The sequence below is a fragment of the Phascolarctos cinereus genome, unplaced genomic scaffold (assembly GCF_003287225.1).
Source record: "Phascolarctos cinereus isolate Bilbo 61053 unplaced genomic scaffold, phaCin_HiC Scaffold_7;HRSCAF=346, whole genome shotgun sequence".
In the NCBI taxonomy this organism is placed as follows: Eukaryota; Metazoa; Chordata; class Mammalia; order Diprotodontia; family Phascolarctidae; genus Phascolarctos; species Phascolarctos cinereus.
In genome coordinates, this window is record NW_027556180.1 from 10,282,386 (window position 1) to 10,423,949 (window position 141,564).

The 141,564-nt window shown below is 46.8% G+C and overlaps 3 protein-coding genes and 1 long non-coding RNA gene across 5 annotated transcripts; 2 read left to right on the forward strand and 2 right to left on the reverse strand.

Annotated features, from left to right (window-relative positions):
* Window positions 1-8,003: 8,003 nt before the first annotated feature.
* LOC110210183 (uncharacterized) lies at window positions 8,004-25,930 on the reverse strand. The gene is made up of 2 exons (XR_013483410.1): window positions 25,855-25,930; window positions 8,004-9,624 (listed from the first exon to the last, which is right to left on the reverse strand). It is a non-coding gene; the product is annotated as an uncharacterized LOC110210183 (long non-coding RNA).
* On the forward strand, window positions 25,268-100,752 carry MASP1 (MBL associated serine protease 1). The gene is given in 12 exon segments (XM_020989031.2): window positions 25,268-25,469; window positions 35,076-35,307; window positions 63,098-63,275; window positions 63,436-63,567; window positions 67,463-67,659; window positions 69,912-70,059; window positions 73,873-73,908; window positions 73,911-73,990; window positions 74,943-75,021; window positions 85,411-85,548; window positions 86,767-86,841; window positions 98,358-100,752. Coding segments are annotated over 12 exon segments (2,190 nt in total). The 5' UTR covers window positions 25,268-25,464; the 3' UTR covers window positions 99,248-100,752.
* A 6,241-nt stretch (window positions 100,753-106,993) lies between these two features.
* On the forward strand, window positions 106,994-123,592 carry LOC110210182 (mannan-binding lectin serine protease 1-like). 2 transcript variants are annotated; one of them, XM_078147596.1, is made up of 5 exons: window positions 106,994-110,962; window positions 114,543-114,728; window positions 117,564-117,631; window positions 119,621-119,720; window positions 121,224-123,592. In XM_078147596.1, exons 2-5 carry the CDS (start codon window positions 114,560-114,562, stop codon window positions 121,412-121,414), a joined length of 528 nt encoding a protein of 175 aa, XP_078003722.1. In that variant the 5' UTR covers window positions 106,994-110,962; window positions 114,543-114,559; the 3' UTR covers window positions 121,415-123,592. The 2 variants fall into 2 exon arrangements, with proteins under 2 accessions (XP_078003722.1, XP_078003721.1); XM_078147595.1 differs by lacking the exon at window positions 106,994-110,962 and having other exon boundaries at window positions 113,844-114,728.
* Window positions 123,593-134,094: 10,502 nt separating this feature from the next.
* Window positions 134,095-139,432, reverse strand: LOC110210232 (receptor-transporting protein 1-like). Its single transcript, XM_020989068.2, has 2 exons — window positions 139,158-139,432; window positions 134,095-136,156 (listed from the first exon to the last, which is right to left on the reverse strand). Exons 1-2 carry the CDS (start codon window positions 139,430-139,432, stop codon window positions 135,643-135,645), a joined length of 789 nt encoding a protein of 262 aa, XP_020844727.1. The 3' UTR covers window positions 134,095-135,642.
* Window positions 139,433-141,564: the final 2,132 nt, after the last annotated feature.

The window sequence follows — 141,564 nt, forward strand, 5'->3', positions numbered from 1 at the left end:
GGAATTTCATTTAAGTCTCAAACATGCCCAGGAGCAAATATCTGTTTCATAAATAATTGTTGCTCCAAACCCAAAGTTGTTGCAGGAACGTTGTGGTCCTTTCCCCCACAGACTCCACTTAATGGAGCCATTGTCCCACTGTCATGAAACCTTGGGAGGACTTCTGATTTATTGCACAAGAACACGATGGGTTGGGTTTTTATTTTTAAACCACCGACTAAGGCACCAAAGTTAGCTTCATATGAGCGATTTTTGTTCCATATGGGTTAGTAATAGCCAAGAGCTGCAGAAAGACTATGAGGAAGCCATGGATATAGATTGTTAGGTGCAGATGCCTCCCCAGAAGACACCTGTGTCACCCAAAGGCCTTCTTCCTAAACGGCATACTGCCTAGGAGGCTTGTGGGGTTCTTGGAGTACATACATTGTCTGGGATATTCGGGGGATGATTGCATCTGAAGCGATAGCCTTTTTTTACAGTTATACAGGAGGAACTGGACTTTAAACGCAGGTCACAAGATAGCCATTAGAGGACACTGATTTGTTTCAAGAACGAGAGTATGGTGACTCAGTTGCTCATTAGACCCTCCTCCCCGTCGGTCACTTCTAAACCCAGAGACATGAGAACAGTTAAAGCGCAAGGACCTTTCCAGAAGACAGAGAGGAGAAAGTGGCTAAAAACCCACTGATCTTAGCATTGCTTGAATATTAGAGAGACCTACTTACTTCTGAAAGCATCAATACCAACAAATATTGATAGAGGGCCCATTGCTTGCCATGGTGGAGCAAGCATGCTACAGAGTTGGAGTATTCCATTATGTAATAGAATGAGTTTCACTAATAGGTTGCTTCTATCTTAAATCACTGAATTTACTATCCAATTAGTGTTTGGGGCTAATGGAAAGAGGCCACAATGCAAATGGAGCTCTAACCCAGATCTAGAAATTGGTTGGTATTTATGAAGTAAAACCACCATCTTCCTTCTTTCCCCGCCCTCACCCCAGAGCCACCTTGGTATCATTCCCCTGTGTTCCAACCTCCACTTCCAACAGATACCCCAGCTCTCTGGGCTCCTGGTTAGTACAAGTCCTCCACATCTAGAACACTGTTACGGTGCCACCCACCCCTGCCTGGCTTCTTGCTCAGGGGACAATCAATGTCCCCAGACAACAGATTGATGCTACCATTTCCAGAAAGGACATGTCAGTCAATTGCCTTATGGCTCCATTTCTCATTCCTGTGTGGCAGCTAGGGCCAAAGTTGGATTCAGCAAGACCTGAGTTTAAATCCTGCCACAGATACTTAATAGACCCTAATCTCTCAGCCTAAAACATCAATGAAGATAAAATGAATTAACATGCAAAATTCTTTGCAAAGCTTAAAATTTTATATGAATTATTTTCCTTTCATTTTGCAATGACTTCTCTAACCAAGACAACTCTCCCTGGCTACTGCCACTACCCTACCTGTTCTGTCTTCAAATATTAGAATGTAAGCTTCTTAAGGGTAGGGACAATCTTGCTTCTTATACTTACATCCTCAAAGTGCTTCTAGTAAGTAAATGCATAGTACGTGCATTTTTTCCTCTGTCATTCATTCACTATCCCATTTCTCCCATATTCCCGTGAATTTCCCTGAGCCAATGGAAACATTCTTCCTGCTTCCTGCCTCCCTAAAAACCTTCCCTCCTAGATGACCCACTTATCACCCAGCACGATAGGAAAACTGTCAGATGTGACTAAAATATTACTTGGGGCAGAAATCTTCATTTTTTCCCCTTTGTAGTCCCAAGACTTCATACAGCAACTTGTACCTAATACGCAATTTATATGTGTTGGTTTGGATGAAGGATTTGTTTTTTACATATTATTGATTTGGGTGTTTACCATTTTGTTGAGTGTTTCAAATAAATTTTTAGTTGAACTATGTTGCTTAGATCTTGTGCCCAGGTATCATCTTATCAGCCAATTATTCAAGTTTATGTATCTCTGGTTTTCCCACTTATACTGTAAGTATATGTGTTCTGTTGATACTCAGCTGTCTAGGCCCTGGGAAGTGGAAATAGTTTGTGCCACAAGCAAGAGGCTACTCCCCTGTAGGGTAAGCTGGCAAGCCTTTTGATCTGGTTCATAAAAAGCATACTTAACACAAGGGCTCTGAAAAGTCCCTGGGAAATCCCATAATTACATATCCATTGTCATGTTTGCCTAGGCACTGAACAGGCAGCCTCCTCCGGGCACATGGCTTCATTAGCACCTCAGGGAAAAAGGGTCATGAGCCAACTGCTTCCCAAGCCTACAAAGACCCAGCAGTAAAGCTGTGCCTTGCTCCCTGGAAATATAGACCAACTTTCTTTGGCTCTCAGGGCCTCCAGTGTGTGTGTGTGTGTGTGCATGTGTGTATGTGTGTGTGTGTGTGTGTGTGTGTGTGCGTGTGTGTGTGTGTGCGTGTGCATGCATGCGCATGTGGTAATTCATAGAAACCACATAAATCCAGAAGGGAGAAAGAGCCCTGTAGCATTCTGTCTTCCTGGCAAGAGCCAGGGGGGCTAAAAGTGGATTCTTGATTCACTCTAAGATACTGAATTGTAGTCATAATAAATGTGAGTGGGGCCAGGCTCCTTCCTGCATAGCAGACATACTTATGTAACTGTGGGTCAAAGCTTCCCATGGTTGGGTCAGGGGGCTGCCTGGGCTCCACCATGGGGGCAGCACAAAGGCTTGGCTGATACTGTCATCCAGAGACATGGAAAGATCTCCATTCCCCAGCCTCACGTCTGCCCAGAAGGGTGGCACTGACTCTGTACTTAAGGATCACAACATCTGAGAAGAACATGCTAAGGTGCAAAGAAAATCCAAAACCGATGACCAAGGAAAGTGTGGCTCCAAGACACCCACAACAAATTCTCTGTTGTCATTTGGACCCAGGAGAGATTCTGCAGATGGGGCCTTCTCAGTGTCTCTGAGGCCACCAGGGCTGGGGCCCCTGGCTGCTCTGCCTGGGTCCTGACTTCCTTTCATGTAGAAGTGACCTTTCTGTCTTCTGTGGTGTCAAACCTACTGCCCATAAAATTCCAAAGTGCTACCTGAACCTAATTAAAACATAGTTGGGGAATGTTTAACAAAAATAAATAAAAAGAAAAGAAAATATGGATGATGTTAATTTGTGGTTTTCTGAGTCAATATTCAGCCTACAGAAATCTGTTCTTGCTCAGGGTTTGACACCACTGGCCTGCTTCAATCAATTACACTAGTTTACCTGTTCCATGAAGGCTCCCCTTGGCTGCCACCAGCTCCTGATTTCAGAGGTGCACAGGAGCATAGACGTAAGCAGGCAGGGAACCACTGATCCCAAATGTCCAGAATGCCTCCAGCTGGGCTTCAAGTTTCTTCAGTGCCCTCTTCTCTAGTTGCCTTTCCTTCCAACACAGAGACCAGGCTTTGGAGGACTTAACCCTTTCACTTCTGAACCTTCAGCCCTAAGATTCCACTGTCCTAATTGGTGAAGACCTAACATCTAGGATGTGACTTCTGCCTCTAGGATGGCCCCACACATGCTCCGAGTCATTCCCTGACCATCATTTTAACCAGCTGCCTTCTCATCTCTATTCCATCATTCTCCAGTCCTGGAACCACCTGGCAATTAGAAGTTTACTGTCCATTTCAATGGAGTTCATTGCAATAAGCATTTACTAAACTTTTATTTCAAACCATCTATAATATGGTGGTGGCAACAGTGGAAGCTTTCATAGCTCTCAGTCCAGGGACAATGAGGGGGTTGGAAAACATCTCAGAAAGAGGTTAAAGGAGACCCTTTGCTGACTGGCAATTCTTGCCCACATGCTGTTCTGGGTTGAAGAGCTCAAGAGATCAGTCACAAGGGAGCAGGGACCCTGGTCAAGGTAACAAAGCAGAGAACATACTAGTGCATGTAGCTGCAAGAGACTGGGGGCCATTCCTTGATAAAGACCAGAGTGCAGACCAGGAGAGCAGTGACCATACCGCTCCCAGGATCACATCACCTGAAAGCACCAAAAACTTTCAGACCCCTAGAACTGGCTCTGAAAACAGCACCATGAAAAAGCCTGAAGTATGGGACAGTGACTCTCCACCTCCAGGTGAGTAGAGCCCAAATTTAACATAAAGTTCAAAGGCAAGAAATAGACTGCAAAATGATCAAACAACAACAAAAAATCAATTTTACCATAAAAAGCTACTATGGAGGCAGGGAAGACCAAGACTTCCAGAAGAAGACAGTAATATGAAAACAGCTACCAAAAAAAAAAAAAGCCTCAAAAAAAATACTAATTGGACCCAAGCCCAACAAGAATTCCCGGAAGAGTTAAAGAAAGAGATAAGAGTGGTAGAGGAAAAATCAAGAAAAGAAATGAGAGGTTGGCAAAAACAAATTATAAAAAGAGAATTAACAGCTTGGTAAAAGAGACACAAAAATACTGAAGAAAAATAATACCTTAAAATGGAATCAGTCTCATGTAGAATAGGCATAAAGATTCACTGAAGAAAAGAACTTCTTTAAAAGCAAAATTGACTAAGTGGAAAAAGAGGTACAAAATCTCACTGAAGAAAATAATTCCTTAAAAGCTGATGACTCCATGAAATATCAAGAAACAATAAAAGCCAAAAGAATGAAAAAATAGAAGAAATGTGAAATATCTCATTGGAAAAACAACTGACCTAGAAAATAGATCAAGGAGAGATAATTTTAAAATTATTGCACTACCTGAAAGTCATCATCAAAAAAAGAGTCTAGGAATCATATTCCAAGAAATTATCAGGGAAAACTGCCCCACTATTCTAGAACCACAAGGTAAAATAGAAATTGAAAGAATCCACCAATCACCTCCTAAAAGAAATCCCAAAATGAAAACTTCCAGGAATAATTATAGACAAATTCCAGAGCTCTCAGGACAAGGAGAAAATACTTCAAACAATGAAAAAGAAAAAATTTAAATATCGTGGAGTTACAATCAGGATCACACAAGATTTAGTAGCTTCCACATTAAAGGACTGGAAGGCTTAGGATGTGATGCTATGGAGGGAAAAGAAGCTAGGATAACAACCAAGAATCACCTACATAGCAAAACTGAGTGTAATCTTTCAAGGAAAATAGATATTTAATGAAATAGAGGACTTTCAAAAATTCCTGATGAAAAGACCAGAGCTGAATAGAAAATTTGGCATTTAAACAGAAAACCCAAGAAAAGCATTAAAAGGTAAACATGAAAGAGTAATCATAAAGGACTCAATAAAGTTAAACTGTTTACATTCCTATTTAGGAAGGTGATACCTGTAACTCCTAAGAACTTTATCATTATTAGGGCTACTGAAAGAGTTATCAACACAGGGGCTGGGTACGTGTTGATTATGTTGGAATGATCTCTAAAAATAAAAAGGGGGTAGAAAGAGGGATACCCTGGGAAAAAGAGGAAGGGAGAAATACAATGGGGGAAATTTTCACATATAAAAGAGGCGCCCAAAGAAGAGCTTTTACAATGGAGGGAAAATGGGGGTGGCAGGCAATGCTTGAACCTCACTCTCATCAGAATTTGTTCAATTGAAAGACTGCATATACACAGTTGTGAATAGAAATATAACTTACCCATTAGGGAAAGAAGAGGGGAAGAAGACAGAAGGAAGGAGGGAATGATAAAAGGGAAGTCAAATTAAAGGTGGCAGTGGTTAGAAACAAAACAGGCTTTTGAGAAGGGAAGAGAAAGAGAGAGAGAATAATGAGACGGAGGGGAAAACACAGTCATCATAACTGTGAGTGTGAATGGGATGAGCTCACCCATAAAATGGAAGCAGATATGTTGTTTACAAGAGACACATTTGAAACAGGAAGATACATAGAGCTAAAATAAAGGATTTAATATGTTTCGAATGAAGTAAAAAAAAAAAGGCAGGGGTAGCACCCATGATCTCAGACAAAACAAAAGCAAAAATAGACCTAATTAAAACAGATAATAAGGAAACTACATTTTGCTAAAAAGGTACCATAGACAATGAAGTAATATTTTTAAAAATACACTATTTCTCTGATAAAGATGTCATTTCTTAAATATATACCAAGTATAGAACTGAGTCAAATTTATAAAAATAAGAATCATTCCCCAATTCATAAATGGTCAAAGAATATGTACAGGCAATTTTCAGAAGAAGAAACCAAAGCTATTTATAGTCATATAAACATGCTCTAAATCACTATTGATTAGAGAAATTCAAATTAAACAGCTCTGAGGTACCACCTCACACCTATCAGGAATGACAATTGCTGGAGGGGATGAGAGAAAAATAGGTAAAGTAATGAATTGCTGGCAGAGTTGGGAACTGCTTCAACCATTCTGGACAACAATTTGGAACTATATCCAAAGAACTATAAAACTGTGCATACCCTTTGACCCAGCAATACCATTACTAAATCTGTATTCCTAAGAGATCAAAGAAAAGGACTTATATGGATAAAACTATTTATAGCAGCTCTTTTTGTGGTGGCAAAGAATGGGAAATTGAGGGGACGTCATCATAGCTGAACAAGCTGCGGCATGTGATTGTGATGGCATACTATTGTGCTAAAAGAAATGACAAGAGGGGCAGTTTCTGAAAAACATGGCAGGACCTCTATGAACTGATTCTCTAGAGGGGACTTTAGAGAGCACCGAGTCGAGCTCCCTCACTTTACAGATGAGGAATCTGAGGCGAATGGAGGTTAAATGACACACCCAGGGTCACATGTCTCATAAGTGTCTGAGGTAGGATTTGAAGTCAGACCTCAGGTCTTACTGACCTCACATGCATCCAGCAATGGAATCTGAGAGCCTTGAAAAGTGTGTATTCTCCAGCACAGTGGGTTTTTTTATGATTTTGGTCAAGTCCAGCCACTGTTCATTGTTTATCTTCTCATGTGCCATTTCTATTTCCTATTACAGTATAGGATGCTAATAATAGCAACAAAAATAGATAACATTTTTAAAGTGATTTAAAGTTTGCAAAACATTTTATATACTCATCTGATCCTCACTACAACCTGGGGAGTTGGATGGTATTATTATCTCCATTTTACAGATGATGAAACTGTGGTCTAGAAAAATTAAGCAAACTTGTCTAAAGTCATACATATGTTGTGTCAGATGGGATTTGAATGTAGGTCTTTCTGATTCAAAGTCAAAGTGCTATCCATTATACCATACTAACTATCCTTTTCTCCACACTACGTAGCATAAAGGAGGCATTTAATAAATTTCTTTTGCTATGTAGAATCACACGGCTAAAAATATCTAAGGTGATATTTGAACTCAGGTCTTCTTGACCCCAAGTCCAGTTTCCTATCCATGCCTAGAAGCAACTATGGGATATAGGGAGTAGTGTTGGACCTGAAGTCAAGAAGACCTGAGTTCAAATCCAGCCTCACACACTTATTAGCTGTGTGACCCCAGGCAAGTCACTTAACCTCTGTCTCAGTTAGCACCTACCTCCCCAGTTTCTTGTGAAGATGAAATGAGATAATACTTGTAAAGTCCTTGCCCACTTTAAAGTGCTACATAAATGCTAGTTATTATTATCACAACTGAATACCTCAGAATATCAAAGAATATACTGATTTGGCTCAGAGGATCTTGTCAAATTCTTTGTAGGATCTGTCTATCCCTTCCTGCTCTGCAACAGCTCTTGGTGCATAAATTCCCATGATCTTCATGATAATCTTACATTCACCATGACTCCTACAAGGTGATACAGCCCAATGCCTAATGAAATGATATTCCCAGTTGCCTTCAGGGATGTGATGATAACAAATTCTCAAACTCATTTAGCAGCTCCTACAAGGGGCCCCTGAGAATTATCCTTCCAATTACCTGCATCTTCTTGATTTCTTCTTTATTTCTAGGGTTTTATGAATAGAAAGAATGTTAATAAAGTTCCTAGGTCTCATAGGTTGTTCCAACCCGTTAGTCATTGGACAAAGCTCTCATTTACAGAGGACCGAGAATTGGTTCTACTCCATGTAGGTTCATTCTTTAATGCTCACAGAAAAACTGGAAAAAAGTAATTGTCCCAGTAGCCATTACTGAAATTCATTCAATCAAGTCTTTGCATATCAATAACATTATCAATAATTGACACTATTATTGATACTATCAATATTGATACTATTATTGACACTAGTATTTAATACAGTGCTTGAAAGACACAAAACTAAAATGAATAGAGCCAGCCTTGGAGGAAGGAAGGTGGGCTCAAGACTGCTCAGCATATTTTGCTGGTGTGACTGTGAGCAAGTGACTTCACATCGCACTGCCCTCAGACAACTCTCTGAAGATCTAAGACCCAGGTCTCCCAACTGCAAACCTCACCACTGTAACACATTGTCTCTAATAACTGCTCTGTAAATATTTGTTGATTGCCCCCTTGCTGGTCTCCTGGAATAGCAGGTACAGTTCTGGATTAGGAGGAAGATAGACCTGAATTCATATCTCACCTCTGACATTTATTAGTCATGTGACCATGGGCAACTCCCCTAGCCTCTCTTAGCTGCCCTTCTCTCTTCTGTAAAATGAGAATAGTAATGCCAGAGATCTCACCACAATGTGAGTCTCTAATAAGACAAAGCAAGTCAACAATTATCAGCCCTTAAGGTGCTACAGACAACTCAGCTCTGGTTCTTCCTCCTGGATATTCTGGGATGGTCATGGTTGCCTTCCATGCCAGCAGCAGCTGTGTGGGCCCTGGGGGTCCAAGGAGCCCATCATTCTGTCCACACTTTCTTTGGAGGGAAAGCATCACCATGCAAAGTCTCCCTGAAATGCTGTCACCAAGTCTGAGGAATGTGGTTTGTTTGAAGAAGTATGCCGTTCACCACATCATAATAAACAAACCAAGTCTGACTCCTTGGATGGGGCTGGAGCCAGAAAACAGGGAGGAAACTTGCAGGATCATGGACCCAAAGCTGGGAGGGACCTTAGAGGTCATGAAGTCCCACCCCTCATTTTACAGATGAGGAAACTGAGGCCCAGAGACAGAAGGGATGAACTCAAGGTCACCCAAGTAAGAATAGGCAGAACCCAGGTCTTCTGATGCCCAGTCTTCTACTCTTTCTTTTGTTCCATGCTTCATCTCACTGCTGAGGGCTTTTTTTGAACTATGTGCTTCTATCAGGACAAGAGTCAGAGGGGTTCTGAGTGGGAGAGGAGTTGAGTTCTCTGCTGGAGTTAGGTTTCAGTCTTCTGAAGACTAGATCCTCCATCTCTCAGCTCCAGGAATTTTCTCCAGCTGTCCCCCATGCCTGGAAAGTTCTCCTTCCTGCACAAAGCCTTGTCCAAGTTTCAGTGCCTTCCTTCTGTTCATTCCAATTTATCCTGGACAGCACTTACCTGTATGTATTTGTTGGCTTGTGTTCTCTGCCATCAGATTGTGAGTTCCTTGACAGGAGGGTCTGTCTTTTGCCTCTTTTTGTGTTCCTGGCACTTAGTAGACACTTCACAAATGTTTATTGATTGATTAATTGACAGAAATGCCTTCTGGCATCTCCCCTGCCCTTGCTCCTCCCCCTGGGCTTTCCTGCTCTTCAGTCTTCTCTTGGCTCAAACAGGGTAGTCTGGCCTGATTTCTACCTGTTGAGAAGAATGGACCGATTAATTAGCATTTGCCAAGGAAGTGCTTATCATAAACCCTGGGCACCAGGGGCACACAGACAAAAATGACATGGGCATGCCGTCCAGGAGTTTATGTTCTAGGAGAAGAGATAACAAGTACATAAAATCATAAGTACTAGTACCTGAGGGATCAGGAAAGACCTCAGGTACGATGCAGTGTTTGGTCTAAGCTTTGAGGCCAACTAGGAGTGACAATGACCATCTCTTGGAGCATTATGGAGATAGGCCTGGGCTTGGATCATTTCTGGGGACACATGGGCTCTGGCTGGGATACTGCCCATGGAATGCCAAGCCTGGGCCCCAGCTACTTCTGAGAACATATATGCTCAATGCTGCAAGATGTGGTGCTTTGGGATGACACAGGAATCCTTGAGGGGTCCTTTAGTCCCTCCTGTCCCCTCACTTCCCAGTGGCTATGGAAGTGAGGAGGATATGGGAAGGAAGCTGTTTGAAAGCTGAGTCAGAAATTCACACACTCTGCACCATCTTGCGGAGGGTGGTGGCGAGGAAGGGGGAGAAATTTTTTTAACTCAACAGCATATGGAAGTGATTGCTGATAAATCAAAATAAATTAATCATAAAAACAAAAAAAAATTATCAAATTGAAAAAAAATTTGAACTCAAAAGCTTATGGAAGTGAATGTTGAAAACTAAAAATAAATCAATTTTTAAAAAATTCACACACTCAGTAGACTTTAAAAAGAGTAACTCTAACCCATGACTCTGTCCTCCAACATTCAAGAAAGTGGGACGAGTAATCTCCTTCCCTCCTCCTTCTCTCTCCTTCCCTTCCTCTCACTTCCCTTCCTCATTCCCTCACTCTCCTTCCCTCTCCAATATCCCCAGGTTGGCAGAGTAGTCCTCTCCCCAATCCCAGCAGAAATAGCCATTGTTTATGCATTGGAGCTAGGGAACAGTTTTGCCTAGATGGCCTCTGACGGCCTCTTCTGCTTTGTGTTTCTTTGGGATTCTTTGGTCACTTGAGCACAAGTGACCAAACGACAATCCTGAGATGGATATTTCCAGCACTGGAGACAACCTGGTGGGTTCGGCAGGCCAGATGATCCTGGGTTTGCTTTCAGGAGCCTCCTCCCTGCCCCTTGCACCTAACACAATACTTCTTGGAGAAGATGACCACTGGAAGAAGCCTGAGCCCAAGCCATAGCTTGACCCGCCCGAACATGTGGACCTGGAGGGAACTGTTAAAAGCAGTGCACAGCTGAAGCACAGGCAAAAAGCTCATTCAGTAATTTCACAAAATGTTTCCTGCTTTGATGGTTTAAATATCAACTTGACGAAGGTTATGATGTTAATTATAAGTTACTCCTTCATGCTTGTTTTTGTCACTGCACATTCTTGGTTTTAGCATTCCTTTTGTGTGGAGGATGTCCTATATCTGATCTATAGTGTGCATTGAATACCTTTAAGTCCTCCTTGAGGAGATTCTGGACTTGAGCCAAACTTTTTGCTTTAAATGATTCTCCCCAGGACCTAGGGAGGGGTAGTAAAGAGCCAGAGAATGGGAGAAAAAGAACCTGCCCTCCGCCTTCAGAGAGTAGACTGTTCCAGGACTGATTCCAGTACAGAGCTAGGGCCCCTCCCCTTAAAGGGAGAGGGCAAGCACCCTAGCCTCCCTAGGTACAGCAGCATTCTGCATTTTCACATAGGGGTTCTAAGAAGTTTCCAATTCTTCTGTATCATCTCAATCACCACTTGTATTCTTCCTTTTCTTATTTATACACCATTCCCTGTATTGATGTCTTTATTAGGCATATGGTTGAAATCTCCAAAATCTGTTTTTAAAATGATCATTCTTCATCTTTTAGGAAGATCCTTTGTATTCAAGAGACTTTGAAGGGGACTAGAAAAAGTCATCTAAAGACCCAGAAGACCTGGCTTCAAAGACTCTGCTGACATATACTAGCTGTGTGACTCCATGCAAGCCACTGAACCCCTTTGAGCCTCAGTTTTCTCCCCTGTAAACTCAGGGTACAGCTTGAACTCCCTGCCCTAAAGGACAATCTTGAGAAAAGAGCTTGACGTGCCTTAATAACGTGGACTATGTGTTGTCTCCATAATGACTTTCTGGTCTGCATGATGGATAGATGGAAAGGCTTCACTCCTTTTCCACATATGGTGCAAACTCAGTTGTCACCATCTAAGCACTGAAGAGCATCAGCATTCTATTTTCAATAAAGAACGCAATGGACATTATTAGAGGGTGCAGCTTGAGGTTTTGGTCAAGCTTGTTGCTGGAAAAGCTCATGCAGAATACCAATCTCAGAATGAAATAATGAAAACCAGGCATATTCAGTCCTATGGAACATGCACTGGATAGAAGTCAGCTTAGGTCAGGAATCCAGGCAAGAAGAGGAATGAGAGGATACTCAAGGAGAAGAATTAGCCCAAGAATTTAGGATGGATGTAGGGTATAGGGCCCTGGAAAGAAGGGTTAACAGCAGATGAACCTAATACTGAGGCAAAGTTCAAGAAACCTGCTTAGATCAGTCAAACTCTTGAGTCATAAAAGGTTGCTTGGACTCTATGGTAGTGTGTTTGCCCAGTTATTGGCCATAGTAAGTGGAAATACTATAGCCATGTTGGGTTATAGTATTAGGTCTCAGGCAGGAGAGGCTGGGAGGAACTGATCCCAGAGTGTGAGCAACCCCAAATTTTTAGGTGGGTAAGTAAAACTAGCCAGATGTAGACTTTCCAATTATTTTGGGTGGTGGGGGTGAATGACAGGTAGAAATTGCATGTAAATTATAACAACCATCCCTCCACACACCTGATCAGAAAGTGTCTTCAGCATTATATCCTAATTGGAAGGAATCTCAGAGATAACCTGATCCAATCTGTGTGGACCTGACCTAGAATATCCTCGGTCTTCAATAGCACCAAGAAGTCATCACCCAACCTTTCCTTAAAAACCCAACCATGTTAGAAAGTCTGGGGCCAAGAGTGCTATTTACTAGCCTTCCTTGTCATCTCTTGTCTGTTCTCTCTTCTCTACTCTCATCTCTTCTCTCTTCTTTATCTTCCTCCTCCTCTTCCTTCTTTTTCTTCTTCCTCCTCTCTCTTTCTCTCTCTCTCTGTCTCTCTCTCTCCTCTCCTCTTCTCTTTTCTTCCTCTCACTTATTTCTCTGTGTACATCATGTTTTTTCCCCAATGAATGTAAACTCCTAGAGAGGAGATATTTTCACTTTTCTCTTTATTCCCAGGACTGAACTCAGTGTCAGGCACACAGTGGTTATTTAATAAATGCTTGTTGAGTGAATGAACACAGTGCTTCTTGGGTTCACCAATCTTCCTCATCTTTTTGTCGGTGTTCTCTTCACTGGGGCTCCCACCTGCACACCCTGTTTCCACAGGATGACAGTTCTCAGTGGCTCCCTTTAGAGATTCCAGATTATTGCCAGGTGTAACAGGGCCAAAGGAGCAGGAATGTCAATGACAGACACTGCAGCTTTGTTCTTTACTTCTCTCCAATCATCAAGAAAAGGCATTTATTAAGTGCCAGGCACTGGACTAAACACTGGAGACACAAATTAAGGCAGAAACCATTCCTATTCTCAAGGAACTCACAGACAACATGCAAACAACTATGTACAGAGAGGCTATATAAAGGATAAATTGGAGATCATCTCAGACAGGAGGCAATAGCATTAAGAGGGTCAGGTAAAGCTCTTTGTAGAAGATAGGATTTTAGTGGGGGACCCAAAGCAAGCCAGGGAAGCTAGAGATGATGATGGAGAGTCTTCTGGCATGGGAGATGGCCAGTAAAAATGTATGGAGTCAGGAGACGGAGCATCCTATGGCAAGAACAGCAAGGAGGCAAGAGTCATGGGACCAGCAGGACTGTGGAAAAGAACAAAGTTTAAGGAAAAGTTATAAAGGAAAGAATTAAGGCAAGGAGACTCTTCAGAAGGCTATGACAATAGACCAGGCATGAAGTGAAGAGCACCTGTGGAGGGAAGAAGTGGGTGGAGGGGGATTGGAGGCATTAGGAAGGCAAAATCAACAGGCAACAGATTGGATATGGAGGGTGGGGACACCTTCCAGGGTTTCTAGTGACATCTCTGAGCTTCAAGGCAATTTGTATGACCTGGTATATTTTATGGGAGGACGTGGAAGAAGGAGAGGAAGAAGGGAAAGTGACAGAAGAAAGGTAAATAGGCAGAGGTGTGTTTTTTTCCCCAAACACTCCGCAAGACATGTTGACCTAGTCTGGGGTCACAGTGAGTGAGCTCTGAGTCAGGGAAGAAGTCACCCTCCTCAGCCAGGAGAGAGCACCATGGTAAGACCTCTGCTTGAGAAGGATTCTCAAGGTCTTGACAGATGAGTGAGTGGCCACTTCACCTACCAGCAGGTGGAGCTGTAAGCTTGACTATCATTAGAATGATGCGTGTTAACTAATCCTGAGGCATGTTCATCCTAGGACATCTCATTCCAAAAGAGCTATGAGGTCTCCCTGAGGAATCGGCCACAATAAGAAGCAGTTGGCAACAAGACAGATACAATGTAGCCACAGTAACATCATTTCCGAGTCTTTGCCGGTCAAAGTGGCAGAGGGGCTGGTTTCTGGACCACTGTAGAAGGCAAAGCAGAAGAACAATGAGACACAGAGCCACGATTTGGAGGAAGAAACCAGAACCTTGCCTTTCCCTGGTACTGTGAGTCATGTGGACTGCATAGGACCTCAAGGAAGGTGGGGCCCACCAGAAGGAAAGTTTGCTAGACCATCAAGCCCAAAATAACAGAATGTGTCTGAAGTGGCTGCATACGCCACTGGTGGAAGGCTAGACTCAGCAAAGGAGAAAGTTTTCTTGACAGTCTCTTGGCTTGGGGATGAGTCATGTGGATATTCTTTGTTTTCTGTGATGAACTTGTTTGGTGCTTCATATCTCGTTCACTTGATGCTGGCAGGGGAATTGAAGACACCCAATGGAAAGTGAAAAATGCACTGAAATCAGTCAGTCAGTAAACATACAAGCTCCTACTATGGGCCAAAGTGCTGGGGATACAAAAAGAAACAAAAGACAGTCCCTGCCCTCAGGGAGCTCACAGTCTAATAGACAAGCACAAGAATCTGTACAAACAAGCTGTGTCTACAATAAGTAGGAAATAATTAAAAGACGGAAGGAATCGGCCACAATAAGAAGCTGTTATAGAGGAATGCCTCCCTGATTAAACTGGGTTACCTTCTGTCCTCAATTAACAAGCAGATTATACAAGTTTCCCTGCTCTTCACTCACCACCTGCTTCCATAATATTTGTGTTTGTATTCCCAGTGCCCAGCACTCCCTTGTGTTCATCTGTGTTCTCTCACAGCAGAGGAAAGTTTTCCCAAAAAAAATATCATTATAACAGAGGGAAGTAAGACAGGCTTTTATACACTCATTGAGCTAAGAACCTCCCATTTCTAGAACTACTAGAAGCCCAAGATGTTCTTCTTGTAAACTTCCTGGGCTACCAGCCCCATCACGTGGCCAGCTTCTTTGCAGCATTTGGGGCAGGATTTGACATGGGTTCCTTCCCAAACTGTTCCCTACCACCTCTGAGGCTCATGGTCCTCCAACCAGGCCATCTCCAGTCATCATGATCTATATCTTGCCACTGCTCCAGAATGGCTCCAGAGGAGAGAGTGAGGCTGGTGACTTTGCATAGCCCTGCCTCACTTAAATCCAATTCTCTTGCAAATCATGAGATCGCCTTCCTGATGTCATGGTCTTCTTGGAGAAAAAAGGACAAAGGACAGCAATCCTCCAACCATCCATAGTCCTCCATGTGACCCACCACCACCACCCACCACCACCCCATTTAAACATTGGAGACTTTCCCTGCTGCTGTGGATTAGCCCTGCTTTATCTTGTCTGTGGCTTCTTGGTGTGTGGTTGCTTGCAGTCTGGCCCTCTCATTACTGGTTTGTACCTTTCTTTGTATCCTTGCACTCCGTACAGCGCCCAGCATGTAGGAGGCACTTCATGAATGCTTGTTGACTGACTGCTGTTGGTCCTGCTAGAGCCCTCACCTCTGTGCTCAGAGCCCCCACTATATAGGCTCAGTTTGGGGTAGAGAAGCTAGAAGAGGGGAGAGGCTATGCCCCCAGTGCCACCAGGGATCAGAGCTGGGAAGGGAGAGCCTGGCCCCCCTGCTTCCTCCTCCAGTGTGGAAGTCTAGTCTCTCTCTACTCCCTTCCATGGCACATTGGGTCCTGAAGCCACTACCCAGATTTCTCCCACCACCCCATCTCCATCCCAAAGGAAGTTTTTTCTAAACCACAGGAGGACATTGTTTGCCTTTTGCTCTGATTCCCTGGCCCCTGAATTGTTAGCAATGCTGCTACTACAGCCGTGGTAGCTCGTCTATTCATCACTACCACCTGGTCTTCAGTGTCCCCCCAACACACACAAACACACACACACACACACATGCCAAAGGGAAAAAAAGGGAGCAGGAGCTAGAAAGAAAGCAATTCCCATTTGCTGATTCCCAGTGGGAGAGAGAACAAATAAACAGAAGTGGGAGGATTATAAGATCATAGATGTTGAGTTAAAAGAGCATTTAGAGACCGAGTCCAACACCCTCATTGTACAGATGAAGAACCCATACCCAGGGTCACATAGTTAATAACTACCCTAGGCAAGGATTTGAAGTCACTTCATCCAGGCCTGTGTGACCACTACATCCCTCTGTCCCTCAGAGTCTCCAGAAACAGCTGGCCCAGGCTCCAAGCATCTATCAGTAACTACAGCAGATTCCTACCCTCTCCCCACTCCATCCCCTACTAAGATAGAGGAGAATAGGGGACAGGCAAGGCTCTTACCATCTCCATCGCTAGACTCTCCCACTGAGTACAAAAGCTGTTATTTGCCTCTTAAGAGATTGGGGAAGGGGGATTTTTTCCCAGAGAAACAGCAAAAGAGGGGTTCATCTACGAGTTAAGGAGTGAGTAAAAGAAAAATTGCCTTCTGATTTGAATTGATTGACAAAGTCTTCAATTTAAAAGAAACAAGGGTCAGCACTTACACAGAATTGGAAGGTGAAACTACAATAGTAGCCACTAAAGACATACCAAAAGATACAACAATTTGGGTAATAAACACATTGAGGGGATTCTGCCACAGCACAGAATGCAAGGCAATATACAAAAATGTCAGTGAAAGATAATGCAGTAAATGTAAGTAGAAACCTAAAGGACTTAAACCGGAAATATGCAGCCCTTCAGCTTTATCTGGGTCAGATCACTTTAATTGAGGAGCAAGTGGCAGCTCTCGAGCAGGCAGCTTACAAGTTGGATGCATATTCAAAGAAACTAGAAGCAAAGTACCAGAAGTCAGAGAGGCGATGAACAAATTCATTAGCACAAAGACTTTACAAGAATGTCTCCTAAGAGCTGAAATAAGTGGGATGGAACTTGTCACTGTACTTCAATTTCTAAAAGGAAGCGGTGCTGCTGATCCAAGGAGAATCCCAGCCCTCACCTCTGGTTGGATGTGTAACTTTGGCCACCCGTTAATGCTTCCTACACCTGTAGCCCCTGGAATCCTATCCTGTGCTTCACTGTGTGCCCTGGACCAAGGCTCAGAAATCAGGATCAACCCCGTCTGGAGCAGACACAAAGGAGAGGTTCTCATCTCCCTGTCTCCTCCCTTCTTCCCTCTCCCCTAGGCCTCCCCCCCAACCCTGTTCATAACCTGTTCTTCAACTTAAATAATAAACACCAACTTATGACCCCCCCAAAAAAAAGGTAGCAAAGAGGATTGTTTTTTTAAAAAAAAAAACAGACAGAAGAAGTAAAACAGAATAAATGTAGTACAAGAAAGACCAATTAAGCAACTAGAATTTCTAAAGTGCCTACTAAGTGCTAGGCTCTGTAGGAGGCACCAGGAATCCAAAGACAACAGTGAAACACTTAAGGAGAATAAAAGCAAAGGACAAAGCCTGAGTGTCTCAGAACTCTGAAGATAAAGACAATTCAGGATAAAGTAATTGACATGGAAGACAGATCTGGAAGTTCAGAGATTAGATTAATTGGAATCCCAGAGAATAAACAGGAGACACAAATGCCCCTACATGAAAATAAATCACTATGGAAAAACAATTCCCAGAATAGAAAAATAGGAATTATTGGGGGGGGGCCCCTCAGGGAAGAGATCCATAGGTCCCCTACAAGGAAAAACCCCAAACTCCAGTCTCTGAGGCATGTAATTACCATATCAAAAGATAAAGACCGAGACATTCTTTCAGATTCTTCAAGAGCCAAGAACATTTTTTTTTTTTAGAAAAGAATGAATGTACCCTAAAGTATGGATTAGAAGCTCCCTCTGCTGCTTCATTGAAGTCCAACTTCTACGTCTCATCGGGGTGGAGCGCTGACCCTAGGTTCTCAGACTCCAAACCTTAAGCCATAGCAGGAACCGATGAGCTGGAAAGATGTTGACCGAGTCCCAGGGATTGACAGTCTATCACCAAGAGAACCAGCCTCTAGGGTCATGATGGTTTCGGACCTAGCAGCTCTCAAAGACTGCCAACAACAGATAAATGGGATCAAGGTTGGAGAGCAGCTGAGGCAAAGGGGCAATCGTCAGGTCCCCAGAGTCCTTCGGCTCAAGTCCTTGAGGTGTTTGGCTCAGGTATGGTCTAGGCTTTTGTTTGTAATTTGTTTTCCTGCTGAGGTTTTTGTAGGCTTACGCGGCGTCCAGGCTCCCCTGCGCTCCTGCTGCAGACACTGCCAGCAGCTGTTCCATAGAGGCAGGGCTGCTTCTAGGGTTTTTATAGGAAGTTACAACCGCTCTGGACTTTGAACCTCAGGAAGTCCTCCTCCGGTCTATGTAGGGTAGGGAAGAAGAAACTGAGGCACCCTCCTCCTCTCCTCTTCCCCCAATCCTGACCTCCCAATGGCTCCTTGTAGGACACTGGCTGGAATGTTCTCTCCTAACTCCTCAGCTCCTTCCAATTACCAATTCCAACTAGCTGGTGGTTCAGAACCAAGTCCTTCAGCCAATCCAAACAGATTTCCTGTTGCAACTAGGGAAATATGGCCTCGTTCACATCTAGTCTATAGTCTCCTTGATCAATTCCAGAATCATGTATTCTCACTTGGTTACTTGGCACTTACTTTAAAGGTGGATAGAGTGGGAGTGACATGAATGCTTTACTCAGTCACTCCCCCACCTGAACACTTCTTGCCTCTTTTAACAATCAGTCTACACTGTTTGATTATCCCTATAGAAATGAAAGCAGAAGACTGGACAAAGAAATCATCATCTAGCCTACAGATGCTGTCTCTCTACGGCGAACTATAGCAAGTGCTCAGACAGGAGGCACAGACTTCTTGCTGGAACTATACTCAGTCTTTTCCGTAATTGCAGAACCTAATGAGCTGGTAGTGTAGCTATAGGCAGCTAGGTAACTCAGGGTCTGGAGTTCAAATACAGCCCCAGATGCGTATTACCTGTGTCACTTTGGGCAAGGTACTTAACCTTTGTCTGCCTCGGTTTTCTTAACTATTAAAATGAGGTTAATATTACCTACCTCCCAGGATTATTGTGAGGATTAAATGAAATAATGTTTGTAAAGTGCACTTGGTACAGTGCCTGGTACATGGTAAGCACTATATAAAAAATAAGTGCTACAATTTGGAGCTGTGCCCAAATGGTTATAAAACTGTGCATATGCTTTGATCCAGCAATAGCACTTCTAGGGCTGTATCCCAGAGAGATCATAAAAAATGGGAAAGGACCCACATGGGCAAAAATATTTATAGCAGTTCTTCTTGTGGTGGCCAAGAATTGGAAGTTGAGGGGATGCCCATCAACTGAGGAATGGCCGAACAAATTGTGGTATATGAATGTAATAGAATACGATTGTTCAATAAGAAATGCTGAGCAGGTGGATTTCAGAAAAGCCTAGTAAGACTTACATCAACTGATGCAAAGTGAAGTGAGCAAGACCAGGAGAATAGTATGCACAATAGTAGCAATATTGTAAGTGATCATCTAGATATTCTGATCAAAACAATGGACTTATGATGAAAAATTCTATCCACCTCCAGAGAAAGAACTGATAAAGTCTGAACGAATGTTGAAGCATACTTTTTTTGCTTTATTTTTCTTCGGGTTTTTTTGGTCTGTGTTTTCTTTTGCAACATGACTAACATGGAAATATGTTCTGCATGACTTCACATGTATAATCTATATCAAATTGCTTGCCTTCTCGAGGGTGGGGAGGGGAGGAAGGGAGAGAGGGATTTGGGAACTCAAAATTTTTTTTAAAAATGAATGTTCAACATTTTTACATTTGATTAAAATATTCAATGAAATAACAGTATATTGGGGGAAAATAAATGAGGGTACTGGAGATAAATTTGTAATGAAATGAGATCTAAAGAAGAAAGAATTGGAAAGAAAATTAAAAGCTTGAAATATAAAACTTTGCCCATGCAACAAACTCCCTGAAAATTAAATAGACCAAATAGAAGCCAATAATTCATAGAGATAACAAGAAATACTAAAACAAAGTCATCTCTAGGGCAGGGGATGAGGGGAGAAAGAAATTTACGTGATAATTTTGTTGTATTTTTGAAAGCAATAGCAAGTTGTACATAGCAGACTTACAGTTTCATGTACAATCATCTTTTTTATTGTACTCTGTTATGAAAATGCTTGTTTTGTTCTGAAAGTTAAAAATAAAACAACAAACAAAACAAAGTCAAAAATTGAAAAAATATAAGAAAATATAAGCTACCTCACAACAAAAACAACTGACAGGGGAAACAGATTAAGGAGAAAAAACTTTAAGATGGTTATCACTGGATTATTTGCAAGTCATGGCCAAAAAAAAAAGAAAGAAAGAAAGAAAAGGATCTAGACATCGTATTTCAAGAAATCTTAAAAGAAAACTGCCAAGATCTCTTAAAAGCATAGGGCAAAGTACAAATTCTGCAAGCAGCCAGAAAGAAAGAAGTCAAGACTGAAGAAAAATAGACAACGAGGGGCAGCTAGGTGGCTCAGTGCATAGAGCACCAGCCTTGGATTCAGGAGGACCTGAGTTCAAATCTGACCTCAGACACATAACACTTACTAGCCGTGTGACCCTGGGAAAGTCACTTATCCCCATTGCCTAGCCAAAAAAAAAATGGACAAGGAAATAGAGAATTTCCAAGAATTCCTGATGAAAATACCAGAGCTGCATAGAAGCTTTGAAGTTCAAGCACAGGAATTAAGATAAATGTTTAAAAAATGGTAAAGAAAAGAAATAAAAAAAATTAAAATTGAGAGAAATAATAAATACAATTGAACAATAATTAGGGGCTAAACCAGGATAAACTGCTTATATTCAAATGTGGGAAGATGATACATGTATCCTCTTTGAACAGTATTATCATTAAGTATCATAAAGAGAGTCTAATTATGTCTTGATAAACTTAAAAGAAAAATGAAAGAAGAGAGGGAAGAGAAATACGCTAGGGGGAAAGGCAAAGGAAAATAGAGGAAAACTATCCCACAAAATCAGGCTATCCAAGTAGAAGTCTGTACAAAGAAGCACTAGAGGAGCAGCTAACTCTTGAACCTCACTCTGATCTGAACTAGTGAAAGGACGGAAGAACACACATACACACACTTGCAGAGCTGAATTCAGAAAGACATTTCACTCAAAAACAGGGGGAAAGGAGAGAAGGGAGAACTAGCAGGAGGGTAAATTAAGGGAGAGATTAGTCCTAAGCAAAACAAACTCCAACCAAGGATCTGCAATTTTAGAGAACTCATGCAACATGCTGCTACCCACCTCCTGACATAGAGGTGAAGAGCTCAGAATGCAGAATGAGATACACACATAAACATGTATATATAAAACACACACACACACACACACACACACACACGTACACACTAGCACAGCTTTTGGACATGGCTAATGTAGAAATTTGTTTTGCTTGACTCTACGTATTTAAAACAGCTGTTTTGTTTTCCTTTTGGGGGGGAATGAGATTTTTACTGAGTCAAAAAAATGTAATTAAAAAATAAATAGTTGTTGAACAGTTCACATGTGGTTTGTGCTAAGTGGCTTCTTGGGTCACTCCCTGCTATGTGACTCAGTGATTCTTTTCTTGTAGTTTCCTCTTGGATTGTTTTCTCTGAAGACTTTGTAAGGCTACCACTGGATGCTAGTTGATTTTTTTTCTCATAGTTTCCCATTTTCCCATAGGATACAGTGTGATGAAGTAAATTAATGTCAATATGGTAAAATCTGTCCACCCCTTCCCCCTGTCTTACTCACATCACATGATCTCATGAATTATCAAGAAGATGTTTCTGGTATAAATCAACTTGCTGGCTGACACTAGATCCATGAAGAGCTAAATCAGAAGTAAGAAGTGACCCTGTGGGATTGGGGAATTTCTTGTGTTTTCCCAACACAGACAAGAGAAGGAAAAAACCCCAGAGGGTACTCTAATTCAAGTGCAGCTCTCATTAGGTAGCCCCTGAAGCCCCCAAATTCTGTGATTCCAATCATATGTAGAATTATTAAATTCCCAGGAATTCAAAGCATGAATTTATCCTTTATCTGAAACACACATGCAGCCTCCCATGCAACCAGATACAACTTTTTGTCCTTAAACTTTTTAAAATTTGAGTTTTTTTAATGAATTTTTTCTAACAAGATTTTTTTCTGATTGACTCTGAGACATGATCGACAATAATGAGTACTGATAATGACAGAGGCAATGCCAGAAGCATAGCACAGCCAGTAATTCCCAGCTTGTCAATGGATCCTGAGATTTAGAGATGGACTAAAAGACATGAAGGCACCGCAGTGGACACAGTGCTCGCTTTGGTCCCAAGGGACTTAGGTTCAAAATGTGTCTCTGCCATTCATTGTCTGGGTGGCCTTGGGAAAACCACTTCATCTATAAGGATCTCAGTTTCCTTAACAACTATAAAATGGAAGATTAGGATTAGATGACCTTATATTATGTTAGCAGAATGTAAGGTCCCTGTGGGCAAGGATTGTTTTGGGGTTCTTTGTCTTTGTATCCCAAGTGCCTAGCACAGTGCCTGGTAAGTAGTAGGTATTTAATAAATGCTGGTTGATTGACTGATTGATTGGTTGACTGGAGTTCTGTTCCAACTTCCTCATTTTGCATGTAAGGAAACCAAAGCCTGGAAAGGGCAAACCATTCACTCAGTCACACATGGAGAAAAGTTGCCCCTCTGTGTTGTGCTCTCCAGCAAGCCTTGCTACCATTCATGTACACAATGCACCCTGCCCTGCCTTCAGCAGTTTCTCTGGGTTATGACATCATTGTGACAAAAGACCCAGAATGATGTCACAAAGGGAGACCCATCCCCTGGGAAGCCATCTCATCCCCAGCCTTGACAACTTACTGAACCACGGAGACCCTGCTGTCATGCAGACATCATCTGAGCCAGGGTAAGTCCCAAAGAAGCACATACCACAGCTGCAATCCATTGGCAAGGCTTCTGCGGACCATAGTTCAAAAGCTTTCTATAGTGTCTTGGCAGCCCTGTGAAGACACTGACGGAAAATTACACTCAGAGGCCTCATTTATATTTGACATTTTACAAGGAGAGGCCAGTGGCTGCTGGAGCTATGCTATCTGTTCTCTGCAGCTGACTAGGGGCCAGCTATGTGCATCTCTCTCCTGCACCCGAGAAAACACACTCTGTTGGGAGCATGGAGTCAGCCAACATCTTCGATGGGCAGGATGCTGGATCTGCCAGCCCCGGCTGGGCCAAGTCCTTCTCTCCTTCGTTTTTTAAAACCCTCATGTATTCCAAGAGAAATATAATCCATGTGTTCCTGATTCATTTGCACTTAAATCATTAAAATGTTGTTCTGTGAGAATCATTTGATGTCTGAGAAGCCGAGTCTTTTAATGAGACTTTAAAAGCCCTTTGCTTTTTTGCTTGAAACAGAAAGTCTCAGCTTGCCAAAAGAGTCCCGACTCAGGCTCTTCTCTCATTCCTTCCATTTGTACCCACAAAGTGGGCGGGAACCATTCCATCACACCCTAGCTGGCAAGACAAGCTACTGAAAGTGTTGAGAGAGAGAGAGAGAGAGAAAGAGAGAGAGAGAGAGAGGAGCTAGAGAGGTGGAGTAGCCTCCAGAAGGTTAGGGTCCTGTTGGCCCAAAAGGACTTTAAACTTGGGAGAAACACAGAGAACAATGCTGGATTTGATGAAGTCAGGACTTGGGTTCAAAGCCTGTCTCTGTCACAATCTTCCCAAGTCTCTTAACCACTCTGGTCCTCAATTTGCTCAATTTTAAAATAAAAGGGTAGAACCAGATGACCTTGAAGGTGTCTTCTGGCTCTAAATTCATGATACCATGTGTATCACTGGCACAGGGAAAGAGCTATGGACTTGGAATCAGGAAGACCTTGCTTCACACACCACCTCTGCCACTAGCTATGTGATATTGGGTAAATGAAACTCTCCAAGCCTCAGTTTGCTCAATTGTCACATTGATTAATCAATCAACGAACATTAATTCAGTGACCACTATTACAAGACACCGGGTAGTCAAAAACAAAACGGAGCACTTCCCACTTGGGGAGCTTCTGTTTCTACTGGGGGAGACAATGGGAATGTAGATTAGTGCGCATAAAATAAAGAGTTGGGGGAGGGTGCTGGCAGAAAGGGGGCAGTCAGAGCATACATCTCATAGGCTGTGAGATGAGCTTTGTGAGGGGCTTTGCAGCCCCCAAAGTGCCAGATGCATGTGATGCACTCTGTCACTCTGCTGTCCCAAGGTCCTCACTCACTGTGCAGAGCTCTTCAAGGCAAAGCTGACAGAGAGGGGGAAAACAAGATGAATCAGAAGTTCTGCCTGGATTCTGGGTCATATTTTCCCAGCATCCCTATGTCCATATGGGCATGTACATTTTTGCAGACATGCCCTGGTAGAGGTCTCTGGGACTCACTGTGTTCTCTCTGGGATGGATTAGCTCTCTGGACATTAGCACAATTCTCAAGGAAGTGGGTGAACAACTGAAAAGTTTCACTTTTAAGTGAGAAAGACTAACTGTGCAACAGAAGGGGCCCATCCTGCCTGGAGTTCCTTGCCAAGGCTGTCATTCATAGGAAACCTGTAGCTGTTGGCATCCTCACTGGAAGGGAATCGAGCTAGGGACTCAGTGTCTGGCCAGTGATGCCTTCCCATGTGAGCAGGGAAGAAGTTTCTTCCCAATTTGTTCTGTCCTAATAAATTGTGTTTTTCCTTTGGTATATTTTATTATTGTTTTGCCTTCTCTTTGAGTGTACCCTGAGGGGAAGCAATTGTGGCCATCTGGAACAGGAGACAGAAAGAAATCACAGAGAGCTAGAGAAGAGACAGATAGACACAGAGACAAAGAGAGAAGGGGCAGAAAAAAAGACAGAGTGACAGAGAATAGAGAAGGGAGGCAGACAGGAAGAATAGAGGAGAGACAGAGAAGTGGGGTGAGACAGGGGGAAAAGTCAGGCAAGAGAGGAGAGAAGGGGAGAAGGAGGGGGAGGAGGAGAAGAAGAGGAGGAGAGAAACAGAGAGAGAGAGAGAGAGAGAGAGAGAGAGAGAGAGAGAGAGAGAGAGAGAGGTCTGTTGCAGGCAGGAGAAGGCGTGACCTGAATGGAGAATGCCAGCCAACTCCCCAGACACACACAGGGCTCTCAGAAAACAAAGATAAGACATAGAGTGGAGCCCAGGAAAGCCAGCCCCAGAACTGACACTAGGGAAGAGATCCTGCCAAAATAAGGTGCCGGGTAGAATCTAAATAGCAGCTAAGGCAGAAACATGAGGTGAGTACCAGGGGTCCCCAGAACTACTAGGTATGGGGGAAGGCAATCTCCTCTCCTCTCAGGGACAAGATCTCGGAGTGGCCAGGGCTGCCTGGAGGGGCCCCTCCGACCAGTCTCGTTCCGGGTCTCCGGCAAGTCTCTCTCACCGTGCCGAGCAGGCTGGCTGGTCTCTCCCCATGCATTGGGCTGTCTGGTCTTTCCCTCTTGTCTTGCTGGAATGACCAGTGTGTCTGGAGCTCGCCCTGCTATATGGAAAGATGCAACTTTCCACTGGACACTTTTTCTGGACTTCCACCTGGAAGCCCCAAACTCTTACTGTACACCCCCACACACACACACACACCCGAAACCACACACACCCCCTCCAGCTAACTCTGGGTACTACCTTAAGAAGAAGGTGCCTTCTTTTTTATCAGTTGGGAGCTTTGCTGCGCTTCCTCTGAAGTAAGCAGACATTTCACTCTCTTGATACGGTTGGGGGGGGGGTGGAGAGCGTGTGTGTGTTGTGTGTGTGTGTGTGTGTGTGTGTGTTGGGTGTTTATTTGTTTGGAGCAGAAAAGAAGTCCATTTCCCCACTGCCAGGCTCTTGCGGTTTCCCAAGTCTTCAGAAGTTTGCCAGTTAAACCTCAATCTGGACAAATAAAACCTGTCGCCATGGTACATACAGTGCCCTGTAAGTCACTGACTGGGCAACTGGAATCAGCCAAATGCAGCGAGCGCCTTTTAAATGGAGGGTGCCCAGAGCAGGGAGATAGAGTCCTGGGACCCCCAAGAAAGAGCAGAAATTCCCAGGCTGGTTCCGGACCTTGGACTAAACCTAACGGCTCTGGAGCACTCTCCCCCCATGGCAGACCAGAGCGTTCCCACTTAGGGGCACTCCTTATAAGTCACACATCTCAGAACGTAAGCACCCTCAGTATTTTTCTAACAGTTTTGGATGCTGTTTTAACAACCACCCCTAAAAAAATTCCACAGAAATGCGGCAAATCCCCAGACATTCTCGTCCCCTCCTCCTTCCCCAACTGATTTTCCTTTCGATTCAGAGAGGCTTTAGAGGACGGTGGACTTGGAGACAGAATGACCTTGGACTTGCTTGGTTCCAATCCCATCCTGGGCACTAACTGGGATTCCGGGCAAAATCACTGCTCTCTGCTTCAGTTTTCTTATTAGTAAAATGATGGTCAAAGGTTCAATGCCAAAAGGAAGTTCAGAAGTTGCCTAGTTCACTCCTCTCATTTTATAGATGAAGAAACTGAGACCCAGCAAAGCAACTTGTCTAATGACACAGTTAGGACAACAGATTTATATCTGGAAGAGACCTGGCACAACTCCTTCACTTTACAGAGAAGGAAACTGAGGCACAGAAGGCATAAATGACTGACCCAAAGTCACAATGGCAAAGTCTGGATTTGAACTCTGGTTCTAGTTAAATGTTCTTTGCAGACCTCCTAATTCCCTGATAATGGCTGTGGCAACTCTCTCACAGGGTTATGGGGGTTCCAGTGATATAATCTGTGCAGAGGACTTTGCAATCTTAAATCGGTGGGACCTATTACTCACAAAGAGAGTCTATGGAATAGAGAGCCAAGCTCAGAGCCACGAAGACCAGGGTTCAAACCCCACCTTGGACACATGCAGGCTAGGTGTCCCTGGGTAACTTCTGTATGTAACTTCTCACCTAGACGACTCTCTTAATACTGCAAATTGTAGAGAAGTCACCAACCTGCAGCGATAGAAAGAATTTCTTCACCAGAAGTTCCCCATCCCAATGAACTAACAAGTCTGTTTCAAATACATGGTATATAATATTATTAATATCTACTGTGCTTGGGTCAGTTGGCCCCTCATTCACTGTGGATAAGTTAGGTATGGACAGAGATTCATCAGCATTTCGCATTTCTAGAGTACTTTTTTAAAATTTCATTGGCATTTGCACCTCCCAGTGATAACTCCCTCTACCAATACAGGTCCGCAGCGCTTGTTTTCAGCTTAAAGTCACAGAGGTTTGTTCAGTTGAAGCCCATTTAGGTTTACAAAGTTTACAGTTTACAGATGGGGAAACCAAGGCTCAGAGCCTCAGAGCCAAGAGCTCAAGCTAGAAGGAGGCTCAGGGTCTGTTGGGTCCAGCCCCTCCAAGTTATGTTTGAGGAAACTGAAGCCCACAGAGTAAGCTCAGAGGTGAAGCCTGGTTCCCCTGATGCTCTCACTTTTCACGTTTTGATGCTGCTGGGCATTCTCTCTCACAGTCCTACAAGCCTGGATGCTCTGTCTCCTCATCTCTGACTAATGACTTCCCTGGCTTCTTTTAGGTCCCAAGGAAAACTCCACCTTCTACAGGAAATCTTCCCTAACACTATTAATTCCAGTGCCTTCTTTCTGTTAATTTTTTCCTATTCATCTTGCCTATAGCTTGTCTTTTATATATTTGTTTGCATGTTGTCTCCCCCAATTAGATTGTAAGCTCTTTGAGGGTAGGGAGTGTCTTTTGCTTCTTTTTGCATCTTTTGCTTAGTACAGTGACTAGTACGTAGTAGGTGCTTGATAAATGTTTATTAATTGGTTGGTTTCCTCTGAGTTACCCTGCTTGTGCAATAGCTGTGACAGAGGCAGGATCTGAACCCAGATCTCTCCTGATTCTAGGTACAGAAGTCCTTCCCCAAGCTCCAGAATGCCTCACTGGGAAGAAGTAGCCCTTCAGCTCAGCCTACCAAGGACAGGAGAGAATAATGTCTATTAGGCTAATTCAGCTTTTCTAGGTTTGACCTCATTGGAATCACAAAAGTCTGTCCCTCTGGCCTTTTCTACAGGATGAATCTTTTCGTATGTAGAAGTAAACAAATCTGAGAACCTCAAAGACTGGGACAGTTTTTGGTTTTGTTTTTTGTCTTTGTATCCTGGAAGACTAACAATGTGCCTGGTATATAGTGGGTGCTTAATAAGTGCTTGTTGAGTTGATCTTGACTTGATTGTAATGAATCCTGGTCTATTCAAAGTCAAAACAAAATCAAGGGAAAAGTGAAATGCTCCTAACCAAAGTTCCATCCGCAAGCCAATGGATTAGATGGCAGAGCCCGGCCATTCCTATTTTCTCCATCTTCCTTTTTTGCAAAGCCCCATAGCTGATCCTGCCCACCGGGAGACAAGAATGGCCCTGGGGACTTTCATTTGTATGGCGCCTTCTGTAATCACATGGCATCCCATCTGAATCCTCTGAACAGCTCTGAGAAGCCCACAGAAAGGGTGGGGCAGCTCTGGCTTCCTGGTTTCTACACCGAGCAGGTTACCTGCATGATAATCCAGCAGCTAGGTGGCACAGTGAATAGAGTACTGACCTGAGGCTCAGAAGAGTGTGAGTTCAAATCCTGTCTCAGATATTTGCTAACTGTGTGACCCTGGGAAAACTCAACCACTGCATGCGTCACTTTCTCTATCTGTAAAATAGGAGTAATAACAACACATACCCTGAAGACCTGTTGTAAGGATAAAATGAGATAATATTTGTAAAGTGCTTTGCAAACCTTCAAGTGCTATGAAAATGCTAGTTACTATTATTAATTACCTTGGGCAAGTCACTTAAGTGTTCTGAGTCTCATTCCTCGTCAGCAAAACAGGTCTAGGGAGAAGTGTGACCTAAGAACCAAAGGAGTCATTAAGACCTGGGTTTGAGCCCCATCTCTGACACTCACTGGCTAGGTGACCTTGGGCAAGTCACATTCTCTCTGGGCTGTGGGTCAACCTCTGAGACTCTAAGTTGTAGAGTTGCAGTGGTAGAGGACCTTTCCACACCAGGAGTTTCCCATCCAGAGGAACTCACTGGTCTGGACAGTTTTTCTTTTTTAAATGGGAATTATAGAAGCAACAGCTTCTACCTGAGGCTTTTCCAGGTCTCTGCCATTGCCATCCTTTCTCCTCCAAGATTATCTTGTATCTGCTTTGTATGGGTAGTGTCAATGCCTATATAGAAGCACATCTTATCTCCTCCTGTTAGAATGGAAGCTCCTTGAAGAACTATGGAAGTCAAATCTCTACCACTTATTTTTACCTTCTGTTGGGTTTTGTTTCATCTTTCTGATGGCAGGTATTGTTTCATTTTTGTCTTTGTGGCCCCACCACCCAGGACAGTGCCTGGCACACAGTAGGCATTTAATAAATGTTGACTAATAGATTACTCACAATATTATCATATGAAAAAATCAAAGGGCTATTATTAGCCGCATTTTGTAGGTAAGGAAATTGAGATTAAATCACTGAGTGAAAGTGCTATAAATTTAAAAATAGTGACTATAAGAATGAAGCCCAGGGTTTTTTAGCCCCCCTTTCTTTTGTTAATGGCTGATCTCCCCCTCCTTGGGGATAAGGGGAAGGGATATTTTCTACCTCACCTCACCTTCCCAATTCATCACAATCACAGAGCCTTGCCTTTTTTTCTTTTTTTTTAAATTTTATTAATTTATTTTGATTTATCAACAATCACTTCCATATGCTTTTGAGTTGAAAATTTTTCTCCCTCTTCCTCCCCCCTACCCTCCCCAAGACAGTGCACAATCTGATATAGGCTTTACATTTACATTCCTATTAAACATATTTTCACATTAGTGAAGTTGTAAGTAAAAATTAAAACCAATAGGAGGAACCATCAGAAAGATGAAACAAAACTCAACAGAAGGTAAAAATAAGTGGGTAGCGATTTGACTTCCATAGTTCTTTCTTTGGATGTGGACAGCATTTTCCATCCCGAGGCCTCTGGAGATGTCTTAGATCCTTGTAATGCTCAGAAAGGTTCAGTTTAACAATCTTAGTCATTGCATAACATGGCTGTTATTGTGTACAAAGTCCTCTTGGTTCTGCTCACTTCACTCAGCATTAGACCATATAAGTCTTTCCAGGTTTTTCTGAAGTCAGCCTGTTCATTTCTCATAGCACAATAGTATTCCATTACATTCATATACCACAACTTGCTCAGCCATTCCCCAATTGATGGGCATCCTCTCTTAATTTCCAATTCTTTGCCACCACAAAAAGAGCTGCTATGAATATTTTTGTACATGTGGGTCCTTTTCCCATTTGTTTGATCTCTTTGGGATATAGCCCTAGAAGTGCTATTGCTGGATCAAAGGGTATGCACATTTTTGTAGCCCTTTGGGCATAGTTCCAAATTGTTCTCTAAAATGGTTGGATCATTTCACAACTCCACCAACAATGTATTAATGTTCCAATTTTCCCACATCTTCTCCAACATTTATCATTTTCCTGTTTTGTCATGTTGGCCAATCTGGTAGGTGTGATGTGGTACCTCAGAGTTGTTTTGATTTGCATTTCTCTAATCAATAATGATTTAGAGCATTTTTTCACACGACTATAGGCTTTAATTTCTTCATCTGAGAACTGCCTGTTCATATCCTTTGACCATTTATCAATTGGGGAATGGCTTGTGTTCTTATAAATTTGTCTTAATTCTCTATATATTTTAGAAATGAGGCCTTTATCAGAAAGACTGTTGTAAAAATTCTTTCCCAATTTTCTACCTTCCTTCTAATCTTAGTTGCACTGGCATTGTTTGTGCAAAAACTTTTCAATTTAATGTAATCAAAATTATCCATTTTTCTTTTCATAATGTTCTCTATCTCCTGTTTGGTCATGAATTCTTCTGTTCTCCGTAGATCTGATAGGTAAACTATTGCTTGTTCTCCCAGTTTACTTATCGTTATCAGCCTTTACATCTAAGTCATGAACCCATCTTGCCTTTTTTTCTGATGGAAGAAGATCGTGTCCTGGGTATCAGGACTGTGACCCTTATGTTCCTCTCCAAAGACTCTGGCTGGGTTTTCTCTTTTGCTAATAGAGAACAGCTGCTGGAGACTGAAAAGGCAATGTCTTGACCAATGAGCGAAGACATTTGGGCACAGGGAGAAGGCTGGTGGTGAATTATTGTTGGCATTTACAATCCTCAGTCTGCAGCTTAAAGCAATTTACCAAGTGTACACCATGGCTTGTCCTACATATGAGGGGACATTGACTTAGAACTTTTAAAATCATTATGAGGTTGTAGAGCTGAGTGGGTGGGGGCCACGGATACAGAGTGTCATGTAAATCAGTGTTTTCCCAATCACTCCACCAAATGGTCTGGGGAAATCAAAGTCCTGTGACATGACTTGGAAAAAGAGCAATGGAGAAAGTGGACCTTTCTCACCCTTGTGCGATCTGGGGCATGCTACTGAAGGCAAGACTGGTCCTTGAGCCAAACAAGTATGTAGGACAGATAATGAGGAAGAAGATGATGTTGAAGACTCATCCCTAAAGGTGTTCCCCATTATGGGTCATCAGAGGCAATGTGGTATAATGGGTAGTATTCTGGCCTTGGAGTCATGAAGACCTAGGTTCAGATTCCACCTCTGACACTTACTGATTGTGTGATCCTGGGCCAGTTACTTAAAATCTCCGTCTCATTATTTGTAAAATGTAGTACCTCAGGTTGTTGGGAGTCTCAAATGAGATGCTGTATACAAAGTACTCTACAAACTTGAAAAGGCTATATATTGTCATCAGAGGGTCCAAACACTGAGTTTTTCCAAGTGTTGTAGGGGTTGAAGGAGCAGCACCAGAATGTTGCTTATGATATGAGCAAGAGGCTGGAGCACTATCCTTAAACATTCTGGACACAGTGAGATGTGCTTGGCGACCTTGGACATGTAACTTCCTTCCTCTGTTCCTCCGGGATCCTCTCTCAAAGATGTTGTTGATATTCTATGATCCTATTAGGGACTGTGGTTCTAGAGCTGGAAAGGACCTCCCAGACCAACTAATCTAGCGCCCCCCCCATTTTACAGAGCAGGGTCACACAGGTAAGAACAGGAAGGATTTGGATCAAAGTCATTGCTCTTTCTAACATATCATGTTACCTCTCTTGGAGACCAATTTGTTGGTTAAATGACTCCTTTTTCATTTTCTCCCCAAAAACTCAATTCCAAAAGTATTTGTTAAGCACTTACTGTATACAATGCACCGTGCTAGCACTGGGGATACAAATGCAAAAAGCAAAATTCCCCATGTTCAAGGAGCTTCCATTCTCCTAAGAGACACAATATGAATGCAGATAAATATAATGCAAAGTAATAAAAAGCAATTTAATTTTTAAAATTTTTAAATCTTTGGAACTTCTCATTTTTGGGGGCAAAAACAGACACTAAGGCAAGTCAACTATAGGGGTTTTTTTAACACTTTTTAAAAATTGAGTTCCAAATTCTTTCTGTTCCTCCCACTCCTCCTCCACAGATGGAGAAGGCAAGCAATATGATATCCATTATACATGTGAAGTCATGCAAAACATATTTCCATATTAACCATGTTGCAAGAAAAAAAGAAAGTTAAAAAATATGCTTCAAGTTGCACTCAGAGTTCATCAGTTCTCTCTCTCTCTCTAGAGGTGGATAGCATTTTTCATCATGAGTCCTTTGCAGTGATCAGAGTAGCCAAGTCTTTCACAGTTAATCATGATTGCAATGTTGCTGTTACTGTGTACAATGCTTTCCTGGTTCTGCTCACTTTACTTTGCAACAGCTCATAACAAGTCTTCCTTGGTTCTTCTAAAAGCATCCTGCTCATCATTTCTTATAGAACAACAGAATTCCATCACAATCATATACCACAACTTGTTCAGCGATTCCTCAGTTGATGGGCATCCCTTCAATTTCTAATTCTTTGCCATCACAAAAAAAAAGAGCTGCTATAAATATCTTTGTAGATATAGCTCCTTTTCCCTTTTCTTTGATCTCTTTGGGATACAGACCTAGTAGCAGTAATGTTGGGTCAAAGGGTATGCACAGTTTTATCACCCTTCAGGTCTAGTTCCAAATTATCCTCCAGAATGGTAGGACTAGTTCACAACTCCACCAACACTGCATTAGTGTACCTATTTTTCCACAACCCCTTCAGCATTTGTCATTTTCCTTTTCTTTCATGTTAGCCAATATGATAGGTGGGAGGTGGTACTTCAGGGTTGTTTTCATCTGAATTTCTCTAATCAATAGTGATCTAGAGCATTTTTTCATACGACGATAGATAATTTTGATTTCCTCTGAGAGCTGCCTGTACAAATCCTTTGACCATTTATCAATTGTTGTTGTCTAGTCATTTTTCAGTCATGTCTGACTCTTTGACCCCATTTGGGGTTTTCTTGGCAAAGATACTGGAGTGGTTTGCCATTTCCTTCTCCAACTCATTTTACAGATGAGGAAACTGAGGCAGAGTTAAGTGACTTGCCCAGGGTCACACAGCTAGTAAGTGTCTGAGGCCACATTTGAACTTAGGAAGAAAAATCCTTCTGACTCTAAGCCCAATACTCTATCCACTATGCAACCTCAATGCCATTGGGGTAAAAAAGCAATTTAAGATGGATAAAGCTATTGGAGGGAAGGAAACATCAAGAAAGGTCCAATAGAAGAAATAGCATCTGAATTGTGTTTTGATGAAAGTCAGAGACTCTGAGGAAAGAAATGAGAAGAATTGCCTTCCAGACATATAGAACAGCCTTTTCAGAGGCACAGAAGAGGAAAGGTCAAAATGGTGGCCATTTGATGGACATCCAGAAGGAGGTACCCTGTATTGACATTGTCAGTCAAGAGCTAAGCTAGAAATGGAAACCGGGGGCCCTTTTTCTCAGTCCTTGGACTGGTGGGCATGCCAGAGCACAGCTCTCAAATTGATATCCCACAGGCTGACAAAATTACACCTTCAGAAATGGGTGGGTCAACCCAATCCCAAACAATCCCTTCTACAGTGCCCCCTGCAGCGGGTCATCCAGCCTCTGTGGGAAAACCTCCAGGTCTTGCCATCAGCCAGGACCCACCCAACACAGCCCATCCCACTTGTGGGCTGCCCCAGTTAGGACATCCAGCTGAAATCTGACCTTTGGCAGGTTCTCCTCAGTGCTCCTAATGCTGCCTTCTGGGACCGAGCAGTTCTTAGCTGATCCCTCTTCCTTATAATAGCCTTGCAGACACTTGAAGGTATCTGGCACATCCCCTCTAAGAAGTAGCCCACTACCACACACACACACACACACACACACACACACACACATACACACACACCCTTCCCCCCTGCCAGGATTAGCTCAGGACAATCCACTGTTTCAGGCTTATGACCAGCCAACATTTAGCAAAAGGAAACTTGTTTCACAGCATCATGGAAATGCTCTTCAGCAAGGATCTTGCCTTGGTTCAGGTAAAAGTGGCTCTCCACACCTCTGAGTTTTCCATGGTGGCTCTCCTGGTCAGAAAGATGTGCCAAGTCTTCATATGCTGGGTCACCAGCATATTTTATTCTGAGTCACCAGGAAATTTCATCAGTGGTTCAAGTCTTAATTCCCTGGACCAGTTAAGAAGGCACTTTAAGGAAAAACTAGCCTAGCTCTTGTGAAGTAGATATTGCTCCTACAACACCCTTACATACTCACATACATGGACTGCAGGAAGTATCACAACTCAAAGAAGTCTAGCCACCCCCTGACCGTCAAGCCGAAGGCTCCGTCTGTTTTTATCAGTTCTTCCAGGCACAGGGGTCCTTGGAAAGCTGTCTGACCTCTGTCATCCCCTCCCTGTCTTTCAGGGCGTTCCTGCTGTCCTTTTCCCTGTATGTGTGTCTGCTGAGAGTGTCCACCAACATCGTGGAACTGAACGACATGTTTGGGGAGATCCAGTCCCCCAACTTCCCTGATTCCTATCCCAGTGACTCCGAAGTCACCTGGAACATCACAGTGCCAGAGGGCTTTAGGATCAAGCTGTACTTCATGCACTTTGACCTGGAATCCTCCTACCTCTGTGAATATGACTATGTGAAGGTGAGATGCCACCCTACCTGCCTAACCAAAGTTGGGGGTGGGGTTGAGAAGGGTTCTTTCTTCTGTGGCCTCCTCTGGCATTTCAGCTTCTCAAAACTCCTCCATTCCCCTCCTCTCAAGACCTTCATTTTATTCCTCGTTTTTCTAAGGACCCCTTACCTAGGTGTGTTGCCCATAAGCAATGGCTAAGCTAGGCATCTTTTTCCTCTTCCTCTAGAACATCCTCTTAGTCATGAACAGGTGATACATTTATTCATATTCCCATGCTAATGACCAATATGACCTTCATCATAAAGTAAGGTCATAGATTTAGAGTATTTGGGCGCCCTGGGGAGAAACTTCTATTCCCTTAACAGGAGTAGTCTTTTTATGCAGGCCACCTCTGCATCTGTGACAGGAAATTACTACAGAGAAGGGAGTTCCACGGCCTAAAAATTAAGTCTAGTCAGGTAGTTATTACCTGTATGAATAAGTGTTGATCATTTGATCATTGTAAACAGAGAGAAAGACAGAGAGAGAGATACAGAGTGTGAGAGACAGCGAGAGAAGAGAGAGAAACAGAGAGCAACAGAGCTAGAGATAGACATTCAGAAACAGAGGAGAGAGTGTGTGTGAGAGAGACAGAGAGAGAAGAGAAGAGAGAGAAACAGAAAACAACAGAGATAGAGAAAGATGGACATTCAGAAAGAGAGCAGAGTGAGAGAGACAGAGACAGAGAGAAAGAGATACGAGACAAAAAAAGGAAAGAAAAAAGAGAGAGAGGAGAGAGTCCCTCTATCCATATAAAGCCCTCGACACATTTCATGTTCTTCAAGATTCCCAGTCATTCAATCATCCATTTCTTCATTTATTGAGCCCCTGTCATGACCAAAGCACTGTGCTAAGACACAGAGGTAGATAAGACATGGTTGGAGCCTTCAAGGACTCAAGGAATGTCAACAAAGCAAACAAACCACTACCTATAGTATCTGGCAGACACGTACTGAGTCTAGTGGGGGTTTTGAAAAGGGAGAAATCAGGGGAGGCTTTATGAAGAAGGTGGCATTCAATCTGGACCTCAAATGCCAGTGGGTTACTAGGTGTTGTGGCACATTGAATAGCAAGGTAGCCTTCACCTTGGTTGGAACCCAACAAATTATTTAGCCATAAATATTGTGTTTGGAACTTGGGCAGTATTTTCTCATATAAATAATGGCAGTTACCATCACAGTTTAGCTCACAAGAGCATTTAAGCCCATAATGTATAGCAGGACTTTCCACGAATGTCCTTTTTTGATGTGGTAGCGTGGGAATGGGGGTGGGTGAAGACTGTACCCATTGAGACCAAGGCCTGGCAGGTCCTACTAAGGTGGAAAGGGGAAAGGGAATAAGCATTTATTAAGCACCTACTATGTGCCAGGCACTGTGCTAAGTGCTTCACAAATATTATCTCAGATCCTCATAACAACCCTGTGAGGAAGGCACTGGCATGAGCCTCATTTTACAGAGTAGGAAACTGGTGCAAACAGACATTAAATGACTTGTCCAAGTCACACAGCCAGAAAGTATCTGAGGCTGGATTTGAACTCACCTCTTCTGAACCCCAGGCCCAGTGCTCTATCTACTGAACCACCTCAATATCCAGCTAGAAAGACTTAAAAGAATGGCCCAAAGGTTTCTGTTGCCTAAGGACAAGCCAACTGAGGCATCTTGGCACCCCCATCTCCTCTTCTGTCCCCCTCTCCCACCTACCCTGCTTAGCAACGTAATCCACGCTCCCTTGAAACCTCCCTTGCAAAACTCCCATTTGCTCAGCTGGCGGGTCTCTTGTCAAGAGTCAGAGGGAAAGCAAACAGACCAAAACGTTTACAGAATGTATGGATAACTAACTGTGTATTGACCCTTCCAGGGGGACCAGGGGTATTTGCCTTTTAGAAAGATAATACTGCTTAAACCAAATGAATTCGAGAAGAGAGATAAAGAGAGACACAGACAGACAGAGACAGACAGAGAGACTTTGGATTTTTTAGGTAGAAAATCCACTACCTTCCTGCCACAGAGTCAACCCTCAAACCCACTCCCAAGACATCCTAGGTTGTTTTAGCTTGTTTAGTCTCTTTCTGTCTGAAACTTTGGATTCTTTCTTTTTTAAGGCAATTGGGGTTAAGTGACTTGTCCACAGTCACAGAGCTAGTAAGTGTCAAGTGTTTGGTCTGAGGCCGGATTTGAACTCAGGTCCTCCTGACTTCAGGGCCAGTGCTCTATCCACTGCACCACATAGCTGCCCCTGAATCTTTGGATTCTTTAAGGGGGAGGGACTGACTAGAGGATCTCTCCCAACTCTATTTCATTCAACCAATGGAGAAGGATAGAGCCAGAGCATGTGGATCTTTGTATGTTCTGGACCACCTGGCTAAAACACAAACCCTCCTTGCAGCGAGCTTACGATGGAATCCTAGCACTTTGTTGGCAGAAAAGTGCCAGTGTATTTCCCAGTTCCTATTTCAGGGTGAGAATGAAGACCAACCCAACCATGAGGGCTTGTAGGAAAATACTGATGATTAACCAGCAAGTTTTCCAGTGAGGGCCAGGCAAACAAAATTCTCGGAAGCAAGTTATGCTCACTGCAATGGACTTTGAACCAGATTATTGAATCCCAAAGTGAGGGGAAAGCTACAAACATGATGAATTTCATTCCTTTGAATTCTGACACAATTAGGTTGTAATAACCCCAGCCACACAGATTGCTATTGTTTTATTTAAGTTTTCTTCAAAGGAATCTTCTTTTGATTTGGTATCATCTGCTTTTAGGCTCCCCAACATTGTGAAGGAAAACATCAAGAGACAAACAGAAAGGATGAATGGGAGAGAGACAGACAGACACAGAGAGAGACAGAGAGAGAGAGAGAGAGAGAGAGAGAGAGAATTTATTAAGCATTTACTGTGCTGCTACCACCACTGTGCTAACTGGGAATACAAACAGAAGTGCCCAAGTATAAGCCTTTACTTTTAGCCCTATGAAATTGCATCTTATTAGATTAAACTTATTAGATCAAAGATCTAAGAGGCAAATTTGAGCTTGAGGTCAGGAACATCTTCCTAACAATTAGACCAATCCAAAAGGGCCACATCAGGAGGACAGGCAGAGATCAGTGACCACTTGACAGGTTTTTAATTCTAGAAGATTATGCACCACTGTGATGTGTTCCCCCCTCCCAATCCCCACCCAATAGCATTTGGGATTGATGTACTATTTCCTTCCTCCTCCTGACATTATCATGTATTTAACCTGTTTTATATATTGAATCTCCCCAGTGCAATCAGAGGCAGGGAATGTTTTCCTTTTGATTTTGTGTTCCTAGCCTTAGCACAAGACCTGAGGTTTATCACCCAGTTTTAAGACAAATTTCCGGGATTCAGGCTATGCTTATTCTGATGGACTTTGAACTGGAAGATTAAATCCCTTGTCTCATCCCCATCCCCTCGAATTCAGTCAACGATATGTGAAAAGGACCTCATTTAAGAAAAGAGATCTTTAGTCTATTTCTAGAGCTTTCTTAAAAGGATGCCTTCTCATCACCACATTGTGTAACTCCAACATGACGAGTGAGCCTTAAGTCCAGAAGACTATGAAGTACTCTGTCGTGGCTGACATCTTCTTCCTCGTTAACTCTACCAGGCTTGTGAGCACATGTAAACCTTCATATGTAGTGGGGCTCCCCCGGTAAGAGGTACTCAGACAAAGACTGGGTGGCCATTTGAAGACACTACGCGGGGATCTGAGTGGGGGGGGCGTTCAGGTACAGGCCACACGCCCTTTGAGATTCCTTCCTACTTAGAGAGCCTGATAGGGTACTGTGCAGTGCAGGGCATTAGGAGAAACTTGTCTCCCTGGTGCCGACAACCATTCATTCTCCATAATGTACCAAGCACCTACTGATGGACTGGACCGGTACTTGCAGGACTGGTGCAGATTGGAGCAAAATGGATTTCTTTTTGAATTTGCTTTTGGCACACAGCAGGGAAATGATGAGCACTTGTTTGTTGATTGATTGATGCTGAATGGATTGGGTTGGATGGCATGGAAAACGGCTCCATCTTTCCATAATGAATCCCTTTCTGTAGGGATTAAACACTGGACTTGGCTTAAGAAGACCTGGGTTTCAGTCCTGGCTAATAAGAAGCCCAGTTTTTTCACTTATCAACTAGGTGGCCATTGGCAAGTTTTGGAACCCCTCTGACCCCAGTGTCCTCATCCGAAAAGCAAGGAAAGCAGTGCTTAGACTGAGGGGAAGCTTTGTATAGTGGCCAGCAAGCCAGCCTTAGAATCGGTTTCCAACCTGACAGACAAATACTAGCTGTGCAATCCTGGACAAATAGAGACAACTCTCTAATACTGTAAGGAGCTGAACAAGTTCTGGTCTATGTGGGTGAAGGCAGTTTCCCCACTGAGAGCTGCCTACGCCAATGAAATCACAGGTCTGAATCAAACATCTAGAGATTTGCAGCATACAAATTCAGGTTATTGTGAGAAAAGCATCCTAGATTTAGAAGTGGAAGGGAGCTCAGAAAACACTGGAGCCACCCCTTCATTTTACAAATATAGAAACTGAGGCACAAAGAGGTGGAATAATTTGCCCCGGGGTTGCACAATCAGCAAAGTCTGACATGGGATTTGAACCCAGGTTTTCCAGCTAACTCCAGCCATCCATTATTCTGTGCCGCTTCCTTGAAGCAGTTTTGTTGTCATGCTAATGGTGGAAAATTCCTACAGACAAACCGCTTCTTTTTTCTCCCTTCCTCAAGCCAAACGTATAAAGATTGTTTCGTGGACTTTGTAAGTGGTAAAGCCCATAGTGAATATTCCTAGTGTCACTGTCAGAGACAGTGGCCATTCCGATGCTCTCAGATTGAGCAGAACATCCACCCAGCTCCCTCCCCTCCCCCAGGTCTCCCACCAGGCTGGGAGCAGTAGCTGAATCTGCCTGTGTCCTTTTTCTGATGTCCTCAAGGGCAGGCTGGGTATCTTCAGCCTGTCTTGTTCTCCACCATAGTGAGGAACACAGAGCTCAGCGCAGCGGGAAATGCTAAGTGGAGAATGTGAACGAGCAGAGTTTCTCTGAACTTTTCCCATCTGTTCCTTTCATGTAAAATAGCCTTCTCTGGTAAGAACTGCTGTCTCATCAACTGAAAGTCAGCCTTCTCCACAGGACACTCCAACCACCCCAGGTCCTGGCCCAGGCTGAGTGCAAATGTGACCCCAGTCAGGGGTTCTGGTAACCCCTCTCCCTCACCAAAAGCTGCTGGAAGCAGAGAGCAGGTGTGGAAATTCTAAACAGTGTAGGAAAAAAAACAGATTGGTCTTTGAACAGAACACCATCCCACTCTTATTCAGCTAATGTGGAGGTAAACACTTGGAGTAAAAAAGGACAATGGAAGGAAGGATAGCAGAGGCTCTCCTTTCTGCCCTGATGCATTGGCTGGATGAAGCTCTTTCTGCATTTGGTTTGAATAAAGGAGAAGAGGGAAGATGTTTGTCTGTCTGTAGGAACTCTCAGCTGTCAGCACAACAACAAAATTTTTCCAAAAAGCAGAAACTGTTTCCTAGGGCTGGACTCCTGCACAAGTTCAATGTAGTATCTAGGTCAAGGTCCCAGTCTGTAAGTGACGCGTAACCTGTAGGACCTGCAGAAGGGAGCACTGATGAGGGATAAGTAATATTAACGACTGACAGACAAAACCACAGTCCTGGACCTGCTGTAAGATTTGCCAAAGGCTTTACCCACACTCTTTCCCTTGAGTCTCACAACTACCCGGAGAGATGAGTAAACTAAGACAAAGAGAAGTTAAGTGACTTCTCCACATTTACACAGCCAGTAAGTGTCTGGGTCTTCATGCCTCCAAGGTCAGTACTCTATCCACTTCTTATCCATCAAATTCAAACACTAGATTTCTACAGATCTTGGTTCCCAAGGAGAGTTGGCCACATCTATAGACTTGAGTCAACCCAATAGCTAACACAGAAGCTAGGAGCTAGACCAGAGGGAAAGAGGAGGTGGGGCATATAGAGCTGGGGTCTAACAGCCAGTGGAGTTCTTGCATTTCCATCTGTGTCAGTGACCCTTACGTCACTCACCCAACCAGATGGTGTGTGGTGCTAACAGGCTAGTGATGGGCATTCTTTGGAGGGTACGAGCTCAATTAAATAACCACAGAGATGCCTTCCAGCTCCAAAATTCTGTCATGTGGCTTAAGCTTCAAGTCTTCCCTTTGCTAGCTATGTGACTTGGAAATCACTTAACTTCATTGGACCTCAGTTTCCTCTTCTGTAAAATGGGGGTTATGGCATCTATATTTACAGAGATATTCAGCAATCCTCCTATTACAATGTGAGGTCCTTGACAACAGGGACTGTCTTGTGTTTCTACTCATACCCCCAGTACTTAGCTCATAAAGTAAGCAGTGTTTAATGAATGCTTTTTCATTCATTCATTCACTCAAATAAGGTGAGATATGTGTGTGTGTGTGTATACATGTACATGTATATGTCTGTTCTCCATAAAGTGCTATACAATTATGATGTGACATTATGATATGAGACTGCTAAATATTAGCCTGCTTCCTTCTACCAGCCTTCAAGGCTCAGCTCATCTGGCACTTCTGCCCGGTCTTCCCCAGTGGTTTCCCCGTCCTCAGATTTTCCCAGAACATATTTTCTCTGCCTCTCTCTCCCTCCCTTCCCTACCTTGCATCACACTTTTCAGTGAACACACAGACCTTGAGCTCCTCCAGGCAAGGGACTATTGTTATTACCATGAGAGGTAGTGTGGTTGGAGTCAGGCAGACTTGGGTTCAAATCCCAGCTCAGCCGCGTAGCATTGTGTGACCCTGGGCATGTCATAACCTCTCTGGGCTTTGGTTTTCTCCTCTGTAAAATGGGCAGTTGGGCTCTTGTGAGGTGCCTTCCAGTTTGAGGTGGATGAGCCGTTGATTTTTGGATCGCCGTGCCCAGCAAAGTGTCCTGCACATAGCAGTCACTTAACAAAAGTCCGTTGGCTGAACTTGTTGTGAGCAGAGACTGCTGGGTGGTGGTTGTTGGGCTGGGCTGGGTTGGGTTTTCAGTTGTTCCTTTCACTGGATCACCCCCCCACACCCCCACCTTAACCCAGTGCTGGCACATGGACGTTGAGGGTTAGAGTCAGCTTAAAAACTGTTTGTTGACTTGACTTGACTTGGATTGGATTAGCCTGGGAGAGCAGGGACTTAGCATAATTTATGCCTCAGCTGCAAGTTTCTTTCTGGTGGTGTTTTTATTTGTCTGTTTCTTCCTGGAATTAATTCAAGTTGTGCTGTCACATGAAAGAGGGATTAGCTTGGTCCCAGAAGTAGGACTAGGAGGAGTGTATGGAAGTGGCAGAGGAGCAAACCTGGGATGGAAGAAGGCAGGAAAACCTCCCTGACAATGAGGTCTGCCCCAGAGTGGAACAGGGGCCTGGGAGCCAGTGGACAAGCCACCCTTGGGAGTCTCCAAGGGAAGGCTGGACTCATCACTAGTGATGCAGAGTGGATTTGTGTCTAGGTGAGGGTCAGAGCCATGGCTTCCTTCCAGCACCAAGATTCAGGGAAGCTGGGATTCTCAAGCTATTTTCAAACCAGGAAACTCTCACCAATTATCACCCTGCTCAAACCTCAAAATGTGTGGGAGTGACAAAAACGCTGAGGATGAGAGTGCTTTAAGCCCACCAGCCTCTTAGCAAAGCCAATAAAAGCATTGCTGTCATCAGCTGCGTCTTGTAGCAGGAAAAGACTTGGTGACAGGGCCTTGGGCAGAGGGAGACATTGGGGGATGGCCCTCCTGCCCTCACACTGGGGGCCAGATATGTCAGGGATACGATGGACCAATGATGGACCCATGTCCTCTTCTCCCCGAATACTTTTTAAAAAATTTTTTAAATTTATTTTTAGTTTTGAACAATCACTTCCTTAAGCTTTTGAGTTTTAAATTTTTCTGCCAACATGGACACTGGAAAAAGAGACCATTTTTTTATTCCCCAGTGCTCACAGTTTCCTTCCACCACATTCTTTTGGCATCGGGCTAATTCCTATTGCAGTGGTTTCAACAGCTGGGGATATTAGTCAAGCCCTGGTGCTGCTCTGACCCAGGCTGGCAGGGGCAGTAGGGAACCCCCTCCTATCCCCCATGGACACATGTGCTCCACAGAATGCCCCACTTGGCCAAAGCAATGGTACAGTTGAGGGTGGTGTTGCTCCTTCGCTCGCCCAGTCAAGTCCAGCCACATAGATGGCCCACGTGCTGGGACATTTGGCCACTGAGCAGCACAGTCCATGGACATTCCTCCATGTCATCACCTGCTAAGATTAGTGATTTGGGAGGGTGTGGTGTGGCTGCCATCACTGTCACTGCCAAATATCCTAACCATGGGCGGACTCTCAGAGTCACAGAATCTCCAAGTTGGTGACGAGCTTGGGGACCATCTAGATCAAGCCCTACCTGAGGAACAAGTAGGGGCTGGTCATCCAGCCTCTCCTTGAAGACTGCCAGCGATGGGGAACCCATTCCACTCCACGTCTCTAACAATCTCTACTTGTTGGGAAACGCTTCCTCACACCCAGCCTAAATCTTTCTCTTTGGAATTGAGAATGATAGATTTAGAGCTAGGATGAGGGAACGGAGGCCCAGAGACGTGCATGGCTTTGTCTGGAGTCACAAAGCTCATGAGAGCTTATGATGGGATTCAAACCCAAGTCTTCCTGGTTCTCAATCCAGTGCTCCCTCCACAAGGCCATGCTCCTCCTCATTCTGATCCCAGGACCAGGCAAAATCAGTCTGATCCTCCTGTTAATGGTATCCCTTCCATTACTAACTTCCTCCCAATGATTCCATGAGGCAGCTACAATCCACAACATGGTCTGTGGATTTTTTTCTTCTTAAGTCTCCTTTGAACATAGGATTATACACTTACACCCCATTTCCCTAGGCTGGATCTGAGCTCCCAAGTCAGTCACTGTTTAGAATGATGCGGTCTTCAGTAAGCCTTGCATAGAGGATAGATGGACAGCCATGTAGCTGCAAAGACCACAGTTCAAATCCAAGTCTTGACACGTACTAACTGGATGTTCCTAGGCAAGTCGCTTCACCATCAGGGCTCCAGGCAGTTGCCTCTCTAAGAGATGATACCGATCTGCACTAGGAGAAGGAATTTCCTCACCTGGGATTTGCCTCTGCCAATAAAGCCACCCTCTCCCTACCCCTTCGTTATCCCCTATTGGCAATTCCCACTTTAGCGAAGAAGAGAATGGACTCCTAGGAGCCAAACTCAGGCAGCATTTTGTCAAATAAAGTTGGGAAGATGCCCTAACTCCCGCTCCCACCCAGCTCCCTTCTAGGCAGCTTTGAATGTTACCGAGTTTCTTCCCACAGAGTCATGCCTTTTCTGGGCTCCAGGGGGACTTCAGATCCGACTCCTCCCCCTCCCCCTCCTGGGCAGGCTCCTCTGGGGACTCTAAGGCCCATGGACCCCAGAAGGGAAGCTCCCAGCCCACTTTCCATTTATCAGAGCCAGGGCAATGACAGCTCTGATGACAGTGAGCACCAAGAGTTTGAAAAAGCACAGGACCAAGAGGGATGTTCCTGCTTTGTTCAAATGCCTTCTGTGGTCTGTGACCTGATTTCCTTCAGGCCTCAGCTCCCTGAACCCAGGCACATCTGCAGGCCAAGGGTGGCCTCCTTCGAGACTCAGCAGGACCTCTTTACTGGAGGATTCTCCAGGAAGGGGGCATGTGCTGATGCAACCAGATGAGAAGCACTGCCCCCACCACACCTCTCACCTAGGTGAAAGAGGAAAGGGGCAAAGGGGACTGCCAGCCTTCCCTTGCCCCTCCCAGTCCGATGCTTAATACTCCACTTTCCTCCTGGCCTTTCAGGAAGCCCCCTGGGACATTCTCAGACACTCCCCCTCCCCTTTTCCAAGCTTCTGTCTGCCATCGTGAGTCTGTTTGTACCCTGGTCCCCAAGCCACCCTCATTGGCTTTTTCTCTCACTGTTCTCCCTCACACATCTTACACTCGGCTGGGAGAATCAAAAGCTCTCTACCACTCCTTTGCTTTCCTATCTCAGAACACATTCCTACTGCTCCTTTAGCCTTTGAATGCCAGCTGAGGCACTCAACAGATCCGCTTTAGTTTAGACTCATTTAATTAGGTAGTAGGGAGCCGTCAAAAGTTTTAAGGCAAAAGTGAAAACATGGTTAAAGTTATCTTCAGCTTCCGGCTCTTTCTAGCTCATTTGTTTGTCAAAAGGCAGCATGACATAGATGAGAGAGAAAGAGAGAGAGAGAGAGACAGAGACAGAGAGATATGCATAGATGGATAGATGGATGGATAAATAGATGGATGGATGGATAGATAAACTGAGAGAGAAATAATAGAGATAGAAATTTTATATATACATATACACATACACATACATATACACGTTTCCATCTATACACACAGGTATACACATAGAGTAGACAGAGCAGAGAGCTTACAAGGTGCTCCAAGTTCTGCGCTAAGACTGAGAATTCCAGTACCGGGAGGCAGACTCAGAAGTCCTTGCCTTCCACGTTCACACGTTCCAATGGAGGATGTCACCGTGTGAGGGGAGCTGGAAGGGAAGGCACATCTGGAAGGCGGAGTGGGCTGGGAGGCAGCACGGGCCCAGGTATACCACTGCCAAGGTCCCGCCGTGGGAGCCTCGGAGCCAGAGCCCCCCACGGGCAGTGAGGAGCAGGGGAGAGAGGGATCGGCTCCGGAGGAGAGGAGCAGGCCAGCCTGGGGTCCGCCCCAGCACTTGCTAACTTTGTGACTCTAGGCAAGTCGTTTCACCAGCTTCTGCTTCATTTTCTCCACCTCTGAGACAGGAGCAATGGCGCCACGGGTCCGAGCCCCAGGGTACTGAGATCCGAATACGATTCTCGCACTGGGTTATTTCCTGGTGATCCTGAAGGCTCTGTGGGCAGGGGAGATTCAAGGTTTTTTTCTTTGTTGGTGTTGCTTTGTCTGGCCCTACCCGTCAATTCATAAAGCGCTTTCCTATCTGTGACTTCACGCACAATAACAGAGTAGCACCGGTCAGCTTGTGCTCTCACTCCCATTTTACAGATGAGGAAACTGAGATCCAAAGAGGCTAAGGGACTTGAGAGGTAGCCAATGCAGAGAGGACTGAAGTCCCTGACCCTCACTTGCTACTCACTAGCTGTGTGACCCTGGTTAAGTCACTTAATGCCTCTGAGCCTCAGTTTCCTCATCTGTAAAATAACACCTGCACTGCCCAGCTCACAAGGTCCTCATGAGGGCTGTGCTATTTGAACATGAGCTGCTCTACTCTGTCCAAGGTCATCCTACAGTTAGTGCAAAACCGAGACTGTATCAGGGACTTCAGACTTTCCACAAAGCCAACCCAAACCAGCTTGTACCCCACAAACAGCTTTGCCCTCTCACATCTCCCTCCCCAAGAAGAGGCTCTTCAGAGACACCCACTTAGGCTGTGATCAACATAAGCTGAGTGTTTACTAAAGATTAGGCAGGACCTCTGGGCTGCCTCTGAGCTCTCGGAGCCCCTGGAAGCAGCAGTGGGGGCAGCAGCAGTGATGATAGGACCTTTATGGGGCTACAGGTACCAGGGCAGCAGTGATGATAGGACCTCTATGGGCCAGAGGCACAGAGGCAGTAGTGATGAGCTGCTAAAGGAAAAGGGGGAAGAAAATGGTTTTGAAAAGCCTAAGATTAAGTAACAGATTTTCCTCATAAATTAGGTTCATGTCTTCAGGGGTTGAAGGAATGAAAACCATGGCAGGAGAAGGTGAAACTGACAAAGCAGGAAACTCAGCCCTAACTGCACCCCAAGACACACACACATGTTATAGGAGCTCTGTGCGTACAGCAGGAAGAGGGGTGATTGGGTGAGGCTTTGTGTGTGAGTGTTCACAGGCACATCAATGTTTGATTCTGAAGTCTTTTAATTTTTGTTTTCAAGGGTGACCATAGGATCTCAAAGGGCTGGAAGGAAATGAGGGAGGGAAGATGGACCCTGTGGTAGGGATGGGATAGGGACTTTCCTGGGCTCAGCCTGGACACTGGGATCACAGGCGCTGACCACGCCGGCACCCTGAGGGCAGGTACAATGTCTATGGGGTCTGTGTTTCCTCCACACTCAGCTCAAAACAGAGCAGGCATTCAAGGAGGATAACTGACCTATGACAAACTTCATCATTTTTATTAATAATTATCATGGATGAAATTTCTGTAACCCTTTAAGACTTTTTATCTCATTTGGTTCTCACAACTCTGTGAGGTAGGTATTTTACAGATGAACAGATACTCAAGGTAAATGACCTGCCCAGGGTCACACAGCAAATAGAATCTAGAAACAGGAATGACAACAAGGTCTCCCTCACCGGAAGACCAGCAGACTTTCTAGTTCACCGTACCGGTCTCTTGATTTAATAAAAGGGTTGGGAGATCCCTGCATGCTTTGGTTCTGTAAATTTCACTGAGGGAGCTGAACATGAGACAAGATAGCCCAGGAAATAAGGACAGTTATCAGAGGAGTAGCTGGTATTTGTTTAGCATTGATTTAGTTTCTACAGTTTACAAAGTACTTTCCTCCCAACAAGGCTGTGGAATGACTAGTGTAGACATCAGCATAGCCTTCCTTTCGACAGTGGAGGAAACAGAGTTAGGATGACCTAAGTCCTCAGCCTGGCCTCAACCGCAGAAATGTTCCTAATTTGCTGGGGGGAAAGAGAAACCTGGTGCAAACTCTTCACCTCCTCAGCCTTCGTTTTCTGTATTTATGAAACAAAAAGTTTAGACTAGATGCTAAGGTTCCTTGCAATGCTAAGAACCCATGAATCTATGACTGAAATCAAAATTCAACATTTATTAAGCACCAATGGTGTGCCTACTGTGCTAAATAAACAGATCACAAAGATTTTTTAAAAACCCACAGGAATTTACGTTCTACTGAGGTGATACAACAGAGAGACACACAATCATACCATACAGTGATACACCAGTGTAAAAGGACAAATTCAAATAATTACTTTTTTTTTTACTTAGGCAATAAGCATGATAGCTTTTACGCTTTAAAAATCTTCCAATATTTCAATGTCCTCTTTTTTTGCAATCATTTCTTTTACATGACTTGACAATGTGACACAGAAATACTTAATCACTTATCATGAAACCTCACTTTTATAACATTGAATATTAAGTCTGCTTTTCTAAGTCTGGTATGAATGATTCAATGGGGTTGAAATGAAGTAAGTTCCCAAACAATTGAATCACGTTTCCCTCCATCTCTTAGATAAATTTCTTAACCTTCTATGACATATGGCATGGTCATACTACAGTATTTTCTCACTCTTTTGGAATATTTATAATTCCAGAAAAATACTGCTTCTCAAAACAGCAATCCATTTATGGGACACAATTTCTAAGCCCAAAGGAAGTAGAACATCTCCAAAACATTTTTGAGGAACCGGATGTTTTACAGTCTAATAAAGATGCCCTTTCAGCCTCATCTGGACTTCTTCTGACAGTGGTTTATGTTTAGACTTGAATGAAAAAGTTAATTGCATCAGGAAGAACTATCTTTTTCCAATCTTCAGTATTCCAGTCTTTCTATTGTCTTCTAATCCATGGCAAATATTTTTTTCTTCATATCAATGATATTTTTCTATGGGTCTTACTGTTGTTCCAACCTCAGGAAGCCTTTGTCACACTTTAGAGAAATGACAGCCCCTCGTGGTCCCTTTGAAGGTCTTTGTCTATTTTCTGAGGATTTCTTGAGCTATTTTGGAGCCAAAGTTTATGAGTTCTTGGTAGTGCTTTTCATTCCTGAGCATCTTTCCTTTGCACTTCAGTGCAATTGATTCTGTTTCTATGTAGATTTAAGTGATCGTTAAAATACTTGACCCAACAGCCACTGCAGTCTCTTTACTAGTCACTGAAGTATGCTCTTTTAAGAAGTACGACTTCTGTGCATTTCCTTAAATTAATATTTATTCCTCAAAATCAGAGAATTAGAAACACAACAAAAGAGCAATGAAAGATGTGAGTATGGTGCAGAATCTGGGACTCAAATGACAGAAAACTAAGTGCTCAATTCCTTTTCATTTGATCAAGCTCAGACATTCTGAATCAGCCTTCTATGAATAGAAATACACATGCATGACCATTGCTGTCACAATATGAAACCACATTAAAATTATTGTTTATCCCAAGTAATTCATGAATGATTACAAGAAGACAGCTAGGTGATGCAGTAGATGGAGATCCGGATGTAGAATCAGGATGACCTGAGCTCAGCTCCTGCTTTAAACGCTAGCTATATGACCTTGGGCAAGTCATTTAACCTCATCTGCATCTGTCAAATGAGCATTATAATAGCACCTGTTTCCCAGCATTGTTATAAGGTTCAAATGAGACAATGCTTGTAAAGCCCTTTGCAAATCTTAAAGCAAACTGATTGCTAAATTTGGAGTGTGAGCATTTGCATCTCAGAAATCCAACAAGGCTATAGATGAGGGCTTGATAGATTGTTTTGATGGTGACCTGGACTTAAGGAAGTGATGCTAAAATGTTAATAATGCAGATTAAGCTTTTGTGGGGATATTCACCAGCCATCTCTTCAACGATCCATTTTAGGGTTTTCTCAGGGATCACAGTCAATCATAATCATTGCAAAGGATCTGCCTTCTCTGGGGCCAAGTTTGGTCTTTGTAATTTCACAACATTCACTTTTCATCTTTTTGAGTTGTTTTTGTTCTTTACACTTACATCATTGCAGTCATTGCATCTATTGTTTTCTTGGGTTGCTAACATGCCCTGCATTAGAGCATCTAGATCTTTCTGGGCTTCTCCGCATTCATCACATGTATCATTTCTTACAGCCTGGTCATTTTCCATGAGATTCATGGACCATAATTTGGTTAGCCATTCCCCAGTCAAGGAGTATCTACTCTGTTCCCAATTCTTTTCTGTCACAAAAAGTGCTGCTATAAATATTTTGGTGTGTTTGGGACCTTTCTTGTTGTCAATGACCTCAGAAATAGGATTGGGTCAAAGAATAGAGACGTTTGGCCGTTTTGCTTATATAACTCCCAATTGTTTCCCAAAATGAGTGTAGTAATTGACAGGTACACCAACAATGCTTTAGTGTACCTGTCTTTGCACAACCCTTCCAACAGTGACCATTTCCTCCTTTTATCAAAAAACAAACCATTATTAAAGCAAGTCAAAGATAGAATCTTTTTTATGTAAAAAGAAAGAGCTGTTGAATAGTTTCCATGGCTGGTATCACATGGGAGAATGCACATTCTACTTAAGTGTATCATGCTTTTTTGGACAGCTGGTTATTAAATATTTGCCAGCACATGGCTGGTTTTGAGGCAAAATCTGAGGAAGGAAAGATTATAGGATCACAGATTAAGAGTTTGGAAGGGACGTCAGAGATGATCAAGTTCATCTCCATCATTTTACAAATTAGGAAACTGAGTCGATAGAGGTTGAGGGACTTGCTCAAGGTCATACAAGTGGAAGGTAACAGAGCTGAGATTCAAACCCAGAATCCCATGGTTCCAATTCAGCATTCTAGATCCTTTCTGGCAGTAACATTCACTGGGTCTAAATTGCTACAGAAGCCTCAGCTGTGGAGTCGGGCAACTCCATGCTCCCTCCCATCCTCCTACCCCACCCCTGGAAGTTCAGTATCCCCATCTTGATCTAATTTTCCTTGCCTACCAATTCCTGGGCTATTCCCCTCCCTACTTTGGCCAGGCGCCGGAGCCCTGTGCTGCCCACATCTCTCTACTGCCAGGGAGGGGATTTGCATGTGAATGCGACTTCCCTCTTTCCCTGAAAGAGGGGTGGGGAGGGGATCGAACAGCTTCCTCCCCTGTGTCCCACAATTCCAGCCCAGGCTATTCACCGTGGCAAAGAAGCTGGAAGGAGAAATCTCCCAGAACTCCTCCCCACTCCTCTTTCCCAGACACCCCCCTCCCTTTCTCTCCAAGCCCCTGCCTGGAACAAAGGGCCAAGCCTCTGCCCCCCACCTTCAGGATGTCCCTGTCTGCAGATTCCCAGGACTCAGGCCCTTTCTTCTCCCCTCTTTTCGTTTGTGCTCCAAGTCTATCCTTTTCTTGTCCCCCTCCCTCCCCACCCGGGGTGCCTCCTGGCAGCCACCACTTTCCCAGCCTCCCAGGGACCTGCCAGCAGCTGCTCTGTCCCACCCATTATTTTTGGCCTTTAGCCAAGATATGGGAACAATACCCTCCTTGTATCTAGCCCCTTCTTCACTTTGGTCCTGGTACTTATTACCAGACACAATCAATCTCACATAGGCTAGGAGTATGGAGACATTAGTGCTGGTCCCAGCTTGGCCACTGACCCACTGAGAGGCTTTAACCTGCCTCCTTCTGGGCCCCTTCCACTTTCCTCATTAGTAAAATGATGATCTCTGAGGTTCCATCCAGCTAAAGGTGGATGATGCTATGACTATGTTGTGACCTTGAACAAATCACTTAACTTCTGTGTGCCTCAGTTTCCTCATCTGTAAAATGGAGATAATAATAACCTACTTCACAAGGCTCTTGTAAGACTCAAATGAAATAAAGCCCACTGAAGGGTTTTGTAAATTTTAAAACTAATGTGATTTAGAAAACTGCTGGTACCAGGGACAGCACGGTCAGCAAACTGGGGCCATGTCCTGGCCTGTGGAGCTGGTCATGGCTGCCCCTGCCAGGTCTAAAACATGGTCAGAGACATTGAGAAAGAAAGTAAGGGAGTAAGAGAAGGGCAAGAGAGAGAAAAAGCAAGAGAGATCAAGCCACTAGCCTGGGAGACAGGAAGCCTGGGGCAGTAAGGTCTCAGCCCTGCCTCTGACTCTCTTCACTTGTGATCTTGCTCACTGATGATCGTGACAGCCGACATTTTCATGGGGTTGGGCAGCAGAATATCACAAAGGGTTATCTCAGGACCCTGAGTCATGAGTCACCTCCCCCCAGTGTAGAATTTGTCCTACTCTCATACTCTCATAAGAACACTGGGAGAAGGAAATGGGCATTGATTGCTTACTTTTTCAGAAGGGGAAACTGAGGCACAGAGACGTGAACTATCTCATCTCCTTGCCACTATTTAGTAGGCTCAATTTTTTTAAGTCCACAGTCCTCTTACCCACCCATGCTTCCCCTTGCTTTTGTTCAAGAGCTGAAGACAATGGGTGGGAAGAAAGATCAAAAATACTGAGAGGGAGGGAAATCCTGCTTCAGTCCTGAAATCATAGGATCCTATGAGCTGGAAAAGATCTCAGAGCTAGCCCAACTCTCCCTTCTTTCAGAGATGTGGAAACTGAGTCCCTAGAGGTTGAGAGTTTGAATAACAAGACCATAGAGTCAGATACTGGAAGTGGGGATGGGGAATGATCTAACCCAACCCTGCCCTGTATCCCCTCTTAGAGAAAGGCCCTTTTGGGGTATGAGCAGTGGCGTGATGGTAAATGTATAACAAGCGGCTCTCCAAAAACAAAAATTAATTGACATTATTAACATTTTCTCCATTTCTTTCTGAAGTCTAGACAATCCACAAAAAATAAATCAAGCCTCGATTTGTAGCATTTGCTAATTTCTGAGGTATAAGTCTTCACACTGATAATTTAACCATCCACTTGCCATTCATGTTGACTCCAGGATGTCCCTGTGTGTGGGGGTCCCCTTAGGCCTGGTGAGCTGCTAGCCCTCTCCATACCCAAGGAATGGCCAAGTTTACTGGGGAGAGATCTATCATCAGAGGTTGGTGCTGAGGGGTTTGGCTCCGGCCACTCATAAAGATGCTCCGCCCAGGCATGGTTTCGTTCTCATCTACATCAATGGAAAGAATCCTGGTGCCGAAAGCACCAGGGGTCCTTGCAGAACTGCAGAGCTACCAGGTTGAGGGCTAATGCCCAAAGAAAATAGCCCATACTTGGCCTTGATGGAGCCCCACTGTGGCCTGACATACATTGAGAAAACTTCAGCCCAAAGTAAATAACCCTAATAACTAGTAAAAATAATTATTCACATTTATAGAGCCTTTTTATTTATAAGGCTCATGAAAGGGGGAGTAGAATTAAATGAATAAGGAGAATAAATTTACTCTGGGATTTGGGGAAATCTGTGATCTGTGCTCAACTGAATGAATAAAAGAAAAAAAGAAGAAAGAAAGAAAGAATGAATGAATGAATGAATGAATGAATGAATGAAACAAGCACTCAATAAGCCCTTATACTATGCACCGTGCTAACATTTACTCAACCCCTACTATGCACAAGGAATTCTAGCTATAAGGACCCTCCAAAAAAACCATTCAGGAATTCACATGTTCCTAGAGGATGCCCCTATCCACAGAGAAGAAAGGGCAATCTGCCTTCTCTCCTAAGAGGCTGTCTTACTGTTTCTAACATAGCTGTTGGTCAGTCAGCCTCGTATCAATTCAAAGAGACCGAGAGAAAGAGAGAGAGGGAGAAAGAAACAAAGAGAGAAAGAGAGGGGGGGAAGGAAGGGAAGGGGGGAGGTAGAAAGGGAAAAAGAAGGAAGGAGGAAGGAAGGAAGGAAGGAAGGAAGGAAGGAAGGAAGGAAGGAAGGAAGGGAGGAAGGAACGGAGGAAGGGAGGAAGGAAGGGAGGAAGGGAGGGAGGAAGGAAGGAAGGAAGGAAGAAGGAAGGAAGGAAGGAAGGAAGGAAGGGAGGAAGGAAGGAAGGAAGGGAGGAAGGGAGGGAGGAAGGGAGGGAGGGAGAGGGAGGAGGGAGGGAGGGAGGAAGGAAGGAAGGAAGGAAGGAAGGAAGGAAGGGAGGGAGGAAGGGAGGGAGGAGGGAGGGAGGGAGGAGGGAGGGAGGGAGGAAGGAGAGGGAGGAAGGAAGGAAGGAAGGAAGGAGGAAGGAAGGAAGGAAGGAGGGAAGGAGGAGGAAGGAAGGAAGGAAGGGAGGAAGGGAGGGAGGAAGGGAGGGAGGGAGGGAGGGAGGGAGAAGGGAGGAGGAAGGGAGGAAGGAAGGGAGGAAGGAAGGAAGGAGGGAGGAAGGAAGGAAGGAAGGAAGGAAGGAAGGAAGGAAGGAAGGAAGGAAGGAAGGAAGGAAGGAAGGAAGGAAGACATCTATTAAGCTCTTACTTTTGTCCCAGGCATTGTTCCTTAAGAGCTGGGGATATGAAGAAGAGCAAACAGGATGAACACCGGTCCCTGCCCTCATTCTCATAGGAGAAGATAACACATATGGAACACTCACTGGAAAGTGGGAGTGAGAAGATGCAGGAAGCCAGTCTTGGGGATGGCAAGGCAGTGTCATGGTGGCCTCAGACTGAATAAGGGAAAAGTTCATTGGACCCAAGGTACTCTGAGTGGATGTCTGAGTTCTAACTGGAAAAGGCTGAAGAGGCTGGATCCTTGGAGTTGCCCCAGAAGTGGAAGTGAAGGGCCTAGGGACTGTGCCATGCAAGGTTGTACTGGGGATGTACTGACTTAGTGGGGACATGATAGTGATCTGTCCTTAAGCATGTAAAGGGCTGATCAGGAAGAGAGTTGAAATGAGTTCTGCTCTGCTGTAGAGAACAGAATGAGGGGATGGGTTCAAAGAGGCAGACTTAGGCTGAATGTCAGGAGAAACTTCCCAGCAATCAGAGCTGCCCCAATGTGTCCAGACTGTGGGAGGTAGCAAGCTCCCCTTCACAAGTGGTCTTCATGCGAGGCTAGCGTGGTGCAGAGGGGTTCTTGGTCAGATTCGGGCTGGGCTCACAGGCTGCTGAGGAACCACCCATGTCCACAATTCCCTGATTTCTCCTGCCTGACTTGCCTCTGCTCCTCCCTCCATTCTGGTTGCTGGCTCTGCCTGCCATCTGCCTGAACCTTATGGTGAGGTCTCCCCACCCAGGTCTCTCCCTTCTGGTCCCCGTGTCCTGATTCCTGCTATTCTCTACCTTCTGATGCCACCTCCTTCCCTACCCTGCCCTCTCTCCTTCTTCCCCATTTCTTTCCTGGTTCCATGCCTGACCCCTCTTGACAACGTCCAGCCACCAGGCAGAGATTTCAGGTGTTTGCAAATGCCCAGTCACCCTCTGGGGAAGGGCAGTTCTGTGAACAAGTATCCTACTGGCTGGCATTGATGAAGCCTCACCTCGATGAGACTCCAGTTTTAGGGAGGGATCCCGAAGGCACAGCTTAGGAATGAATCAGTGATACCCTGCCCTGTGCCACCTAGAAGATGTTGAGCCAGCAATGAATTCACACTGAAGGTGTGACTCCTCACTCACACTGACTAATGAAGACAAAAACATGCAATCCTTAAGACCACTTGTCTGCTCTGCTGGGAAGGGAGCTGGGAGGGCTCCCTGGAGGAGAAAATCAAAGGTGCCTCCCTGCACAGACAAATATAAAACAGGCAGGATCCTACTGAATTCACCCCTGGGTGCCTGCCTCAATCTGGACTGTGAAGTGCTTTAGGGATCTGAGGGAACAGCCCAAAGAAAGGATGTGTGGCTCCAGGAAGGCAATAAGCAGAGCACTGGGGGGTGGTCTGGGCAGTGGCTGCAGGGAGGCTGTCCTTCTCTGCTGACAAGAGGACCAAGTCCCTTGGGGAGATGTGTGCTGCTGCCCCTCCTAGATTAGGATGCTTTCAAGGGAAGCAGATTGTTGCAGTGCAATGACTCTCAAAGAGTGGTCCGAGGACCCTGAAGGGTCCCCAAGACCTTTTCAGGAGGTCAGAGCTATTTTCATAATAATACTTAGATGTTTAATTTCTAATACAGTAACATCAATAGATAGAAACCACATAAACAAGAGCTCTTTGGTGTCCTCAATAATTTTTCAGAGCACAATGGGATCCTGAGACCAAAAACAAGAATCATTGATGAGTGGTTAAAGCAAAGTGTTGGTGCTAATCTCGTGTCAGGCAGACTGTGTGACCCCTGGGTAAAACACTTCCCTCCCTGACTCAGTTTTCTCATCTGTAAAATGAGGAGATTGGACTACATGACCTCAAAGGCCCTTCCAGTTCTAGAGCTGTGATCCTGCAATCCTATGATCTTACCTTTCTGAGCCTCAGTTTCTTCTTTTATAAAACGGCAATGATGATTTTAAAAAAATAACAACAAGCCTGTACTTTCTTGGGTTATGGAAAGGGTCCGATGAGGCAATGTATGTAAAGCATTCACAGACATTATGATGTTACAGCTGTTTATTGCTATTATCCCACCCAACCCCACCCTCAAGCCTTCCAAAATTCTCCCTTAGTGTCAAGGGCATCTCCATTCTCCTGGTCATCAGGCTTGCCAGTTTGGTCCCATCTTCAATTTCTTACCCTCCTGGACCCCAATCCCTTCCTCCCAAATCCAGTCCCTTGCCAAACTTGTCATCTCTACTTCCCCCACACTTCTCATCCCCTTCTCTGCATTCACATACCCACCATGCTGGAAGTGGTGCTCATCCTCTCTCTCCTGGACTATTGCAATAGCCTCCTCACTGGTCTTTCTGCCTCACATCTTTCCCACCTCAAATCTATCCTCCAATCTGCTGCAAAGTGATTTTCCTAAAATATGGTGATGGTGTCTTCCTCCACCACCACCTCATTTAGTAAACTGCAGTGTCTCCCTATTACCTCTAGGATCACGTCTAAAATCTTCTGTTGGTATTTAAAGGGGTTTATAAACTGGCCCCTTGCTACCCTTCCAGTTTTCAACTGAATTCAATAAACATTTCATATACTTTATGTCCTCCATCCTTGTTGATTTCAGACTTGTCAAACTCTCCTCATGACTCCATTTGGGGTTTTCTTGGCAAAGATGCTGGAGTGGTTTGCCAATTCCTTCTCCAGCTCATTTGATGGATGAGGAAACTGAGGCAAACAGGGTGAAGTGATTTGCCCAGTATCACACAGCTACGAAGTGTCTGACGCCATATTTGAACTCAGGACAATGGGTTCTCCTGACTCCACTCTGTGCACTATGGCAATACCCAGCTGTCCCCTTGCACCCCTCCATGGACTCCAATCTGACTTCTTCACTCTGGTTTCTTTGCTCTTCCTCTCACATGACGTTTATCTCCCACTGTAGGACTTTGCACTGCCTTTCCCCCACTTGCCAGGGATGCTCTGACCCCTAACTTTTGCCTCATAGGTTCCTTGACTTTTTTAAAGACTCCACTCAAAATCCCATCTTCTGTAGGAGACCCTTTATACAGCACTGCCCCCTCCTCCAGGATATAGTTTGCATGAGCCTCATATTTGCATGTGATCTCCGCCATTAGAATGTAAGCCACTTGAGGGCAGGAACTCTTTTTGCCTTTCTTTGTATCCCCTCCATTTAGCACATTGCTTGGCATATATAGAACTTTTTACTAGATGCTTGTTGACTATTGTGATCTCAGGGCAGATATGGTGCCTTCAGCGTCTGTGGCATCCTCCTCTGATATTCCTATGCCCAGCACAGAGCAAGGCATTGGTACCAGGCTGACCTACAGCTGTGTCAGAAACAGCAAGACCGCCTCTTGGGAGAGAAGGCTGAACTGAAAGCGTTCCTGGGTGAATCCAGGCACTGACTGGCCCAGGAGAATGAGGTCATTGGACAAGCGTTCAGTGAGGTTAGAGTAGCAGCAACAGGAAGTGGAGGGGGGGGTGGCCCACGGAGCTCAGGGGAGCCCCCAGGGGGGTTACTGGAGAGAGTTTCACTTCCACGTTTGACACGGCCCTGCCTGAGGAAGCTTCTCTAGTGAAAATGTTGACTCAATGACCCCTGAAGCAAATTCTCCAAACAAGGAGTCAGGATTTAATTACCAGGCTGCTCTGGGATTGTAAATGATCTGGGGGAAAGTATACACTTCACAGAAGAGGCAGCAGAGCCTGACGGGACCAGCAACCTCTTTGTTTACGTGACTGCCAGAGGCCCGGCCCTGTTCCATGTCCTCACTGGGATCAGGTCCATGGGAGGGAGATAAGACTTCCAGGGCCACTGTAGCCTGGCCGGTGCCTTTCCCAAAAGGGAGCCACATACCTCTGGGCACATGAATAGTCCACTGTGCAGGAGGGATGTCCAAGCCCACAATGCCCTTCCACCAGGCAAAGATCCCTCTTCTGTCCTTAAGAGTCAAAATCACATAGGTTTCCCCTCCCCCGCCCTGATCACTGGTCTGCCCTAATGGACTAGTAATGTTAACACAGAAGGTTCAAGACGGCACCCAGTCTATCCCTTCCCCTAAACTAGGGCTTCATCCCCAATACTTGTGCCTGGCGGCATCACCAAGACAGATGTCCTGGATGAGATCCACAATCACTCAGAGGAGTTCACACAAGACAACCCAAGTGGATGAAGAACACCTCTTTTCCAGAGTGACTGGGACCCTCTGAGCAGGAGGCAGATCACACATCTTTGCAATCACGCCGTTGACTGACAGGTACAGAGTACAAGATCCTAGTGGATTTCTTGTTCATTGACTATGAAAAAGCATTTGACTCAATAAAGCAAAATTTCATCTTAAAGGTTCTATTCCAGCAGGGTGTTTCCCATGCATGTCAGTTATGCCATGCCTGGAGATCTAGAGCCAGACATGAAAGGACCTCAAAGGCCATCTAGACCAGCCCCTTCATTTTTACAGAAAGGGAAACTGAAGCCCAGAGAGGTCATAGGATCCCATCTTTAGATCTGGAAGGGATCTCAGAGGCCATCTAGACTAACACCCTTATCTCAGAGATGAGAAAACTAAGGTCCAAGGTCCTGTATGTGGTAGGTGACAAAGCCAGGATTTGAACCAGTTCCTCTGTGTTATTTCCAACTTCTCAAGGGCAGGGACTGTTTAGCAGAGTGCCTGGCTCACAGTAGGCATCTAATAAAATGCTTATTGACTCACTAAGAGTAAACCACATGATTCTTTGACAGGTGCAACATGTGGTAGCTATGACTGGTGATCTCTTATTAATTACTTTGAACACTTAAGGAGGAAAAAATGGTTTAAAGGTTTTATTTAACTTGCTCTTGAGATGTAGCTTATTATCCCATAGATCAGGACACACTGTGGATCAGATCATGACCCATGATCCCCTGAGGCTTTGGATGTGTTCACCTTTGTTATGAAGAAGATCCAGCACAGAGTCCAAACTGCAGGGGGATTGGATTCCCCCAGGGAGGGGAGGTTCTCAAGAAGCCCCTCTCTCCTCTCCCTCCCTACCTCTCTCCCTCTCCTCTCCATCTCTCTCTCCTCTTCTCGCCCCAGGCTAATTTGGAGAAGGAGATTGGATTGTTTTTAAACACTGTTTTGGCTTGCTGAGAACCCCTAATGAAGACCTAGCAACTGTCACTTAAATAAACAAAACATACCATTGTGTTGAAAGAAGTGTCCAAACAAGCCTAGCTGGCTAATTTACTGGTGGTTGATGGGCAGTCACGTGGCCTATATTAAGATTCCAGATGTAGTTCTTGCCTGGGGGCAGACAGGAAGTCATGGCAGTTGGGTAGGTCAGTCAATGAGGTCAGCAGATATCAGCCAAGTGCCCAGCACTCTACCAGAGCACTGGTTTGGAAGTGAAAGGACCTGGATTGAAATCCCCAGCTGTGCCACTTACTAGAAAAGAAACCTTGGAGAAGTCATTTTATTTCTCTGAGTCTCAGTTTCCTGGCCTGCAAAATAAGAGGGTACCTTGGAGGGCCTCTTTACGGTCCCTTCTAGCTCCAGACCTGTGATTCCAGCCTGCTCCCAGATGTGGGGGAGATCCTGTGTTCTTGGAGAGGTCGCCAGCAGAGGGCAGGCTTGGACAGGTCCTACCTGACTGGAAGGTTGAAGTCTTACAAGCTCAGTGATGGCTTCAGACAGCCAGGAAAATCGCTGCCAGCTCATGGACTTCAAAGACCTGAAACTGTATCCAAAGGTGCGCCATGGAATGAATGCTCCTACCTCCTGGGTCTCAGCACTTTGGAGCCATTGTCCTGGCAAGCACCAAACACCTCCAGGGCAGCCCCACCAGGGAAATTCTCACGGACTCATCTGCCCACCCATGCCACCTCCTCAGGAGCACCCATAAAGGACAATGTCAGTATCATGTAGAGTCCCTGACTGGCCATTAGCACCCCAGTGGCTTCTTCTTTGAGAATCCCAGAGCAGTTATTGGACAGACTTAGAACACAAGTCACAGAACCGGTGGCAAACTAGTCTATTATGAAACAGATGCTCAAGAAAGAGGGGCGCATATGGAAGATGCCTAGGACATGATTACACAGCTGTGAGACTGGCCACAAAGAAAGAGGCCATCTGATGAGGCCCTTTGCAAGCCTTAAAGCCCTGCAGCAAGGCCAGCTGATGTTTTCAAGCAAACAGACTGATCCCACCAATGAGCTGCATGGCCTTAAGCAAGTGACTTCCTTTGTCAGAGCCTGTTCTATAAAGCAAGGTTGACCAGCTCCCTCCCAGCCCCAGCATCTCCACTCTGAGCTCTCTCCCTTCTAGCTTTCAGTTACAATGTTCTGTGAGTTTGGTCATCCAGGCAATTCTGGCTTGAGTTAAGCAAACAGAACAGAGCCCTGTGCCCACAAGGTACTCAGGAGATGACCTGTGTTGGCTTGGACAGCTCCTGTACCATCTTGAGCCTCCCGTCCTTTTCTATACATCACTGGGCTGGACCAAGGGATCGCTAAGCCACTCTAAATCTTGAGATCCTCCTTCTTGCAAACATTTCAAATTTGGTCTTGGTTTCTTGGAAAGGCAAATCAAGGCAGCTGGATTCACTCTGGTTTGCCCTCCTGGGTTTGTTTATTCCGCTTAGCTGAAGCCTGAGCTAATGATTTATAGGGCCCTCAGATCTCACACAGAGCCCTTCTGGCTGCTCCTAAGGAGGTACATCCATCTGTCAAGGACAGGTTTCCACCCTTAGCCTGTAACCCAGACACACAGGAAAACTCTTTCTTTAAGGACTGCCAAGGAAGGATCCAGATTTCTCTGTTTCTTTCAAGGGCACCATCAACTTCCTGGCCCCTCAAACTTGAATCTTGGAATCATCCTGGACTCTTCTCTCTCCCTCACACCACTCCCTGTCCCATATCCAATCCATCGACAATCCAGTTGTCAGTTCTGCCTCCACAGCATTGCTCCCTTTAAGATGCAGAGTCCCCTCTGAGGCCTCTCAGGCTCCCTGGTTCACATCAAGAGCTCAAACGTCTTTACAATGAGGTCTTGGATGAGATGAATTCTAAAGTCCTTTCTAGGTCTAATGACCCATTGGGTTCAGACCCTCATCACCACATGCCTGAACTACCAAGGCTCCTAAGGGGTCTCCCATCCCAAGTCTCTCCCCTATCCAATCCATCCTTCCTACACACAGCCATCAGAACAAGATGCCTAAAGCCCAGTGTGATCATGTCACTCCCCTTCCTGATGGGTAGCTTCTATATCTTCCTATTGCCTTGACACAAAATGGAAGCTCTTTCACAATGTGGGTCCAGTCTGCAAGGTCCACACATGCATCCTTTGATGCGGTCGGACTGGCCTCTCTGCTGTTCCTACAAACATCCCATCTCCGCCTCTGCACCTTTGCAAGGCTGTGCCCCATTCTTGGGCACCCTTCTCCTTTCCTCTGCTCCTTGGACCCCCCAGTTCTCTTCAAGGCTCAATTTCAGTCACCTCCAACATGAGACATTTCCTGATTCCCTCAGTTGTGGGTGCCTTCCACTCCATTCCTACACATACATTGCATATCTACTTATCTGTGCACACATTGGGCCTGCCTCAGTAGAAAGTCAGCTCCTTGATGGCAGGGACTCTGGATTTTGTCTTAAAACCCCAGTAACCAGCCTAGCACATAGTAGGCACTTAGTAAAATTGTGCTGTGTGGAATCGAATCAAATAGCAGGGCCTTTGCACTTGCAGATTGCCTGTTAAAAAAGACCACTTTCCTGTAAAACTGTGGACACCTCCCTGGCATGAGGAATCCCTTCTCTGAGGGGAATACTAAGAGCTGGCACTTATATATCCTTTTAAGATTTGCAAAGCACTTAACCTAAGTTATTCTATTAGGAACTGGGAGAGAGGTGGTATTACTGTGTCCATTTTACAAATGAGGAAAATTAAATACAAATGACTTGCTCAGAGTCACACAGCCAGTGTCTGGAGCAGCATCTGAGCTCAGGTCTTATTGACTCCAAGCCCAGAACTCTAGCCACCGAACCACCCAGCCATCTGCTCCTCATTTGTGGAACTATAGGCAGCTTCTTTAGCAGCCTCAGTTGCCCTACAACACTGACAGCAGCCTGAATAGATTCCCAGAATACTAACATCCCAAACTCTTCTAACCATCCCAATCCTTCACATCCCTAGCCACATGACATCACCTCCAAGGCACAGTCAATAGACAGAACCCTAGTCCTAGAGTTTGAAATGCTTAATTCAGGTTCTTGCAAGCTGCACATGATGATAGCCCCTAAACCATTCACTGTATCTCTGAGACTCAGTCTCATCACGTGTAAAACGGATATAATAATAGTCTCTAGAGTTGTGGGCCATTGTGAGAGTCTGATGAGCTAATGGATATAATGTGTCTGGCAAACATTAAAGGATTTAGGTTGAAATGTTAGATGGTGCTGGGGGTTTTCCCAGAGCTTCAGTTTCCTCATCTATAAAATGTCTGTGTCATATTCACGTTACCAACCTCCCCAAGCAGCTGAAGGGAAAGTGTTCCAGAGCCATGAAGGGTTCTCGATCCAAGTCGGTGGTCGAGGCTGACCTGCTCTTTTTTCCTGCCTCTCCTTTAGGTAGAAGCTGAGGACCAGGTGCTGGCTCTCTTCTGTGGGAGGGAGACCACAGATACAGAGCAAGCCCCCGGCCAGCAGGTGGTCCTTTCCCCAGGCCCCTTCATGGCCTTTACTTTCCGATCAGATTTCTCCAATGAGGAACGCTTCACTGGCTTTGATGCTCATTACATGGCGGTGGGTAAGTCGAGGCATGGGGGCTGTGTGACTTCCTGAAGCTCCCCTCTCCTCCTAGAGTACAATGTGCTTCTGGAGGCTGGTCACCTCTGTCTGCTTTACTGCCCCCCCCCAGCTCCTCCTGCACAACTGATTCCCTTCCCTCCATCCTCCCCCCCGCCCAGATGTGGACGAGTGTACAGAGAAGAGTGACGAGGAGCTGGCCTGCGATCACTACTGCCATAACTACATTGGAGGGTATTACTGCTCCTGCCGCATTGGCTACATCCTCCATACAGACAACAGGACCTGCAGAGGTAAGAAAGACCAGCAGCTCTGCCCCTTCCCCAGCCTAGAAGGTTCCATTGCCAGCAGCCACCCCTGAATTTGACCTAATTACGCAGCCCAATATAACTGGGCAGGATTGGGGAGGGTGGAATCCCCAGTGCTAGCATGCAGCAGGTGCTTAATAAATGCTCCATCCATTTATCTATCATTAGCCATTACATTCTACTCTTCTAGTGACACTTCCACTTACTGGTCACCAGACAAGGATCAGTCTCACATTTAGAAAACCAACTGTTAATGAGGTCTTGGGCTAGATGAATTCTAAAGTCCTTTCTAGGTCTAATGACCCATGACCCTTGGATTCTATTCATTCATTTGTTCCATAAACATTTATGAAACACTTACTATGTTCCAGGTACCGTGCTAGATTCCAAACAGCTTTCAATGTTGAGCTAAAAAAAATATTAGATATGTCTCCTGCGGGAAGTGACTGGGGAAAGACCATGAAACATACAAGAACAGGCTTTGAAAGAAAAATTCTTGAGCTCTTGGGGAGGGGATGTGGAATCTTGCCAGGGACTGAGTGTAGGGCTGCCTTGTGTTTGAGGGTGTCCTGACCCACTCGGTCATTGGCCAAACTTACATGAATAAGGTGCTTCAGAATGTCACAAATAGGTAGCACAGGTGATAAAGGGCTGGGCCTGGAGGTCAGAAGATCTGAGTTCAAATCTTGCCTCAGGCAATTAGTAGCTGTGTAACCCTGGAAAAGTCACTGACCATCTCTCTGCCTCAGTTTCTTCCTCTGTAAAATGGAGGGAATAATAATAATAGTACCAACCTCATATGGTTATCACAAGGCTCAAATGAGATAACATATGTAAAGTATTGAGGAACCTCTGTAGTGCTACATAAATGCCTGCCATTGTGGTCATTGGTCCTATGTGGAACCACTGGAAGTCACCTCTAGAGCTGACGGACCCTGCATTCTTGTCTATTGGCCATGCCTCCCCTCTCATACCTGCAATGTGAGCTCCTCAAGGGCAGGGAAGGTTTTTGCCCTTTTGGGGTGTCACTAGTGCTTAGCTACTCTTTTCCCTGCACTATGACACCCTCTCCATCTCCTTCTTGACCTTTCTGTAGCCTCTGACACTGATGATCACCAGCTCCTCCTAGATTTTCTCATCTCCCTAGGTTTTTGGAAGTTTTTGGTTTTTTTTTTTTTGCTAGGCAATGGGGTTAAGTGACTCGCCCAAGGTCACACAGCTAGTAAGTGTCAAGTGTCTGAGGCTAGATTTGAACTCAGGTCCTCCTGACTCCAGGGCTGGTGCTCTATCCACTGTACCACTTAGCTGCCTCTTGGCTTTTCTGAAATGTCTCTCTACTGGATCTCCTCCTACCTCTCTGACTGTTCTTTCTCAGTCTCCTTTGCTGGATCTTCACCCATGAATCCCTCAGTCACTGAGTTACTGAGTAACTAAGTTCTGCCCTGGGTCCTCTTCTCCTTCTTGATAATCTCATCAGCTCTCATTGGCTCAACTCGCATGTCCACATAGGTGATTCCCAGATCTACATATCCAGCCTTAGTTTCTCACCTGAGATCCAGTGTTACTTTGTGGATATTTCAAACTAGATGCCAAAGCAAGTCAGTGAATTTCTCTCAGTCTCATTTTCCTCATCTGTAAAATGAATGTAACAGTGCCACCTGCTTGTTCTGAGGATAAGATAATATATAAAGGGTGCTTTGCAAACCTTACAGCTCTGTGTAAATGTTAACTATGTTGTCCACCTCCCCCCAGATAGAATGTAAGCACCTTGAGGGCAGGGGCTGTTCAGTTTTTGTCTATATGCCTCCAGTGTCTAGAATAATACTCAGGACACAGTAAGCACCTGATAAAGGATTGTTGATTGTTTGACTTTAAAAAAAAACCCATCTCAATCCCCTGGCACCAAAATACTGCATTTTGTCCATCAGAAAAATAGGACTCCTCCACTTGGGTGCCAGTGGATGCCCACCCCAAGATGGGGGTAGGTGCCTGCCAATGAGTCCCTCCTCTGAACTTGGCAGGTGGCACTCACTTCAACAAGCACACCCACAGAGGGGGAGGAAGGGCATGGGTCCCTGGGGGAATCCATTGGCCACCCAGGTACCAGTCTCTCATATAATAGAGCACATTGACAACTTTCTCTTGGATAGACAGAACCTCCAGTGCCAGCTGGAGCCCTGGCATTGCCCACTGGCAAAGGCACAGACCAGGCAGCCCCTTGCCAAGCACTGAGGTGGCCAAGGAGCCCCTGGGGATTGCTCAAAGGGGAGAGCAGTGGCAAGGAGAGGAAACATGAGTGAGCTCACCAGCAGGACTTGGGGAGGGTTAACCAAGGAAACCATGGCTTTGCTTATAGCTACAGGACTAAACAAAGCCTTCACTCAGCTCCCCAGCTTTCTCTAATTAGTTAGAAAATGCAGCAGGCATGTTCATGAGTAGGTGTCTTCTCAAAGTATCACAGAGGGTTTTTTCCTTTCATTCAGCAAACATTTTGGGGGACACCTGCTATTTTTAGCCACCATGCCAAGCACTGAACCCCCAAAGGAATAAAAGACAGGGTCCTTACCCTCAGGGAGAGTCCAGTCTAGACAGGGACACAGTAGGACAGAGAACAGAAGTGCCACCAAATCACACCAAAGTGTGACTATTTGACGTGAAATTCAAAGTCCATGTCATTCAGATGCTCAGATGAGAAGGGCCATAGGCCAGGTAGTCTGAGCAGGCTGCTAGGAGGAGGGAGGAATCTTTTGATTTTAATTGAGGAGCTTGATCTTGGGCATATGATAGGGCAAGGCTTCCTGGCCAAGAGAGAAAGCTTTAAAAATGCTGTCAGACCCCCTCCACATTCTCTGGATTTGAAGGTAGAGATCCTGGGTTCAAATCCCAGCTTTACCTTTGCCAGCCATGTGACCTTGAGCCTTCACCTCCAGGAGCTTACTTTCCTCATCTGTAAAATGAAGGGGGGTGGACCAGATGGCCTGTGAGATCTCTTCCAGCTCCAGATCTGGGATCTTCGACTGACTTCAGAGAACCATGGACTCATACACAGAAGGAGTCAGGTGATGCCATGATGGCTAGAGTGCTGGACCCAGAGATTGAAAGACCTATGTTCAAATACAGCCTCAGGCATTTAATAATTGTGTGACCTTGGATCAGTCACTTAACCTCCACTTGCCTCAGTTTCTTCAATCTGTAAAATGGAGATAATAATAGCACCTACCTCCCCAGGGTTGCTGTGAGGATTAAATGAGGTAATAGAATGTATAAAGTGCTTTACAATCTTTAAATTGCATATAAACCCTGGATATTATGCACTCAGCATGTTGTATCTCATTTCCCCTTCGGATTATAAGCTTTTCAAGGGTAGGGACCTCGGTTATTAATGGATCTTCCTCAGTGCCTCCAATGCTTCATGGGCCTTTGGTGTCCTCAGCTGAGCATCTATTCTCCATACGCTCAGTTGAAGCTGGTCCAGCAAGCCCCTACAAAGCCCCTCTTGGACCCCAGCTAAGAGCTGGGGGTATAGACAAAAACGAGTCATGATCCCCTCCCTCAACGAGCTTCAGTTTTCCTGTGGGTATAGAAGATGTCAGACAGATCAGTATAGATTCTAGCCCACCTCCAACACTTCCTGAGTCATCTGGGCAAGTCCCTTCAAAGTGACCTAGCCTTTCCCTGCCCTGGAACCCTAGGTGAGACGACTTTGGACTCTGCAACGCTCTGCTCATATGTCCCATACGCTCTTCTTGCCTTACTCTCTTATGGTCGTCCACATACCAAGGAAGCTGCCAGTGGGCATGCGGGGATGGGAGGGACTGGGGCTCCTCAGGCCTGTCTCATGTGGTGTGTGGCTCATGTGTATGTGGGTGTATTTGAACAGTGGAGTGCAGTGATAACCTCTTCACCCAGAGGACGGGTGTGATCAGCAGCGCCGACTTCCCCGGCCCGTACCCCAAGAGCTCTGACTGTCTCTACAGAATCAAACTGGAGGATGGTTTTGTCATCACTCTCCAGTTTGAGGAAAGCTTTGATGTTGAAGACCACCCCGAGGTGTCCTGTCCCTATGATTACATCAAGGTGAGCATGGCTGGGAGAAGGGGGCCAAAGGCACGCTCAGGCACCGCAAAGGGGGAGCGGCTTGGACTTGGGTGTGATTCCCAGCCTGGCCGCAACTAGCTGCGTGACCTTGGGCATGTCTGTGATATCACCTTAGGGTTCAGGGTCCTGGGATGGGTGTCCATAAGAGCTAGTCAAGGCTGCTCTGGAGAAGTCCTGTTCTGTGGACACAGACCCACTGTGGGTCTGTGCTCTGGGACTAGAGGCTCGTAGATGTAGACCTGCAAAGTCTAAAGATCACCTAGTCAATCAGTCAATAATTAAATACCTCCTACGTGCCAGATGTCGTGCTGACACTGGGTGTACAAGTGCAAATAGAAACAGAAACAGTCCCTGCCCTCAGGGAGCTTACACTGGAACAGGGAAAAGCAGAAAGGAGGTACCTGGGGCAGGGGTGTGAGAGAGAGCTCCAAAGAAGTCCAAAAGCCATGAGGCTGTGCTGAGCCTCCTCTTTCAGCAGAATCCCTGAAGCCCACAGCCCTGCCCTCCATTCTGAGGGTCCAATCAGAGGGGCAGAGAAGACTGATGAGAGGTGAGGACTCAAAGCTGACGTTACAGGATTATGAGATTCCATTGATGAGTTTTCTGGAGAAGGAAGGCATGGTGGAAAGCCCCAGAGAAATCCTAAAGCAGTCCAGTGCACCCCCATGGGGAGCTAAGGAGTCACAAAGGGAATCGGGACACAAAAAAGGTAGCTCATGGAAAGCCATCACCATCCCTGGGGAATGCCTGTGAGCCCATGCCCTGGAGGAAGGTCCTAGCAGCAATGCTGTCATGCCCAATGGATTGTTGATTTCCACAGCATGATTTTCCCAGTCCAGTCACCTTAGGAAAGAGGACAGTTAAATTCTGGGTTCAGTGTCCTCTGGGAATCTGTGGCCAATCTACAGCTGACACCACTGGGTTCCCTATTGACCTGAGACACCCTATATTTTAGCTAAGTGTCATTTCCTTCTGGAAAATGGAGACTGTAATATGACCCATTCTTTGGGCAGGACACAGAAGGGTGTCAGGAGTCTTGTGATGTGCACAAAGAGGGCATCATCGTACAGTGGAAAGAGCCCTCTTTCCAGAATTAAGGGACCTGGGATCACATCCTGGCTCTGTCACTCACTAGCTGTGTGACCTTGGATGAGTCATCTAACTTCTCTGGGCCTCAGTTTCCTAATATGTAAAATGAGAAGAGTGGACTAGGAGCACGCTTGAGTCCCATCCTGCTCTAAATCTCTGATTCTGTAATGACAGCAACCAGAGTTGGTCCAGAAAGTAGAAGAGCCTGTCCAAGGAATCCTGGGAAAATCCGTTAGGATCCCAGGTTAAGGAAGCACAGACTTAATCCCTGAGCCTGCCTTGAAGCTATGGCATCCACATGCCTCAGAGAGTTTAGGAAGGAGTAAGCCCTTCAGACTAGCTCTTCCTTAGCTCATCTGTTATCTGCCTGCGCAATCTCTTCTGTCCAGACATGGCCTCGTGGCCTCTCCTCTCCCTCCCTGCAGTAAGGGCTGGAACAAAAACCCATCTTTTAGGGGTGTAGAAGTAACCAAATGGTTTCAAGGATGCCCTTCATAGATGGAAGGCACTCTCCTATGCAAGTATCTTTCATGGCTCTCTATTGCCTCTGGCATAAAATACGTGCTCCTCAAGTTGGCATTTAAAACCCTTCTCAGGCTGGTCCCGCTCAGCTTTTCAGACTTCCTTCATATCATTCTACATTACTCACTCTCCAAGCCAGCCGAGCTGACTTTTGGATGCTCAAACTCCCCACTGAATCCTCTACTTCTTTCTGTCCTTTTATCCAGGCTGAGCCCCCTACCTGGAATGCACTGCCTCCTCACCTCCACCTTTTGGAATCCTTGGCTTCCTTCTAGGCTTCATCTTGGTGCTGGTGAAGCCTCTGCTGACCTCCCTCTTCTCCTCAGCCCATGGTATTGGTCCTCTCTCCCTCCTCAAATTAGCTTGCTCCTGCTTCTCTGCCTAGATATTGTAAAGCACACCACCACCACCACCCCCTTTAGGTCAGGGACTTTTGGTTATCTGGCCTTGTGTCCCTGCACCGAGCACACTGCTCACATGGAAGAGGGGCAAGTACAGGAATACAGGAAGGAATCCAGATCCCAACTGCCCTCAACCTGAGAGAGCAAGAGAAGGGCTCTGGGCATGGTACCAGCCCCCTCATAATCCTGCCCCCTTTCTCTCTCTTTGTCCCTGGGCAGATTAAGGCTGGGCAGAAAGAGTTTGGCCCTTACTGTGGAGAGAAATCCCCGGGACGCATCGACACCCAGAGCAACAGCGTCCAGATTCTGTTCCACAGTGACAACTCAGGGGAGAATGGAGGCTGGAGGCTTTCCTACACATCTGCAGGTAATGAGGCCCTCCTTCACTGCCCTTCCCTTCCCTCTCAGAGTCCTGGGAGCAGAGAGCCTGCGGGGGCTCCAGGGCAGGACACCTGCCTTCTTATCCCAGCTCTGCCACTTGCTGACTGAGTCACCCCTTCCAAGGGCCTGCCTTTCCTATTACTGTCAAAGGCACCTCCATCCCCCAGTCCCCCAGGCTCACAACCAAGGTGTTATCTAACACTCCTCACTATCTCTCACCCCCTCCCCATAGCCAATCTGTTGCCAAATCTGATCAATAACATCTCTCCAATCTTCCCCCTTCTCTCCTCTGACACTGGTACTCCAGTGCAGGCCCTCATAACCTCATGCCTGGATTACTCCAGTGTCCTGGTGGGAGGTCTGCCTGCCTCACCTCTCTCCTGGCTCCAATCCATCCTCCCTTCAGCCTCCAAAGGGATTTTCATAAAGTCAAATCTAGTAACATTACCATCCTACTCAGGAAATTCTAATGGCTCCTTATCTCTTCCAGGATCAAATATAAAATCCTATGTTTGACATTCAAAGCCTTTCCTAATCTGTCCTCTCCCCTTTCCTTTCTTCTTACATCTGAGACTCACACACACACACACACACACACACACCCTTTGACGCAATGCCACTGGACCCCATACTATTCCTCAAACAAGATACTCTAGGCTCCAGGCTCCAGGCTCCAAGCTCTGGGCATTCTCTCTAGCTGTCCCTCATGCCTAGAATGCTCTCATTCTGTATCTCTCTCTTGGCTTCCTTCAAGTCCCAGCTAAAATCTCACCTTCTACTGGAAGTCTTTCCCAATCCCTCTTAATTCTAGTGCCTTCCCTATGTTTATTTCCTTTTTATCCAGTATATGACTTGTATGTAAATAGTTATTTGCACATTGTCTCCCACATTCCATTGTGAGCTCCTCAAAGAGCAGGAATTTCTTTGGTCTTTCTATCTCCAGCAGTTAGCACAGTTCCTGGCACATAGCAGCTGCCTAATCAATGGCTATTGACTGATTGACTGACCTTGGGAAAGTTACTATCCCTTTCTGTGGCCCAGTTTCCTCCTTTGCAAAATGAGTAAACTAAATTCCATTATCTCTGAGGTCTGTTCCCATGATTGCACAGAGTTCCACCTTACCACAGTCCTGGGGATAAGGATGTGTTTTACTCAGAGAATTTATACAACTATTAGCCATCTTAGATCAGAAACCCCAGCCCTGGGGTTGGCCTGGGTTGGGATGCCATAGGACTAGATGGCCTGGCAAACTTCACCTCATTTCCTAGCTTCCAAAAGCTGGCTTCATGCTGGCTAGAACCTGCACTGAACTGCCCATTGCAGGGCAGTCTGAGCTATTTATTCAAGTACGGAGCTACTCTAGGAAGAAGGAGTGGAGAGACATGAGGAAGTCTAGCCTTTTCTGGCTTGTTCCCAGATTTCAGTGTCAATACATTTTAATTCGATTCAGCATTTATTAAACATCCTCTATACCGGGTGATAGTGGTGGTGGTGGTGGTGGTGGTGATGATGATAATGATAAGAACTCTGTGCCAGGTAAGTAAGCCCTGGATAGACCAGGATAAAAATGGAAAAAGTATTTCTTTTGAATTGTCATGTATCCATTCATCAAGTCATCAATGAGTATCTATTAAGTAATCACCTTGTGTCAGGCACTCTTCCTGGTCTTGGGCATGTAAAGATAAAACTGAAACAATCCTTATTCTTATGAAGGTTACATTCTGTTGGAGGAACTTAAAATGTAAAGAGAACATTTAGTAACAAACATATACAAGGGAAATTCCAAGAGGAAGGCAAAGGTGTGACATGAAAGACTTTCCCTCCCATATACGTGCCCCATCTGCCTCCACTGACGCCAGAATCACATATAGATATTTTCTAATAAGAAATCCCCAGAGATTGTTACAGGACACTTTAAAATGTGGAAGGAGGAGGGGAGACTCTTGCTGTGCTCGTCAATGTCAGTGGCTAGATGAACTACATCAAGTTAGAGATGGTTTTGATTGATTACAATACCAGGGACACTGGACTGTCCTGGTGCTGATGGACAGCTCAGCCAGCCTGCTACAGGAGGTGCCACATACAACAGGCATCTTCCTCTTTTTCCTGCAGCCCCTACTAATGCACCACAAGAAGGCGGCTCTAAGTGAGGGTCTTCAGATGCAGAGCATCTCTTTCTCAAGCCTTTGTATAGCAGCAGAGCAGTGATAGACATTTCCCCCAACAATCACGGGTGTCTCCCAAGGCTCTGCCTTTGGTCTTTTCTTCTCCCTTAACACACTCTTTCTTGGTGATTTCATCAGTTCCCAAGGGTTCAATTACCATGTCTATGCAGAAGACTCTCAGATCTGTACACACACCCTAATCCTAGTATCACCAGCTACAAGTTGGACGTCTCCACCTGGATGGCCCATAGGCACCTAACCTCAACAAGCTAAAGACAGAACTCATTATTTTCCCTATACCCAACAACCTTCCCCTTCTTCTAGACTCATGTGTATGTGACTTGACATACTTGAGACAAGACTTGAACTCAGATCTCCTTGACTGTGGCATTGACCCACTATTCACTATGCCACACTGCCTCTCAGGTTATTCGCCTACTTATATGTTTGAAGAGTGTGTGTATTCCTTCCAAGAGAATGTAAATACCTTAAGAGTGAGAATTCTTTTTTGTTTGTTTTTTGTCTTCCAAGCACTTAGCACAGAATCTGACACATAATAAAGCTGTTCATAAATGCCTTTAAAAACTGGATTGGATGAAAATGAAATAAAATCAAATTCTCAAGACATGGCTCAGTGTTACTCTTATCACCTCCTGAGTGATATGAGAGGAGATAAGAGGAAATTTCAAGTTGAGCCTGGGACATATATCACTGGTTATTGTGACCTGGGGTCATAGATCTATGGGTGAGAGTCAGTGCAAGCTCGTTTAACCCACTATAATTGGTTGGCCCCAGACCATGCTTCACATTCTATCCAGGGATCTACCAAGATTCCGTTGGCTACTCCACAATGGACATCTTGCCATCTCCCCTGGCACTATTCAAACCCTCCCTCCACACCTTCCATCTTTTGCTCTTACTCTGGACAGTACAGCTAAATCAGTTCTGCCATTGCTACTAGAAAAGGCATGCTGATCTACTCCCTTGTGTCTCTACTCACTATCCCTGTGGCTCCCCGGATCCAAACTCCTTTCCCAGGCCATCCCTCCCTTATTTGTGTGGTATTCCTCTACTGGAAAGTAAGCTTCAGGGGCAGCTAGGTGGCGCAGTGGATAGAGCACCAGCCCTGAAGTCAGGAGGACTTGAGTTCAAATCCAGCCTCAGACCAATCATTTGACACTTACTAGCTGTGTGACCCTGGGCAAGTCACTTAACCCCAACTGCTAAAAAAGTTTTTTAAAAAGTACATAAGCTTCTAGAGGACAGGGACTAACTCACTTCTGTATCTGTGTCCCCAGCCCCTAGCATAGTGTCTGGCACATATTTGGAGTTTAATAAATATTTTTCACTCATTCATTTATTCATTCTGGGTCCCTTGTTCCCTGGCCACATTCCTCTACATGTGTTGTATCCCCTTATAAAATGCAAGTTCCTTGAGGACTGGGACTGAATCATCTTTATACTTGTAGCCACAGCCTCCAGCACAATGTCTGGCATAGATGAAGCACTTAGTAAATGCTTTTTCTCTCATTCACTCAGTCATTCATAGAAACTGACAGCTCCCACCATGTTTGTATGCTGTTTTTCACTGGCTAGACTCTTCATTTCTCTTCTGTCTCTCTGCCTACCACCAGGGAACCCGTGCCCCGCCTTGCAGCCCCCTGCCAATGGAAACTCGATCCCTTGCAGGCTAAATATACCTTCAAAGACCAAGTGCTCATCAGCTGTTATACTGGCTACAAAGTAATCAAGGTAGGGGGCCTCCTGCCTGGATGGAGGGATGGACATGGATGGTCTCCAGAATCAGATGTGGTAGACGTGGCCACAGTCAAGAGATAGGGATTCTGCAGTCATACAAACAGGGTCAGGCAACCTCTATTAGGTAGGATTGGAAAAGTACCAAGCCAGGGAGCCAAGTGTTCAAGAGTAGTTGGCCATAGCCATTCCCTCTTCAACTTTCCATGAGAGTCCAAGGTGTGTGCATCCTGCCCTGGTCACCTTACGTCAGGGGACAGGCTTATCTCCCCCATTTCCAAGCCACAAAGTGTTTAGTGTATGGCTTTGTATGAAACGATTCTGTGAAGCCATGGCTTAGTGTGCTGGGGGGAAGCACCTCCATTTCCCCTAAAGCCTGGTAAAGCGATGGGAAGACCACTGGATTTAGAGTCAAGTTGATCTGGGTTCAAATTCTACCTCTGACACTAGTTACATGGCCTTGGACAAGTCACAGTCTTTCTCACTTTCAGTTTCTTCCTCTCTAAAGTGAGAAGTTTGGACTAGATGAATTCTAGAATCTCCTCCACATTGAAGTCCTTCATCCTCCATTTGCACTCACCCATCTGAGCCCTGGCATTTGTTTCTTCCTTTGGAAGGCTCTTTTGAGCTCCATGGCTGGAATATTCTCCAGTCAAGCTCAAAAATACCATGAGATCATAGAAGTAGAAGGGCCTTAGAGGTCACCAAATCCAACCCCCTAATTTTACAGATGAGGGAAATGAGGCCCAGAGAGGGTGACTTACCCAAGGTCACACAGCTAGTAGGTGCCTGAAGCAGGATTTGAACACAGCCTCCCCGACACTAGGTCCAGCGCTCTACCCGTGATACCCCATTGTCTTACAAGGGAGGGTTTGAGGTTCAACCTAAGTTATTTATGACATTCACCCTTTCCCCACCCCATTTGTGTTCTCTCCACTATCACCCCCAGGACAACCTAGAGATGGACACATTCCAGATCGAGTGTCTGAAAGATGGAACGTGGAGTAACAAGATCCCCACCTGTAAAAGTAAGCGAAGCTCCCCACCTGTCTCATGCTTTTGCTCTGTGTAGAGTATCTGTGGCTGTAAGGGACTAGTCAGCCTTGCCTAGTAGGGGCAGGGCAGTGAGCCTGAAACCCAAGCCAGTCAGGTCACCATGAAGAAAGGAAGCTCTTCTGGTCGCTGGTGTCCAGGCCAGTGATCTCAGCTCTGTTTGGAGGAGCTGAGCCCCCCGATAAGCTGGTCCCTGGCTCAGAGTCTTTGCATTAGCCAGCTCTGTCTAAACAGTCACCTGTGTGGGGCAACGAGGGCTCCTTCACCCAGTGTGCCAGAGCAGCCAGGGAGGAGCCCCCTGCAAAGGGGAAGGGTGGGGAGGCTGAAGCACCAGCCCAAAAGTCTTGGGAGGAGGAGTCTTCCTGGGTCAAGGGCTTTAGGACAACCTCCACATGCTCTTTTCTTGTGTTTTTTTTTGTTACTATAACCTTAAAATATACTTTAAAGTGACAGTATAAAATTGCCAACCCCAAAAGGCCCCTTCCTCATTCCCCAAATATCACTTTGTGCCAGCACTAAGATTGCTCGGCTCAACACTGTTTGGGGTGAGACGCCTCTGAGGTCACATCCAAAGCTGAGACCCTAGAAGACCTGAGATCTGGTCCCTTTGCAAATGACCAGCTTTGTGACTTTGGACACATCATTCCTTCTAAGTCTCAGGCACCTCATTTTTACCTTGAGAAGTTTGAACTGGATTATCTCTGAGCTCCCACCCAACTCTCCAGTAATGTTTGGGGATTCTTGGTAAAGTCCCGTGCTTTGAAGCTGCTTGAATCACTTACTTTAAAAAAATGTAGCTATCTTCCCAAGGTGAAGGAAGCTTCAAAAATCATCTCTTGTGTTTAATAGGTTGGTTCAGAGCATCAAAGAATAATTAGGTCTGTGTTTAAAAAGAAATTATCTTCAGTCTTCCCTGGACCACCATGTCACGTAAAAGCTAAAAATGAATCAAAGACCTTTGTTGGCATTCATTTGTATGTATGTACAGCCAGAGTGGATGTCACTGTGCTTCCTTCTTCCCACTTCTTGCTCTTTAAGCCCTGCAGAATAGAAAGATACCAACCTAGTCTCAAATCTAGTCAAGCCCAAGGCCATTAGGAATAAATATGACTGACTTGGAGAAATACCTTGTACTAAAAGGACATGACTTTTTCCAGGGGAAATCTAATAAGGAATGTTGAGAGACATGGCTTTCACTCCTTGGTGCATTCAGAATATTGTAATAATTACTTTATTAGATCTGTGATTTCCTTCATGTGGACACACCCTCCACCAGTACAGATAGCAATCTTTCCACACTTTCTCATCCTATGATTCCTGTCCTTGTTTTTCCTCAAATCATCTAGCAAAGATCCATCCAACACGCTACAGACCTGTCACATTCAGTGGTATCCCTGGAGCTGTCTTACCTGTTGCCTTCCATTCTTGCTAAGTGACTAGCCCACCACCTCCTCTGGTCACCAGAGTTTTTCATCATTTCCTTCACTCCACTTCTCACATATATGTTTCTATTGGTATCAAGAAGCCATTGCCTGAGGTGTGTCACTCAGCTTTCCACTGCCCTTTGGTTCTTTCTCACTTGAATCCTCCCAAGATCATGGGGTTCTCAGACTTGCAGCTGGAAAGCATTACCAGGAGAATGCTGATGTTCAAGAAATGGGCTTTGACAGCAGCATGAAGCCTGGGACATCAAAAGCATGAAACCATTTCCCAAGTGTAATTTGACCCAAATCTCCCTGTTGTACTGGGGTCCTGCAGGGAGGCCCATTTTACTCACTAGCTGAGTGATTGTGGTCCATTCACTGGTACTCAATTTCCTCGTCTTTAGAATGGAGATAATGACACTTAAATATTTACCTCACAGGGTTCTTGTGAGGACACCATTCTGTAAGCCTTAAATCACCACACAGAAGGAATAATTATTAATAACTCTTAATTCTGAGCCAAATTAATTGTACATTAGCAACTCCTGTCCAAGGCGTTTATATTTTTTTCCATGCAACTGAATGTCTAGTTATTATGCATTTCCATCTACTTGATATATATGGTGTGAATGGATTGTAGAATCACATATTTTGAACCTTAACTTTAGAATTCATTGAGTCCAACTCTTCCATTTTATAGTTTAGGAAATAGAAGTGATATCTCTTACTCAGTATCACGTAGGTGTGGTCTGCAGTGGGATTTGAACCAACATCTTCCCAATTCCATATCTAGTGCTCTATTTGGTAAATCACATCGTGCAAGGGAGCTCCCAATGAGGAATTCCCTCTACCAAAACAGATCAACAACTGATCTACAACTTAGAATGTTGCCTGGGGCATTAAGAAGCTAAGGGACTTACCCAAGACCACACAGTCAGCACATGTTAGAGACTTGAACTACTTGAACTAGGTAGTTCTAACTCCCAGCATGTCCCTCTATCTGTTCTGCCACGATGCTTCTTCTCTTTGAACAGAGTAGGTGCTTACCTGAATGAGACCTGAGTTGAAATAAAGTGAAGCAGATTTGATCAACTGAAGAAAATCAACTGACAAAGTTTATTTGCTCCCTTCTTATGTTCTCTTTAAGGATGCTTTAGGTGAATGTGTGTGACATTTTCAAGAACATTTTCTAGAAATAGGAAAGTAGGCACATGGGTTGGCAGTCACACATCTTCCTTCCTAGCCATGGCAACGTGGCAGTCACACATCTTCCTAGTTACAGTGACATGGGAGTCACACACACTTCCTTCTTAGCCATGGTGACATGGGAGTCACATACTTCCTTTGTAGCCATGGTGACATGGGAGTCACACACTTCCTTCCTAGCCATGGTGACATGGGAGTCACACACTTCCTTCCTAGCCATGGTGACATGGGAGTCACATGCTTCTTTCCTAGCCATGGTGACATGGGAGTCACATAGCTTCCTAGTCACTTTTTATGCTAGTAAATTGCACCATCCATGATGGTTTTCATTCCTTTGCAATCTTTGCATTTTTTGAGACCCCTTCAGCATCAGTCTCCAAGTTCCTTTAGAATTCTATCACCTTCACTTCTGTATGGTCTTGGTCAAATCCAACTGCTGTTCCTGACCTCATCTTCCCAAATGTCATTGTACTTCCTCGCATTACATCTTGAAAATGCAGAGTCCAAACGTGATGGTTCTACTTGTTTTTTTCCCAATATGCAGAGATTGCTGTGAGAATGCTGGCAGGCCGATCTGTTCCAAATTCTGTGCTTGCTGTCTGCCTTCCGGTGTCCCCTACAAACCCTCTTGCAGATGTTCGGGCTTTAGTGGTATGGAGGTCACACTTCCTTAATCACTTTTCAGTCTGTTGTGGGGTGACATGGGAGGGATTCTTCCGTCATCCTCCTGGCAAATGAGTGGGTGCTCTAAGCCAATATTGCTTTTAGCAATTCCCTCTCTCCATTCACTCAGCAAGAGAAGGCAGTTTCTGGGCTCTAACACCCTCCTTGTTGTAACACCCATACTATATCATGTAAGCACCTACATGAAATGGTTCCAAAAAGTCCATGCCTTTGCCTTGGCTTATTTTGTGTTTTTGCAAGCCAGCAGTTTATTTGAGCAGGATGGGCTGGAGTCACCATCACTTCACACGTCTTTAGCCTTTCTTCTGATTTGGAGATTGCTTTTTTACCTTTGTTCTCACTGGCTGGTGATCTGATATAGCCAGCACACAGATGATTCTGAGGTGACACTTCCTGCTTTGTTATAGAGTCATTCAGTGTCCTCTAGCTCTAACACCTTCTTTCTCTCTTCTTGAGGAAAGTATTGGTGATGCACATGAAGCTTACTCCTCTCCAGTCTGCAAATCTTTAATCGGTTTCATTTCTGGTTTTCTTTGACCTCCCTCTACCTATTTCCACATTGAAGTAGCCAATTATCAAAGAATGTGATCTCACAAATGCCAGGATCATAGTCAAGGTCTTCATAGACATCTTGGACATCTGTCTTCTCTGCCACAAATCCCCCCATGTACACTGTTTGTCTTTAGGATGGTCTGCTGTATAAAGTTTATGGTGAGCACAGCAAAGCAACACGAACCAATGTCCCCTGAAATAATGTGTCTTGTAGCTTTGGAGAAGATGCTGAAAACAAAGCTAGCAACTTCTCATTCATCCCTTTGAGGAGAAATTATGAAATGTTCTTCCATTTTTGACACAGAGTGTATCTTTTAGTATGAGGCACAACAGGCAAAAGAATTATATTTCAATTTAATGCAATTGAATTTTATGAGCATTTTGGAGTACTATTAAGTTGGCAGGACTGTGTTGGTGACAGAGGGGATAGCAAAGACCTGGCACGGCATAATCCAAAGACATGAGTCCTGTGCTCCAGACACAGAGGTCTGCAGACGAGAGATTTAGAAGCAGGGAGAGAATTCAAGAGAGAAAGAGAGTCAGAGGCAGAGAGAGGCACATGGAGAAAGGAAGGGGGAGACAGGGACAGGAAAAGACAGAGATGGAGAGAGCTCCAGCTTTAAAATGGAAGAGAGAATTGGGGTCCTTTAGCCATCTCATAAAATTCCACCTTTGGAGAACTCCTCAGTCTATGGATTGAAAATCATTCCACCATGAGAAAGCGATGAGGAAGTTCACCCCTAAAACCTGACTAACCCCTAAACCTGTTACCTGTTGGGTAAAGCTGCTGAGCACCCTATTTTGGACTAATGACTTGGATAACCCTTTAGGGCTAGGATGTGGGCATTTATTTTTCCATTTTCTTTTGCATGTGACAAAGCTGGGGGCTGCCTGGTACAGTTCTGGGCTTTGAGTCACAGGACCTGAGTTCAAATCCTGCTTCTGCTACTAACTGCATGGCCTTGGACCCTTAACCACCCTAGGTCTCAATTTCCTCATTTGTAAAAAGAGGGGTTGGACTGAGTGGCCTCTGAGGTCCCTCCAGCTCTAGATCTGTGGCTGTACAACCTCTGAGAGAAAGGGCATCCTGTGGATTGGAGTCCCATTCATCACCTCAGAAAGTAGAAAGATTGAAAAAACTTTGCCAATGAATGTGTCTGGGCTTTGTTAAGTACACATAAATATTTTGTCCTAATAAATGAATGTCCAGGATAAGTTCCCCCCTCCAGTGCTAGTGGCTGCCAGGCCATAGGACCCAGAGATGTTCTTGGTATATTATAATACCCTGAAGTCTGGTCTCATGGAAAGATTCTGGGTGTGAGGCCCAGCACAGATAGCAATCTTTCCACACTTTCTCATCCTATGAGTAGGACAAGCCCTATTCCAGAAGCCAAAAAGCCAAGTTCAAGGGTCAATGGGCTCCTCTGACACATTTTCTGTGTGACTTTGGGCCAGTTCCTTAACCTCCCTCTGCCTCAGTTTCCCCATCTGTAAAATGAAGAGGTTGCACTAGATGCCCCTGAGGTCTTTTATGTCTCTGGAGCTACGATGTCATGGTACCTCTGGGACCTCAGTTTCCTCTTCTGTAAAATGAGGTTAATACCCTCTATTTATATGACCTGCTTTGCACAGTTGCTGTGCAGAAAGTGCTTTTGAAGCATAAAACATCCAGAAATATAGATCCTCTAGTTCTGAAAAATACAGCAACATTGTTCCCCAAAAGTATATAATTCCCTCACAGCATTCTGTGCACCAGGAGTTCAGCACATCTGAGCTGTGGGCATCATAGATTTAGTACAATAGCCAGACTTTGTTTGGGTAGAGAGCCAGCCTCGGGGTCAGGTCCTGCCCAGACACTGGCCAGCTGACCCTGGGCATCTAGCACTTGCAAAGCAAGTGAGTGAGTGGAGTGGAGGGTGAGTGGAGGGATTGCCCTCACTGGGAGTCCCCCAGTCACTGAAATGACAGGTCCAGAATTCACAACGATAGAGCAAAGCACACCCCCCACAGCTGCCCTTCTTTCACACTGCCTTTATCAACCTTGCACACCTTCACCAGTCTGTGTGGAATGATTTCTACCTTTCCTGCATGAGCTACGCTTGCTCTGCCCAGTAATCTCTCTTTCTCTTCTTTTCTCTTCTCTCTCTCCCCCTCCCCCTCCCTCTTGTGGCTTCTTCCTCGGCTCTCCCCATCCCTTCTTGTCCTTCACCATGGGTGCAGAGCCTGAAAATGGAACAGAGAGTGGACTCCCTGCAGAAGAAGAAGAGACCGAGGGACCGGCAGGACCCGCCTGAGATGGATCTGCCACTCCAGGACCTCCAGAGACCTTCCTGGGGCTTCTGCAGATCAGTTTGAATGGATCTCCATGGGCACTGGACATGTCTGATCCAGCCCCGAGTCCTTCACGGACTGCTCCAGACACATGTCCAAATTCTTCAGCGACTCCTTTAGAGTGTTCCCTCCCTTTCCCTGCTCATTCTCTGACAGACTCGGGAGCATCACTGAAAAACAGTGAATTAGGTTCTTGGCAATGCTGAGTAGCTTGAACCTCCTTCAAAGCACAGACTGTGTCTGAGATCCAGAGATAAATGACTCTTAACCTGTAGCTAAGGGAGACCAGAATGGGGGTCATGGTAGACTCATGAGCTCCATGGAGCCATCAGAGTGATTTTGGCAAAACTCATTTATGCTTAATTGTTTTCACTATTTAACTTGCTGTTCATTCGTCCTAGAAGAGGGTGGTCTTAGGGATGCTCCTTGTGGGGTATGACTTGAGGGGCTCTCAACAGGCCTTATTGCCCACCTGTCACCATTAGAGATGCACTCCTTTGGGCTTTGGAGGCTTTTCCATCTCCAATGAGAAACACTTATGTACACCATGAAAATGCAGCAACCCTGAAATGATATAACCAGATGGCACCTTGTAGCTCTCTGAACAGAAAGTAGCTTTGTTCATGGCTGGCTCTCTGAACGGAAAGCCTAGTGCCTTGTTGGGTAATAGAGATGGGCCCCAATCCAAAGTGCCTTCCTCCTCCCCTCCTCCATTTGTACCCTCAAGATCTTCCCCAGTTCAGACCTTGTCCAGAGAGAGGTCTGAATATGGCTGTGGTACCAGAGGGCACTTTGGGAAACTAGGAATGGTGATTTGGCCAGACCTCATTTAGAGGTCACTGGGGGTGAGGACCAGGGGGGTTGGCCCTCATTCTGATGATCCTCCTCTCTGCTCAGCACACCTGAGTCTCAACATCTAGAGGAAGTAACCAACAGATAGAAGCAAAGTGGGGAGACCTGGTTCAGGAATAGATAAGCCGTAAAGGAAGGAAAAGAAATAGGAATCAGTCATAGGCATTGAGGGAGGAGAGAGACAAAGCTGTGATTCAGGAATAGAAGAGAAAGAGTTAAGAGAGACAGAGGGAGACTGAGGAAGTGCAAAAGCAAAGAATACTCTTGGCCTAACAGTATGAAAGTGAAGGGAGAGGAAGGTGCAAAACTCTGACCACCGAGGGCCTTGTTCATAGGCAGACATCCAGCCATGGGACTCTGCAATGTGTCAGGCTGCAGGAGAAAGAACCCATCTGTCCCAGTCAGAGAGGTGAAGGGAAAGTCTTGGCTACAAACTCCTTCCAATAATGCTATGGAAATCTGGGCTCAGAAAAGGGAGGCTGACATGGAATGCAGAAAAGACAGACAAGAGATAAAAACTGATCTAATCACATGTAGACGGAGTAATGGGAAGGCTGCATAGAGTTTTAAAATAAATAAATGTCTTTACCTTCCATTGACCCCAGAGTCTGCCTCCATTAATATGTCTGGGGTCTTTTTTCATGGATCAGACCACCTAATCTAATGAGAATAGCCATCTAAAGAATCATGGGATCTCCTCCCCTTAACCATGCTTGACTCAAATTGGTAGGAAGGTGGGAAGGGGGAGGAGGGGAGCTGAAAAATATTTGTAGTGAGACAATTATCTGATCAGCTAATGAGATGGGGGGTGAGAGGGAGAATTCACAATGTCAGAATATAGTCTAAGGTTGTGGATGAATATTCTCTACCCATTACCAAAAAGAGGGCAGCTTAAGTTCTGAGTGAGAAAGGTCATTAAAAATTCCTAGCAAAAATCCAATTCCCTAAGATTAACTATAGTCCGGCTTTGGACGTTTGTGTGTATATGCTGCAAATCAAGAGAAAGCCAATGTCTAGCATTAGCCAGATAATATACAATGTCAAATCGCTAAAGTCATACATTAGCCAGAGGACCTTGCTAATATGCACTCTGCAATGCTAATGGAAATAGAATAAAATCCCATCTTTGCAAATAGCATGAAGATTATTCAGCCAAGTCAACCCTGAAAGCTTCAATCACGTTACCTAAGGTACATTTACAACTTAAATTAGTTGTCTCCTGTGTTTCCATTCATATGTTTTCATCCACAATACCCAGCCCAACCACAAACATTTCTAGCCTTTTGAGCTAATGATTCTAGACATCACAGCATGTATTGCACATTAGCTGTGACACAGCTACCTGTATGCATATCAATGGAATTCATTGAGTCCTATAGGACTCTACTGGCTCAGAATCTGACATTAATGAGAGGAAAACTGAAGAGGAAGAGAAGGGTCTGCAAAAGTACAGGAAAAGGGGCAGCTAGATGGTATAGTGGATAGAGCACCAGCCCTGGAGTCAGGAAGACCTGAGTTCAAATCTGGCCTCAGACACTTACTAGCTGTGTGAGCCTGGGCAAGTCATTTAACACCAAAAAGAAAGAAAGAAAGAAAGAAAGAAAGAAAGAAAGAAAGAAAGAAAGAAAGAAAGAAAGAAAGAAAGAAAGAAAGAAAGAAAGAAAGAAAGAAAGAAAGAAAGAAAGAAAGAAAGAAAGAAAGAAAGAAAGAAAGAAAGAAAGAAAGAAAGAAAGAAAGAAAGAAAGAATAGAGAAGAGAAGAGAAGTACAGGAAAATACCTCTAATTCCAGGAAGGAAGACTTTCACAAGAGTACAGGATACCAGAGTACAATTTCCCAGAGCTAAACTTTTTGGAGAACACTTTCCCTTTTACCCTTTCTCTGTGTAGATGATGCTGAGAATATGTCACCCTTTGAATGAAAGGTGTTGCTGTTCTGCAGGAAAATGGGCAGCACCTTGAGCCTTAGTACTGCTAAGAGGCAGGCTCGAGATGTAGGGTCCTGGACCATGAAATGGGCTGGAAGCCACCTGGTTTGGGCAGGTGAGAGAGTGAGTAAAAACCACAGAGAGGGACTACTGAAGGTGACTTTCTCTTCCCTTGGTTCTCTGGGGGATTGAGATGTTTCAGTTCCTCCAGGAATCTCAAAAAAGGGAGAAGGTGATGGGGGAACCCAGTGTCACTGAGTCTCCGCCAAGACTAGCTGAAAGCCGGGGTCTGACTCTAACACAGAATGTTGAGGCAGAAGAGAGAACAGGGACTTCCAAAGAACAGATGAGTCTGTGAGTGTATGAAATACAAAATGATGAACCTGTGAAATGCCATCACAACCACCTACAAGGGATCTATAATTGGGTTTTATTGTATAGATGATTGCTTGAAATAAGTCACCAGGCACCCAAGGATAAGAGAAATCCTGTCTGCTGTGGAGTTTTCTCTCTCAATGGTGAATGTTGCCAAGCCTCATGGCAGTGAGAGAATGAAAAGATGGAAGGGGTTTTTTTGGTTTTTTTCTGGACTAGGAAAACCTACAAGGGATTTTGAGAGTACACACTTCTGTCACATTTAAATTTCAAGCCCCCAAACACAATTTTGCTAAGATCCCTACCCTTCCCATCCTTCCAGGCCACAGCCCCAGGAAATGGCCCTACCATACACTGGGCTGGGGTCCCATCTGTGATACCAAAAGTTGGATTCTAAGGAGTCAGGAAGAAGGAACACCAGTCCAGACTCAGAGGCTCTCCAGAAATGAGGCACAAGCCCCCAAAACAAGGGACAGAGGGACGAGTAAAAGAAGGCCCTCTGACTCTGGCATGGGAAACCCTTGCCTCCTGCACCCCAAAGATCCCAGGCAGAACAAACTGCTCATTGCATAGAAGTGGGGGCTTCTCCCTCCCCAGCCAGAGAGGCCACCTGGGCTCAGTTCCAAAAGCCACCAGCCTTCTGAAAGAGAGGCCAGGCAGTTTCAGGATTTCTCCCCATGCTTCCTCCTGCCTGGGCCAAGATGCCTAATCACGCAGGTGCTGATCAGAATTCGATTTGGAGGCTCCCATTCTAGACTCTTATTCGTTACGAAGTCGAGGCTGGAAGAACGGCAGAGAGTGGGGCATCAGTGTAGCCAGATGTGGCCCCGAGAGTCACTGTTCTAGAAGATGCCTACGGCAGGCAGAACGTTGGGGGACCTGGGGATGGACGTGTTTGAGGGGGAGCAGGCAGCTCTCCTCCCCCACGGGGCTCATTCCAGCCCCGGCCATGGGCAGCCAGGGATGGGGGAGGTCCCCAGGCCTGAAGCTACGGCTGATTCTCTTGTCTCCCAGTTGTAGACTGCAGCACCCCAACAGAGCTGGAGCACGGGCGCGTCACCTTTGCCACCAAGAACAACATCACCACGTACAAGTCCGAGGTCCGCTACTCCTGCCAGCCACCTTATTACAAGCTGTTTCCCAACATTACAGGTGAGGGCTTCCCCCGGCATGATTCTGAGGGTGGGGGGAGACAGGGACAGGCATTCCAATACAATTCATTCTCTGTGAGGAGAACCCCTGGCTGAGCACCCCCATAAGATGTGACCCCAAGACCCTTCACTGGCCTCTTCGGGAAAGCGATTTCATTGGTTAACGGTACTCCTGCGTGAGGAGGCAGCATTTTTTCTCCCCGTCTGGTCTCAATGCTAGAGAGAGGTGTAGAAACTCCCCAAGGTTACATAGCCAGGTCAGGGTCACGGACGGGTCTTGAACCCGGCTCTCTTCTAGCTTAGTGTCTAGCTGCTTCTCGCTGCTCTTCAGGAAGAGTCGAAAATAGGAAGCCACTGAAGCGGGGTCGGAATGAGCAGCGTGGGGGAGGGGCGGGGGCTGCCCCCAGCGACCCGCTCAGACCCCACCAGGACACTGTGGCCTTCTCTGGACACCACCTTGAGAAAGACCACCATCCAGAGGGAAAGACTCAGAGAGGGACCGGGAAGGAGAAGACACCTGGAAAGAGAGAACTTCTGGACATGCGGCCTCCATCTTCAAGGGCGTGCCAGAGGGCTCACGCTTCTTTTGTCCAGCCCCAGAGGGCACGGGTGGGGTCAATTTCAGCCCGACCCAACAAGGACAGCTGGCCCTCAGTGGAAGGAGATCTCCCCTATGGGGTGACTGCCTTTCCCTGGAAGGCTGCAGTGTCTGAATACCCTTTTTTGAGCATATTGTAGCTAAAATTCAGGCTCATGTGTGGGTTAAATAGGGTAATAATAACAACAATAGTAATAATAATAGCTACCATTCACATACCATCGTAAGGGTTGGAAAGTGCTTTAAATATCATTTCATGTGATCCTGACAACCCTAGGAGCCAGGTGCTGGTGTTACTGGATAATTATTGTGTTATCAGATATGATGGCAAAGGTCCTGAATTCAAACCCTTCCTCTGACATGCACTTGTCACTTCCTTTTCTGCAAAGTGAGGGGTTGTACTGACCTCTAAGGACCTTCTAGCTCTAAAGCTGGGATGCTCCTGTCTCTGCCCCAGAGTCCAGACAGTCTGTCTGTCTGTCTGTCTCTCTGCTTCCTTCTCCACTTCCCTCTTTTCTCTCTCTCCCCTCTTCTCCTCTCTCTTTGCCTTTATTTCCCCGTCTCTGCTCCATCCCTGTCTCTGTCTCTCTCTTAACTCTTCTATTATTTTGGTTTTCCTAGGCACGTACACCTGTGAGGCCCAAGGCATCTGGATGAATGGAGAGTTGGGGAGAAAACTGCCCACTTGTCTACCAGGTACCTCACCAGGAAAGCCAGACTGGACTGGGCTACGCTGATCTGTACTGGGCTGGGCTGGACTAGACTATTTTTATACTGGGCCTTACTGGGCTGGGCCTTCTTAGCTGTATTGGGTGGGGTTGGGCTGGCCTGGGCTGGCCTGGACTATGTTTATATTGGGCCTTACTGGGCTGAGGTAGTCTGGGCTGGGCTGAGCTGGGCCAGGCTGGGCTGGGCTGTATTGGACTATATTTATATTGGGCCTTACTGGGCTGGGCCTCTTTAGCTGTATTGTGCTGGGCTGGGCTGGTATGGGCTAGAATAGGCTGACTTAGGCTAGGCTAGGCTGGACTGGTCTGGGCTTGACTTGACTATTTTTATATTGGGCGTTACTGGGCTGAGCCCTCTTAGCTGTATTGAGCTAGGCTGGGCTGGGCCAGGCTGGACTGGACTGGACTGTTTTTATACTGGGCCTTACTGGGCTAAGCTGGGCTGGCCTGGGCAGGCTGGGCTGGGCCAGGCTGGACTGGACTGGACTGTTTTTATACTGGGCCTTACTGGGCTAAGCTGGGCTGGGCTGGGCGGGCTGGGCTGGGCCAGGCTGGACTGGACTGGACTATATTTATACTGGGCCTTACTGGGCTGAGGGTCCTTAGCTATATTGAGCTGGGCTGGGCCAGGCCTCTCAGAGCACTCTCCCCACAGAGGCCCCAGGACCCAAGACCTCTGCAGGGAGTGAGGGCCTCTCTGATGATTTGCTTTAGTGATGATATCAGCTTCCAGAACAAAAGCAGCCAAGCCTCCCATCTTGCCTCCCTGAGCTGGACTGCCCACTGTCCAGGTGCCAGACGAAGGCTCCTCCCTCCCATCCTCCCCTCCTTTTTCTGCCCTCTGACAGCCGACCTGCCCTTGACTCAGGCCCTGCCCCAGGCCCTCCCCCTCCCTTGTGCCATAGGGCTGCTATCCTAGGACACAGACTCCACTTAGAAGGGCCTGTGCTGGAAGGACCAGCCCCCATCCAGAGGGACAGTGCTGGCCTTGGTGGTTTGCTCTCCCTAAGAGCTTTCACACCCTTCCTGCGGGCCTCTGTTCCATGCTCTCTGCAGTGCCCCAGAGTGGAGAGAAGGCTAGACCTGGGGTCAGGAAGACCTGGGTTCAGGTCCTGCGTCAGACACTCACTGGCTGTGTGACCCATTTCTCTGGGCCCCATTTGTGAAACAAGGACATTGCGCTTGGTGACCTCAGAGGTCCCTCTCTAGAATTTGACTGTCTTCTGGCCCACCCTGAGAGATACAAGCTGGCCAGACTCCCGGGATCTCCACCTCACACCCTGGCCATGCGGGGAGTGTCCTGCCCAGCTGGGGAGGCTGCCTGCCCTGGCTGGGCATAACGATGGGCAGGGCAGGGCAGGGCAAAGTGAGAAGCCCCGAGGCATTTACCAGGATCTTCTAGGCATTTATTTGCCCATGCCTCAGTTCAATAACTGTCAGCCCCTGTTACACTCCAAGCAGAGAGAGAGGATGGAGTGCCAGGCCTCGAAATCAGGAAGGCCTGAGTTCAGGTCCTGCCTCACGCACTCACTAGCTGTTGTGTGACCCTGGGCAAGTCACTTAAGCCTCTCAGTGGTCAAAGCAAGTCTCCAAGACTCAGGCTCAGGGGGAATGCCAACCTGCATTGGCAGAGGGAGAGTCCTCGCCTAGGACTTCCCTGGACCAATGAAATCACAGGCCCCTAACCCCACCCCTATATCCACATCCTCAGATATTTAAAGAAGTCGAGGATGAAAAGTTACTCCGTGTCTGCACTCAGGGACTTTATAATTTCAGTCCTAAGGAGAAGCAGTTCTCTAGGCAGCCAGGGGGCGCCACAGTGCACAGCCTGGGCCTAGAGTCAGAAAGACCTGAGTTCAAATCCAGCCTCAGATGCGCACTAGCTGACTGGCCCCGAGCAATTCACATCACCCTGTTTGCCTCAGTTTCCTCATCTGTAAAATGGGGATGATAATAGCACCTGCCTCTCAGGGCTGTTGCGATGGCCAAAGGATAATAGCTGGAAAGCATCTAGCACAGTGCCTGGCACACGGTGGGCCTCACAGAAATGGTAGCTACAATTATTCATTTGTGTTATTACCTCTGCTTTCTGCGCCCTAACTGCAGGGATCTGGTCTGAGCCATTCATTTTACAGAAGAGGAAACTGAGACTGAGCACTTCAGTAAACTGCCCAAGGTCACACAGGAGGTGGCAGCATCTGGACTTGAACTCCAGTCCTCTCTCTTTCCACAAATGCATGCGGTACAATGCTGAACACGGGAAAGGGAGAGGTCTGCATCTGTTGATCTAAGAAATTTGGGGTGGGAGCAGGGAGACTCCCAGCTAGGAGATCAGGGAAGGCTTCATGGAAGAGGGGGAGCCCAAGCCAAGCTTCAGAGAAAATGGATTTGAACAGGCAGAGGTTAGGAGGCAGAGTGTTTCGGGCATGATAGAAGGGGGTGGTGCAGGGTTAAGATTGATGTTTGTGTTAATGCATTGAGGCTGGGGAGAGCAGGACGGGCCTGGGGAAGGCGCCATCTGGGCAGCCCGGGGCAGTTAGGCCAGACTGTGCTTGAGCCATTGGACAGTGGATTAGGGCTGGAGAGATTCAGGGGACCAGGTGTCTGAGGGCATTTCTATCCAGGGATCAATTAGAAAAGATGCTTCTTCAGGAGGACCTGAGTTCAATTCTGGCCTCAGACACTTACCAGCTGTGTGACCCTGGGCGAGTCATCTAACCCTGATAGAAAGAAAGAAAGAAAGAAAGAGAGAGAGAGAGAGAGAGAGAGAGAGAGAGAGAGAGAGAGAGAAGAGAGAAAGAAAGAAAGAAAGAAAGAAAGAAAGAAAGAAAGAAAGAAAGAAAGAAAGAAAGAAAGAAAGAAAGAAAGAAAGAAAGGAAGAAAGGAAGGAAGAAAGAAAGAGAAAAGAAAAGATGCTCCTGGGCTTTGTTCCAGCTCCAAGACTCTGTGGCAGAACAAGGATGGCTGCCTCTTCTAAATCAATGGGAAAGTCTCCAGCTTCAGCTAAGTGACTCCCAGGCTTCCACAGGCCAGGGCGGTGAAGTCCTATTGATCATTTCTTATTTTAAAAAGTTTTCTTCAGGCCAGTGGGATTAGGGAATCAGCATCTCAGAGCTGGAGGGGGCCTCAGAGGGCGGTTAGTCCAAACTACCTCTGAACAGGGGGTCAAGTCAAATCACTAAGTATTTATTAAGCACCTACTGTGTGCTAAGTGCTGTGCTATGTGCTGGGGACACAAAGAAAGGCCCAAACAGTCCCGTCCTTGGTCTCAGTCGCCTCCCACCAGAAGTATTTTATTGTCCCAGCATCTCACCCAACTCCACACACCTGGGTGGAGGACAGCTCATGCCTGTCACCTCCCTTGTCCTCTCAAAATGGCGCTTCCTTATGGAGCTTCATCATGGTCATGTTTCCCACCCCTAAGGCCACGATCCCTGAGCTCCATTTTCTACAAGGAGAGCTGTTTGCCTCCAGGCTGTCTGTGAGTCACCAGAGAGGAAGGGAGAAGGGCTGGGCCCAGACCTCTGGCCACTGCTTGGCCAGCTCATTGCTCCTTTGTGCCCAGACCTCAGCCACTGGCCTGGCCTGCCTTCCTTGGGAAGCTGCTCCTGCTCCTCTGCTTTTCCCAAACAGCTTCTGGGTAGAGCGAGCCCTGGGCCAGGCCCAGTCCACAGCCAACAGTCAGAAGCAGAGCCCCCTCCAGGCTTTCCTTCCTCCTCTCCTTCAAAAGCAGCATGGGCTAGGTACTGGGGATGCCCAGGAAAGCCTTGCCCTCAAAAAGCTCTCTTTCTATGGAGAGTAGATAGCAGATGCACAATTAAGTGAGTGCTAATACATGCTAATACATACAAAGTATTACAGGAGGAGCCCAGGCATGGTCATGGGGAAAAGCTTCTCATGGGACATGCTCTTGAGACCAGTTTTAAAGGGAGCTGGGGATTCTGAGGCAAGAGTCAGGAATGAGAGCATTTGGGGGAGAGGGGGCCCCGCCCAAGGTGGGAACCAGGGCCCTGTTTAGAGGGGCCTCTCAACCCAGAGGGCAAGTGAAGGGGGTGACAAAGGCTCCCGTCTCTGCGGAGCAGACAAAAGCCTGCAGTGGCCAGTGCTCGTAGGACAGCAGGCTGGTGGTTCTTTCTCCGTGGGCCTCACCTGCTTCCAGGTCTAGAACTGACTGTTATTCTCATCTCAGACCTCTCTTCCCATCTCAAAATCTCATAGATGCAGGAGGTCTCAGAGGCCAGCACATCCACCCCAAACATGAACAAAAGCCCTTCTCGCAACCAAACGTCTGCCTTGGCTCAAAGACCTCCAACAATGGGGAAAGCCCCGCTGATGCCAAGGTCACCCCTGCCCTCCAGAGCAGTACAGCTTGTGTGGCAGCTTTTCCTGATCTCACACCTAAATCACCTCCCTTGCAGTTTCTTCCCAGGGCTCCTGGTTCTCCTCTCTGGCATCAAACAGGGCAAAGTGCATCCCCTTTCCATATGACACGGACCCGATCAATCAATCTATCACTGGTGAGGGCAGAAGGATGAAAGGGGGGTAACTGGCCTTGGCTGGTGGGGTGCCAGGAATGCTCCTCTCAGCCCAGAGGCTGCCTGTTGAACAGCCAGGGATGCCTGGCTTTCTGAAGCCACTGGCCTTTCTCAAAGAATCCCATCTCCCAGCCTTGAGTGTGCCCACAGAGCTTGCCCACAGCCAACTGAGCAGCACTCCGAGGCATGTTTGCTCCTGGAGGGCAAGTATGTGCATGCTTGGGGGGTGCAGGAGAAAGGGACTTACCTGGCACCAACCACTGGGTGAGAAGAAGGGCACCCCAGGGCACCCAGAGGGTTCTAAGCTGCTCTGGCCCTGACCTGTGCTGGAGAGGTGGGGGGGGTAGGGCCAGGGGGGACTAGTGAGCATTTGGGTTCAAGGCTGTGAAGGATCATGGGCTTACTGGATCTAAAAGTTCAGAGACCATCAGTGGATTTGAGCAGGAAGGAGCCCAGGGAGTGACCACCAAGGATAAGGGGGTGGGGCTGGAGTTTGGAGTATATCTAGTGTGGTGGGGTCAGCACCCTTTAGATTTTGGCTTCCTGAGGTAATAGCCCAGTTGTCCTGCCTTAGTTATGTCCCTGACACTTGCAGGTTGAGGCTAAAATTGAGCTCATGGAAAAGATTCACTCAACTCAGTGAGCATTGTTGGGTCTAGTGTCCTCAATGTGGAAGAGGGAGAAAAGAAGCCATTTCTCCAACCCCCTTCATGTCTGGCTGGTGCCCACTCCCAGAAGCAGTTCTCAGAGACACAGAGGAAAGCTTACAGAGGCAGCTCTCACCCAGGGGGAAGGTATCAGAGCAAAAGCAAGAACTACCTGGAGCCTCAGGGACAGACTAGTATGGAAAATTACTGACCTGCCTGGGCTGTGAACAAAACAGCATCTAGGTGGCAGTGGACTTGGACTCTGGCCTCAGACACCTGCTAGCTGTGTGACCCTGGGCAAGTCACTTAACGTTGGTCTGCCTCAGTTTTCTCATCTATAAAATGGGAACAAATAAAACACTACCTACCTCCCAGGACTGTTGTGAGGATCAGAGATAAATATGAAAAAGTGCTTTGCAAACTTTTAAGTGCTATATTAGTAGTTGTATTAATTAGTATGGGTTAGAGATCAGAGCCTGTATCTGGGAATCAGGACCCTAGGTACCCAAAGTGCTATATAAATGCTGCTTCTTGCAGTAGTAGTAGTAGTCATTAATTAGTATGGGTTAGAGGTCAGAGCCTGTTATCTGGGAGTCAGGACCCTGGCCACAGTCCCCCTACTCTGGGGCAGGTATCTGCATCTCCCTGGGCCATCAGGAGGAGCACACCCAGCTCCTGCCAAATCTTCAGAGGCAGAATCATACAATTCAATTCAATAAAACATGCATTGATTAAGCCCCTACTGTGTGCTAAGCACCAGGGCTACAAAGACAAAAATGAAGGGACCTGATCTACCACCAAGTCTAGCATGTTATGGACAAACAAGATGGCACCCAGATTGGTGGAATGTGTTCTCCACACTGTGAGGATGAGGCTGCTCGCTAGTGAATGAAATCCCTGGGAGTGCCTGGAGGCAGGCCTTTGCCTGGACAAACACCTGGCATTCCCAGGGCCTCCAGGTTGATGCAATTACCCAAGGTGCCATCATTTAATCGGTCAATCAACAGGCCTTTTGAAGTGCTTCTAAGGTGCAGTGGGTAGAGTTGGTTTTGGATCTGAGAAGAACCAGGTTCAAGTCTGGCCTCTGCACAAACTGGCTGAATGATCCTGGGTGAGTTGCTTGACCTCCAGGTAGCCCAGGAAGCATTCTGAGACTGGAGGTGCCAGCCCCAACTCGTGGAGAAAGATTCCTTGGCAGGAAGTTCCCTTAACTAATGAAATAATAGGCCCAGTCCCCATCCTTGTATTCCAGGCACTGGGCTAGGTACCAGGGGTCTGAAGACAAAAGGAGAATAATAATAGCATGTGCATTTGTGTGACACTTGAGGTATAAAAAGCACTTTATATATGTCATCTCATCGGATCCTCACAGCAACCTTGGGAGGGAGGTGCTGTTCTTATCCCCATTTTACAGATGACGGAATGGATGGAGCCTCATCCGGGGTCACAAATCAAGCAAGTGTCTGAGGCAGGATCAGAACTCTCATCTTCCAGGTTTTGCTCATGGCTCCATCTAATCCATACACATAAAGGAAGAGAGAAGACATACAAAATAAATTGGCCAATTTTTCAGGAGAGGAGCCCACAGTTCCTAGAACAGGAAAGGCCCTGTTAGGGGGTAGTGTTTGAGGTGAGCTTGGAAGGAAGCCCAAGATTCCGAAAGGTGGAAGTGAGGTGGGGATGTATTCCAGGCAGGGGGCACTGCCAAGGCAAAGATATGGAGCCTGGAAAATGCAAGGTCACTATGGAAAAAGAAGGTCATTGTGGCCGGATACAGGGGACAGGAAGGAGAAGACAGTATAACAGCCTAGAAAGGTAGGTTGGGCCCAGAAGGGGAAGGACTTGGAATGCTAAGCCTCATGTGGCATGAGAGAGCTCTGAAGGGCGAACACAGGTCTGGGAGGGAGGAGAAGACAAGTGCCAGCCGAATGCTCCGTCCATGTTCGTGTCAGACCCAGCTCTGCGTGGCTCTGACCAAATCAAATGCTCAGCACCCAATAACTCCTTATGAATGGCCAGCACCAGACTGCTGGAGGATGAATCCCATACCCTGTGGGCTGTTCTATAATCAGGGAGGGAGCAGAGACAGCCTGCAGGTTCCCACAGCTGGAGGCCTCCAGCAGAGGCCAGCAAACATCTGGCTGGGATGCTTGTGACAGAAGTCCCCCCTCTGGGCATCAAAAATGTGTTTCTGGGACATTGTTGGCGTGAAGGAAGAAAACAGCTGAAACCCATTAGGCCCGGAAATGGTTTTCCATTCTTAGCTTCCAGAAAAAAATTCCAAGGCTTTTTAATCTGGGAAGAAACTCTAAGGGAATCAGAAAGCCCAGGTGTGAGGGAGGGACAGGCCATTAGCACTCCGGGAGTCAGAGCACGCAGGTTTGACACCTGAATGGCATTCCAGGAGGGCACTGGTTTGCCAAGGACTCACCATCAAGCCCCAGGACTTGGACAAGGGGACAAGTTGTCTGAGTTTCTCTCTCATCAGCTGGGGCCATTTGGAAAACCATCCCTCTCTGGGAAGGGGACCAGGTGCCAGGACGTCAGCTGGGGCATGTGCATGTCGGGGCTTTCCTCAGCGGAGCAGAGTTTGCTAAGACCCTTCCTCCCCAAAAGGTACCACAGGGCTCCCGGGAGCAATGATGGATGGCTCCCACAAGGGCCCAGGCATCATTGCTGTTAGATTATGCCACCCTCCCCACCCTGGCCATTGGGTGCAGCATTCACATCAGCCCACCAAGCATGCCCTTCCCCAATAAGACACATGTCATTGGCTGACTGCATCTATATTAACAGGAGACTCCATTCTCCCACCTTCACACTCAAGCATGCTCTCTGAAACCTGGCAAGCTTATGCATCTGGCCTCCAGGTCTCTCTCTCTAGCCTCCTTAGTTATTTTCCTCACTCAGTAGGAGATGCCACTTTCACAGAATATTTCTGCATGACCTCTGCTTTAGTCACTAAGGCATGCCGCACTAATCAGGGACCCAGCAGACCCAAACTAACAGATGCATGCAAGCACGGGTTAGGTAGTGTGAGTTAGCCAAGTTGGATAGCATGGTCTGTACCAAGGGTGGAGATGGCTGGCCCAGAAGACCTGAGCTTATTGGGGCTAGCTAGGTAATGCCTTCCTCTCTGTATTTCAACTTTAACTGTTTACACAAAGAGGCTCCAGGCTAGCTAGCCTTCTCATAACCTTTGGAATGACGAAAACAGTGTCAGCAGTCATCTCCAGCCCTTGTTTTCTGAACTTAGCTAACAGCCCCTATGCCAATATATAAATGGGATTAGAAAATGGAGTGTCAAATAGCCATGGGGCAGCCCAAGGGAGGTCAGCTGCCCAGAATGATCTGGCAGGTCTTTGTTTGGAAGGAGGAAGCTTCCCAAGGACAGAGAAAAAAATCTGAATTTGGGACTAAACACAGTAAAGTATTTTTGTCTGTTTTTCTACCAAACTTTTAAGTTAAGGAGTTAGTTTTGTTGTTGTTATTGTTTTAAAGTTGATGAGAATGTGTTTTGGTAAACGTGAGGCTCCTTGGTTTGATTTCAGTTTGAGAGAGTGAGCTCTGGACTTGGAGTCAGCAGTGGCCTGGTCCAAATCCCTCCAGAGCTCACACTGCCACCACGAGCCAACCACTCCCTTGTGCCTCAGGCTCCTTCCTCCTTTTACAAATGAGGATTTTACTGAGGTCACATCTTGGTCTATTTCTTGGTTAACTTTAAAGCAATGGATAACTGTCAGCTATTTGCCCTGGATTTGCCATTTATGAAACCTGATCTCCATGATCAAGTGAACCCCATCTCCATGTTAAAATTATTCAGGGCTTTCACAGGCTATGCCAAGGGAGTGTAAGGCACTCCCAGGCTGGAAGGGCCTTCCATACAGGCTTAGCTCCAGACCAAGCATCTGTCACTTGAGAATCAGCCCAGCTAAATTTGGAGAGACACAAAGCAGCTGAATTTGGAGGGCTGTGGCCTATGACAACCTGCAATCTGGGCACTCCAGTCTCACACCCATGAGATCCCATGTGGCAAGTTCAAAGTGCATATCTGTATCCAATCAAAGTTTATTATTACAATTACCATTATTGACTTCAGTGTTGGAGGGCATGGAGAGGGCCAGGGTAGGGGGCTCACTCCCTCAAACTGAAATCCAACCAAGGAGCTTCACGTTCACCAAAACACATTCTCATCAACTTTAAAACAATTTTGGTTTGACTTTTAAATTTTTAATTTCTCTGAACGCTTCCCCTGCATTTTTCAGGCTTTACGCACCCTGCCAGAATGCAATCAGACTGCTCTCTTTCAATTTAATTTGTAGTCACATGCAGCATTTATGAAGTGCTTCATGTATATGTAAGACAAGAAGCAGACTGCTGGAGTGGAAGCAGGGTCAGGAAGATGTGGGTTTAAGCCCTGTCCTTCTTCTGACCTGTACCAACTGTGTGACCGTGGGCAAGTCATCCTCTTAGTGCCCCAGGCAACTCTAAACCCTATTAAGGTCAGAGCCAGCATTTAATGAGAGCATCCCCCTTCTGCGTTGGTAAAGGGAATTTCCTTACTGGGAGTACTGTACACCAACAAACAAGAATTTATTAAGCACCTACTACCTGCCAGACAGCAAAGAAATCACAGATCTGAAATAAAAATAATTCCTGGCCAAGGCACTGAACCCAAAGAGAAAAATTAAACAGGTCACAGCATATATTCTACTGTCTGAAAAATCTCCCTGAGGTAAGGAATGACTCTACTTAAGCCAACCCGATGTCAGGGAAGACATAAATAGCCCCAAACAAGTATGTCACTGAGAGATTGATGCCAGATGTGACATATGCTCAGAACCACCCTGGGGGTGCGGGAAGCATGTGGCTTGGCATGATCCACTGGCCTGGAATTCCAGACTCACAGACACATCACTGGATGGAACCTGAGAGATCGCTGAGTAGCCACCAAGAAGGAAACTGAGGTCTGCACTCTAAAAAGAGAGGACTGGACTAGATGACCTCAAATATCCCTTCCATCTCTAAAGCTATGGTCCTCTGACTTACTCAAAGTCACACAGATGCACAAGGCAAACCCAGAACTCAACCTGACTCCAAGGCCTCCTCTGTTTCACACACACACACACACACACACACACACACACACACACACACACACACACATTTCTAGAACCCCTTGGTCTGAGGCAGAGAAAGAAACTGGCCAATACTTTCTCTTTATGCTTCTGAGAATGGGAGGAAACAGAGAAATGGTAGAGGGAAATCATATTCCCTCATGCACAGATGGAGAAACTGAGGCACCAGGAAAAGGGGGAGAAGAATGTCTAACATCTAGGATTAGCATCCAAGAGCCCTGCTACTCTTGCTAATGCTCCTTGCCAAAGATCCCTTTTCCTACATTTGGATTGAGTCAGAATCAGTTCAATAACAAGCATTTATTAAGCACCTACCATGTGTCTGACACTGAGCTAGGCACTTGGGATGCAAAGAAAGGCAAAAAATAACCCCTGCCCTTGAGGAGCTCACAGTCGAAGGGAGGAGAGAGCGCACATACAGGCACATACAGGATGTATACGGAGTAGAAGGAAGGTGCCCCCTCAGTGGGGAAGGCACAAGGCAGGGAGGCTCCGGAGAGGTACAGAAAGCAGGGTTTGAAATCCTTGGTCTTAAAGTTAAGCCACGTGTGAGCCGTGATCCTCTGCCTCCATCCCAAAGAAGGCAGCTCGGAAATGCCAGGTACCCTCACCTGACTCCCCCAGGGACTGCGAGCTCACTACCCTATTATTCAACCTAACTCAGTGCAATGCCATTGAATTTGATTCGGGAAGCAGTTATTAAATACTTACCGTGTACTCAGCACTGTGCTAACCTTTGGGTATGTAAAGATAAAATGAATCCATCTCTGCCCTCAGGAGTAATTTGGGCTAATGCAGCCCATGATGAAGAAGGCCAATCTACCCCAAAATTAAGTCTGAAGGAAACGCCTTTAAAAGGAAAAAGGGATGGTTTAGGGATCATCATGGCCCTGCTCCACTGTTCCCTCCCATCACTCAATGCTCCATTGGCTTGGAGCATTCTCAAACGATTGAGAAAAAATAAATATCCTTTTATTGATATGGAGTCAGGAGAGGTGAGTACCTGAGCCCGGGAAGGGAGGGGGCAACGACAGAAGCTAGCCCGACCCCTCAGTGTGGCATAATCTATGGACAGTGCGGCATCGCTGCGCTCGCGCTCCCCGTCTGCTTTTGGTGAACTGGTTTCTCTGTCTCTCTCGCTTCTCCTTCTCTCCCCTCCTACAGTGTGTGGTCAGCCCTCCCACTCTCTGCCCGCCCTGGTCAAGAGGATCATTGGGGGCCGGAACGCTGAGCCGGGCTTCTTCCCTTGGCAGGCTCTGATAGTGGTGGAAGATACCTCCCGGGTACCCAATGACAAGTGGTTTGGGAGCGGGGCCCTCCTCTCAGAGTCCTGGGTCCTGACGGCAGCCCACGTGCTGCGGTCCCAGCGAAGGGACAACACCGTCATCCCCGTCTCCAAGGAGCACGTTACTGTCTACTTGGGCTTGCATGACGTTCGGGACAAGTCCGGCGCCGTCAACCGCACCGTGGCCCGTGTAATCCTGCACCCCGACTTTGACATCCAGAACTACAATAACGACATTGCCCTGGTCCAGCTGAGGGAGCCCGTGCCCCTGGGGCCCCACATCATGCCCGTCTGCTTGCCCGGGCCAGAGCCCGAGGGGCCACTGCCCAACACCCTGGGCCTGGTGGCCGGCTGGGGCATCTCCAACCCCAATGTCACCGTGGACGAGGTCATCAGCAGTGGCATGCGCACCCTGTCGGACATCCTGCAGTACGTGAAGCTGCCTGTGGTCCTCCATGCGGAGTGTAAGGCCAGTTATGAGTCCCGATCTGGCAACTACAGTGTCACAGAGAATATGTTCTGTGCAGGATATTATGAAGGAGGCAAAGACACCTGCCTGGGAGACAGTGGGGGAGCCTTTGTCATCCAGGACCCTCAGAGCCAGCGCTGGGTGGCCCAAGGGCTTGTGTCATGGGGCGGCCCTGAAGAGTGTGGCAGCAAGCAGGTGTATGGCGTCTACACCAAAGTCTCCAACTATGTGGACTGGGTGTGGTCCCAGCTGGGCTCCCCTCAGGGCCAGGTGGAGGTAGAAGTGGAGGCGGAGCGGTGAAGCCGCCTCCCAGCCTTTCAGTGGTCCTAGCTGGTGCTGGTCCTGAGAAGTCTTCTCTCATCTCCCCATTTGGTTCCATGAGGAAAACAAGATGGTGCACCCCCACCACATCACTCCATGCCCTTCTCAGCTGGGCTTCCTCTGCAGACACGGAATCAGGATCCCGAGTGCCCACCTTCCTCTGACCAGATGGGATCTCTCAGAAGCCCAGACGTTCAGGAGCCCTCGCAGGATCTACCGCTTGGCACCCATTCTGGGGCATGGGTCAGTGCCCTTTGGCCAGCTTTCCCTCTGTTCTACCATCTAATGGTTCTTTAGGTTCCGAGCCACTTGGGAGAAGGAGGGCAAAGGTCCAGATTTCCTAAGACACCCATGTAGAGTAGTTCAGAACTCAGCAAGGAAGCTAGAGGCCCCTCATCTGCCCTTGGCCCTATGCCCCCAGGTAGACCTTTGCCCCTGAATAGCCATATGGGACCCAGGCTGGAATAGACGTCCCCAGTGCACTCCTCTCCTAAGCCACCCTAAAGTTCAAGATCACAGGCATAACCCCTCGAGGACATTTCTAAACAGAAATAGCCCTGGGTAATGCCAAGATACTGGCAGCGTCCAGCGCTGAGAGGCCCGTCCAGCACACTTTCACCCCAGGCCTCCGTCAGCTACACACAGATATGGGAAAAGCAACTCTGGCCAATAGAGGATGCATGGGGCGCCACTTCCGATGCCTCCCCAGCTCTCGTTCACCAGCAGCCAAGGTTCACATCTTCCTCAGGGCCTGGCAGCACCCTCCATCTCCTTTGCCTGCCTCCTGCCAAACTCTTCTGTGAAATGAGGGGCCAGGGTCTGGTCCTGCTGGCGTCCCTGCTTCTGACCACCTGTGGGAGTGTCACAAGCTTCTTGACCCCATCATCTGTAAAATCAGAAGTTTGGACCAGAAGACCTACTTTGGAGGTGCCTCCCAGAGCCCTCATGGACTCTGAGTCTCGTGCCACATGGAGCTCTCACAGTCCTCACAAAAGTGCCAACCTCTGATCTCCACTGAGAGCAAAGACCAGCCCAGCCCTCTTACCTGGGGAGGGTGGGTGTTCAGAACCATCCCCTGCTTTCTGAGCTGCACTCTCCCAGCGTCTCTTCTCAGGCCTCCCATTTCTCATTTGGCCTTCTGACCTTGGTCTCAATCCTCTCCAGGAATCCAGAGCTCCAGACTGTCCAGTGAGCTACCATCATGGAAAGGGGTTGGGGGTCCCTCTGTGCTTCCCTGCTCGTATCCCTGCCAGAGAATGCAGACAGAGACCATAGGCAGGAGGCTCCCATAAGACCAGCAGGAAAACGCCCTGCTGACCTTCTGAGCATGACAAATATCCGACTTTTCTCTGTGCCTGAGCTGAAGGTCCTGCATATTTTATATTCCACAGCATAAGCTTCACCAGGTCTGTGAGGTACTTCGGTTCCCACTCCCCTCCTTTCCTCGGGGACTGAGTTGGGAATAAAGTCCCTCTGAACAGAAATGGGGCAGGTAGCAGTTCTGTTCTAGGACCCTGCTTTCTGATGCTCTGGTGACACGCCTTTTCACTCCTTAGATCACAGATCAGTATCTGGAAGGGGCCTAACAAGTTATCGGGGCCAACCCTTTCATTTTACAGATGGAGAAACTGAGGCATGGCAAAGTTCAGTGACTTGCCCAAGGTCACCCAGCTAGGAAGTGACAGGGCCAGGATTCCAACTCTGGACATGGAACTTCTTTCCTTTTCCCCTACCAGGAGACAAATTCACACCCACTGCGTGGGGGTAGAGGAGGTAGTGAGTAGCAGGACAAGAGTTAGAATCCTAGTTCAGCCACTTAGTACCTGTGTAGCCCAGGACAAGTCTTTTCTCCTCTCTGGCCTCAGTTTCCTCATCTGTAAAAGGAGGAGACTGGCCTAGCTCCCCTCTGAGAGCCCTTCTGTCTCTCTGTCTAGAGGGAGGCAGCATAAGGTGGGGGCTAGACACACCCTGCAGGTGTGGTGAGCTGAGTCTCTTCAGGTTGGCATGGAATCATGGAATTGAGACGCGTCTATGTAGCCTGGACTGCAGATCTACAGCCCTAGACTGTCACTGACCCAGCCCCACCCAGGCTGACTTGCGTCATTGCTGAATGGGGAGGCTAATGATGCTGGGGGCTATTCATGGGCTCCACCCCAACTGAGGGCTTTGGGGTGCCAGGGGCAGCTGTCCCTCAGCCCTCCACAGCTTCCTCCATTCACCCCAGCTGTCCCAGGCCAGGGGAGAAGTAGGTGAACACTGTCTTCTGCCCCCCAGAATTCTCTCTCCATCCTTTTCAGAGTCCCTTTCTCTCCTTTCTGGTCCCTCTGGACATTTCCTCCCTTTTCTCAAGACCGGCACTCTAGAAAGGTCCTGGTGTTAGCTTTTTACCCTTTAGTGTGAATAGAAGGCAGAGAAGAAGGCTCTTGTGGAACCTCTGTTGATGAAAGAAAGGCTTTGTCCCTTGCTGATATTAGTATCTTCCTGTAGATAGGAGCAGGGAGAGAAGGAAGGGGTGGTAGTTTATCAGTAACACTGGCCCTGCTGAACTGCTCAGCTAGCCAGTGTGCCGGGCAGGGGGACTTTCTAGCCTAGCGGCCAGTGGCAGATCAGGGCAATGGAGATAGCCCCTCGCTTACACCTTGCCACATTAAATGGCCATGAACTTGGGACATACTGGGCGTCATTTACCAGACAATTCATTGGCTCCAGAAGCTCCTCCGGGGTGTTGATGTCTGATGGGCAGCTTCTCCTGTGGTAGCGCCCAAAGTTCAAACTATTAGAGGGGAAAGGGAGTCAACTTTGGTGAGCATGGGACAGAGGGAGAGGAAACCAAGAGTGGATGGTCACCGAGGGGGACAACGCCAGCCCTCAGCCACGGAAGTTAAACCTAAGTGCTTTGTACTGCATCCTACAGGAATTAACCTTCTGAGGCAGAAGATGGTGGGAGGACAGCTGGTAATTTGTTGGTTGAAACAGTCTTCCCTGTAGCATGCTGGGGCACTACCTCTGCATGGGAAGGGGAGGGAGATCCTGTGGGGAAAGGAACATAGCTCTTGGAGGCCGCAAGTCAGCAGTGGGGATGGCTGACGGTGTGGGAGGGCACTCCTCCCAGGATACGGCTCTCACACCCAGGCCCCAACAACCTCACTCTGTTCTTCCCTCCCCTGGCTGCAGTGTGTGGCATCCCCAAGTTCTCCAGGCAGCTGCTGGCCAGGATAGTCAATGGGCGCTCAGCACAGAGGGGGACCGCCCCATGGATCGCCATGCTGTTCAAGAATGGGCAGCCTTTCTGTGGGGGTGCCCTCCTAGGTAAGGAGTTGGGAGGAGGTGGAAACTTGATCCTGGGGCTCCTGAACAGATTAAATTAAGCCTTGGTCCAACTTGGACACGGTTGGAGGCTTCTTATGTGACATCATAACAACTCTGAGAAACCCACCCCCAAAAACATCCCTACTACATCAACCTCCATGGTGACCAAAGGCCCTGTCACCTTGTCCCAATTTAATCCAATTCAGCAATTTTTGATCAAACATCTACTCTGTTCCCGATGCTGGGAATCCGAAGATGAAGGACATAGAGCCTGCCATTCTCCCAAGGGATGCAATATGTAATTAATGAGTAACTGCAAGGGAAGAACAGGAACCAGGCGGGAGGGTCTGGAAGGCTTCCTGTCAGAGGGAGCATCCCAGATGAGACTTAGAGGAAGCCTCAGTTTCCTTATCTGCAAAATTGGGGGGGGGGGTTAAGTAGACATCATCAGATCAGATCAGACAGACCTCCAAGGCCCCTTCCAGCTCTAAGCATTAATGAAGCCAATTGATGTGAGTTAATATCTCACTATTCCAGAGGCATAGCTAGCTGGGTGGTATGGTGGATAGAGCAGTGGGCCTGGAGTCAGGAAGACCTGGATTCAAATCTGGCCTCAGACACTTCTTAGTGGTATGACCCTGGGCAAGTCACTTCACCCTGTTTGCCTCAGTTTTCTCAACTATAAAATGGGGATAGTAGGGTTGTTGTGAGGATCAGAGGAGATAGCATATAGTAGGTACTTCCCAGAGTCAGGGCAGCTACATCTGCACCTCAGGCACCAGCAGATACCCCAAGGGGTTTAGGAGTATTCCTTTTCTAATGTCACTGGCAGCTCAAACCCCCATTGGGTACCTCTGTACATGTGCACGCGTGCACGCACACACACACACACACACACACACACACGCACACACAGGTACCAGTGACTAGAGGCTGAGTTCCAATGAAAGTCAATCAGCTTTTAGGAAGGGATGCATGTTTCCTAGGACACTGAAAACAAGAGGAGCATCCCTCAGCAGTCTTCTATGCCACCTCCGCATCTGGAGGGAGCGGGCTCAGATGGAGCTAGTTCCTACTCAGCATTAATCCCACCAAGTTCACAGACAAGAGTGTCATCCGAGGCCTCCTTCCAGCCAGGAGAGCTGGGTCCTGCGGCTCAGTCCTGAGGCTCTCCCCGTGCTCCTCAGAGAATCTGTGCTGGTCTGGCTGCCAACCAGCCTGCTGGGATGCCAGGATCTCAGGGTATCCCCGGGCTCCCAGGTTCTCCCCTGACCTTTCACAAGGGCACGTCCCTGAAAACTGAAAAAGAGCACAAAAGATCAGGGAAGCTCTCCAGGAAGCAGAACCCCCAGCCTCCATGAAGGGGACATGTGCTGCTATACTGTCATTCTGTGGGAAGATGCCTCCCAACCCTGGAGCTCTGTAGCCTCAAACTCCCCTAAAATGAGGGAGCTGGGCTGGACCCCCTCAGAGGTCCTTGCAAGAGGGACAGGGCGAGGAGAAAAGCCTGTGGGGTATCCCCCAAATGAAAATACACAGCCGGCCCTAAAGCAGTGAGGAGTGGACCTCAGCCCCCAAGTGGTGGAACTGGAGATGCCACGGAATCCCCAAAAACCTCCCTCTCCCACCACAGCCTCCTCCTGGCTGTGCCGCGTCAAGCTTGCCGAGGCCAGGCCAGCAACGTGCGGCTCCAGCAGCCTCCACTGTTGGCCAGGCCTTGAGGACAGGGTCAGTGACAGGCTGTGTGTCCAGACCGAGGACCAAATGGCGAGGGGCTCATCACCACACTAGCCACGGAGCCACCCAGTCCGCCGGCTTGCAGAGGGGCTGGGATCTGTGCGGGTGGAGGGATCACCCACCTCCCCAAAATCAGAGACCCCTGCAATACCCAAGAGCAGAATGAATTAAGATCCGGGAGCTAAAAGCCGGCCTCATGGCTTGGCTTGATCACACACCATGGCATCCCGGGCCAAAAAGGACCCCAAAGCCCCTGAGTCCGACCGTCTCATTTCATAGAAGGGGAAACTCAACCTAATTGGGGAGGTGAAGGGAGGGAGCTAGGGAATCGGCGTGTTTATTAGGATAATTACGGACCGGGCACTGTGCCGAGCGCTTCTTAAAAGATCACCTCATTTGGTTCTCACCGTAATTCTTTGAGGTAGGGGCCTTCGGTGTGCTCACTTCACAATGAAGGAAACTGAGGCAAACAGCGACGTTTTCAGAGTCATGCAGCTAGTAAGTGTGTTATGGCAGATTTGAACTCAGGCCTTACTCCAGGCTCCGCAAAACTAAAAATAATAATAATAATAATAATAATAATAATAATAACAACTAACAGTTATTTAGATAGTGCCTACTATGTACCAGGCAACATGCTAAGTGCTTTACAATTATTATCTAATCATCCTTATAGTAACCCTGGGAGGTAGGTGCTATTATCATTCCTACTTTACAAATAAATAAACTGAGGCAAAGAGTTCAGGGTCACACAGCTAGTAATTGTCTAAGGCCAGATTTGAACTCAGGTCTCCCTAACTCCAGGCTCAGGGCCCCACCAGTTGCCTCTAATGGGGGAGGATAAATGGGTAAGGGGTCCGAGGGCTGGCACTAGTGTTAGGAGGGCCCAGGGAAGGCTTTTTGCTGAAGATGGAGTTTGGGCTCAGACTTGGCATTAAGCCCTCAAGTCAGAAGGCAGAGATGGGGCGGGGGAGTACTGTAGGTATGGAGGACAGCCAGGAGAGACAGCCGAGGCCCTGGGCGGAGCAGCCCACCAGGGGAGAAAGGCTGAAGACACCGGGAGGGCAGGAGGGGGCTGGGCTATCCAGGGCTTTGAAGGCCAAACGGAGGATTTGAGAGCGGATCCTTCTGGGGACAGAAGCCACTGGTGCTGATGACATAGTCAGACTCAAGCATTAGGCAGACAGCTGGCCGCAGAGTGAAGGCTGTTCTGTGGGGCTCTCCCTGAGGCCTGACCTCCTCAGCACCTGGCCTCCTAACCTTGGCTGAAACCCAAATTGAATTCAATTGGATCCTTGAACTCAAAAACATCATCTTGATTTTCACTAACCTTTAACCCAAACTTAGTATTTCCTTCAATTATTCAGAAACCTGATTCTGAGAAGGGGCCCACAGGCTTTGCCAGGCTGCCCAAGGGGCCCACGCCTGGCACACAATCAGAGGCCCCGCTTGGGGGGTCAGAGAGAGTGGCCAATCAGCAGGGCGTCTACCCCAGCACCCTGGTCTAAATGAGGAGGATAGGGAGGATGAGGAAGGAGATCTGAGCTTTGACCACAGAGTTTATTAAGAAATCAGGGCTCTGCTGGGCTCTCGGTGCCGGGGACACACTCCCATTGGAGGTAGTGGGGGAAGGGCCTGGCACCCTCACATCTACCACCCAAATCTTGCCAGCCACACAGCACCTGAGGCATAAGGGAGATGTCTCCAAACTACGTTCCCATTGTCCTACGGGACAAACGACCTGGGTGAACCAGCAACCTAAGGAAGCACCTACCTGAGCACAAAAGTAGCAAAGCAAAGGCGCTCCCTGCCCTCAAGAGGCTTACATTCTAATGATGAGATTACAGGAGAGCAATGCCCGGGGAAGGGCACTTTAGTCCAGAAAATCAGAGGGACGGTGGGTGAGCCACGGGGAGCAGACTGACTCTGACCTGACCATGGTTCCCAAACTGGAGGGGAAGGAGAGGAAGTGAAGGTGGCCAGGAGTAGGGAGGAAAGTGAAGCCCGCCTGGGGCCTCTCTGCAATGGCCAGCCAGGTGAGGCCTCACTAGTCAGGTAAGTGGGGCTCCCGGGAAACCCCCCAGGACACAGGGCAGCTGGCCCTTGAGGGTAGGGTGGGGTGAGAGTGGGGAAGGGTTCCAGGAAAAAAATGGCAAAAAAATTGAGGTAGGGGAAAGCCTGCTGAATCTAAAATTATAAGTCCATTACCTTCAAGAAGCAGTAGCTAATTTCAGGAAGGCCTAAATTCAAATCCTCACTCAAATCTTTGCTGGGCAAGTCACCTAAGTACTTTGTGACTCAGTTTTTTGAACAAGACAGTCTCTCAATACTGAATCCTAAAATCTCACGATACTTATCTCTCCAAAGCAGCCAATTAGCATGTAGAGATGCTTCAGAAATAGGATGATGAGATCGTGAACATCAAACCACATAGGACCTCGGGAGTTATCCAGCCCATTCTGTAGATTAAGAAACTGAGGCGGGGCCGCTAGGTGGCACAGCGGATAGAGCACTGGCCCTGGAGTCAGGAGGAACTGAGTTCAAATTCGGCCTCAGACACGTGATACTCACTAGCTGTGTAACCCTGGACAAGTCACTTAACCCAAAATGCCTTGAAGAAAGAAAGAAAGAAAGAAAGAAAGAAAGAAAGAAAGAAAGAAAGAAAGAAAGAAAGAAAGAAAGAAAGAAAGAAAGAAAGAAAGAAAGAAAGAAAGAAAGAAAGAAAGAAAGAAAGAAAGAAAGAAACTGAGGCCCACAGAGGCTACGTGACTAGTCCAAGGTTGTACATATGGTGAGTGACAGAGCCGTGGCACCAGACCCGGTACTCTTTCCCCTACAAATATGTCACACCCACCCTGTGGATCCCAGGCAACATTGCATACACCTAGGATCCTCCCTACCTTGATGAATACTTAGGACTTCAGCCAATCAATATATTTTCAACCCCAGAATAGCCAAATTAGCTTGGGAAATTAATGCGTGGACCATCCCAAGGAGATCTGAATTTTCACAAGAGACAAAATCCTCAGCTAAAGGAATGAGCCTCTAATAGTAGAATTTTAGGTACAATCAGCTGGTCGGGTCTGTAGGGGAGAAGTATCTTGGGAAGGCCATGAGGCCTTCTCACTACCCCTGAAATCACACCCTGTCACCTATGTAAAGTCACCTTCTCTGCCCACCTGCAGAGCTGCTGGGCCTGGCTAAGGATGCCCAGACTTGTCTTATCTCTAATAAATGAAAGAGCTCTGGGGCCACCCACCCACCTAACTGAAAGCTGTCCTCTCCTGGCTTCACAGTGCCCCCATGGGCAGTCCGTTTCCCTTCCTGGTCCAACAGGACGTGGAGGGCTCCCCACTGGGGCTCACACTGTGCCCTAACAAGGTCATTTATGGCTCTCCCAGAGCCATGGTAGATATTGTGCCAAAGGCCATTGTCCACACTGAACGCCCAGACTTAGCACAAAGTCTGGAGCCGTGCAAGAAGGACGAAATGCCCCCATCCAGGTTTTTCCAGGATATCACAGGGGCTGTCGTTTCTTAATGCATGGTTCTTATAACTCCTTTCTTTGTTGTGTCCCTGGTCGGATGCTCTGACTGCACCACCCTAGTTATGCCTCTAGACTCTTTCCCATGTTTTTGCAGCTAAGAGCGGTAGGCCTGGAGTCAGGGAAGTTAAAATCTAGCCTCCAAGTCCCTTAACCTCTGTTTGCCTCAGTTCTCTCACCGTAAAATAGAGAGGACAATAGCACCTCCCACTCAGGGGCTTTGTGAGGACCAGATGAGATTGGTTTTGTGAAGAGCTTAGCATGGTGCCTGGCACATAGTAGGTATTTCATAACCTTCCTTCTTGAGCATGAGGGAGAGAAGAAAACCCGTGTGCGCCATGGACTTGGCATGATGAGCTGCTGAGCCGGGCACGTCAGATGGGGACAGCCCAGCTAGGGATTCAGGTGGCACCCACAGGCTAATCAGCTCCCCCACCCTGCAGATCATTCCCCTCAGTAAGAAATGTAGACGATGACCACACGTGTGCTCGTCCGGGCTGTCCCTGAGGGCCAGAATGGCCTGAGCTGGCTCCTGCTGCAGGGCACGCTGGGCCAGGGCCCCCATCTCCCCCACACAGCAGAGCTCCCGACGAGAGGGGCTTCCTCCAGCAAGCTCTTCTGCAGCCCCCTGCGCCACGTGCACCAGGCTGCTTCGTATGGGGATAAACGGAGACCGTTCTCCCAGTGCCCCTCCCTTTGGTGACCATTTCCCAGTCTGAAGCTTGGACACTGGAATCGGGGATGTCCTTCAGCATGAGTAAGTGAGTGAGAGCTGAGCTGTCCAAGTAGAAGGAAGGGTAGCTACTGTGATGTATCTCATTAATCAAACACCCACTTATTAAGCTCCTGCTGTATACAGGGTGCTGGGAAGACAAATACAGAGAATGAAACATTTCCTGCTCTCACTCTATCAGGGAAGATGAGTCCATTCATCGATAGATACTGAATGAATGTGAAGAGAACAAATCCACTAGAGTGTGGGAGGAAGGATGCTAGCAGCTGAGAGGACCGGGGTAGGCTTCATGCAAAAGGTGTTTAAGCTGCGTCTTCCAGGAAGAGATGCTGGGAGGTAGAGAGGAGGAGTGAGTGTACTCCAGGCATCCACCACTGCTAAGGCAAAGGCTTGGGGATTGGAGATGAGAGTCTCATGAGCAAGGGACAGAGACAAGGCAGGTTTGGATGGATCAAAGAGTGCAGGAAAGGGAGTAATATTGAATATAGTTGGAAAGTTAGTTTGGGGCCAGGCCCCGAAGGAGGTGGGGATTGGAGACAGCTTAGTCCTATGTGGAAGGTGATTGCTTAATACAGGGAAAGGAGAAGAAAGATGGGAGGCGGAGGGATTGTTAGCCACAGGAGTAGTAGTGGGTGGCAGGTGAACAGGAAGGCCTCTAGGCTCCATGGGGCATTGAAGAGGGGGCCAGTCAGCCGGGCCTGGCTGTGCATGGGGCCGGAGGGGCAGGGATCAGAGTGGGAGGTCATGCCCTTTGGGCAGCAAGATGAGGCTCAGACCTGCGAGAAGTATGCAAGGTTCAGAAAGAACAGTAAGAGGGAGCAGCTAGGTAGCAGCTAGGTGGACAATGGATAGGGCACCAGTCTTGCAGTCAGGAGGACCTGAATTCAAATCCCGCCTCAGATACATGAGACTCACTAGCTGTGTGACCCTGTGCAAGTTACTTAAGCCCATTGCCTAGCCGAAAGAAAGAAAGAAAGAAAGAAAGAAAGAAAGAAAGAAAGAAAGAAAGAAAGAAAGAAGGAAAGAAAGAAAGAAAGAAAGAAAGAAAGAAAGAAAGAAAGAAAGAAAGAAAGAAAGAAAGAAAGAAAGAAAGAAAGAAAGAAAGAAAGAAAGAAAGAAAGAAAGAAAGAACAATAAGAGTAAAAGCCAATGTTTAGATAGCACTTTCAAGCCTGCAAGTCTTGGGTTGGGCACTCTGGCCATTTCATGCCCATTTCATAGAAGAGGAAACTGAGGCTCCTTGGAGTTGTAATCTGCCTGTGGTTCCCCCTCATTGCTGCTTATGGACATCAGGCCTTCCTGAGGCCAAGCACGCTCCACCCAGAAGCTCTAAATACCTCTGACAGGAGGCTTACTTTTCCATGGGCATTTTTCTGTGTGGGTCCATAGAGGCCCACACCTGGAGGGAGGCAGCCAGAGGAACAAAGTGGGGTGTCGGGATGTTGCTCCCAGGGGGGTCCGGCATGCTGGGACCGCTGGGTGTCTGCTCCTGCAGGGAGGGTCAGGTTCCCTGAGGGTGAAGCTGTGACAAGAAGTAAATTCAGGTGAGGTAGATGCTCTGATACATCCTCCATCCCCCAAATACTTGGGGAACAGACCGACAGACCGACTCTTTGGGCTCCTCCGTGTACCTCCATCTCTACCCTCCAGGCCTTTGCCTGGTTGCTGTCCCCCATTCCTGAAGGGGTCCCCACCTCCTTCCTCACCACTGCCCCCCAGAATCCAAAGCTTTCCTAATCATGCCCAGCTTCCAGGGCCCGTCCCTCTCCTCCCCATGTCCATCCCTTAACTCATCCCACTTCTGAATAAAGGATTACCTTCCAGAGCTGGACTCGCCCGGTACCCCACCCTGGGGCAGCAGAATCCGAGCTAGAAGTCCTGGAAGAGGTGGGAATCCAGAGAGGCAGGAAGTGGGCACGGGCTCTTAGTAGTTTTTTTTTTCATCCTAACTGCCTCACTTCCCTGAAGTCCAGCTGGGAGATGGAGGCTCCAAGGCCGTTCCTGGCCACCCTCGGCTCCTGGTCGATGGTGAACTGAGTCACACTCCAGGTCCTCCTCTGGGCATTGGGATTTGTGGGTAACAGGACCAGTGGGAGGACTTGATGGAAAGAATCAGAGGCTTCATCACTGCTAGGTAAAGCTGGAGACCTTAATGACCAGGAGGCTGGTTGCAGGACGCAGCTAGGTCAGAGCATCCCCACCATCCCTCAACGCTCCAAGCTCTGGTCTGCACACTCTGGGCGCTTTTGTTCTCTAGGAAACAAGTGGATTGTGACAGCCGCTCACTGCCTGCACTGGCGCCTAGAATCTGAATACGCCCCTCTAACCAGCTCTGACCATCTCCCTCTCTCTGAATTCACAGTTATCCTGGGTGAGTGAGACACAGCCTGAATCTGCAGGTGGTGGCCGAAAGCGTGATTGGCCACTGACAAAATTAATCACCAATTATTCTTACCTGGAGACTTAATTATATAGTCTCTATATTATTGTCAATTGTACCATTGTTATATTTATATTATTAATCAATATCTAGCCTCTAGCATAGTGCTTTGCACTATGTTAGTGTATATAGTATGCTATATCTACTGTTAGCATATAGTAGATATATATATAATTAGCATATATTAATAGTATAGTATGTGTATCCACATATTATTAGTATACAGTATATATCATTATGTAATATATTATTTGTATATAGAATATATAATTGTATATGATATATACTATTAGTATATAGCACATAAATTAGTGCATATATATCAATAGTGTGTAGTATGTGTATGTATATATTATTTGCATATAGTATATATTATTAATATGTAATGTTCATTTGTTTATAGAATGTATAATTAGTATGCAATATATTATTGGTATATGGTATATATTATTAAAATATAGTATATCTTAGCAGTATGTAGTGTATATTATTAGTATGCACTATATATTAGTAGTATGTGCATGTATGCGTTATTAGTATGCAGTATATATCATTCGTATGTAATATATTGTTTGTATATAGTATATATATTTAGTATGTAATATATTAATATATGGTATATATGCTATTAGTGTGTAATATATTATTAATGCACAGTATACTATTAATATATATTATTAGCATGTATTATGTATTATTAGCATATAATATATGTAATTAGTATGTAGTATATATTATTTTTATGCTGTATATACTATTGGTATGTAATATATTAGCAGTATATAGTATATATAAGTAGTACCTACTATACATATACGCACACACGCACGCACACACACACACACACGCACACACACACACACACGTATACGCTATTAAGAAATGTTGACTGAGGAGCAGATAGGTGGCACAGTGGATACGGCTCTGGCCTTGGAATCAGGAGAACCTGAGTTCAAATCCGGCCTCAGACACTTAACACTTGCTAGCTGTGTGACCCTGGGCAAGTCACTTGACCCCAATTGCCTCACCAAAAAGCAAAAAAGAAAAAAGAAAAAAATGTTGACTGAATTGAATGCTGGTTGAAGTAATTATGTCATGCATTCATTAAGAAGCCTCTCAGTATCATCTGAACTCGGGTTTGCAGGGTGTCATACTTGGAGCTGAGCTACAAGGTTCTGCAAGACTCCAGAGCTCAGCCAGAATCAGATCGAAATGTAAATAGGAAATATCTAACAAAACAAATACAAACTAAATGCAACCCAGATAGTGGTGGTTTGTAGTTTTCCGAGTCAATCAGTGGCTGACATCATTGGTTTCAGAGGCGTGGCTTTATCTCCCAGCCCCGCTGACCTTTGCCAAGGCACTGTGTCTACCTGAGTTTCACTGTTCTCATCCATAAAATGTAGACATAATTTCTCTATCAACTTCACAAGGTGGTTATGAGATCAAATGAGATCCTGTGTGTAAAAACATGGAGTGTATTGAGTGACTGCCATATACCCAGCCCATTCTGTATAAAATGTACTCTCTTTCACTCATAATCCTATGCCCTAAGTGCAGAGAAAGAAAAAACTCTAATCTGGGACACAGATCATAGGAAAAGCAATGGCTTAGACTCAGAGAATCTGGGTTCCAGTATAATCTTGTCTCCTTAATTGATACCCACATGACTTTGGAGTAGTCACATAAGCTCTGGCCCTCGTGTCCTCATCTGCAAAGTGAGTGATTAGGCTAGGTGACCTCTCAAGTGATTCTCAGTCTCTCCCAGCCCCAAGTCTCAGATTATCCTCGAACCCATGGGAGTTGATGATGTTTTCTGAGAGAGAGAAGAGGACTCAAGGCAGGGCCTTGAAGTGCAGGCATGTCTTGGCGATGTTTCAGGTTTGGTTCCAGACCACTCCATGGAGTGAGTATCGCAACAAAGTGAGTCACACAAGTTGTTTGGCTTCCCAATGTGCATAAAAGTTATGTTTACCGTAGTATGTTTATGTTTAAAAACGTTATGTTCATCTTGTAGTCTATTAAGTGTGCAGTAGCATTACATTAAAAAAAACCCCATGTCAATACCTTACTTTAAAAACACTTTATTGCTAAAAAGTGCTAACTGTCTTCCAAGCCTTCCGTGGGCTGTAATTTTTGCTTGTGGAGGGTCCTGCTTCGATGGAGATGGCTGCTCACTGATCACACGGTAGTTGCTGAAGGTTGGGGTGGTTGTCGCATTTCTTAAAAAAGGATAACAATGAAGTTTGCCCCAATGATTGATTCCTCTTTTCACTGGAACACTTAGAGGCCATTGTGTTAATTGGCCTAATTTCAATGTTGTTGCCTCTCAGGGACACAGGGAGGCCTGAGGAGCGGGCAGGAGATGGGGAATGGCCAGTTAGTGGAGCAGACAGAACACACACACATTTGTCGATTCACCACCTTATATCAATGCAATTTACCCTCAAAACAATTCCAATAGTAACATTGAAGATCACGGATCACAGATCACCATAACAGATATAGTAATAATGAAAAAGTTCGAAATATTGTGAGAATTACAAAAATGTGACACAGACACGTGGTGTGAGCACATGCTGTTGGGAACATGTCATAGGGTTGCTACCCACCTTCAGTTTGTAAGAAATGCAATATCTGCAAAGCGCAATAAAATGGGGTGTGCTCATATACCCTCCTGTTAGTGGACAGGACATGAATGATGACCTAGCAAAGGAGATAAGGCTTAAAGCATTACTCCTCCCATGGGAATTTACAAGTACCAAATGATGATGGAAAGAGTTCTAGGTTTGTAGTCAGAGAAGTTGGGCTCTTTACTCCTGTTGGCAAGTTACTTCTGGTCTCTTAGACTGTTCCTTGTCTACAGAGCAAGAGAATTGGACTAAGTCAATCTACAAGCATTCATTAGGTGCCTGTGCTGGTACTGGGCCCTTGCCCTCAAGGAGCTTACATTGTATTGGGTGAAACTATATGTGAATGAGCTCTCTTCCAGCTTTCAATCTTATGAGCCTGGAATTTCTACTTCCAGGTAAAGTCTCTTCCAACTCTAAATACTATGAACCTATAATTTTTTTTTTACTGTAACAGATAATACACAACCAAACATTAATGGTGGAATTTCAGACATCAGCAAGCCAGTAGGAGAAATCTGTTGTGAGGTGGAAGAGATCTTCTTAGTACCACCCCACACCGAAGCGTAGGCAAAGGCATTCTCCACCTACTCTTAAAGCCAACCCTACTTTTTTAACTTGGGCCAATGGCTTATTCTTTCTGTGTCTGGGACTCTTTAAAAGAAAAAGATAGAAGCTTGTCTTCACCATCAACTGATTAAGCCCCATTCCATCTCCTGACCCTATGTCCTCCGTGTTCCTCAGCCATGCCAGATCTCTGGTAAATGTGGAGACAGGAGAGAGATGACAATATCACACAGAAGTTACACCAGCCCTCCAGGAACAGAAGGCCTTCTCCAAATGAATGCTTCCCCTCCCCCTCTTTCCTTCTTTCCATCTAGGAAAGCACAGAACACAGATGAAGGATGACACAGAGCAGCAGCTCCAGGCAAAGAGTATAACCTTCCATCCATCTTACAAGGCCACCACATTCGAGAATGACCTCGCTCTAATCGAGCTGCTGGAAGGGCCAATGTTGAATGACTATGTGATGCCCATCTGCCTCCCAGAGGGGCCCCCGCAGGAAGGTACCCATTCATGGGGGGAATTCCCCAAGCCCCACGTCACCACCCTGATGTTCTCCATCTTTGAGTGAGGTTCCTACTCTGTGCTATACCTAGAAGTGATCGGGTTGAGGGGCCTCCTGCCAGAGGGCATTATCAGGCTACCTCTGGCAGACCCCAATGGTTCCCTCCACTGATAGTCAGCATGACCCAGAGACTGAGTCCCAGGGAGGGCCTTGACCCAGTTTACCCTCCAGGTCCTCATTGTCTTCATTTCATCCAGGGATGTTGAAACAAATGATTGAGATCTTCTATGAAAGCCTTTGGTCACACTGAGACTGAGAGGACAGAGGAGCTGGAGTCTTGGCAGATCAAGTCTTTGCTGCAGACCTAAGCTATCTAGATTTTAGCAAAGTCCTGGACGAATGCCTTCTTGCCTTTCCTTGCTGACAAGATGGAGGTGGGGGGGGGTGGTATGGGCTGGATGATACCATAAGTGGATTAAGAACTGGTTGAATGACCCTTCCAAATGAGAGTCACCAGCGGGTCAATTCAAGCCCCTTAGAGTTCAGAGAGATGCCTGCTGGGAAAGGGTTCCTCCCCTTTTCTGTGTCCAGGACCCCGTTGGAAGTCTGGGGAAACTGATGGACCAATTCTCAGAATAATGTTAAATACACAAAAAAAATTTTTAAATTGCAAAGGAAATCAATTTTGAAATGAAATTATCAAAAAAAAAATTAAGTTCACTGAATACAGGTTAAAAAACTTTGTCAAGGGCATCTGTCTTTGGGTGTGGTTCATTTTTCTATTTGTGGCTTAGATGAAAATGTAAAGGCATTCTTGTCAAATTTCCAGATGGTACAAAGATGAGAACAGCTAACAAGTGGGCTGATGGTGCCAGGATCCAAGAAAATCCTGACAGCCTGACAACGGCTTGAATCTAATGAGACAAAATTTCATATGGAAAAAAATGGAAAGTTCTGCATTTTAATTTTAAAAATCAACTTCAGAGACACAGGATAGAAAGACAGAGTGACTGAATGGGACAGGGATGGAACTGATAGCATTCACTGGGGAGGTTTAGCCGACAACATAGAGAAGGAAGCAAAGTGTGGGAAGTGACCTCAAGTTCTTAGAGGCTTGTCCTGTGGAAGGGGGGTCAGCCTTGGGCTGCTTGGTTCTAGAGGGCAGAACCAAGACCAAAGCCTGGAGTGGGGGAAGGTGATGAAAAAGAGAGATTCAGGCTGGATGTTGAGGAAAGCCTCCTAACAATGAGCTGCCCCAAAGTGCCCGGGCTGACCCCCGAGGTGCTGAGTTTCCTTTCCCTGGAGGACCTCAAGCATGAGCTGGGTCACATCGTTGGTAGAGATAGCGCAGAGGGAGCTCTTGTTCAAACTAGATACCCCTAGACGCTTACCCTCGATGCTGTCAAAATTCAAGGTTCTGGACGTCAGTGAAAGATAATGGATTCCTTGAGTAGATAAATTGTTAGACTGTAAGATCCTTGAGAACAGGGCCGTCTTTTGCCCTTAGCACACTTAGCACAGTGGCTGGTACATAGCAGGCACTTAATAAATGTTTATTGAATGAAATTGATGGATCACCTTGAGCTGAGAGGCAAGTCCCTCCCCACCCAGGATGCCAGGTTTCATAGACATAGAATCCTTTAACTTGAATGGTTTTTCAAGGTCTCATCAAGTCTCGTGCTATGAGATCTTGCTGCCAGCAATATTTTTGCTCTAGAATATTGAAGAAGAAATGACTCATGTATCAAAATGCTTACATGGTAGGGCAGGATTTGGGGGCAGGGAAATTTCTTCCATTTCCTCTGGAATTTCACTGTTTGCCAATCCAAGGCACCCTCCAAACCCTTTGGGCCACCATGTAATGGTACATGGCTAGAGATGGTAGGGAAGATCCAATAAGATAATTTCTATGAAATGCTTTGTAAACTTTAAAGCACTGTACAAGTGCGGTGATGATGATAATGATGATGATACAGCTTATTCTCCTATGGCATGTTCTCAAGATCCACCATCCTTATCATGCTCTCTATATGATCTATACCTTGCCCATATGTCTTCCTAAAATGTGGCACCCAAGACAGGATGCCCGGGGCAGATCACAGAGACCTTCCTCTGGCCTCCTTCTCCTCTTTCCTGGAGATTATATGTCTCTCCTTGCGCAGCCTCAGGTCACTCGAGTTTTTGTGGCTACTATATAACCATGGATATGATGGGTATTGAGCTCTGGTCCCTAAAATGCCCCAACCCTTTTTGAATGTAATGCTGTCTGGCCAAGCCTCCCTCATATTATAGCCACGATGGTGGTTTTTTTAAAGCCAAGTTGGTATCTGGGGGCTGCAGGGGCTAGTGGGCTGTGTTTGGACTCAGTGTCCCTAAGTGTGACTCCAAGATTTTCCCTTCACACCTCTGTGGTGCAGAGCAAGTCAACCTCTCTGAGTCTGTTTGGTAAAATAACAGTTGGTTCAGTTCTGAGTCTATGGACCTATGATTATATATTGACCTCAAATAAATGCTATCTTATTCCATTCCTTCCAGGGTTCTAGGCTGTCAAGATCTTTGTGTGAATCCTGACCCTGTCACTCAGTGTAAGCTCTCCCTCCCAGCTCTGTCACTTGCAGACTTGGTAAAGAGTGACTTCAACCAGGTCATGAATTTAAATAATGTTTAATAGCATGAAGCCAATCACTGATCCCTGGGACACTCCACTAGAAACTTCCTTCCAATTATCCTGCAATGCTTTATCCGTCAGGAAGGGAATTCATCCATCCCACACAGGAGTAGAATGAGAGTCGAGAGTTTCCATATTCACACCATCTTCTTCTCCCACTTCCAGGTACAATGGTTCTTGTGAGTGGCTGGGGAAAGCAGATCCAGAATAGAATCCCAGAGTCCCTGATGGAGGTAATCTCTCACGCTCAGGAGGACACCTGTGTGATAGCCAACATTCCTCCATGGGAGCTTTTCTAAGGAGAAGAGTGGGAAGGGAATGAGGAAGCAGCACAGAAAGAAGGTTTGGAGGAAAAAGAACTATGGGAAGTCTGATCTTGCTTCCCATTGGATCCAGCCACAAAGCCCATTGGAACATTGAGCCTTAGTCAACATGAGCCCTCAAAGGGACACCCCTTGTCCCTGGTGACCTGGGAAACTCCTCCTGGAGACAGGGGGCTGAGATCTCTAGCTATTAGCCTTGCCTATTGGTAAACAAATACAGGTCCCCTTTGGATGGTAAGCCAAGTAAAAGGCTAGCAGGGTCTTTGGAGAGCCCTCAGGGACCTGCATTCATTATAGCCCTGGCTTGACTCGTTGGCCTTAAAGAGGCCATGAAATGAGTAAAATGATCTATGGAAGGAAGCACAGGAGTATAGCCTTGAGAAGAGAAGACAAAGGAGGCAAGATAGTGGCCTGTTTCTCAGCCATTCATTCATGCCCAACTCTTCATTAGTCCATGGACCATAGCTTGCCAGGCCCTTCTATTCTCCACTCTCTCTCAAAGTCTGTCCAAGTTCATGTTCGTTGTTTCCATGACACTATTAGGAGCCAAGGTGATGGAGTAAGCATAAGCATGACATTATCTGTCCATCTCATCCTCTGCCATCCCCTTTTCCTTTTGCCTTCAATCTTTCCCAACATCAGGGTCTTTTCCAATGAGTCCCATCTTCTCATTATGCGGCCAAAATAGTTCAACTTCAGCATTGGACCTTCCAGTGAATAGCCTGAATTAATTTCTTTAAGTATTGACTTAAGTCTCTGAGTCTTCATGACTCCATTTAGGGTCATCTTGGGAAAGATACTGGAGTGGTTTGCCATTTTGTTCTCCAGCTCATTTTACAGGTAACTGAGGCAAACATGGTTAAGTGACTTGCCCAGGGTCACAAAGCTAATAAGTTGTCTGAGGCTAGATTGGAACTCAGGTCTTCCTGACTCCAGGGCCAGCTCTTTATCCACCACACCCCTTAGCTGCCCCCGATAGTTGTCTACAAATACTTAAAGGTCAGCGATGCAGAAGAATAATTCAAGTTGTCCCTCTTGAGAGGACAGAGGATGAAACTAGAAGCAATGGGTCAGCATCTCAAAGAACCAAATTTAGACTTGATGTCAAGGGGTGGAGAGAAAAGTCTCAATAATTAGAGCTGTCTCAAAGTGGAAAGAGGTGGTGTGATGTGAACATGGAAGTCAAGAAGACCTGAGTTCAAGTCCCACTTCTAACCTATCCTGGGCAAGTGACAATCCCAAAAGCACCTCTCCAAGACAGAAGTTACAAAGAAGATGCTGACCTGCATTGGTAGAGGGTGTTTCCTCCATCTGGGAGTTCCCTTTGCCAAAGAAATAAGAAGTCTTGATCGACAGATAGAGGTCACTGTCATTGGAGGTCTTTGTGCAAAGGTTGGATGACCACTGGTCAGGAATGACATAAAGGGGAGTCCTGTCCAGGCACATACTGGACTGGATGCTGCCAAGGTCCCTTTCTATCCAATAGTCTGTGACCCTGTGCTGGCACACACACACACATACACTGCTAATAATTATGCATTTCTGAAACATTGCCCTTATACAACAGGCTTTAAATCATTCATTTGTCATCATTTCTCAAAGCCCGTCCATGGAGACTCTTCTTCTCACTTTACCTAGTGGAAGCCATGGTTCATCTGGTCTCATGAATCAATCAATCAATTAATTAACAGCAATTGTGTGCAATCATCATGTGGTAATCCTATTATGAGCCAGTTACAGCAGAGGAAGCATTCGAATTCAGGGTCCCAGCAGGTGTCTCACAGTCTACTCCATACCAGAACAAGAATCCCTTAATCAACCAGTGGTCATGCAGCCTTGAGCCCTTCAGGCAGGGGAAAGGTCCTTTCCCTAATTTAACAAAAAATGCCTCTGTTCTAGATCGAAGTGCCCATAGTCAACCACGAAGCTTGCCAGAAAGCATATGCCAAAATCAATCTGAAAGTCACCAGTGACATGATTTGCGCTGGAGAAAGGGATGGTGAGTAATCCCCAACCTAGTCTGGCCAAGAGGTCGGGAGGGTGGGGGGTGAGCCCTTCCCAGGTCTTGAGGCTCCACGGTGAGGAGAATAGACACCAACAAGATCATTCATGGAGTCATTGGGAGAGCATGTGCCTATAGCAGGGCTCATGGGGGCCAGGGGATGGTACAAGGGAGCAGGTCTGATTGGTAAAGGACAGGCAGGAAGGCAGGGGGCTACTTTTACTGGAGAATATCATGCCTGAAATCAGGAAGAGCTGGGCTTGAATTCAACTCCATCACTTACTACCTTTGGGACTTCTCTCAGCTTGGGTTTGCCTACCTATAAAGCAGGTATCTTAGTAATATTCTTACTGTTGCTGGGAGGCTCAAAGGAGGTCATGTTGGCAAAGCGGCTGGCAAGCTTTTTTTGCAGCTAGGTGGCACAGTGGTTAGAGTGCTGGGCCTGAAGTCAGGAAGATCTGAGTTCAAATCCAGCCTCTGACATTTGCTAGCTGTGTGATTATGGGCAAGTCACTAGCCTCTCAGCTTCCTCATGTATAAAATAAGGGCAATAATACTAACACCTACTTCCTCAGGTTGGTATTAGGATAAAACAAGATAATATTTGTACCTTGTAATGCTATTCAATACTAGCGATGGCAATGATGACAGTGCTGATGATGGAAACAGTTCAACAGAGATGTATTTGGGGGGATGATAAGAAGAAAAAGCAATGAGTGGACTTCAGGGTAAGGAAAGTAGAGGGCAGTGTGTGTCAAGGGAAAGAATACAGGCTATGGCATGAAAAAATCATGGTTCAAATCCCGCCTTTAATGTTTTTCACCTGTATGACCTTGGGCAACTCACCTGATTCCCTGGATCTCTGTTTCTTTATCTGCATATCTGTTAAAAATGATTTTGTTTCTCCCTCCCTACTCTCTCTCTCTCTCTCTCTCTCTCTCTCTCTCTCTCTCTCTCTCTCTCTTTCTCTCTCTCTTTCTCCCCCTCTCTCTGTGTCTTTCTCTCTCTCTCTGTCTCTCTGTCTCTGTCTTTCTCTGTCTCTATCTCTATGTCTCTCTGTCTTTCTCTGTGTGCGTGTCTCTGTCAGTGTCTCTTTGACTCTCTCTGTCTCTGTCCGTCTCTCTCTCTCTCCCCCATCTATCTCTCTGTGTCTGTATCTGTCTCTGTGTCTGTCTCTGTCTTTGTCTCTCTCTCTTTCTCTGTCTCCCCACTCCTCTGTCTCTCTTTCTCCAGTTCTTCCAAGCTGGCCAGATGGCCTTGAATGCTTCCCTTGTCTGAGGCACGGAGTCCTGTCCACTAAAATGGAAGGATTGTACTAGATGGCCTTTCCAAGTCTATGATTTAAAGGAGGGTGTTATCTCTTCACCTGGCTTTCCGAAATTGTGCCTCAGAGGCTCAGATATGGAGGGTTTGAGGGGGTATAGGGACTAGTTAATGTTTTAGGGACCCCTACTATGGGCAGAAGCACCTTCATGGCTCCTATCTCTTTTTGTCCCTTAGGAGGGAAAGATGCTTGTGGTGGGGATTCTGGAGGCCCTATGGTGACCCGTAGTGAGGAGCAATCCCCCTGGTACTTGGTGGGCACTGTGTCCTGGGGGGATGGCTGTGGCAAGAAAGACAGATACGGCGTGTACTCCAGCATCCACGAGAACCAAGCCTGGATTCAGAAAGTCACTGGAGTTCAGAACTAGACCCCTGCCTGTGGCCACGTGGAGCAATGGGCACTAGAGGCTGCTTGTCTGACCTCAGGTTGCCCCACCACCCTGTCCATTCCCTCCTTGGAAGAAGCCAGAATAGACTGGGCAATGTTTGCCCCTCTGCCCCAGCTGCTGACCGTGGTCAGCAGTGAAGCATTGCAGTCTTTGGCACATGCATGGAGGGCTGTATGATGCCTCTGTGCCCTTCTTTGTCTTTTTCCCCCCACCCTCCTGGCCCCACTTATGTGCTGTGAGACCTGGCAGCAGTCAACATCAAAGCTTTAAAAAAGAAAAAAAGTCAATGGGATCTGATATCCCAGGATTAAGAATATCCTCACCTCATCCTAGGGGATATTTCAGGAACCTTTATAACCTTACCTGTCTATCTGTTGCAGCCAAATAGCCCACAGTAAGCGAATTAAATGTAGTTCAATACCTCCTACATATCAGAGCCTGTGCTAGATGCCAGAGACACAAAGACAAAGCTTCTGCCCTCAGGAAGCTTACTTGCTGGCCATGCAAGATCATCCTGAATGGAAGCTGTACAAGAGAGGCCTCGGAGCATCTGAGCAGAAACTCAACCGCTGTGGCTCCCAATCCTGGCTTTGCCCTACCTGGAAACTTGTCCTCAGAACCAGCTGATTTACTCCTCTGTGCCTCCCTAGCCATTCCTGTAAAGGGGGATGCTTCCACCTACCTCACCGAGCATCAAACGCCTGCTGTGTTAGAGAGCCACACCAGATGCCCACAGGAGGGTGGGCCAAGTAGCCTGTTGACACAATGTTTGGGAAACACATAAAATAGTCAAATGTTCCAGCTCATTGTTCCATCTACAGACACATTGTTCCATCTCCAGGAGAGGGGAGATTTAGTCTACTAGGGCCAGCCTATGATGGGAAATAACCCTAAGATGAGACTGAAGTTCCCCTTATCCTAAGAGTTGGAACTTCCCAAGACCTACCAAGAGCTGTAGAGTTCACTTTGGAGCCAGAGGAATGGGGTTCCAATCCTGGTTCTGCCACTTCTACTCATGTTGCCTTGCAAAAGTCACTAAACACCCTCCAGGCCTCAGTTTCCTCACTGTAAAATGAGGGTGTTAGATCAAAATTGCTTTAAATCATCTCCAGTTCTCCCAAAACTTTCTGACACTGCAGCTTCAGGCATTTTCTCTCTTCTTCAGTCTGGGATTCCACACCTCTGTAGTCACTTGATTTTCCATCAATATGGGCTCAGCCCCCATGATCTCCATTGGGAACCCTGCTTTATTTTGTCCTGGATGGCCCTCAAAGGTCCATCTTGGGAACATCGTCTTTCCCTCCCCTTCTTTTCCATTATTCTCTGGCATGGATTTGGAATGTTCTGGGATTTCAGAACAATTGAGACATAAGGACAAAGGAGCTGTGACAAGGAAGACCAAGGAAGGGGCAGAGCAAATATACTAACCTGAGGAGACTGCTTCCCCATTGGGAGCTCCCTACACCGATGTAATCCCAAATCCAGTCATCCAAACCATTATTCGCCACTCTGGCATTACCTTTACCTTGTTCTCTCTGATCTGAAAGTCTCAAGAGAGGACCAGTTCTGAAACAGATTGAGCTGGGCTCCTGGCCCTTGCAAACCAGGTATAAAAAAACTCAAAATTTCACAGCTGCACTCAGACCCGTTGTCAGCTCTCTGTTGCAGATGCTGTCTCTTCTGTGTCTCCCAGAGCCCAGACTCATCTTCCAGTCTGGGCCTGTCACCCACTTCTTCCAGAGGCCGGTCTGCAATTCACTCAGGCACAGTCCTCTAAAGCAGGACTAGACTTGAAACTGACTCAGGGACCGTTCATGAATCCCCTCCCCATTGGCTGGGATGTGGGGGACCCTCGGGGCCCTCTTGACCATATCCCTCCCTTTTCTCTGAGGCATGGCCTGGCCTGCCCATGGGAACAACATTTCTTCTTTGCACACATGCCCATGGTCAGGACCAAAGGATGTAATGTAAGAAAGGCACTTTGTAACTCTGAAAGCCCCACAAAAATGTGAGTGATCCAATTTTTGGCACAGCTCTTAGCCCATGGCTGGAGGATAAACAACAAATGTTAGAAGCAAAAATAGTCAGAAGTTCAACAGTAACAGAGGCTGGGTGCTTTCTGATTGCTCTACATAAAATCGTGATTGAGTCCACGTTCCCCAAGTTTGTTTGTTTTTTCCCTTCTGAGAAATCCTCATTTCACTCGTTTCTGGCTAATCAAGGTTTTAGTGTATTAATGAAGGTTTGCATGTAAAACCCAGAAGACCTGGGTTCAAATGTCCCCTTGGATACTCACTATTTGTGTGACCATAGGAAAGTCGCATCGATTCCCTGGGTCTCCATATTTTTGTCTTGAGAGAGGCATTGGTGGGCATAGTAGAAAGCAGACTTAGCTCACACTTGGAAGACCTGGGTGCTAATCTTGGTACCCCCCCATGGGCCTCAGTTTCCTCATCTGGACATTGAACGGGTTGGTCCCATTGACCTCTGAGGTAGCTTCCAGCTCTTTATCTATGGTCCTAGAATATCTAACAAAGAGATGAGAAGATCTCCGGCTTAGGAGACCTCCCCTGTGCTCACCTGGGCTTAGTGAAAGTCACCAGTCACCCTCCCCCATAGTGGAATGGAAACCAGTAGGAACAAAGGAGCTATTATCCTATAAATGACTGTAATTGCCAATAGAGAGATACAAAAATTGTGCTTGAGCAGAAGAACAGTATGTTACAGAAGCGACACCTTAAGGCAAGAGTTCCTAACCCGGAGTCCTTAAAAACATTTCAGAGGGTCCATGAATTTAAGCCCAAAGAATGTCCACCTGTATTTTCACTGACCTTTGATTCCTTTGAAAACCCATGTATTTTATTTTCTGCATTTAATAACACGATGGGGGAGGAGGGGGTGTCCATAGGCTTTGGCAGACTGACTGTCCAAGGGCGCCGTGACATGAGGAAGGGCTAGAAGCCCTACTTTGGGCTATGAATTGCATTCAAGTGCTGCTAAAGTCTTTTCTAGTGGTCAAATTCTGTGATCTCCCAACAGTTCCCCTGGGCTTGGCTAAAGCATTCCATCAATCATTCCTCCATTGGATAGTAGGAAAAGTGCTGGTCCTGGAATCAGGAGAGACATTGTTCAAGCCTTGCTTCTGACACTTACTGACCAGGAGTGGACACTTAGCCTCTCAGTGCCTCAGTCTTCTCATCTGCTAAATGGGAATCATAATATCAATGGTACCTACTTTTCACAGCCTTGAGGTGAGAGTCTCATGAGATAAAGTTTCAAGTGCCCTATGAATGCCAGCAATAGTCTACCTCCACCCCTAGATTATGTAGACACAGCAACATCTAAACCAGAGGCTGGTGAGTCTACCTGTGAAAATCTGCCCCCAGCCCTGGGCCCTGGACCACCTCCAGAGGTCCAGCTCTGAAGAGTCAGCATCCCTCACCAGCAATTTGCTTCCTTCCTTCCTTGGTTCCTACCCCTACCATACACATACATATATACTCACATACATACACACATATACACACACATACACACACACACACACACACACACACACACACACACACACACACACACACACCCCAGACCTCAGCAGGGAACTCCTGAAAAAGTCAACAATCCCTGGTCAAGATATTGATGGTTTCCAGGAAAAAACAAGTCACTGCTGATAAGGCTGAACTTCAGGGAAGGTGCCAGGCTGATCGGTAGAGGGTTGTCCTGGAAGCAGAGGGCGAAGAGGAATTGGGGGAGGGGGAAATGAAGCTCCCAACATGAAGAATCCCCCAGTTCTCAAGTCCTTCCTTGACCCTCCAGTTCCAGGGCTCTGGTTCCATGGGGGAAGCTTCTGAGTTCTCTGAAATTGTGTGTGTGTGTGTGGTGTGTGTGTGTGTGTGTGTGTGTGTGTGGTGTGTGTGTGTGTGTGTGTGTGTTTTAATGGAGAAAAACAAATTCTTGGAAGAGGCTTCCTGGGTCTGGTTTGTTTGTTGTGTGATGTGTGTGTGTGTGTATGTGTGTGTGTGTGTGTGTGTGTGTGTGTGTGTGTGTGTGTGTGTGTAAGAAGATAAAGACAATGTCATTGGGAACCAAAAAAACATGCTGGGTTCCCAGCAACAAGTTTCTGAGCACAGGAGAGGAACAGGAAGATAAAGGCAGGACCATGTGCCCAGAAGCAAAAACAGCAGGAAAACACCGAGCCTCTGCCAGATCTGCAGCCAGGGTGATGCAGCTGAGGCCTCAGCACACAGCAGCTGGGCTCTGGCTTAGGGAAGGCCGTTACCCCTCCCCCAGCCCCTCATTGCCCTGGCTTCTCTGAGGTCTCTCTCCCATCTCCTTCTCTCCCTCCCCTTCTTCCTTTCTCCCTCTCCCTCTCCTCCTTCCATCAGCCTTCAGCCAGCCAAGGCCAACTGGAACATGGCTCGGCCCCACTGCAGGCCTCCAGAGGTCCCAGGTTCCCAAGAGAGATCACAGTGGCTCAGAGGGTCAGGACTCCACGTTCTAAAATCAAGAGGCCCCAGGAAGCCAAGGCAATGAGGCGGGAGGCTGTGCCACAGTCCTCTGTGGAAGATCACCATCAGGAAGCCAGCAGCTCAGCCCCATGATCCAGAAACACCCCAGCATCCCTGAGGCTGGCTGCCCACCTGTGGCTCAGACATCATTCATTTTCATCTCTCTTTAGAGACAGAGCTTGGTTCACTCAGGCAATTCACATGCAGCTCACATCTCCACATCCTGCAAAGGGACCCAAAACCATGCCCTCCTTCCCCAGCAGCTCCTCGTCCCCTTCCCACTTCCTATGTCCTAACTCGGGTCTGACCCAGACCTCCCAAGGAGCCTCCTCGCATGACTGCCGTTGGCCTATGAGATGGTCTCTGTCCTCCAGACGAAGGAACAGGGTGGAGGTGTGTTTGAATGCAGAGACAGGAAGATAACAATGAGGCCCAAAGAGGCCTAGAGGACTTGGGGTCTACTTTAGGCGCATCCCAGCTCTGTGACCTTGGGCAAATGCACGACTTTCCCTGGGCCTGTTTTCCCATCTGTAGCCAACTGATGCACCCTTCTCTGCCCAAAGAAGGAATGAGGGCCTGGATGCATGGATTTCAGATATGGAGCCCAAAGCAACAGTAAGAATTATCACTAGCGCCCTGAATCTTTGATAACAACTGAATGTTTACTGTAGGGGGACGGCTGGGTCTGCTGCAGGCAGAATCACACAGAGTCCACAAGTATGCACTTCATACCCTGAACAGGGCCTCAGTTACCGCTTCATCCAGCGGGATTCTGACTGTGCTGGAGACAGCTCCATTTTCAGAGACACATGAGATTTTAAGGCCATCAGAGCCTTGAACAACATTGAAAGGACAGCTGATCTTTTGTGCCCCCTCCTTCCCCACGCTTGGTCATTCATTTCCCCAAAGCCACCCCCAAGGGTCCCAGGCTACAAAATTACATCTGCTCTCCTGGGTTTCTTCAGCAATCAGATGGAGGTAATTCATACTAAAGTATGAAGGACTGATGGGTGTAAGCCATTCCTCTGAGACAGCAGGCAGCTGCTGAGATCTCAGCAGATTCCTGAAACCCTAGCAGGAGCAGGTATCTCAAGGAGCTCACCAGACGCCTTCACTTCTGCTACCCTGCCCACCCACAGCCACCAGATCCCGAAAGATGCCTGAGAGACCGGTAGGAACTCTGCTCAGGTCCTTCCCCTGCACAGCATTAGCCCCCAATGCCTGCTTCTACCAGGTGTTCCACATCTCCTTGTGGCTGGATGTTGACCTACCCCCTCCCCAGCCCTACACCTGAAATAACCCAGATCCCTGTTCTGATCTCAAAGCCACTTGCATGAGCAGGGATTCACCAGTTACACTCCTTCTGGTAAGATGGTAGACCATTGGGCTTTAGCCCTGCCCTGAAAGCATGCCCTCAGGACCCCTGGGCACTGCCATCTGCCTGGCTACTGTACCTTAAGATCCCTGGGTCTCTCCTTGGACTCCTCGGCCGAATCTTCCCACCACAATATAGGCTTCTCCCAAGTAGGGACTGTCCTGCTTTTCTATGAATGTCCTCACTACTTGGCACCATCCTTGGCACCCAGCAAGGGCCTAATAAATACACTTCTCTGCAATGGTTTTGGTGAGGCAATCAGGATTAAGTGACTTGCCCAGGGTCACACAGCTATTGTCAAGTGTCTGAAGCTGGATTTGAACTCAGGTCCTCCTGACTCCAAGGCCAGAGCTCTATCCACTGCGTCACCCAGCTGTCCCAATGTTTGTACTTTTAATAGAAGTTTTTTCTGCCTCATCGACCCTCTTATGAATTGATGGCCCTCATCCACCCTCCAACCACTCAGTCACTCCAAGCTCTGCAGGGTAGTCCTGATAAACAGTAAGGTCATGGGCCTCCTTTCTTGTTGACCCCCATTTCCCTAAAATGAGACTTCCTGGCTCCAGGGCCAGGACTCTAACCACTGCGCTTTCCATCTGCCCCCATTTTTCTGCTTAGCCAAATCAGACCTGGTCTTGTGGGAAGAGGAGAAGATTCTCAGATGCCCCTCCCGCTTCCCACTTGCCCCCCCTTCCCCTGGCTGCCATCTTCCTGTCTGGGCTTCTTTCCCACTTCCTGTCATGGCCCTCCACCATTGTAAGACTGTCAACTCTATTTTTCCCAAGAAGCTCACTATCTCCACTGAACTACATGGCCTTCAGTGTCACTAACAAAAGAGCCCTGCACATGAAGCCACAGGAGATCCAGGCTGGAGCACTGGGCCTGCCTAAAGCTCCCTACCTGAAGAACCATGGGCAAATCGTGTCACCTCTCTGGCTTTGGCCTCCTCTTCTGTAAAATGGGACAGTCACACATTTACTACCCATATCACAGGGCTCAGTGAAGAAAAAAGCATGTGACAGACTTCAAAGATCTACATAAATGTCACTCTAGTCCTAAATATCCTCTTTTTCATAATGAAATGACATTACCTAGTTTCAGTGGCATGACCCTGACACCCAGGTTTCCATACACGTCATGTCTCTGGGTAAATTATTTCAGATTACATGGAATTACATGGATAATATATGCTAAAAATGTCATAATTTCTAGCCTATTTGAATTATCTTTGGGAGGGTCTCAAAACAACATCCCCTCCTTGAAGGTATGGACTATTGTATATCCTCAGTGCCAAGTATGGTGCCTGGCACACAGTAGGTGTTTTGTAAATGCTTGTAGGATTGGGCATATATTTGTAGATGTATTTTCCTGGAAGGTGCATGGTAGTGGGGGCGGGGCAGACAGATATTGGGAGGGAGGGAGCTGATGAAGTCATCTCTCTGGTTGAATGTAATATATGAATCAATGGACATTGACCCATGACTTTTAGAAAGGCCATCCTTCCCTGGCATCCTTCTCTGGCCATCTTCCACCCTCAGCTGGACAGTGTAGGTCACTAGTCAATAGTCTCAAAGTACATATGGGGTGGGTAGAGGAGTGAGAAGGAAGAAGTGGGGAAAGTGGTCGACTGCTTCTTCCCATCTTGGTTTGTTCAGCTGTTTTTCTGACATATCCGATTCTTTGTGAGCCCATTTGGGGTTTTGGGGGCAGAAATTCTGAACTGGTTTGCCATTTCCTTTCTCCAGCTCATTTTACAGATGAGTAAACTGAAGCAAACAGGATTAAGTGACTTGCCCAGGGTCACACAGCTAGTAAGTGTCTGAGGGCAGATTTGAACTCAGGAAGAAGTGTCCAGACCCAACACTCTACCCCCTGTGCCACCTAGCTGCCCCATCTTGGTACCTGCATGTGAAATAGGCCACCCACCTAGAGTGACGTACAGCCCTTTCAAACTCAGATAGAAAGGGATCCTTGAAGGCCACTTAGTGACCTAGAAAACCATGAGTTCACATCACCTATGCTCTATTGTATTTTTATTTATTTTGTTCAACATTTCCCAATGACATTTTAATCTGGTTCAGGCAGCTCATTGAGATCAACATCTGCTTAAGGGATGCTAGAAAGGGGAAGCTAGGGGGCTGCATGGTGATCTGGTCCTGGAGTCAGGAAGACTCATTTTCAGGAGTTCAAATCTAGCCTCAGACACTCACTAGCTGTGTGACCTTGGGTAAGTCACTTCACCCTGTCTGCCTCAGTTTCCTCATCTATAAAAAGAGCTGGAGAAGGAAATGACAAACCACTCCAGTGTCTCTGCCAAGAAAACCCCAAATGGGGTCACACAAAGAGTTGGACAAGACTGAAAACAAGAAGAAAAGGCAGCCACGGTAGCGTTTTACCTTGCCTGGAATTCCACGCTCTTTTTCTATCATGGTGGTTGTTGTTAGTCAAACAGCCCCATTAAAATGCAAGTTTTCAAAAGTTAGGAGAAGCAGCTTGAGGCCGCATAGCGTGGCCTCAAAAACTCCCTGACAATTAACCTGCCCCAAAGTGCACCTGCAGAGTCACAGGTCCTCCTTAAACGAAGACATTGGAGCAGAGACTGGACACCCGCTTGTTAATGACGTGGAGGAAGGTCGGTTTAGGTGGATTCAATGGCATCTGGGGACCCATCTAACTGAGATTCTGCAAAATTTGGGATCCCAGATTTAGAGCTGGACGATGCCTTAGAGGTCATTTTACTGAGGCCTGCCAGTCACCCAGTGAGGGGCAGGGCTCGTATTATAGTGAGCCATTACCTGCCCTTACCCAGGCACCAGGAGTGGGAAGGGGAAGCAGAAAAGGAAGGGAAAATAAAGAATGGATGAAGAGCCCTGAAGGCAAATTCTACCTGTTCAACCATAGCTAGCATTTATACAGAGCTTTAAGATTTGCAAAGCACTGTACGTTTCTGTTCTCATTTGATCCTCACAAAACGCCTATGAGTTAGAAGTTTTTATTTTCCCTGGTTTGACAGATGAAGAAACTAAGGCTGACACAGGTAAGTGACTTACCCAGGGTCACACAGCTAGTAAATGTCTAGGGAAGATTTGAACTCGGGTTTTCCTGACTCCAGAGTCCAGCAGAGCCCTCTGGCTACCTTACAAAACACGAGCCTGCTTCCCCCTTCCTCCTCAGGAGAATCAAGCCATTTCAGTAAAGGGCACCCCTTTTCTTGGACTCAGTTTCCCCATACCGCAGCCCTGATCTACTCCCGGCTGATGCAGCTGGGTTGGGGCTGGAGCCCCCAAAGTCAGAATTCCCTGCTTGCCCCTCAGGGAGGACACATGGCCCTGGCCAGGGACCTGGGAGCCAATATTCAGTCCCAGGAGGCCTCCTCCCTTGGCTGTGGAGCAAGGAATACATGCAAACTCTGCACAGCTAGAGAGGATTGGGAGCAGAAGAAACCACGGTGAAGTTTCTTTAGAATGTCCAGAGCACCGATAACCAGCTCTGCACACGCTGGTGTTATTTATCACTGTGCAAAATCACAATGTGTCCAGAGGACAGTCAGCCATCAACCACAGCCGGAGGGAAGCCAGGGTCTCCCCATATGCAGCTGCCGCAAAGCAGCCCGCCTTTATGTGTGCAGAGCCAATGAGGAAGGCATCTGGGATGCCCAGAGAGGCATGTTTCCTCCAGCTTTCAGGCAGGGATGCTCCTCATGTGCCCGGCGCTAATCCCACCACTTCCCATCCAGGTCCTGCTCTGAAGGCTTCATTCAAATCAGCAGGACCGGCCCACAATTGGACACATCCACCACAGACCAGAGCCCTGGGGCTGAGACCTCAGGAGACCCCAGTTCTAGGGCTTCTTTGACATTCCCTGCTGTGTGGCCTTGGGTAAGTCCACGTTTTACAACTGAAGAAACTAAGGCAAACAGAGGTTAAGTGACTTGCCCAGACTCACACAGCTTCTTCTCTGAGGAAGATTTTCTTTGGTTTCTAAACATCAGTATTAGCTACACACCCAAGTATTCTTTAACCAGTTGATCACCAAACAAGGCTCCTACACACGGAGGTAACTAAGCTGTTTTCACATGTGGCAACAAAAAAATCCAATGTATCTCAATTTTAATAAACTATGATAACATTAATAATAGGATAGTAGCAGTAGCAATAAACGCTACCATTTCTATAGCACTTCAGGGTTTGACAAAGAGGCCGTGGAGTGGAGCGAAAAGAAGTCCATCTGTCCCAAGCCATGGTCAGACCCCCTTGGGGCTGCATGTTTCAGGCAACACCATGACAAACACCTGGTCAATGGTGAAGGGTCTTGGGACCATGAGGATCAGATGTAGGAAGTAGAGATGTTCAGTCTGGAGAAGCAAAAGCTTAAACGAGCACCACAACCATCTTCCAGTCTAGGAAGGGCTGCCCTGCGAGAGGGATGAGCCTTGCGCTGCCCAACCCCAGAGAGCAGAACCAGCAGCAGTTGAGGGGGGCGGTGAAGAAAGCCAGATTTCCAGCCCGGCACCACTGGTTTGCTTAATCAGACTCTGGTCCAAGACTGCCATCTGCAGGCCTTTTCCAAAACAAATAATCAAACAAAAACTGGGAAGCATTTTAATGTGGGACAGATCCCCCAAATTTCAGAACCATCGGAACCAGGGCTGAATGTGAATTACAGACTTTAAAGAAGTGCATCCTCATTTCTACTGAGTCTGTCCGGCCACACAAACAAAGCAAATGAAATGACTTCAAGGTCCCCTAGGGACCTGCTTTCATGGACAGATCATTTCTGACCGGTTTGTCACGAAGCTGCCAAAGTGCTCCATGTTCAACATGCCCCCTGTAATCTTAGCGAGGTTCCTAACTCGCCTGACCAAAACCAAGGGTCGTGGGTTCAGATTATGGCTCTTCCCATGCTCATGAGCAAAGCCAGGGCTGGACTCCACTGGTGGCCAGGGAAGGTCATTTCTGACTCGACATGCTGTCTCCAAAGCTCCCCAGCCTCAGGATGGCCTCCTTCTCTAATTAGCTGCCAAGGCTTCTTACTCCTGCCCTGCACAGGCCATGCTACGTGGCCAAGGGGGCCAAGGCGGTCAAGGGGCCAAGAAGGAGGAGAGCTGCCCAGGTACGAGGGAAATTCACCAACGTTGGCCAAGGGCCTCTAAGGTCCAGGCACTGAGGTGTCAGGGAGAGAGAGAGTGGGGAACAGTAGCTTACTTAGCATTAGCACCCCCTGACTTTGTGGGTAGAACAGCAGCAGCCTAGCCACGGAAGGCCCCTGCGTTGTCAGCTGCATCTCTGTAGCAGAGACAGAAGGCTCCAGCAAAGCTAGCTGGTGGCTAGAGGAGAAGGGGTAGGGCTTCCCCAGAGCCCTGGATCTGGATCGAAGGACCTGAGTTCAAATTCCAGCTCTGCTGCTCTTCCTCCCTCTCATCTCTTTCTCCTCTCTCTCTCCCTCCCTCCTTCCCTCTCTCCTCTCTCTCTCTCCCTCTCTCTCCCTCTCTCCCCGCTTCTACTTTCAAAGAAAAAAATCAACTCTCTTCTTCTCACATGCCCAACATTGAAAAACAAAACCCTTTGTAACAAATTTACACAGTCATGCAACCCCTCCCCCTTTCTCTCTATCATTCACCTCACACCTGCTTGACCCTGCTCCCAGGCAGGTCACACCTGCACATCCCTCAGGCAGACCCATGATTATTTGTTTCTTTCTTCTGATCTCCGTGTTTCCACTCACTGCTCAGGGGATCATGGGTAAGTCCCTTCCCCTCTCTGCTTCAGTCTGTTCACCTGTGAAATGAAGACCTGGGAAGGGGGTTACCTCTAAGGTTCTGTCAAACCTGAGGTCCAGGGCATAGCTAGCTGCTCAGAGGCAGGGACAAAGGAGGAGAAAAAGGGTGAATCAGGAAGGTGTTGGAGGATGTATGGGTACAGGGTAAGCGTGTCAACAGTGACCACTAGGAGTAAAAAATATTGACTTATACCCAGGATTCTGTCTTGGGAGCTTTTACCCAAGGCAAAGAAGAAACCACCTAACTGGTCAAGTACATGAGTACTGAAAGTAGAGGGCAGTGGCAAACATTTCAGTGCCTTTCACACTCTGCCCAAGTCTCTGAAGTGAACCTCAGAGTCCACCTTATGCTACCAAAGCATGAGACCCAAGCCTGGCCATGGGCCATCAAGGAGCCCAGCCAAGCTCCGGAAGATAATGACAGACACTACAGCTGCAGAAGGGGGTGGCCTGGTAGCATTGTGCTAGCCAATGGGAATTTCCATGAGAACCATACAGGGAGCCATCGGCCCCAACCTGGGGTCCACTGGGCACTAGGAGAGACTTAATTCACCAGGATTCACTCATGGAGGACTTGCCAGCTCCCAGCCACTCCCAGCCATACCTCTCTACGGCTCCATCCAATTCTGGAAATGGCAGTGAAAGCAAAGGAGTCTATGATGGCTTGTACAAGTCACCAGCCTAACCTCTCTGACCTCATGACCCAGAGTCATTCAATGACAAGACAGGGCTAAAAGCAACCTAAAGACCATAGAAACCCCAAACCATAAAAACCACCCAACCCCCTAGTTTTAGAGATAGGAAAAGTGAAACAGAGAGGTTATGAAGGTTACTCAGGGTCACTTAGCTAGCAAATGTCAGAGCCAAGATATGTGACGGAAGGAAGGAAGGAAGGAAGGAAGGAAGGAAGGAAGGAAGGAAGGAAGGAAGGAAGGAAGGAAGAAGGAAGGAAGGAAGGAAGGAAGGAAGGAAGGAAGGAAGGAAGGAAGGAAGGGAGAGAGGGAGAGAGGGAAGGAGGGAAGGAGGGAGGGAGTGAGGGAAGGAAGGAGGAAGAAGGAGCTCATGGGTGCTCCTTTGGGGCTGTGATAGAGGTCAGAAACTGGGAAGCTAGGTGGAGCCAGAGAGGAGATGACCAGGACCATAGGATGCTAGGCATCAGAGGCAGACAGGATCCAGTATGAAATTGCTCCAAGAAAGTGGGAATGTTAGAACTATCATAGTGATCTCTCAGAGGTCAACATGGCCCCCACTAAGTTAAAGGAGAAAGAAGGAAGAAGATGCACAGCAGGACCCCAACAGGGGCAAATGAGACAAATACAGGAGGGGGGTAGGGGGTCTAAATCCAGGGTTGTTCAGTTGACATGAATATGAGGTAAAAGTCACTTGGCCTTCTGCCTATACACACACACACACACACACACACACACACACACACATACACACACCCCTCAGATCACCCTCCACATGAGAAAACAGGCAAAGATACCATCCCAGGAGGTAGGGACCATTAGCACATGGTAGAAAGGAATTTGGGGCCTCCACACAAAGCTGTGGGCTAATGGATTGCCTCACTAAGCTGAGGCCAATTCATCCTCCCACTCAAGGTCAGAAAATCCCCCCCAAGTCTCCACATGAGAAGGCTTCATCCCCACATGAACGACTTTGGTTGCTATAACCTTTCTCTACAGGCAGAGTTTCTCACTCATTCACTCCCCCTCACCATCATTCCCTCCAGTCCCCCATCTCAGTCAGTCGACCTGCATTTATTAAGCACCCACTACGTGCCAGGCCCTGTGCTAAGTTGAGGTGAAGTCTCTTGAGCAGTGATGCCCAGCTGCCCAGAGCTGGTTTTAACAACAGCGCCCAGGAGGGCTGTCTCCTCTGCTCTGGAGTCCCTGCTGTTCTTCAGCTTTGGGTTTCTTCCCAGACCTCCCAAGGGCCCAGTGAGCTCTAGAAGTTTGGGCCTCTATTATCTGCTATTCACATCCTCTCCTTCCTCCATCCAGAGGTGATGGGCCAGAGACACAGAACAGCTCAGGCTGAGAGTCCTTAAACAGGACAGTCCTTAGGATCCCAAGGCATCTCCATAAATCAGGGTGTGGTGGGTGGGGAGCTGAATTTTCATTTTTATTCCTGACTGTTCTGAGCCAAGACAATCCCCAGCAGTCAAGACCAGCCTCAGACACTGAACCCTAGGGACTGGGAGGAGAGGGAGGGAGGACTGAGGTCCCAAATGTCCTTATTTGTGGGACAGAGCGTTGGAAAGGATGCAGACAGCGGTTTCCTCATCTACCCTCTCTGAGGGTAACCATCGGTGTCTATCATTTAACAGAAGGTCACAGAAATGGGACAAAGCCAGTGGTGGGGGGATTTAGTGGGAGTTCTAGAGGAGATAAAGAATGGGGCCAGAGGAAGCAGATCAGAGCCACCTCCGCAGGACTTCTCTAGACAGCCACGCCTGGAATGTGCAAAGCCGAGGCGGTCCGGGCCAGCCGACCCTGTCCCTGCCTCTTCGGGCATGTGGCTTTGCCCACCGCGCCGGCCCGTCAGGCGGAGCTGCGGAAGGAGAACTGCAGGTAGATGATGAGCAGCAGCACCGTGGCCCAGAAGAGGCACCAGGGGATGGAGCAGAAGTTGCAGCCCTGGCTGCCCTCCGAGGCCTTGTTGGGGCTGGCCGGCCGGGAGAAGGTGTAGGTGGTGGCTTCCTCCTCCAGCAGCTTGTCGCTGGGCTTCCAGTGGTTGATGCCCGCCAGGCAGGCCTCGCACGACTCCCCGCGGTGGCGCCGGTTGTCCTGGCGGCTGGCCACGTGGATTCGGTACTGGCCGCGCTCGCCGTAGCACTGCTCCCGGAGGCTGATGATGAGATTGTCCACCAGGCCCTCGATGTTTTCCTCCAGCATACTGGACTCGTCCAGCCGGGCGGTGCCGCACTCGTAGCAGAACTGTTTAAAGACCCGCATCCGCACGCAGCCCATCCTCTGGGCCGGGTCCAGGAACATGTGGAAAAGAATGACCACGTGCGAAGACTGCCAGGAGTGCCAGCACCAAGAGCAATGGAACCTGTGGGGGCGGGGGAGGAGAGGGGGAGGGGTGGAGCAGGCTGCGTCTCCTGGCAACCGCAGCCCCCGCCCTGGGGACCGCGAAGCTGCACCTCCCTAGCTCATTAGCAGCCCTCTGCTTCCCTGCCCCATCCCTCAGTGCGCTTGTCCTGGGAGATTCTGCCTCGAAGGTAGGCTTCTCAGGGCACACGGCTTACCAAGTCCCTGTTTCCTACAGGCTGAAGTCCAAGCTCATTAGCTTGGCATTTAAGGCTCCCGTTATGAGACCCCAATTTACCCATTCAAACTAGTCCTCAGCGGCCCCCAGGCCAAGCTTCCCTCTCCTCCAGGCTGGTCCTCTCAAAATAGTGTGTGCGTTCCTGTCTCGGCATGAAACAGCAGCGCCTGAGGAGCGTGGCTTTGGAGTCAGAAGACCTGGGAGTCAAAAAGTTGGAAGCCTCCAAAAAGTGGTCCCTTTCCCTCCCTCCCACAACCATACCCCACTGCCCTGTCCGAAGACCCTGCCTCCCTTCCATGGTGCCTCAGTTTCCTCATCTGTAAAATCAGGTGGTTGGACTAGATGACCTCCAAGGACCCTTCCACCTGTAAGTCAGGATGTTTAGTCTTATCACCTTTGCTGGTGACGGCTGTGGTAATAACAGCAACAGTGCAGTAAACTGAGCAATGGGCCTGGAGTCAGAAAGGCCTGAGTTCAAATCCAGCTTCAGATGTTTAATAGCTTCGTGGCCCTGGGTAAGTCACTTAATGTCTGTTTGTCTCAGTTTCCTCATCTGTAAAAGGGAGGTAACAATGGCACCTACCTCCTAGGGTTGTTGTGAAGATAAAATGAGACAATATTTGCAGAGTTCCTGGCAAATCTCAAAATGCTACAGAAACACTAACCATCCCATTTGTTCCTCAAAGCAACTCTATGAAGTAAGTGCTATTATAATGCCCATTCTATAGAGACTGAGGAAGGTTAAGAGGTTTGTGCAGGTTCACAGGGCTAATGTGTCTAAGACAGGATTTGAATTCAGGTCTTCCCATCTCCAAATCCAGAGCTCTAAGATCTTAACCTATCTTTCCAATGCCCTTCGCTTTTCTCCCTACCCACCCTACGAGGTCCAGTCCAAGACATTTCCTCTTCCAGGTAGCCTTCACATATGAAGTGAATGCCCATGACCTTTATTTCCTGGACTGCCCATCTGCAACTATCCCAGATGGCCTCATATTATACAGTCAGGTCCTTCGTCCCCCTCCTAGACTGGAAGCCCTCTGAGGTCAGGGCCATGGCTTTGCACTCCCCTTAGACTAGTAGAGTGTCACACACATGCTTAGTGCTCAGGACAGATTTGTTTGTAGGATCTTAGAATCGTATGGTGGGCGTGAAAGACACCTGTGAGGTCATCTGGTCCAGTCTGTTCATTTTACGAAGCAGGAACTGATGTCCATAAAGGTTATGTGACTTGTCCAGGGTCACACAGAGACAGGATTTGAACCCAGGGCCTCTGACTCCACAGCCAGCTGCAATTCCCACTGCCCTCATCAGCAGGACCCTTCCCTGTCCAGCTTCATCTTTCAACCCATGATGCAGATAATGAAGGCAAGGCCGGTAAGCACATGAGAAGGAGGCTGCCATATGAGAGCAGACCTCCCTCCATGGCCTCCTCTAGCCTACCCCCTCCACTGGCTTAGAGCCAACCCCCATCGAGCCCTGCTGGGTTAACACCAAGGTCCTTGGGCAGAGGTTTCAGGGTGTAATGGTCATGGGAGGGGTGTGGGAGAGGAGGTGAGAGCAGAGGGAAACACCCTGGCTCTGCTGCAAGAAAAGAGGGGTAATATTCCACTGAGGCAAATGCTGTGGCACTGCCTAGGACACTTATGTGTCCATTTTAAGTCTTCCTGACCTAATGGACTTGGCAGGGTGGGCTCAGGGGAAGCTGTGGTATCAAAATAACACATATTAAATGTTTAAAATGGGCAAGTCAACCCATTCTCTTCCCCTCAGAAGTGAGACCTAGAAAAGTCCCCCTGTTTAGCCATTGTCTCTTCAGAGATGGTGCTACTAGAACCCTCTTGTGAAGGAGCCCTCCCCTACCCCCACCCAAGGGGCTCAAGCACCCTGCTATCCTGAGTTAGCCCTTCTCACCAGGGACTTCTTTCCAGGGACATCGTAAGAAGAAGAAGACTCTGGAATAGGATGAGTGCGCACATCACCGCATCGTAGAGATTAACCAACACCTGTAGGCACTGGGGGGGTTGGGGGAGGAGGGTTTCATCCTCCACCTGCACCCAAAGACCACTGCCTTTCCTCTGCAACTGTCCCAGCCCACTGTCTAGAATGTCACCCTCCACTAGCTAGGTCTGTGTGCCCTGGAAAGAAGAGATCACAGGTTTATAGATTCCAAGCTGCAAGGGACCTCAGAGATGTTATAGTCCAACACCCTGAATTTTACAGAAGAGGAAACTGAGGCCCAGAGAAGTCAGAGGATCATAGACTTAGTGCTAGAAGGGACTTCAGAGACCATTGACTCCAATCCCCCCATTGTATAGGTGAAGAAACTGAGGCTCAGAGGAGTTAAGTAAGAAAGGAGTGGAGAAGAGAAGAGTAAATCAAAGGGTAAACCAGCAGAAGTAAGATTTGAACCCAGGTCCTGTGTCTCCAAAGCCTGTGATTTCTGCATTATACTATGAGTACTCAAGCCTGCTCCCAGGTCCTTGTTCTGCTCTCAGGTTCCTGTTTTCTAGTTTCCAAAACCTTCTAATCCTCTCCCACCACATAATCCAAAGACTAGAGTTTTTAGCCCACCTCTCCTCTGACACTCAAGACTCTTGGACATTCATCTCATGCTCACTGGCTTCAGTGCCCTTCTTAGCTGACATTTCCAGTCTACCAATGCCCTTTCTCAACTTCAACTCCCACCACGTGAAGAGAGGAAGAGCAGAGGTAACTTCACCAGCCCAAGTTACTGGCATGGGGGGTGGACCAGTCCTCCCTCCCTCCTGAACCTGGCATGGCTCACCTGCCCGAGGCATGCTGCTCCAGGTACTGCTTCCAGCCTGGGGCCAGAACATTGTGCTGCAGGTTAGGGTCCATGATGAAATCCCAGCTGTCGGCAGGCTTTGCCTCCTCCATCTTCTCATAGAAGATTTTCTTCCACTCGGCAGTAGTCAGGCTCTTACACATGTCCCCTTTGGATGAGGTGGTGGGCTCGGCCCTCCTCCAGAGAGAGAACGCAGTCAGTGAGGGCAGGCGGATGGCAGGACAGCGGAGTTTCCACGGTCTGAACTTCCTCATCGACAGGACCTGGCAGCAAAAGCTCCAGCGATCTCCCTCCTTTGTCCTCCTAGGCACCAGTCACCACGGCAACCAGGCTGGGAGCCAAACACCCCAGGCTCAGAGAAAAGCCAAATCTAGGGGGAATTTGAGTGAGACCCAGGCAGGGGTGGAGACTGAGAGGCAGGGGCTGGGAGGCAGACATGAATGGTTCCACCTGCAGCCACAGAACAGTGGTGATGGAAGGACCTTGGAGAGCACCACTGGATGCTAGATTTGGCCAGAAAGACCCTTGAAGGCCATTGAGTCCAACACCCTCATGTTTACAGAGGAAGAAACAGAGTCGGTGAAATGAACCGTTTTGTCCAAAGCCACGCAGGCAGTCAGCTGAGAGTGAACCCTGGTCTTGTAAATCCAAAGCCTGGGCTTTGAATTCTGGAACTGTGTGGTTTAATAGAGAAGCGAACTGAGGTCCAGAGAAGGAGAGGGATTCAGAGCTGGAAATGATCACCAAGGTCATCCAGCCCAGCTCTCCTTTTTCAGAGGAGGGCATTGAGGGCAAGGGAGGAGGAGCTGCATATATGCCCGAGCTCTATTAGAAACATGAGAAGTTTGTAGTAGAGCTAAATGGGACTAGCCCAACACTCTTTCCACTGGGTGGGTGATTCTGATGGTTGTAATTTCAGGCCAGAAGGAGAGAAACAGGAGGGTGGAAGCTTCCCCTGCCCAACCCCTCTATTGCTGTAATGTGCCAGGTGAGCTTACTGGACTTGGGTTGCCTGATGCTGAATGTCCCTAAAGAAGTGTTGCTCCCAAAGTCAGAGCTTGAGGGGCAGGGGATGAAAGACTGAGAAGGGGGAGGGGTGCAAGTAAGTCACAGATAGGGTCATAGATCCAAAACTGAGAGGGAACCCAGGGACTTTGCAATCACGCATCAGTCAACAATATGGTGCACAGGAGCGGTGCACCACATCCCTTCCTTCAAGGAGCTTACCATCATCCATCTACTCCAGCCCCTCTCTCTTTGAAGAGATGATACCTTTAGAGTGATCAAAGAAGAAGTAAGGTTTTAATGTTTCTCCAAATAATAGAATGATCCATAATAATAATTATTATTCATGTGAATAACATATATTCATATTCTATTAATATATTCACACAGTCATTATTCCTAGAAGCAGTCCTTTGCATGCCAAAGCAGTAATAATCACTCTCAGTAGGCCAGTGGTGATCAATGTTGACTTCTCTGATTTGGATCTCTGCATAATACAAGGAAAGGGACAGAAACCGGACCTTATATTTTATTGGTGAAAGGAACTCTCTGGTGAAGTAACTCCATTTGCTAATGGAAGTCAGCATCTTCTCAACAACCTCTAGTCTTAAAAAACTGACTTGGGTACTCCTGGGTTAAGTGGCTTGCCTATGGTCATGCAATCAGTATGTGTCAGAGGCAGGGCTTGAACCAGGTCACAAGATCAGTTCTCTATTCATTATGCCACACTGCCCAGGGTCCAGATTTTTGGAAGTCAATCAGTCAACGAGCTTTTATTAAGCACCTGGGCTATACCAAGCTAGAATTGCTGGGCACAAAGTCTTTACTCCCTAGGAGTTTACATTCTCTCAGAGTCCCTCCTGTATCTATCTTTAGGTCCTTCCAGAGACTTCCTCCTGGTTAGGGATTCAAGTAAATCAGGAGTCAGGAGATCTCAAGACCCATCCTACTGATTGCATCTGCCAGCTGCCATCACTCACAACACCATACCATGTGATGGAGGCCACTCACACATTCTTCCATGCACTCCCACCTCCAACACTCCCCAACCACCTTGTCTACTTTTTAGATACCAGGGGAACCACAGATAGGACATATAGGATGTTCTCTGAGCACCCATCTTCCAGAGAAATATCAGAAGGCTATGATACCCAATACAAATATTTTAGTGACCAAAGGAGAGGTTTAGCTCTAAATTTCCATAAACCAGATGGCTGCCTTTTAAAATGAACTCAGCTGAACCCTTCCAGACAAGTCACAAAGAGTATTTGAATCTCAGAAAGCTTTGAATTTGAAATTTTCTGTTTCAAATATCAAAGAAACAGTGGGATGAAGGACAGGAATGGAATGAAAATAAAAATGCCTGGCATTGGACATTTAG

What these genes read in the sequence shown, in the direction of transcription:
- LOC110210182 (XM_078147595.1), top strand. Translation starts at nt 114,506, where the DNA reads ATGCTTCCCCTCCCCCTCTTTCCTTCTTTCCATCTAGGAAAGCACAGA. An exon ending in AGAGGGGCCCCCGCAGGAAG is followed by an intron (nt 114,729 to 117,563) that starts GTACCCATTCAT and finishes TCCCACTTCCAG; the next exon opens with GTACAATGGTTCTTGTGAGT. An exon ending in TTGCGCTGGAGAAAGGGATG is followed by an intron (nt 119,721 to 121,223) that starts GTGAGTAATCCC and finishes TTTGTCCCTTAG; the next exon opens with GAGGGAAAGATGCTTGTGGT.
- LOC110210232 (XM_020989068.2), bottom strand. Translation starts at nt 139,432, where the DNA reads ATGAGGAAGTTCAGACCGTGGAAACTCCGCTGTCCTGCCATCCGCCTG. An exon ending in GAGCAGCATGCCTCGGGCAG is followed by an intron (nt 136,157 to 139,157) that starts GTGAGCCATGCC and finishes CCGCCCCCACAG; the next exon opens with GTTCCATTGCTCTTGGTGCT.